Source organism: Coregonus lavaretus, assembly GCF_964263955.1.
Source record: "Coregonus lavaretus genome assembly, chromosome: 40".
Lineage (NCBI taxonomy): Eukaryota > Metazoa > Chordata > Actinopteri > Salmoniformes > Salmonidae > Coregonus > Coregonus lavaretus.
The window spans coordinates 8,351,699-8,476,694 of NC_140027.1; the positions used below are offsets into that span (position 1 = coordinate 8,351,699).

The window sequence follows — 124,996 nt, forward strand, 5'->3', positions numbered from 1 at the left end:
GCAAATTGTAATATTCCTATACTTAGAAATTACAAGCTTTTTTGCATTTCCACTACCAACACAACACAGGAAATTCCTAACACAATCCCTTCAGCGGCTGTAAGATGCATTCTCCTTGGCCACCAGCTCAATGAGTAAACTTCACGAGGTTCAATCAAAACAAATTCAGGTTAGCAAACATGTATCCTGGCATGCTGAGCATTTATCTTTGCATGTTGACAGTAATGTATAATTTTGTTGATCCAAGACACAAAAAGGGGACAAATCACGATTTTAATTAACAGAAATCCCTGCTCTTGTGGTGTTCAACACCACAGTCGACCAGCTGGACAAACAGGTTTGGGCAAACATGGCGCCCAGGAGGAGTAGCCGACATGACATGCGTTTGCCTGGCTGTCTCCCGCTGGGTAGTGCCAGTATGCCGCCACCCACCCCTCCCCCCCATGCAAACAGGCCTGGATTTACTACATTTGCATCCAACAAGGAAGAACTCATCTCCAGGCCGTTCAAGGAATTAAGGCAGCTCATTTTGCTGAGCGGTCCCTATCCCAAACACTTGTTCTGATGTCCCATCACTACAGCAGCCAACTGCTCTTATGGATGTGGGCAGTATTGTTCAGATGTGGACACTTTGACAACATAGTGTGGGGACAGTGTGCTGTATTGTCGTTAATGCCAAATGGCATTGTACTACTATACTCACATTGTCCTGTTAGATTATCACAGTTTGATAAACAGTAACATTTGCTTTGATGGTATACTAAAAAGTAAGTCTTTATAATACTTAACTGCTTAGAATTGAAATCGTCATCTAATCTCAGACTATTCTGACCGTCATGACTTGGGGAATCATCTATATGTAGATAGATCTACAATCAATCTACATTTTAAAAACATATCAAGTGGCCTATCCTTTCACACAACCAGAAACAACTAAGTACAGAAAGTGGTTATAAACGTGGGTCAATTTAGTTGACATTGCTTTAAAGGGGATATCCTCATCCTCACCCGTCCTTACCCTCAGTAACCCCTCAAGTAGACACTCTTGAGTCCTATCTCAACTAGAACCAGGTGACACTCTGACCTTGGCGGCCTAACTCAACCTCGGCCTAAATAATTCACAGAGGATGTGGCGGCCAACAGCGAACGGAGCTACTTCCTTGATTGCCTTGGAACCTGCCGGTGACCTGGGTGCTCGTAGACGAGGCGTATGTCCGGCAGCTGAACCGTGACAGTCGTCTAAAGTTTGCATGTGGAGGGAGACATTGTCTGTCTGGCTGAGTTTGATGGAAGGAAGATCCGCAGAGAGATGGCTGGATACAGGCCCGTCCAGGGCTCAAATAGTATTTGAAATCTTTCAACATCTTCCAAATACTTTGAGCGTTTGCTTGAACCTGCCTGCTGTCCCAGATGGGCGAGGTTTGAGGTTTTGGAGCAAGCAAGCACAGCTCAAGTATTTGAGTGATTTGAACCCAGGTCTGATACAGGCTGTAACCATTACCAACCGTCATCAGATGCAGTACAGGAGGCTCCACTCATGCTATCTGATTGTGGGCCTCTAAACAACAGCTATACTGAAAGCCATAATCAAATCTATGAATGAGTATATTAATCAAATATATCAGTGAATTGTCTGAAATACTAAATGGCTATACCTCAATGTTTTCCAATCTGATTTGACTTGCTCCTCCATTGGCTACAGAAAATCGCCAGTGTGTTGTTGTAATTATGATATAACTAGGTAACTAGGTAGGAGAAGGTTCAGAAGGTGTTTAGTTGGAGTTGAATTGCTAAGATTTGAAATGCGTTGAATTGTCTTCAGAGAATCATATTTAAGTGATGAGGTTAGTCGTGTAATGGACACACCACGTAAATGGTATTGAACCATTTGATTTGCTTTCTCTCAACCACCTTGTCAAACCTCCGTCATACCCGAAGGCTGACGAACCTCTAAAAGATCCTCCAACACACTCTTAATATGTTTATCTAAGAGAAAATACAAAATAGAGGGCTCCTTTCCATCCTCCACATCTTCCTCAGTCACAACCTTGTGAAACACCAACAAACAACACAACACAGCAGCAGTGCTTCTGCATGAACGAAACACCACAGAGGGGAAAAAAAGCCAAATCATGGCTTCTGATATTGTGTACTTTGCCACTTCCAGCATATAGCCTCCTTGTGTATATTTTCATATGGAAATCCCCTTAGCATGGCGGGTAAATAAAATAGATTACGATACAGTGGGGGATTATGGATCGCCGCGCGCCGCTGTCTCGCTAATCCCAAGCACAGACTGTCAACAGCCCCTGACATGTCCGGGACGGGACTCCTTCTTCTCACACAAAATGGCTCCTTCCTCCGCTACTTAAAAAGCCAATTTGGGGCCTTCCCGTCATGAATATTCCCCCACTCGTTATTCTAGCACGAGGAGTTGAGGACAGTCCACGGTTGAAACGATTCCTCACTTGTGTGGTTTTGGGTGTTGTAACTTTTTGATATGCAAGTACAAGTTTAGTATACTCAAATGTAGTATGTATGAGATGCAATGGTTCTCACATAAAAACCCTTCATACATACCGCTATATTTCAGTTAAAATACAGTGCATTTCAATATATAGAACAAGAGTTCAATGTATCAAAACAAAAACACAGTGTGTATCATGAAGGATACCCTGACATGGAAGCACTACTTCCAAGTGCCTCTTCCAGCTGAGTATCTGTGAGCTAAAGCAGGGCCTCTCCTTGAAACAAACGGCGATGGGGAATCTCTTTGTCGGGCCGTGCCTAAGCCTAATCTAATGATTCAGATGACTGGGGGCCGTACTTAGTGGGATAGCCAGTGGCTCGGTTCAAACAAACCCATACGGGTGGAAGTTTCCCAAGGATAAAAACAAAAATGTTTTCAATACTAGCGCCTTCCAGGCAACCCCCATTAACTTCAGTCTTGGAGTGCCAGGAGAAATGCGAGAGCTGGACATTTTGCTGAGCTGTGATTGAAGTCAGGTTTAAAGGGACTAATTAATTACACTACACCCAAAAAGAGCTCTTTACTGGTGTAAAGTTGGGGCCTCAATCATTTAAACTTGGTAACCAAATAGCCCCAAAGAAAACATAATTTCCCTTAACAAATTTCTGACCATGTTTAACGTTAAACAAAATAATAATCCCTTCTGTCACTTCATACAAACGTACTTACAGAAGATTTTATTTTGGACATTTTCTGGACTCCCTTAAACCGGGTTTCATTGACTTGGGCTCAGAGTGTTGACATTACGCCCCATTGAAGCTCCTGATAAAATGTCAGTCTTTATTGTTTGATCAAGTGTATTTTTCTCAGAAACCAGTGGCAGTGCCTCAAGTTTGCTCACCAGACTTTGCACTGATTTGATTTTCACTAAGTGACTCATTTTCCTTCCTGATATATCAATGTGCTGTATGTACAGTGTGCACTTGAGTGGGCCTTACACAATTGTCGTACATTTACACAAATGAGAGCGAGAGAACGCTCCCATCATTCTCACAAATTAATCATATACGCTTTTGTGGCAAAAAGGAGGACAGGAGTGAGATCTTTGATAGGAAGTAACAGTTAGACCCTCATGAGTCATGTTATATCACACAGTTTTCAGGCCTAGGTATAAGATGAAGCCTAGCTCTGTGATATGCCTTGGACTCCTAAGGGATCAATTTACAACTCTGTTACTACTTGCCATGATTGTGTTAAGTGTTTAGCCAGTTATTTAATGATTACAGTGAATTGTATCCGTTCCCCTCGCAGTTTCTAAGTCAGTCTCTCGATGTGTTAGTCCTACATGGTGTAACATTGCTTTTAAGGCACTCTACTAATTGTGGCACGGCAAAGAGATAAATCAGTATTTGTTTGTGGTTGACGTTGTTTAGGTGCTTTGTGGCGTGTCCCCACGTGTGGGTGCGTACGGATCTGAAGAGCCCTTCGGTGGTGCTGTCACCATTTGATTGACAGGCCAGCGCAACATTAGAAACCTGGGATTAAGGTTGGCCAAGCATAAACAAACACTGCTATTTTAGGGGCCCAAAGGCAACAACCAACGTGTCCAAGAGGCATTTGACTACCTTCATGTGGCACTGGTACTTTTCTCCACTCTTTTTCGGTAAAGCCATTGTAACTCATTGGGATTTGACTACCTAGCACCCTCCCAGGGTTTGAATAATTGCTTTGCCCAGGGGTGTTGGGTTCATGCCAGGGCACCCCCTTAAAGGTTGAGAATGTTACCATTGGTACCCCTAGAAATGGTGGTAGTGGTACCCACTATTTTGAGGGCATCACCAAGAGTTGACGTACAATTCGAACAATGCATTCTCAATTGGCATTATCAGTTGCTTTCTGTTGTTTGTCAATGGACATTTGAGTGAATTTGTTTTAGTGGTCTACTTTGGACTTGGAAATCAATGTCACTAATGTCACCCATTCCCTTAAGTTACTTTTTGAGGATGATCTTTAGTGTTTGGTCTTTAGTGTTTTTTAAGTAATGGATTAACCTTCAAAAGCTGCAGATTAGGATGAGATTTATTTGTGATTAAACCATAACCTCTCCTTGTACCAAGATGATGTCATTGCCGATACGTAGATATGAGAGAGAGAGACAGAGACAGAGATATGGGAACAGAGACAGAGACAGAGACAGAGACAGAGACAGAGACAGAGAGACAGAGAGCGAGACAGAGACAGAGACAGAGACAGAGATATGGGAACAGAGACAGAGAGCGAGACAGAGACAGAGACAGAGATATGGGAACAGAGAGCGAGACAGAGACAGAGACAGAGACAGAGACAGAGATATGGGAACAGAGAGCAAGACAGAGACAGAGACAGAGACAGAGATATGGGAACAGAGAGCGAGACAGAGACAGAGACAGAGACAGAGACAGAGATATGGGAACAGAGTCAGAGACAGAGATATGGGAACAGAGAGAGAGACAGAGATATGGGAACAGAGACAGAGAGAGAGACAGAGAGAGAGACAGAGACAGAGATATGGAAACAGAGACAGAGAGAGAGACAGAGAGTGAGACAGAGACAGAGACAGAGACATGGGAACAGAGGAAGAGAAGAGGAAGGAGAGGAGACCGTTTAGATTTAGATTCTGACCATTTAGGGTGGATAACGAACAATAATGCAGCTCATGAGAGGATCAGATATGACTGCTCTTATTCACAAATGTAACACGGGATATGCACTAATCTTATTTATTTAAGAGCTTTAAAGGCTCACAATGAGGGCTTTAGCCTAAGGAGAAATCTGCTCTTATCATTAGTTTAGAGGGAAGGCCGATTAAGAGCAAATTATAAAACAAAGAATTAAGTCTGGGAGCCCAATCTAGATGAGATCTTGGTTGAATAGAATCAATTTTGAAAAGTGCACCGACATATGGACTTCACCCCGGGAGACACTAATGCACAGAGAGACAGACACACAGACACACTGAAACACATGCACACACACACACACGCACACACACACACACACACACACACACACACACACACACACACACACACACACACACACACACACACACACACAAACACACACACACACACACACACACACATACACACACACACACACACACACACACACACTCCTAACCAAGGATGAATGCCCTTGACTCAGCAATACACTATACTATTCTTGCACCTTCACACTGATTTCTATTTGACCATCATTCTGAAGGTGGTTAAAAGATGACCTGAGGCACAACTCTCCATTAAGCATAAAAACCACATGTAATTACATTCCACATCCCACCGTTGGCTCTTCTATGACCAAGCCACTAGTTGAACACATTATCTGCCAGTCATCCTCAAAGAGCCATTAGGACAATGGAATGTCATCATCGTTGTTCAAAAACCCCACCTCTCTCACCCTAAAAACACAGTTTCTCTTGACTTGAACAGAAATAAACACTTCTTTGGATTGGTCCCATTGTTTCTGGGAAAACAATGGAATTGCATGGGGGCCAACTCTTTGGGGTTATCTACCCGACCCTGCACAATATTGGATGGGTGGTGGTGGGGGGCTAGATCTGACAGAACAAGAATGGGGTCACCCCCTGTACCTCTCCCTCTGTCCCCCTCCGGGTCGGTTAATTTACCCTCAGTGGCTAATTAAACGAGGGGGGCGGTCCTCTGTGTGAAACGTCAATGCCCCCCCCAACCCCCTCGTCCCCCCCTTGCCCCTGTCGCCACCCCCCTTTGTTGTCTTAAAAGTGGCCGAGGGAGTGTTAATAATTTGTCACTCTCTGTTCTTTTTTCCCTCTCTCTCTCGGTCACTCTCCCTCTTCTCTCATGTCTCTTAAGTGATCGGGATGGGGTCCTTTTAAGGCCTCCCTCCTCCCTGTCCTCTATCTTTCCGTTCTATTCTCTCTTTCTCTTCTCTCCTATTCTATCCTCTTTCATGGTCCAGGGCCCCTAGCCCCACCTTTTCAATTTGGCCTGCTCTGCAGTGGCCCTTGGAGGGGGAGTGGACTAGAACTGTTGCTATCTCTGTGATGTTCTGTGATGTGGTGGTTGGTGGTTGGTGGTGGGATGGGGGGTGAGGTGGGGTTGGAAGGGGTAGCACAAATTGTGATCGGAAATGTGGATAGTCATGACGGCCCCAAAAGGTGCCTTGAAGTCCTCGAAGCTGTACAAGTTGCAAGTTATGTCTGTAACCTCGAAGCTATACAAATTGTAAGTAAGTTATAACTTTGCAGAATATTTCTAAATGGGAATTCCATTCTCTCCTAAATATGCCTGTTCCTCCCGAAACCAGGCATTTCTCGGCTGCTTCTTGGCTGCTTCAGGCAATGTAGCCAGCCAGTCGCAGGGCTGCCAAAAATGGAATTAAGTCAGTTGCCAGACTGGATAAGGAATTGGATTCTCTTTCTCCTCTCTGTTCTGTTATCCCCCTGGACCAGATTCTGTTGCCCCTGGAGGCGGAGGGGGGGAGGGGGGGGGGTTATGGGGCCAGGTGGCAGGGTGCAGACAGAGAGCCAGACCTCTGTCAGGTCTCCTACCCTCTTGGCCCCTGACACCGACTGGAGGCCCAGGGCCCACGTCGAGACACACCTGCCCCAGAAACGCTGCTCCGTCTCAGGGTTGCCAGCTGCAGCTGGCCTGGGCCCTCCGTCTGGATGCCTGGGTCTTGCACTTTGGTGGTGGTGGCTATTCATCTTCACAGGATGCGCCAACTGGCTATCATACACTCAGGCCGCTGGACCCAGTTGGACAATGATCTTGATATCAGTACTTAGTGATATCAATAGCCTATATTAACCCAAATATAATCTATTTTGCTGGTAGCAACTTACGTGTGCCTGCCTGGTTGTTTCATGCAGGCACAATAGCATTAAAGGGATTTCATGAATATGTATGGATTGACCAAACGGTCCTGAATTATAAAAAAAAAAACACATTTAATCATGACTAAATTGATGCATTAAATTTTTTCTCATTTTTCATTTTCTTTGTCTCCTAGTTGTTGAGTTTGAGTATTAAACCCATCACTGTGCTCGTCCCAGGGGAGTGGGTTTGGGCCTTTGCGCTAAGGACCATCGGACCCCAAAATACACTTCCCCCGTTCTTTTTTATTAACATTATTATTTCTTCCACCCAAGAATGATTTGGAATTTAAATTCCTATATAATTGGGCCTATATTTTCAGTGTCTGCCATGGCTCTGCTGCTTATCAGCGAGGGGTAAGAATTAAGACCACATAGGGAAACTAAATAACATTTTTTTTAAAGCCGGGAGACTTAAGTAGAAAATTGGCTTAGCATGCAGATAGCAAACTCAACAATAGGAACATATATATGGAGCTCAGGAGTGATTGAAGTCCCTGTCTTTCTGATGAACAAAGTGTTTGATATTTCTCCACGGCTCTTACATAAACTGCTAACTTAATTTCACACCGTCGGATCTGAGTGTGACAACAAACATTTTAATTAGGAGCGAGATGCGGGGACGGGGACTTTAATGTTCCTGAAGTGAACGAAGAAGGTGATAGACTGTAATAAATCCACAGCGCACTCCAGACAGGCTAAATATACAGCCAGAATGCTGCCAAAATATATTAATTTTTCTTATTTTGCTCTACCCCACTTTTGATATCTTATTATTTTTCCTCTTTCTCCTCCTCGGCTTGGGCTGTGCATATTTTTGCATAGATTTAAAGGCACAGTGATATCTCGCCCGAACCTATGTGGTAATTTGCATTGTGCATTTTGGTGACCCGTAATTAGTGGGTATGAGATTTGGGGAAATGGGTATGTATGGCCTCTATCAGTTTGTGTGTGTACCTGTCGGTTTATGTTGTGCCCCCACTAGAACCTTAGTGACATGTTTAGCCCCTTTAGAACCCCACCTCTCCGCAATCAAAGATTAGCCCCTTTCAAAGTGGTTCCATTCCGAAGTAATTGTTTTACGCCGATAAAAAGGAAATAAAGAAAGCGAGACTGAGTCGAGAGGAAAGAATGAAAAGCACAATGGACGGACACCTCAAACCCAGATTCCACTCACATTAGCCGCCACGCGGACCTGATCGCAAAAACCGATAAACTTCCCAATAAACGAGCCAATCAAGACTCCCTTTCTTATTCTGACTGCCGAATCGCCCAACTCCCAACACCGCTAACCCAGTTTGGATTTATTGGTCAGCAAATAATCAAAGCACTTTTTCTTTAGGGGATTAGAGAAGGGGCTGAGCTTAGCCCGCTGGACCAAACACTAGCGGGAGGCCAGGGGGTCCCCTTATCAGGGCCCGGCTTCTGGAGCCAGCTTCGCTACAGGACAGATTGCTTTCATATTCCCTCCGTCTGGTGGAACAACAAAGGCCTGACGACACCCAGCAATAGTGCCCCAACGTCTGATGGGACGTTAAGGATCCGCTCACTCCTACGCCGCCTTTATGCCTTTATGTATTCATCAGTAGGATGAGTCGATGAGTCTATGAGATCACCCCCCACCGCCCCTTCTATTAAACAGGGTTAATTTCTTCATCTTGGCTCCTTTACGTTTTCTGTTCAATGGGAACGGCCCAGGTCGAGTCTATGTACAGTGCCTTGCAAAAGTATTCAGACCCCTTGGATTTCTTCACATTTTATTGTGTTACAACGTGGGATTAAAATGGATTTAATTGTACTTTTTTTTGTCAACAATCTACACAAAATACTCTAATGTGAAAGTGGAAGAAAAATGCTAAATTTTTTAAAAGATTAATAGAAACTAACTAAATATAGTCGTTACATAAGTATTAATCTTCCTGAGTATATACATGTTAGAAACACCTTTGACATCAACTACAGCTGTGAGTCTTTCTGGGTAAGTCTCTAAGAGCTTTCCATACCTGGATTGTGCAACATTTGCCCATTATTATTTTCACAATTCTTCAAGCTCTGTCAAGATGTCGGGGATCATGGCTAGACAGTGATTTTCAAGTATTTAAGTCAAAATTGTATCTTGGCCACATATAAACAGACACTGTCTTCTTGGTAAGCATCTCCAGTGTAGATTTGGCCTTGTGTTTTAGGTTATTGTCCTGCTGAAAGGTGAATTTCTCTCCCAGTGTCTGGTGTAAAGCAGACTGAACCAGGTTTTCCTGTAGGATTTTGCCTGTGCGTAGCCCTATCCCGTTTCTTTTTATCCTGAAAAACTCCCCAGTATTTGCTGATGTCAAGCATACTCATACCATGATGCAGCCACCACCATGCTTGAAAATAAGGAAGCAATTACTCAGTGATGTGTTGTGTTGGATTTTCCCCAAACATAAACCTTTGCATTTAGGCCAAAAGTCTATTCCTTTGCCATGTTTTTTTGCAGTATTACTTTAGTGGCTTGTTGCATACAAGATGTACGTTTTTGGGAATATTTTCTATATTTGTATTCTTATTTTCACTATTGTCATTTAGATCATTATTGTGGAGTCACTACAATGTTGTTGATCTGTCCTCAGTTCTCTCCCATCACAGACATAGAACTCTGTAGCTGTTTTAAAATCACCAATGGCCTCATGGTAACATCCCTGAGCAGTTTCCTTCCTGTCCTGCAGCTCAGTTCAGAAGGACGACTGTATTTTTGATGTGTCTGGGTGGTTTAATACATAATGCACAGCATAATTATTAACTTGACCATGCTTAAAGAGATATTCAATGTCTTTGTTATTGTTACCCATCTACCAATGACTGCCCTTCTTTATGAGGTTTTCTAAAAGGTCTTTGTTGTTGAATCTGTGCTTGAAATTCAATACTTGACTGAGGGACCTTACAGATGTTGTATGTATGGGGGAAGGATGAAGGGTTGGTCATTTTAAAATGCTGTAACTTTTTATGTGATTTGTTAAGCCAGATTTTACTCCTGAACTAATTTATGCTTGTCTAAACAAAGGGGCTGAATACTTATGCAACGACTATATTTTAGTTATTATAATTATTTGTACATCTTTAAAAGATAATCACATTTTCCTTCCACTGACATTACAGAGTATTGTGTGTACATTGTTGACAATTAAATCCATTTTAATCCCAATTTGTAACACAAAACAATGTGAAGAAATCCAAGGGGTCTGAATGATTTTGTAAGACATTGTATATGAATATATGTGGACTGATTAGAAGGGGTTAATTTATTCTTTGCTCTCTTAAATGGTAACAACAGCCCAGGTCCAGCCTGTATATATAGATATCTATCGGTTCGTCTATTAAACAGGGTAGATTTAGTCATCTTTGCTCGTTTTCTCTTGAATGACAATGGCCCAGGTCGACCTTATGTATATGGATGTAAATGATCCGTATATGTGTGATGTATATACTACAGTCTGATGAAGGAGAGTGTCCTTCGCCTCTATAAGCTCCATGAGGCAGGCTTGACACCGCCCTTCACCTGTGCTCCATCTCTCCGTCTGTCATCATAACACTGCTGAGTGGATGTATAGAGAGAGGAGAGAGGGGAGGCCCTGCATATTTGGCCCCTCCGAACCCTGGATGTGTGGAATAGGAGAGATTGTCACTGCTTCCCATATGGAGAAACATATAATATAGTGTTCTATGTCGTTCTGTACTGCTTCCTCTGTGAATGAGGTGGGATGGCTGGAGCCTGGAGTCTTTAAACAACTAGGCCTACATTAAATATCATCATTGTTCGGCTGCAGAACAGAGCTTCCGCCAGTAACTACGGTCACTCACTTGCAAGGTTTGACATTTGACGTGGTTGATGTGCTCGAAGCCATTGAAGTCAGTGAATGGAAGTACATGGAAGCCTCGTACCAATGTCCATACTAGCATACCAGTTAGTATGCATGCCCAAAACATTGCCTCATATCTAAGTCGTATGCTAGTAAAGATATTATCAGAGCCACTGAGCAAGGTAGAACGGCAGACTGGTAGTCTGGCTCAGCCAGGTTGAAAGAATGGTGTTGGACCGTGGGGCAGGAAGTAGGACTGAGATTACCCTGAGACACGAGGGCAACCAGGACAATAGAGACCTCTGTGTTGTAAATGGGTGCAAGCGGGTGAGCTGTGGTGTGTATGTGTGTGTGTGTGTGTGCCATTGCCCAATCTCCTCACTTACGTGACACTGTGTGTCTGTGTGTAATGTTGTGTGTAAGTGTGTGTTCAAAAGAGGGCTCACACACACAAAGTATGTCACTTGCCAGGGCCTGTCTGCCACCCCTATACATGGAACTGACCAAATCGAGGAGTTGTTGACATAATATAGCATTGTGCAGGCTACGTATAGTTCACACAAACTATTTATGTTTTTATTTATTTAACCTTTATTTAACCAGGCAAGTCAGTTAAGAACAAATTCTTATTTACAATGACGGCTACACCGGCCAAACCCGGACGACACTGGGCCAATTGTGCGCCGCCCTTTGGGACTCCCGATCACGGCCGGTTGTGACACAGCCTGGGAATGAACCAGGGTCTGTAGTGACGCCTCTAGCACTGCAATGCAGTGCCTTAGACCACTGTGCAACTCGGGAGGCCATATATGTACAGTATAAGCATGTGATGCTAGGCTTGGCTAGGCTATGCTAAACTGGTGTGGTATTGTTAGGGAAAGGGGTGAAATAGAGGGTCATTGTGACTGGTGGGACACCTGTTCTGGACTGTGGGACCCATTGGTGTTGAGAGCGGCAGGTAGCTTAGTGGTTAAGAGCTTTGTGCCAGTAACCGAAAGGTTGCTGGTTCTAATCCCCGAGCGGACTAGGTGAAAAATCTGTCGATGTGCCCTTGAGCAAGGCACTTAACCCTAATTGCTCATGTAAGTCGCTCTGGATAAGAGCATCTGCTAAAATGTAAATGTGAGAGCCATTGTGAGTGCCAGAAAGGCCCTCTAGTGGTAGCTATGAATCACTACACTTCTGGCTGCTTTATTTTCTCTTATTTTACTTCTTTGACCTGTCTGGCTTTTCTTCTAGTCACTACTGCATGTAATGAATCAATGGCCGTACCTCATGGGCCAATTACCCGGACCCAAATTATATTGGAACCATGGCTCCAATATTCTCTCTCGTCATTCAGCTCCTCTTCGGTGAAGATTTCTTAAGGGGGTATACAAATTATTGCATAACATATTGCCTTAATGCAGTGATATTCATATTCAGCCTATATCAAGCATTTATTCAACATTATGTCATTTCTGCTATTGCTGTGTAATAATAGCTCAGTACTGCGTATGTCACTTGCCAGGATAAATGACGTTGAAATGAAAGTGTCAGGAGATCTTTTGGTGAAATGACTGCTGTCCTGGTTTAGGAACCAACTGTGTGACTCCCCAGTTACACAGCCTAGCCTCCTGAGAGGACTGGGACAATAAGAAGGAATCCACTGAGACAGAGAATGAGGAAGACAAAGTAGGTGTGATACATTGTTTTCAAAATGACACTGCATCATTATCTGTCAGAAGAAGGGAACACTTAGCCTGGTCCCAGATCTGTATTTGATGTCTTGTCAACTCCTATGGTCATTGTCACACCAATGGCACAAACAGATCGGGGACCAGGCTAGCCGGCTAGGGGACACTGGATAGCACTGCACATTCAACTATAACATGTTCAATATGCAATGGACATGTGTTGAAAATGTTACGTTGCTGTAATGCAATTGGCCCACTTGCATCTCAAACATAGGCCTACTGTTTATACTGTGCATTTTGAGATCATCATCTTTTAATTATGAGCGAGAGTCACGCCTATTTTTCTTCTAGATGTTCTTGTGATTTTTGGCCAAACCTCATCTCATGTTTGTTGAAGTGCTGTCTACTTCCCTCCATTGTGAGACATCCATGATGGTGCAGCCATTAATGAATTCAAACTTTAGATGTTAGACCCAGCCTCTCCCTTACATCATAACATATACCTTAGTCATATCAAAACAAGCCAAGAGACCAGACCTGGGATAACTATAGTTTTAACTATGCTTTGTGGGAAGTAACTATTTCCCCAGGGGAACAAATAGTTACTTTAGAGGTGACAACTATTTGAATCCAGATTCCCAAAAATGGAGCTCGGAAAGTGACTACTTTTTAAAACTATTTGAATACTAATCTGAGGAAGCAACTACTTAAAAATAAAACATTGAATACAGATCTCAGGAAGTTACTACTTTTCTGAAACTATTGGATTGGCTGTCTTCAACTAATGGCAGGACTGTATCTGGAACTGCATGTTGAATATAGAAATATAATAAATAGAGTATACTATTCCATTCTACAGTTGAAGTCAGAAGTTTACATACACTTAGGTTGGAGTCATTAAAACTCGTTTTTCAACCACTCTACAAATTGTCTTATTAACAAACTATAGTTTTGGCAAGTCGGTTAGGACATCTACTTTGTGCATGACACAAGTAATTTTTCCAACAATTGTTTACAGACAGATTGTTTCACTTATAATTCACTGTATCACAATTCCAGTGGGTCAGAAGTTTACATACACTAAGTTGACTGTGCCTTTAAACGGCTTGGAAAATTCCAGAAAATGATGTCATGGCTTTAGAAGGGTGGTGGCAGCATCATGCTGCGGGGGTGTTTTGCTGCAGGAGGGACTGGTGCACTTCACAAAATAGATGGCATCATGAGGAAGGAAAATTATGTGGATATATTGAAGCAACATCTCAAGACATCAGTCAGGAAGTTAAAGCTTGGTCGCAAATGGGTCTTCCAAATGGACAATGACCCCAAGCATACTTCCAAAAAGTCAAGGTATTGGTGTGGCCATCACAAAGCCCTGACCTCAATCCTATAGAAAATGTGTGGGCAGAACTGAAAAAGTGTGTGCGAGCAAGGAGGCCTACAAACCTGACTCAGTTACACCAGCTCTGTCAGGAGGAATGGGCCAAAATTCACCCAACTTATTGTGGGAAGCATGTGGAAGGCTACCCAAAACATTTGACCCAAGTTAAACAATTTAAAGGCAATGCTACCAAATACTAATTGAGTGTATGTAAACTTCTGACCCACTGGGAATGTGATGAAATAAATAAAAGCTGAAATAAATCATTCTCTCTACTATTATTCTGACATTTCACATAAAGTGGTGATCCTAACTGTCCTAAGACAGGGAATTCTTACTAGGATTAAAACTCAGGAATTGTGAAAAACTGAGTTTAAATGTATTTGGGTAAGGTGCATGTAAACTTCCGACTTCAACTGTATCTGACCGTCATATTTGATCTACACAATACATTTCTACCTGAACATTTTGTAAATGTCCATTCTCCTGAATTTCCATTGCCCCTTGTGTACATAGTCAAGTTAAACCAATTAACCAATTATATTTTGTACAGATAAGAATTAATAAGTTGTGACATTCAACTACTGTATGACTCTTTCAACATGCCATTCAAAGCCAAGTTAGATGCAAAAACAACTTGGAACCTGTTTGTCCATCTGAGGGTGCTTGTTTCAAACACACACCATACCATCTTTAAAGGGATAGTTTAATAATACAAACTAACATGATTTTCCACCTACCTTGGTTGTAGTTGATTCAAGAAGAAGGTTTTAGGATATTTAGTTTTCTTTCAACATTTAATAGCCATCTTTTGTAACTGTTAGCATTCTCAGTAAGACTTAACATTAAACGGTTCTTATGCCTGTGTAATAAAACTGTAATTACTTTTGGAGCAACATTTTGTTAGCATGTTGTTACATAATACTTTGATAATGTCTCCAGAGTGGCGCAGTGGTCAGCTGTGCTACTAGAGATCCTGGTTCGAATCCAGGCTCTGTCGTAGCCGGCCGCAACCGGGAGACCCATGGGGCGGCGCACAATTCCATTATTATGCAATGATAAAGCAATTTCCAAAGTCCTATGTAACAACAATGTTGCTATTGTAATAACCATAAAGTTACTACACATGTATAAGAACTTGATGTCAAGTGTTAATGTATTATCTTATGTCTCACTCATTATGAAAATATATTTTTTTGTCTTTTCGAAGCTTCAAAATTAGTCTACTCTAATGGTGAGGTGATTCCATGTCCCTCATGTACAGTATTTAATTCTAGGCAATAGGCTATGTTAAGATTCATATCGAAGAGCTGTCCAAACCATGTGCTTATGATCATACACTGCTCAAAAAAATATGAATGAATGAATGAAATAATCTTATTAAATACTTTTTTCTTTACATAGTTGAATGTGCTGACAACAAAATAACACAAAAAGTATCAATGGAAATCAAATTTATCAACCCATGGAGGTCTGGATTTGGAGTCACCCTCAAAATTAAAGTGGAAAACCACACTACAGGCTGATCCAACTTTGATGTAATGTCCTTAAAACAAGTCAAAATGAGGCTCAGTAGTGTGTGTGGCCTCCACGTGCCTGTATGACCTCCCTACAACGCCTGGGCATGCTCCTGATGAGGTGGCGGATGGTCTCCTGAGGGATCTCCTCCCAGACCTAGACTAAATCATCCGCCAACTCCTGGACAGTCTGTGGTGCAATGTGGCGTTGGTGGATGGACCGAGACATGATGTCCCAGATGTGCTCAATTGGATTCAGGTCTGGGAAACGGGCGGGCAAGTCCATAGCATCAATGCCTTCCTCTTGCAGGAACTGCTGACACACTCCAGCCACATGAGGTCTAGCATTGTCTTGCATTAGGAGGAACCCAGGGCCAACCGCACCAGCATATGGTCTCACAAGGGGTCTGAGGATCTCATCTCGGTACCTAATGGCAGTCAGGCTACCTCTGGCGAGCACATGTAGGGCTGTGCGGCCCCCCAAAGAAATGCCACCCCACACCATGACTGACCCACCGCCAAACCGGTCATGCTGGAGGATGTTGCAGGCAGCAGAACGTTCTCCACGGCATCTCCAGACTCTGTCACGTCTGTCACATGTGCTCAGTGTGAACCTGCTTTCATCTGTGAAGAGCACAGGGCACCAGTGGCGAATTTGCCAATCTCGGTGTTCTCTGGCAAATGCCAAACGTCCTGCACGGTGTTGGGCTGTAAGCACAACCCCCACCTGTGGACGTCGGGCCTTCATACCACCCTCATGGAGTCTGTTTCTGACCGTTTGAGCAGACACATGCACATTTGTGGCCTGCTGGAGGTCATTTTGCAGGGCTCTGGCAGTGCTCCTCCTGCTCCTCCTTGCACAAAGGCGGAGGTAGCAGTCCTGCTGCTGGGTTGTTGCTCTCCTACGGCCTCCTCCACATCTCCTGATGTACTGGCCTGTCTCCTGGTAGCGCCTCCATGCTCTGGACACTACGCTGACAGACACAGCAAACCTTCTTGCCACAGCTCGCATTGATGTGCCATCCTGGATGAGCTGCACTACCTGAGCCACTTGTGTGGGTTGTAGACTCCGTCTCATGCTACCACTAGAGTGAAAGCACCGCCAGCATTCAAAAGTGACCAAAACATCAGCCAGGAAGCATAGGAAGTGGTCTGTGGTCACCACCTGCAAAACCAGTCCTTTATTGGGGGTGTCTTGCTAATTGCCTATAATTTCCACCTGTTGTCTGTTCCATTTGCACAACAGCATGTGAAATTTATTGTCAATCAGTGTTGCTTCCTAAGTGGACAGTTTGATTTCACAGAAGTGTGATTGACTTGGAGTTACATTGTGTTGTTTAAGTGTTCTCTTAATTTTTTTGAGCAGTGTATATTTAGACTAATTCAACTAACTGTTGTAGTTTTTGGTTCTTCATCAGATATTTGGCAGCCATCAAATACATATATTCAAATATTATTTGGTTTTCTGAGAGGTATTCACATGTTTAATTTTTTTTGCTGAGACCTGTATTTGAATATCAAAGAAAATACACTACATGACCAAAAGTATGTAGACACCTGCTCATCGAACATCTCATTCCAAAATCATGGCCTTTATTATGGAGTTGGTCCCCCCTTTGCTGCTATAACAGCCTCCACTCTTCTGGGAAGGCTTTCCACTAGATGTTGGAAGATTGCTGTGGGGACTTGCTTTCATTCAGCCAAAAGAGCATGTTGGGCGATTAGGCCTGGCTCGCAGTCGGTGTTCCAATTTATCCCAAAAGTGTTCGATGGGGTTGATGTCAGGGCTCTGTGCAGGCCAGTCAAGTTCTTCCACACCGATTTTGACAAACCATTTCTGTATGGATCTCGCTTTTCCTGCTGAAACAGGAAAGGGCCTTCCCCAAATTGTTCCAACAAAGTTGGAACCACAGAATCGTCTAGAATGTAATTGTGTGCTGTAGCGTTAAGATTTTTACTTCACTGGAACTAAGGCGCCTAGCCCGAACCATGACAAACAGCCCCAGACCATTATTTATCCTCCACCAAACTTTACAGTTGGCACTAGGCATTTGGGAAGGTAGCGTTCTCCTGGCATCCACAAATCCCAGAATCGTCCATCGGACTGCCAGATGGTGAAGCGTGATTCATCATTCCAGAGAATGTGTTTCCACTGCTCCAGAGTCCAATGGCGGCGAAATTTACACCACTCCAGCCGATGCTTGGCATTGTGCATGGTGATCTTAGGCTTGTGTGTGGCTGCTCGGCCGTGGAAACCCGTTTCATGAAGCTCCCAACAAACAGTTATTGTGCTGACGTTGCTTCCAGAGGCAGTTTGGAACTCACTAGCGAGTGTTGCAACCGAGGACAGACTCGACAGTCCCGTTCTGTGAGCTTGTGTGGCCTACCACTTCTCGGCTGAGCCGCTGTTGCTCCTAGACGTTTCCACTTCACAATAACAGCACTTACAGTTGACCGGGGGCAACTCTAGCAAGGCAGAAATTTGACTAACTGACTTGTTGGAAAGGTGGCATCCTATGACGGTGCCACGTTGAAAGTCACTGAGCTCTTCAGTAAGGCCATTCTACTGCCAATGTTTGTCTATGGAGATTGCATGGCTGTGGGCTCAATTTTATACACCTGTCAGCAACTGGTGTGGCTGAAATAGCCGAATCCACTAATTTAAAGGGGTGTCCACATACTTTTGTATATATAGTGTAGTTGCCTTTTAGTTGAGACTATATAAACTATATTTGACTACCTTGAGTATTTGAAAAGTTCTTATTTTCAAATAAACTACAAAATACAACTATTTTCTGCCCAGGTCTTCAAGAGACACAGAGTACCAAACTGCCAATCTCGTCGAGACTCCATTTTAATTACTGTCTCCATACATCCCTAAGCAGAGTATTCTTTCCAAGAACACAGCAAACAAATATGTCATGCAGAGCAGTCGACAGGTGACAAAACTCATTCAATTCAAAACGTTGACGTGCAGGAGTGTCTGTGTATGTGCCCTTTGGTCTAATTGGCCTTCACACCTAGCAGGTGGATAGGTAGATCACTATATCACTGTGTTCTTTAGAGTCTAATGCGTGCCTGTAGTTTCATCAACATAGGTGTTGATTGACTTGAAATAATTATCCTATGGGGACAGCCGAAGAACCCTTTTAGCTTCTAGATAGCACTTTTTAGCACAATAACTAGTGCAGAGAAAAAGCTGACATCTAATCCCAATTTGCGTCACACTAATTCCAAGTCTAAAGTTATTGTACTTTCTTGCACTCTATATCTCTCTCTCTCTCTCTCTCTCTCTCTCTCTCTCTCTCTCTCTCTCTCTCTCTCTCTCTCTCTCTCTCTCTCTCTCTCTCTGTCTCTGTCTCTGTCTCTGTCTCTGTCTCTCTCTCTCTCTCTCTCTCTCCTCTCTCTCTCTCTCTCTCTCTCTCTCTCTCTCTCTCTCTCTCTCTCTCTCTCTCTCTCTCTCTACCTTCTCTTCCCTCACTGTTTGTCAGAGCCCTCAGGGGAGCCGCCCATTGAGAGAGGAGAAGAAAGGTGACATAAAGGAGAGAAACTAAAGGCTGAGGAGGAGCGGAGGAGACACAATGCTCTCCAGAGGAGACGCGCTCCCATTGAGGAGGGGACAGGGACAGAGCGGCGCCAGGGCTCAGGGCAGACACAGGGCAGACACGTTCACAATCACACATGGCAAGGGAGAGAGACAAAGAGAGATAGAAAGAGAAAGTGTGTGTGTGTTAGATTAAAGATCACAAACTAAGGTGAGCTAAAAGTAATACATTACTGTGCACATGCGTGCGTGCATTCCTGCACATGTCTGTGATATGTCTTCAGATTCATCACATTGAATACAACTCAAACTAACATAAACCACAGATCAGGTGAGGTGAGGTGAGGTGAGTGAAGTTGATTGGTGTAGGTGCGTCAGTCTGTCCGTCACTCACACGGTCGGACCCCTGTCTACTTCCAATATGGCCACAGGGTTCTTCAGTAGATAGGCATGAGGTGACATGACGTCATAGGCATGAGAGACTGCCAGCCGTCTTAAAAGGTCACTGAGGACGAATCCTCCACCCCATCTGACTGCTGTTGTCACTTAGGACAGGTCCAGAGTTGAAAAGTTCACCCAGGGAGAAAGGTGAGGAAGCCAGTCATGCAAATATGAGAAGGTGACACAGGAGAGGATTAGTGAGACCAGGTGACCGAGAAAAAACCAAGACGAGCACAAAACCCTGCCCTGGGATAAGTGGTTACAGAGTAAACTGTAAAATATGTTTTATGTTTTTATGTGAAGCTTATTCTAATTTGTGAACCAAAGTAATCAGAAGTGGAGTGTGGGTTGAGGGTAATTAAAGGCCAAATGCAGCCGTTTTATCTCAATTCAATCTCAATCAAGTCATTTCTTTTTAACATTTAAGTACCTTACTGTGATTGTTTTCAATCAAAATGGTCAGAAAGAAACTAAAATAGCTTCTTAGCAAAGAGTAATTTCTCTAGGACTGCTAGGACTGTCTGGGAGTGTTCTGAGTGGAAGGGTAAAACTGAAAACTAGCTGTTATTGGCAGAGAGGTTTTGAACTCTGTTTTTTATTGGTATATAAACTAATTTACCACCTGGTGTTGTCACCAAGCAGGCCAAAACTCCATCCCACCCAAACAGGCAGAAATTTCAGGCGATCTTTTCAAATAAGGGCATTACTATAATTTTCACAATTTAACAGTATTATTCCAATGTCATAATGTGGGAATATATGCAAAACACAGGAAAAGCACACGTTTTACTGCACTGGGCCTTTAGTTATGTTTGTAGTTATTATATTATAAGCCTAGTTTTTATTAGAGACTGTTAATAATGCACAAGGCCAAATCTAATAGTTACAGTGCCTTGCAAAAGTATTCATCCCCCTTGGCGTTTTTCCTATTTTGTTGCATTACAACCTGTAATTTAAATGGATTTTTATTTGGATTTCATGTAATGGACATACACAAAATAGTCGAAATTGGTGAAGTGAAATGAAAAAAATTACTTTTTTCAAAAAATTCTAAACAATATATAACGGAAAAGTGGCGCATGCATATCTATTCACCCCCTTTGCTATGAAGCCCCTAAATAAGATCTGGTGCAACCAATTACCTTCAGAAGTCACATAATTAGTTAAATAAAGTCCACCTGTGTGCAATCTAAGTGTCACATGATCTGTCATATGATCTCAGTATATATATACCTGTTCTGAAAGGCCCCAGAGTCTGCAACACCACTAAGCAAGGGGCACCACCAAGCAAACGGCACCATGGAGACCAAGGAGCTCTCCAAACAGGTCAGGGACAAAGTTCTGGAGAAGTACAGATCAGGGTGGGTTCAAAAAAAATATTTTGCATCTTCAAAGTGGTAGGTTCATGTGGTGTAAATCAAATGATACAACCCCCCCAAAAAATCAATTTTAATTCCAGGTTGTAAGGCAACAAAATAGGAAAAATGCCAAGGGGGGTGAATTATTTCGCACTGTATGTGTTGGCTAAGTAATGCTTTAGTAATGCTGAATGACAAACTTGGTAATGGTTTAAACGTGTTAATACAGACCGTTGGCTAAATAATGGTTTAATAATCCTTAATTACAGTGCCTTCACAAAGTATTCACACCCCTTGACTTTTTCCACATTTTGTTGTGTTATAGCCTGTATTTAAAATGGATTAAATTGAGATGTTGTGTCACTGGCCTACACACAATACCCCATAATGTCAAAGTGGAATGATGTTTTTAGAAATGCTTACAAAATGAAAAGCTGAAATGTCTTGAGTCATACAATTATCTGTAAGGTCCCTCAGTCGAGCAGGGCATTTCAAAAACAGATTCAACCACAAAGACCAGGGAGGTTTTCAAATGCCTCGCAAAGAAGGGCACCTATTGGTAGATGGGTAAAAGTAAAATAAAAAGCAGACATTGAATATCCTTTTGAGCAAGGTGAAGTTATTAATTACACTTTGGATGGTGTATCAATACACCCAGTCACTACAAAGATACAGGCATCCTTCCTAACTCAGTTGCCAGAGAGGAAGGAAACCGCACAGGGATTTCACCATGAGATCAATGGTGACTTTAAAACAGTTACAGAGTTTAATGGCTGTAATAGGAGAAAACTGAGGATGAATCAACAACATTGTAGTTACTCCACAATACTAAACTAAATGACAGAGTGAAAAAAAGGAAGCCTGTACAGAATAAAATATTCCAAAACATGCATCCTGTTTGCAGTAAGGCACTAAAGTAAAACTGCAAAAAATGTGGCAAAGAAATTAACTTTATTTCCTGAATACAAAGCGTTATGTTTAGGGAAAAGCCAACACAACACATCACCGAGTACCACTCTTATGGGTATGTTATGTGTATGCTTCTCATCGGCAAGGACTAGGGAGTTTTTTAGGATAAAAAGAAACGGAATAGAGCTAAGCACAGGCAAAATCCTAGAGGAAAACCTGGTTTATTCTGCTTTCCAACAGACACAGAGAGATAAATTCACCTATCGGCTTGAAAATCGATGGCAAGACTTGAATGATCAACAACCAACTTGACAGAGATTAAATACTTTTTTAAAGAATAATGTGAAAGTATTGTACACTGAACAAAAATATAAACGCAACTGAACAAAAATATAAACACAACATGTAAAGTGTTGGTCCCATGTTTCATGAACTGAAATACAATATCCCAGAAATGTTCCAAACGCACAAAAAAGCTTATTTCTCTCAAATTCTGTGCACACATTTGTTTACATCCCTGTTAGTGAGCATTTCTCTTTTGCCAAGATAATCCATCCACCTGACAGGTGTGGCATATCAAGAAGCTGATTAAACAGCATGATTACACAGGTGCACCTTGCGCTGGGGACAATAAAAGGCCACTCTAAAATGTGCAGTTTTGTCACACAACACAATGCCACAAATGTTTTAAGTATTGAGGGAGCGTGCAATTGGAATGCTGACTGCAGGAATGTCCACCAGAGCTGTTGCCTGAGAATGTTCATTTTGGCAGTACGTAAAACCGCAGACCACGTGTAACGACGTCAGCCCAGGACCTCCACATCCGGCTTCTTCCCCTGTGGGATCGTCTGAGACCAGCCACCCGGACAGCTGATGAAACTGTGGGTTTGCACAACTGAAGAATTTCTGCACAAATCTTCACGGATGAATCCCAGTTTAAACTGTACAGGGCAGATGGCCGACAGCGTGTATGGCGTTGTGTGGGCAAGCAGTTTGCTGATGTCAACGTTGTGAACAGAACAGAGTGCCCCATGGTGGCGGTGGGGCTATGGTATGGGCAGGCATAAGCTACAGACAACGAACACAATTGCATTTTATCGATGGCAATTTTAATGCACAGAGATTCTGTGACGAGATCCTGAGGCCCATTGTCGTGCCATTCATCTGCCGCCATCACCTCATTTTTCAGCATGATAATGCATGGCCCCATGTCGCAAGGATCTATACACAATTCCTGGAAGCTGAAAATGTCCCAGTTCTTCCATGGCCTGCATACTTACCAGACATGTCACCCATTGAGCATGTTTGGGATGCTCTGGATCGATGTGTACGACAACGTGTTCCAGTTCCCGCCAATATCCACCAACTTCACACAGCCATTGAAGAAGAGTGGGACAACATTCCACAGGCCACAATCAACAGCCTGATCAACTCTATGCGAGGGAGATGTGTCGCGCTGCATGTGGCAAATGGTGGTCACACCAGATACAGTGAGGGAAAAAAGTATTTGATCCCCTGCTGATTTTGTACGTTTGCCCACTGATAAAGAAATGATCAGTCTATAATTTTAATGGTAGGTTTATTTTAACAGTGAGAGACAGAATAACAACAACAAAAATCCAGAAAAACGCATGTCAAAAATGTTAGAAATTGATTTGCATTTTAATGAGGGAAATAAGTATTTGACCCCCTCTCAATCAGAAAGATTTCTGGCTCCCAGGTGTCTTTTATACAGGTAACAAGCTGAGATTAGGAGCACACTCTTAAAGGGGGTGCTCCTAATCTCAGTTTGTTACCTGTATAAAAGACACCTGTCCACAGAAGCAATCAATCAATCAGATTCCAAACTCTCCACCATGACCAAGACCAAAGAGCTCTCCAAGGATGTCAGGGACAAGATTGTAGACCTACACAATGCTGGAATGGGCTACAAGACCATCGCCAAGCAGCTTGGTGAGAAGGTGACAACAGTTGGTGTGATTATTTGCAAATGGAAGAAACACAAAAGAACTGTCAATCTCCCTCGGCCTGGGGCTCCATGCAAGATCTCACCTTGTGGAGTTGCAATGATCATGAGAACATTGAGGAATCAGCCCAGAACTACACGGGAGGATCTTGTCAATGATCTCAAGGCAACTGGGACCATAGTCACCAAGAAAACAATTGGTAACACACTTTTTATTTTATTTTATTTCAACATTATTTAACCAGGTAAGCCAGTTGAGAACAAGTTCTCATTTACAACTGCGACCTGGCCAAGATAAAGCAAAGCAGTGCGATTAAAAACAACAACACAGAGTTACATATGGGGTAAAACAAAACATAAAGTCAAAAATACAACAGAAAATATATATACAGTGTGTGCAAATGTAGCAAGTTATGGAGGTAAGGAAATAAATAGGCTATAGTGCAAAATAATTACAATTAGTATTAACACTGGAAAGATAAGATGTGCAAGAGATGATGTGCAAATAAAGATACTGGGGTGCAAATTAGCAAAATAAATAACAATATGGGGATGAGGTAGTTGGGTGGGCTAATTTCAGATGGGCTGTGTACAGGTGCAGTGATCGGTAAGGTGCTCTGACAACTGATGCTTAAAGTTAGTGAGGGAGATAAGAGTCTCCAGCTTCAGAGATTTTTGCAATTCGTTCCAGTCATTGGCAGCAGAGAACTGGAAGGAATGGCGGCCAAAGGAGGTGTTGGCTTTGGGGATGACCAGTGAGATATACCTGCTGGAGCGCATACTACGGGTGGGTGTTGCTATGGTGACCAATGAGTTAAGATAAGGCGGGGATTTGCCTAGCAGTGATTTATAGATGGCCTGGAGCCAGTGGGTTTGGCGACGAATATGTAGTGAGGACCAGCCAACAAGAGCGTACAGGTCACAGTGGTGGGTAGTATATGGGGCTTTGGTGACAAAACGGATGGCACTGTGATAGACTACATCCAATTTGCTGAGTAGAGTGTTGGAGGCTATTTTGTAAATGACATTGCCGAAGTCAAGGATCGGTAGGATAGTCCGTTTTACGAGGGCATGTTAGGCAGCATGAGTGAAGGAGTTGCGAAATAGGAAGCCGATTCTAGATTTAACTTTGGATTGGAGATTCTTAATGTGAGTCTGGAAGGAGAGTTTACAGTCTAACCAGACACCTAGGTATTTGTAGTTGTCCACATACTCTAGGTCAGACACGTCGAGAGTAGTGATTCTAGTCGGGTGGGCAGGTGCCAGCAGCATTCGATTGAAGAGCATGCATTTAGTTTTACTAGTGTTTAAGAGCAGTTGGAGGCTACTGAAGGAGTGTTGTATGGCATTGAAGCTCGTTTGGAGGTTTGTTAACACAGTGTCCAATGAAGGGCCAGATGTATACAAAATGGTGTCGTCTGCGTAGAGGTGGATCTGAGAGTCACCAGCAGCAAGAGCGACATCATTGATATACACGGAGAAAAGAGTCGGCCCAAGAATTGAACCCTGTGGCACCCCCATAGAGACTGCCATAGGTCCAGACAACAGGCCCTCCGATTTGACACATTGAACTCTATCTGAGAAGTAGTTGGTGAACCAGGCGAGGCAGTCATTTGAGAAACCAAGGCTATTTAGTCTGCCAATAAGAATGCGGTGGTTGACAGAGTCGAAAGCCTTGGCCAGGTCGATGAAGACGGCTGCACAGTACTGTCTATTATCGATCGCGGTTATAATATCGTTTAGGACCTTGAGCGTGGCTGAGGTGCACCCATGACCAGCTCGGAAACCGGATTGCATAGCGGAGAAGGTACGGTGGTATTCGAAATGGTCGGTGATCTGTTTGTAACTTGGCTTTCAAAAACTTTCGAAAGGCAGGGCAGGATGGATATAGGTCTGTAACAGTTTGGATCTAGAGTGTCACCCACTTTGAAGAGGAGGATGACCGCGGCAGCTTTCCAATCTCTGGGGATCTCAGACGTTACGAAAGAGAGGTTGAACAGGCTAGTAATAGGGGTTGCGACAATTTCGGCGGCTAGTTTTAGAAAGAAAGGGTCCAGATTGTCTAGCCCAGAGAATTTGTAGCCCAGATGACACTACGCCGTGAAGGACTGAAATCCTGCAGCGCCCGCAAGGTCCCCCTGCTCAAGAAAGCACATATACAGGCCCGTCTGAAGTTTGCCAATGAACATCTGAATGATTCAGAGGAGAACTGGGTGAAAGTGTTGTGGTCAGATGAGACCAAAATCGAGCTCTTTGGCATCAACTCAACTCGCCGTGTTTGGAGGAGGAGGAATGCTGCCTATGACCCCAAAAACACCATCCCCACCGTCAAACATGGAGGTGGAAACATTATGCTTTGGGGGTGTTTTTCTGCTAAGGGGACAGGACAACTTCACCGCATCAAAGGGACGATGGACAGGGCCATGTACCGTCAAATCTTGGGTGAGAACCTCCTTCCCTCAGCCAGGGCATTGAAAATGGGTTGTGGATGGGTATTCCAGCATGACAATGACCCAAAACACACGGCCAAGGCAACAAAGGAGTGGCTCAAGAAGAAGCACATTAAGGTCCTGGAGTGGCCTAGCCAGTCTCCAGACCTTAATCCCATATAAAATCTGTGGAGGGAGCTGAAGGTTCGAGTTGCCAGACGTCAGGCTCGAAACCTTAATGACTTGGAGAGGATCTGCAAAGAGGAGTGGGACAAAATCCCTCCTGAGATGTGTGCAAACCTGGTGGCCAACTACAAGAAACGTCTGACCTCTGAGATTGCCAACAAGGGTTTTGCTACCACCTAAGTCATGTTTTGCAGAGGGGTCAAATATTTCCCTCATTAAAATGCAAATCAATTTATAACATTTTTGACATTAGTTTTTCTGGATTTTTTTATTGTTATTCTGTCTCTCACAGTTCAAATAAACCTACCATTAAAATGATAGACTGATCATGTCTTTGTCAGTGGGCAAACGTACAAAATCAGCAGGGGATCAAATACTTTTTTCCCTCACTGTACTAACTGGTTCTCTGATCCACACACCTTTTTTTGTAAGGTATCTGTGACCAACAGATGCATGTATTTACTCAGGGGTGTGAATTCTTATGTAAATGAGATATATATGTATTTCATTTTCAATAAATGTGCAAACATTTATAAACACACGTTTTCACTTTGTCATTATAGGGTATTTTGTGTAGATGGGTGGAAAATATATATATTTAATCCATTTTGAATTCAGGCTGTAACACAACAAAATGTGGAATAAGTCAAGGGGTATGAATACTTTCTGAAGGCACTGTGTGTACATGCATAGCAATGCTTCACTACAGTGAATTGATAGGACTCATTTGTTGTTCCAGTTTCAGATTTGTTGACTATTTCAAAGGTGAGAGAAACTAAAAAGTACTTTTCCATTGATGATACTGTGTTCCATCATGAGGCCATAGAATCCATTCTCAAGGGTTAAGCAGTGGCCTTAACTGACTCACAGATCTATCCAACGATCCTAACGCCCCAGCTAACACGGCGAACTGATCAGGGCCGACAGAGCCCAAATTCTTCACATTATTCCATTCATCTCAGGGCACATGGCTTGTCTGTCAAAGATGCTCTCTGGAGAGAAAAGCCTTGGTCTAGAAGCTGGAATCCTTGCTCCCTTGCTCCAATCCAAACCTTATAACCATCATACGCTATACACAACAACCACCTTGGCTGGGAACCAGCACTTAAGGGCACTTTCTATCAGCAGTGTTCCAGGCAGATGGGAAAATTAGTGTGATTGGCAGAGAGGGGAAGAGGAAGACGAGGCGACTGACTGAGAGGATACTGTTGCCAAGGAGGCGAGGGTTGGGGTGGGGGGTTGTGGGGTGTGACTGCTCTTAATTATCCGATATGGTTGCCAAGTGTTGGCACGGGGATAGGTTCAGAAATCGAGTGACAGGTTGCCAGCTCGGTGGGAGAAGAGCCAATAGGTGCCTTCTTTGGGTTTCGAATGACAAACGCCAAGTGACTAATGCTTTTGGAGCATTGGGTGGGGGCCTACGCGCCAGCAAACATGCACCAATGGATCTCCCCACAGTCGTCAGTCATCATCACATGCAATACAAAACAGCAGTTGAGCAACAACACCCATCCCAGACCCGACCGATGCCGATCGTATCTGTTTGGTTGTGAGGCTTCCCTATCAGTCCGATCTGAATGGCCCCACACTTTTAATCCGTGGTTTAGATTAGTTTCCCGCTCCAATCCCTTAAATCCCTCTCGGAATGTTTCTGTTCTGCATGTTACTCTCACCGAGATATGGATCGACTGTTAGAGCGATCAGCGATTGGTCATTAACTGCAGTCACCTCATAGAATCAGTCTCAAAACAAAACAAAGCCGGCCTCCATGTTGCATGAGAGATACTGCAGGCGTGGTGTGACTATCACGGGAGGCACCAAAATGGCGGATCAGTGTTGGGTTCATAGGGGCAAAGAAGGGGCGGCGGTAGACACTGGCTAGCCTGTCCTTGTTACCGGCCTTCAGGAACTACTTTCTTTCAGTCACTCAGGGATGGGGGATGAGATGGAGATAACCCGGCCATCGCAGGTGAGATCACCGACTCTGGGTTCAACTGCATGTCAGGTGAAACTCCCACAATGACCCCTGTTTTCACAGTCCACACAAACATGAAACTCAGATCCAATCGCCCCCCTCTTTAGTTGTCTTTCAAATCTTTTCTTGTATTGTTGTGGCGTTTTGAAGGCTGCAAATATTTATAATCCCCACATAGCAGACACACAAGACATAACAAACAACCGTCGAAGACCGCACTTGACGCCAGTAGTGCCCTAAAAACAGTCGTTGTTTGGATTGACATGAAAACGACAATGTTGAGTCCATATAAGTTCAACTGGCGAGCGATGAAAGCTAGGCTAATATCCAAGCTCACCGGTTGGTCAGAAAACGGCATTCCGTACATTCCTCTCCCTGTTCTGTCAGCTTAAGATCGGCGCTGAGAGACTTTTTCACTAGAGTGCCGTAATTACTGTGGATGGAAGGCAACAGGAAATTGTTATTCGCAAACTACTTTGTCTCTCTCTCCGTCAAAGTGTGCGGAGACGCAACCGTGGTCAGTCGGTCATCCCCCTCCTCAGGCTTGTCTCTGTGACTGACAAGGGAAGCCAGGTTTGGGATGGAAAACAAGCTAGGCCATGCCTCTATCGCCGCTACACAGCCAGGCATTAGGTGTCAGTCATCGGGAATGATGCTTTGTTAACACGTCAACAATCAAGAAGGAGGCCAGAGAGGAAAGAACGTCTCATTAAAAACTATTTGTGATTAATGTTTCCATGTCGCTGCTGAGTGATTGGAGAGGTGTGTGTGTGCCAGTGCATAATGTGTTTGTGCATGTGTGTATGCATATGTGTGTGTATGCATATGTGTGTGTCTGCGCGTGATTGTGTGTTTAGGTTTATGTGTGTGTGCCCGTTTCAATCCGGAATGTGTAACATATTACACACACACACACAGTGACTGACTGAAGCCTGGCAGGTTGAAACCTGCTGAGCAAATTACTCAAGGCTGCCTAATCATGCATTGTCTGTGGTAGATGATGACTTTGGAGAGGAATGAAAAAACTCACCCCCCTGTCAAAAGAGTCACAGTCAGTGAGGCCTAGTGGATTCAGTCAGACCCTACATGTAAAGACAAGCGGATGAGGTCATGACGATTACAGCTCCTCTTCTTTATATGACCATCAATGTCATGCCTAGTTCATCTTACAAAGTCATAAACACAAGTAGAAGTATCTTAATTGTACTGTCAAAGTGTCAAGGAATCTATGTGTTATGTAGGATCGGTCACATATGGATGAAAAATTGAAATGTGAATTATACACATCCCATTCGTGACTCAAGGCATCTCTATCAGTGATTTACGTTTATGTACGTAGGATAGGACTTAAACTGTTCTATATTTACCAATGGGAAAGTTATTGTGAATGAAGAAGTAGTGGGAATAGCAGCCCTTTCCACACTGGCCCTCATATCTTAGTACTGCATTGCTTCCCCAGCTACAGCCTATCGTTTTTCTCATGCAAGTGGCGACCTCTGCTGGTATAAGAACGAAACATCAACTTGTTTAGCTTTCTTGAAACCAACACCAGCTCAACATTTTGTCACATTGCACCTTCCTGAATAGACCGCTGGCGTCATGACACCTTCTTTCATCTGTAACCACAGGAGGTTGGTGCCACCTTAATTGGGGAGGACATGTTCATGGTAACGGCTGGAGCAGAATCAGTGGAATGGTATCAAATACATCAAACACATGGTTTCCATATGTTTGATGCCATTCCATTCGCTCCCTTCCAGACATTATTATGAGCCGTCCTCCCCTCAGCATCCTCCACTATGTAACCATCAAAACAATATAGACTTGACTAGACTAGACTACTATTTCCCTCTTCTTGTGCTGTTATCTGGGCACCAGCCTTTATTTTAATGTTGAAGAAGAGTATGTCGCTTACTATATTGTGCAGGTAGTTACAATAGAAAGCAACTACCATAATGTCACGAAACCACATACTGTACACTGCATTATTATTTAATGCAATAACATGAATTGTTATAATTGAAACACATGTGCGATCTAATGTGCAAATCATGCATCATACATGCAATATAGCCTACAGGCCAGCAGAGGCATAGGCTAGCATATAGGGCATAGCAGCAGCAAAAATACATACTCCTGCTGAATATATACATTATGGTGTCCTTATGTGACCCCCAAAACACACCACACCTCTGCGGTTCTCAATTGTAGGCTAGTGATGTCATCAACCAAATCTCACCCCAGACTTGATCATTAGGATAGGCTACACGTTATGCAACAGTGATCATTAATGGGCAAAAGATTACGGCGCAGTCAATCTATTTTAGTCCACTAAAGCTTATTAGCGGACTAGACTGTAGTGCGAGAGAGAGTGGTGGGTGACTCCCGGGTGAGACTGATAGATAGCGGACCCGAGTATAACTGCATAGCGGAGCGCGTTTCTGTCCTCCGGGCTTGCGTTTCCCTGAGGTTGTTGCACCGCTCTCTAGGTCCTTCTCTCCCCGTCTATCTCGCCCTGAACTCTTTTTGCCTGGACTCGCAAAGACAGACGGGCGGACGTACTGTAGTGAGGGGGACGGACCCGTGTTCACCATGTTGACATTGTTGACAGCGATGTATATAGTGGTGCAGGCGGCATCGTCGGAGGTAAGACGCTTCTCCTTGACCGCACCATCATACCAGTTGGGCTCTCAAACTAAATATAAAGGCTACCTTTGAATATACTACAGTTGCAAATTTGACATTGACTCTCCTCCCTATAGCCTATGTCTTGTTGAATTACCGCGAGAAGCTCTTACAAAGCTAATCCTATAGGGTAGCCTAGTGAAATATTGGTTTATTCGGATCCCCATTAGCTTTTGCCGAAGCTTCAGCTATTCTGTCTGGGTAGTAGACACTGTCGACTAGAAAAATATAGCCTCATAGGCTACTATTTTGGGGTATATATCCGTAGGCTATCCCTCAGTCAACAAGACATTCGAATTGAGTTGCCTACTCGGAGGCCTACTCATTCATAATGTAGCCTACAGACTTGAACAAAGTGTCTGTGGCTGGACAGTCCTGTCTGTGTGACCCCATCATAATGAATGAATTGACTGCATCCCTTCCGCAGCTTTGGTAAAGAACGCGAGCGGGTGTTCATTGCAGATTACACCATGGCTAACTCCTTGCCACCCGGTGCGTCAGACAGGCGCTGCCTCCAGAGGGAAGTCAACTATTTTCACCTGGCCATTATGTAACATTAATGCCCCACTTCCCACAATCATAATGAAACGGATCTAATTAAGCAATAAGGCACGAGGGGGTGTGGTATATGGCCATATACCACGGCTAAGGGCTGTTCTTAAGCGCAATGCTGAGTGCCTGGATACATCCCTTAGCGGTGGTTGGCCATATACCACAAACCCTTATTGCTATTATAAACTGGTTAGCAACGTAAATAGAGCAGTAAAAATAAATGTTTTGTCATACCTGTGGTATATGGTCTGATATGCCACGGCTGCCAGCCAATCAGCATTCAGGGCTAGAACCACCCAGTTTATAATTCGTTTTTTATATCTGTTTGCATAACAATAATCACATTTTCAGCCATATAGCGTTTGGTTGGAAGGTGTATATGTGTGTATCCTGTATATACGACTAATAAAACTTAAATAAAGGTTAATAATATTAGGTAACTAAGAGACGTTATATCTGCTGTATCAAATACTAGGCTGCATGTCTGTGTTAGGTCCTGGTTGCTTGATGTAACAGAGTAGACATTAATAATAGATACAAGTCAACAGGCTTAGTTCTTGAAACGGGTTATTTTGAACCCTCTGAATGCATCCCCAGAGGAACATGCCAGAAAGGATGGAATTATTTCGCTTCCAAACTAAATTGTATTCACTAAACCTAACCTTGTTCTTACCCCCGCCCTAGAACAAAAAGCTCTTATGCCTGCTCATCAGTTGTGAAGATAGTGCTACTTTTGTCTGTTCTATTGCCAAGCATCTTGTGACTAGTCTACCAGAGCCACATCACTGCACTTGACTTCAAATGACCCCACTCTTGACCCCAGTGGAGGCTACAGACAGACATCTTGTTCCAATAGTTAAACCAATATGGACAAATCTTGTCCAGCACTTTCACTTATCAGTGGTCATGAAGCAATGAGGTAATGAAAGAGAAGTGTCTCCATCTTACAGACAATGGCCATTAATAGTTGCTTGGTAGTAAGTCACAGAACCGACCTTTGACTCAGTCTAATCAGGCTTTTGTTGGGTGTTTGAATGAATTGTTGCTTGAAATATTGTTAATCATATAATAGTCGGTCTTATTAACTTTAATTATAAGCCATTAATAGATCATTTATAAAGCATGTTTTTGATTTGCTGAACATTTATCCTGTTGGTAGGCTAAATCTTTATAGCAAAATGCTGTGTGCTGTAATGTAGGTGTGATGCATTTGTAAAACCAAACATAGATTGAGATCAGGGTATAGGCCTACTCTGGGACAAGGGGTTGAATTCATTGGCTGAATTCAACTTGGCATGGGCTACCAAAAATCCACTAATAACATCCCAACCCAACTCTAATGTATATCTCTGATTAATGAAGTGTATATAGATTAAAATGTGTGTTTTCTTTAAAATAGATTTTTAAAAAGCTTGGCCCAGTGCAAATACTCTGCCATCCTCCTTCATTCATTGATTAGGCTACAGTAAGAACTGCAAATAAATGTGTACATAAAATCCATAGGATACTGTCTATCCAGCCCTTCTAGAGTAGTGATGAACGTCTGCTAATTTATTAAAAAGTTATTTTAAAAAATGTACGGCTGAAAGAAGCAAGAAGCAAGTTATTAGTAAAACGATACATTTGAACGCGGCCCATACTCAGGTTTTTTAGATCTATGGTCCATATAAGGTCGTGTGGGCGTGGCCTAAGATAACAACGAGCTCGCGCTGCAGCGGTTCTTCATGGGGAATGTGTTCGTTTTCGTGACTTGGGCGGGTAAAAAGATGAGCATCAGTGAATATTCAACTACAGATCCCAGGACAGGAATCCAGTGCGCCACCGCGTGACATTTCAATACAAGCGCAGAGGTGACCCTTCTGTTTAGTCCTAGCGGGAGAACAGTGTTTGCAGGCTTTACTAGATCCTCTATCTCAAGTGAATATGGTAAGATGTATGTTTATCTTGTTGCTGTCAGTTAAAGCTAACTGTTATATTAATGATGCATCGAAAGTGTTAGCTAGCAAGGAAAACAGATGCTTGTCATTGCTGATGATCAAATGTGGTTTTGTGTCCACTTGTCATTGAAGCCGGGAGCTAGCATCAGCGGTTAATCTTATGTTTGATCAAAGATTAGTCTGTTGTGTCAGCAAAGATTTCTGGCTAACGTTCACCATCTCTTTCTGAAGTCGTTTGCTAACGTTAGTCAGAAAGATGGCCAACCAGCCATCTTGTGCAGTGAGAAGAAAGATGAGGATGTTGGATTTTTTAATAGTCTCTAGTATACAATTGCGAAATGAAGAGAACAAAGTGCCTGACTAGGAAATTGTTTCTGCTTTTTCACACTAGCAACAATGTAGCCGCTGTGCTTTCTCTTTTCAGTCGTTATGGCTACATTGTTGTAGTAACAGACTTTCGCGCGTGGCATTAATAGAAAATTGCATCATCGTCTTTCATTCATTTATTCATGATGACAATGGATATCAAGAACAGCTTGAGTCGCCCATTTTGAAGATATTGGATGCGTTCCTCTGCCCAGGCGTTGCTGACGCATGCCATATCTTACAACGCCTGGTTAGGTATTTTATGTATCAGCTAACTACATCTGTTATAGCAATCTGGCAGTCAATGACAGTCCACGATGCCGCACGCAACCATTGGTTGATGCATGCAACTTCTGAGCAGGGGAACTCGACCAACAGATGGGCGCTGCGTGAATCAACCAATGGTTTCATGCCACGTCATCCACTGCGTCATCCACTTACCGATTTGCTATAACATATGATGTGGTTAGCTGATAAGTAAAATACCTATCCAGGCGTTGAAAGATTTGGCATGCGTCATGAACTCCTGGGCAGAGGAACTCGCCCCTTATGTGGAATATAACTTGAGTAAAATGTAAAAGCCATACATAATAACTGAATAGCCTACATATAGCTCTTAATCGTTGCTCTTTCAAACAACAGTTAGCGTTATATCGCGGAAAACAGCAATAAATGCACTTTGTGGGCTAATGCAAAGTGCGTTTCCATCTGTCGACACTGAGTTTTGTCCTTTTAATCAACATAGCAGTCAGATGCGATTACTGCCGCTTCAGTTGCTTATCCCAGCTATGTAGGTCATTACTGCTGTGTTGGAAAGATTGCACAGAGTGAGTATGGACTGTGTGTGGTTTTTTGCAGGCCGACCCAATCCGTGTGCTGGTGACTGGCGCTGCTGGACAGATCGCCTACTCTCTGCTGTACAGCATCGCCAAGGGAGATGTCTTCGGCAAGGACCAGGTAACACGGCCTAGGACTACTTATATCCGCACACTCTCTCTTTCAAATCAGCTTTGGCCTCGAGAGAGCACAGGAGGCAGATAGATGTTGTAATATGTAGGCTATAATGACGCCGTTACATAAGCATGTGTGAATTATACATGGGATGTGAATTTTTGGCATGAGGTCGGGAGGGGCAGATTCTTATTTTTGTCAGTGGCTTAAAGAAGAATAAAAAAATCCCTCTTTGCATTTGTTTCTTTTCCAGCCCATCATCTTGGTCCTGCTGGACATCTCTCCCATGTTGCCAGTTCTGGATGGGGTTGTGATGGAGCTGCAGGACTGTGCTCTCCCACTCCTGAGGGGTGAGCTATGCTTTTCTATTCTGCCTGGGCTGGCCGTGAGAACATATGAGTGAGAACATATGCACCCATTATAAATAGGCATGCTTTTTGTATATTTAAAAATGCATTGCGTGTGTATGGACTGTATATGTGTGTCTCCCTGCTGCTGCGGTACTTTTCCAATAGCCCTAACTTCACAGCAGCAGGAATGGTCAACCACAGACTGCTGTGGGGAGGAGTGTCAGAAAGGAGGCCTCCTATTAGTCTGTTCCCAAGGCCCTATAGGAAATTCCAACCAATCCTGGGAGTGGTGGGGCAACAATAGGGGAGGCGGGGTACAAGACATCTCTTGCACCAGTGAGCCCTGACTGAAGTTCATCCTGATAAAACAGGGAAAGAGTTTTTCGTGAGTGGCCACAGACCATACATTGTCTATGAAATCAGCCCATTTGGCAGTGTTTCAAGGAACAAGACAATTTATCAGCAAGGTGGAGCCACTGAGTGCTAGGCTATTTGTTTGGAAATAACCTGGTGTGTGTGTGTGTGTGTGTGTGTGTGTGTGTATGCACAAAATGACCTAAGGGCATTTTCCACACAGAGACTGTTTGTTCTTCCCTTGCATTCATGTACACCCAGATGAGCCTGAAATGGCAGTATAATTATTGTAAATTAAAACTGAAACTGCCACCACACCTACTATTTTACTAACTTTAGCAGACATTCTGCTTGATTTGTCTTATAGAAATAGTTTTTTTTAATGCATCTTAAAATCATAATTGTATTGCTTTTATGTCAAATCTGAATTTCTTGTTCATTGCTGAATCCAATACAAACATACATCTCTCCACAAATGTGGCAGTAACACTAAACATTGACAACTACATCCACTCTATCCAAGACAATATATATCCATCGTAACTAACAGTCATCGCACCATCTTCATCCACAGAGGTCATCCCCACCGACAAGGTGGAGGTGGGCTTCAAGGATCTGGACGCCGCCATCTTGGTGGGCTCTATGCCCAGGAAGGAGGGCATGGAGAGGAAGGACCTCCTGAAGGCCAACGTGGCCATCTTTAAGACCCAGGGGGCCGCCCTGGAGAAGTACGCCAAGAAGACCGTCAGGGTAACTGTCCCTCTGTGTGTCTATGACTCGGCATGTTTTAGGCCACTGCCGCAGAGCAGCAGCCTGGCTGGAGAGAGAGAGACACACACCCTGTACCAAATAGATAGCTGTCATTGCTAACGATAATCAAGGTACATGAAGGCACCACAGTACAGCAAAGGCCAGGTTGTGGGGCGTTGAATGATGTTAAGGGATGTTTTGGGGAAAGGGTCATCATTTGCTTTTACTGATGGAACATTTTAGTGAGATATATTTTTTATTTATGTTAAAGACTTTATGTAATACCTCTAGTTCTAGGACATTTGAAATGAACCACTACAGATTTTACAACTTTCCTTACTTTTAAAGTCATACAAACCTTTTGACAAATCAGACTATAATTGGACCTTTTCACATTTCAAATGGGCCAGTTTTATTGGACAGCCTTATACTTCGATGGTATTGGTGCAAATTCACATTTTTAAAGGCTTTTAATCCTGTGTGGAATGGGCTGGGTTCCAAAGTCAGGGATGAAAGCTACTCTATGCTGTGTTGTATGTACACACTGCAGACACTGGTGTCACAAGGGGGCCTTTGGCCACTGCGGTTTGCAGCAACAATGACACGTCAGTGTGACGAACAAAGCCTCACATCTTCTATGGCCAAGGTCAACTACTTCTGATCCAGGAATGTGTGAATTTGAATGGGCAGGTTTCTATATGTTCTATATAGCGACATAAGAACTGGATGGCCATCCTCTAAAGTAAGTGTGTTTTAGAAGAAGAATACTTTATTAATCCATACCAGATGGAAATGTGTGTTCTACTTTACCCAATCCCTCCTAAATACACACATACAAGTACCCACATTGGGCAGAAACAGTGCAGCGACCCGGTGAGCAGTTAAGGGGTTAAGTGCCTTGCTAAGGGCCACAATGGCGGGAGATGTTATCTTTCTAGGATTTTACACCAACTCATCTTGGCAAATGAGCCTAATGTTGGCAAGGTAGCACTGGCAGCCAAACACTCACGTACACACAGCAATCCCTTTAAATTGAGCTAATCCTTGACCTTCATTTAAAGGGGATGTATTCTGTGTGTGACATCTATCTTATATTGATTTAGAGGCCATTTTAGAAAGTGTCAGCATTTCCCTTAGCCATGACTCGTGTTTCTCAGTTGCACTGCTACTCTTTCTGATGATCCGCCAGCTCTGCTTGCATAAACCAAGTGTATGCTTTTAGATGTGTAAATAGTGACATACAATGACACAAATGAAGATGAGGACTTAAAATAGGACTTGTATCCTACTCTTGATTTCTACTCTGAAATTGAGCTGTTCGTGAACCTGTAGTTTGAGTGAGTGATGACTCTTCAACGTTTCTAAAATCTCTTTCTCTCTCTCTCAGGTCTTGGTAGTGGGAAACCCTGCTAACACCAACTGTCTGATTGCGTCCAAGTCCGCCCCCTCCATCCCCAAGGAGAACTTCTCCTGCCTGACTCGCCTAGACCACAACAGGGCCCGTTCCCAGGTAGGCCAAAGCCAAAAGGCCCCGTCCAGAAAAGGCGACTAGTTCCTAGCCTCTAGGCACTTGATGTAAGGTCCAATCCTAAATGGATCCCTATAACCTATGCACTTCTGGATATCTGAGAGTATTAGGTGTGAGCAAAATGATTGGCTAGATGGAATTTTTACCATACTGCTTAAACCTAGTCAATCATCTTATCTCCACAAGTGCATAGGGTGTAGGGGCTATTTCGATTTGGAATTAGATCTGAAACAATTGAATGGGTATACCAATATGGGCAAAAATCCCATGAATTGCATCACAACCTGTGTCGGCCTCTATAATTAAAATATAATATGCCATTTAGCAGACGCTTTTATCCAAAGCGACTTACAGTCATGTGTGCATACATTTTTACTCTAGGTGGCGATGCGTTGTGGCGTGCCCGCCGATGCAGTCAAGAACGTCATCATCTGGGGCAACCACTCATCCACTCAGTACCCTGACGTGCACCACGCCATGGTCAACGTGCATGGCAAGGAGGTGGAGGCGTACGACGCCGTGAAGGACGACAGCTGGCTCAAGGGAGACTTCATCTCTGTAAGTGAACTCTAGTTTTGGCTCTTCTGGCCTAACCCATTTTGACACAATTTCCCATAAAACATTTACTATATAGCATTTTAACAAATTGCTTCAAAAGGCATGATTGCCTGTTTTTTTGATGGCTTTGTTTATGAAAATGTTCAGGGCCTCAAACTGTACAAATGTACCAAGTTTCATGCTTTTATGAAAAAGTAAACAATTCCACCCCAAATCTGCACACATCTTGGACTACTGCTCATAACGCTTTATGGATGTAGTTATACATATTTATGAGCAGCTATTTGCACCTATGTTGTGTATTAGTGCCTTATGAATAGCTCATAGGTATTATAAATGTGCGATCCTTACCTGAATGAATCCCAATGCATGGTAAAGCAAGTGTAGGTTGTAGGTGTCATTTGGACCCCATATCTCATCTTTTAATAATCTTTGATCTTATCTGAATACAAGCATTTTCACTGAATCTATTAGTCTCCTTTAGTCCAGTGTTGTGCCTTTTGTAGTTGTAATGAAGCAGTCCTAATGCCCCCTCTGTCCCTTCCTCCTCTTCCCCCCTTCTCTCTTCCTCTCCTCTCTGTCTCCTGCAGACGGTGCAGCTGCGTGGTGCCGCCGTCATCAAGGCCAGGAAGCTCTCCAGTGCCATGTCTGCCGCCAAGGCCATCTGTGACCACATGAGGGACTGGTGGTTCGGCACTCTTGATGTAAGCCATGTGTTTGGGAGGTGGGGTGGAATGGTGTCAAGGATCTGCAGCAAACCCCTTTTTTCCAAACTCCATAAAACACTAATATTTAACACTTAACAACTAACATTGTTCAAATGTTTATATTTTGAAAAGCAAAATCTCGAAACAGAGCACCGTAACCCCTCTTTATTTTCAACCTGGAAGAATCCACAAACATGCAAAGCCTTTTGTTTGGATGTCTCAGACAAATTCATTTGAATTGACTGTACTCTTCAGTGGAAAAATAATATCATAGGGTTGCAAAATTCTGCAAACTTTCCCAGGATTTCTGGAAAACCTGGGAATTTGGGGGGAAGTTACCAAAATGTTGTGTTTTTTGTGAAGCTGTGTCCCTGGCCTGACTGTTTGTCCTGTTGTTATTTTCAGGGTGAGTTCATGTCTATGGGTGTGTACGCTGGTGGAAACTCCTACGGAATCCCCGAAGACCTCATTTACTCATTCCCTGTTCATATCAAGGTAAGGCATAACCATAGAGATGGATAGAGGGCTCTTGTGCCACAGTTTATTTACGAATTGCCAAAACTTTCACTCATAGCCCTCAATGGCACTGCTCGTTCTGTCACAGAAGAGGCCATTGTATCTCCTATCTAGGAGATGGGCTGTCTAGCATTTCTATGGGCATAACTAATCAACCCTGGCAAAGTGTATTAATAGAACATACATATAATTTACCGATGGGTGGTTATTGAAAGTCATTGTTACCCAACATCAGCTTTTCAGAGTTTTGGTTATACCAACATAGGCCTACTATTGCAAGCCAACAGTGTACACTGACTTTTGCCGCATTCATGTGCTATCAGAAAATTGTGACAAAACTGATGTTACGCAGAGCATTATGGGTACTGTAGTAGTGTACTGTAGTTGTGATCCTGGACTAGATGAGATGTGCTAAAGAGCCCCCTGTTTGATCCTTATCCATATTCTCCCCACAGAACAAGTCGTGGAATATCCATGACGGTCTGCCCATCAACGACTTCTCCCGCTCCAAGATGGACGCCACAGCCGCTGAGCTGGTGGAGGAGCGAGACACGGCCCTGTCCTTCCTGAGCCAGTGACTCGCAGTGCCACCTACTGGCACACCGCCACAACAGCAGCACTTAGAAAACCCCCAGAACCCTCCTGACTCACGTCTGTGACCAATACCCCCACTCGAGTCCCGCTGCGCACTTGGTGTGTGTGTGTACCTCTCTGTATGTATGTGTGCGTGTGTTTCACTTTGTTAATCTCTTTAAGGTAACGGTTATTAATAATAAACCTGTAATACAAAATGCTATCTAAACGTTGGCCTTTGTCGGAAGACACTGGAGGATTGTCCTTTGGGTAGATGATAACGCACAATAGTTCTACTGTACTCGTACATGTTATCCAACAATAAAAACAGATACAACTGATAAATCATTATGTGGATTGTGGTTGGTTATTTGACTAAATATCTCTAAAGCTGGGGTTTTCTGTTATTTTTCAGTTAAGTTAATATCAAAGTTAATTTTTTAAGTTTACTTGGAAATATAAATATTATAGTTGTATTTCTATAAATATGGTAGTTATATCATGATATGTGAAATGTTCAGTAACTATTTTTCTATCCCCTCTTTCCATTGAGGCACATTGAGCCTTCAAACATGTTGAACTCAAAGTATTGTGATCAAAGGGGGCATTTCTGAAGTTAATTATTATCTTGTCAGTCAGACAAAAGACAGACAATCATTACATGTTGGATGTCGGTGAGGTCAAAGATGGTGAGGTTCATTGCCCTTTGCAGTGACACGTTTGACCACATGGTGGCATTGTTGACAGCTTTATACTACTCGGGGACCCTTTCAAATCGACCAAATGGTAGTTTAAACGTATTAACAAGATTCTAATGGTGAAAAGCCTAACATTTGTAGGATATTGTAATTTCCTGTTAGCCAATCATTTCTTACAATGAGTTATCAATGTTTCAAAAAATAGCAGTTGCATGAACGTAAAGTACTGTTTGTTTTTACAAACATCCGAGAACCTATCATGAAACGGGAATCAATCATTTAATCAACCATCCTGGACTGGCAAGGGGCTGAACAGTAAGTCTACTGTTTGGTGAGCTGTGCAATGCAGGCAGAGGGGGGTCCGGAAGACCCGTACACCCCACTCCAGGGAAAAGGAGAAGAGGGACACAGTCCCTCACATAGAGATCCTATTCAATTACAATTACATATATTTTGTAATATTTTATAATATTTGATCAATTGCTGTCACTGGTGTCTGGTCTCAAGTCATTGATGTCCATCTTTCATTGAATGTCCAATAGTTGCTAGCACATTACAGAAGGCAATCAAAGACTATATAGGCTTTTGGGAACTATTTGATGAGATCACATAGAGATCCTATAAAATTACAATTACATATAAACAAAAATACATTATTTTAGAGTATTTGATCCATTTCTGGAATGAAAGTTTTCCTACCAAGAAGGATGTATTTTTAGGCTTTTGGTCCCTCATCAGCTGACCACCAGAACAAGGGAGTCTGATGGGCCAAAAAGGCATGGTACCGGGCCCAAAAGCAGAAGGCCTCCACTGAGGTTTGGGTTGTATTTGGGGACTATTTGGAGGGGTGGATTAAACCGAAAAGATGTTTGGGAAGAAAGGCTATTAAAGGGAAAAATACTTCGGAGAAGAAGGTGAGTTAGGCTATCTACTGAACAAAGTCATTCTTGACTAATACTCAGATTAGTCAGCAGAGTAGCCGTCTGAAAGGCATTAGGTAATGCTTTTTATTTTGATGGACAGCCTTTGTTAGAAAAATACTTTTATAGATTCATAAACTGTGGAGACAAATCTGCACAGCCAGCGAGAAAGAGGCGGAAGAGCTCAGGTCCACCCTCGTGAACAAGATTCTGATTGGGGTAAGTGTATTTTTGCATGCTTTAATTGGCCACTGACTCACCAATCGTTTGCCCTCATTAACTGACCTGACTAAAAGCCAACTTCGACATTTCCGGCTTTATTATGGCATGGCGTAGTGCAAGAAGCCTGTCAAAAATAAATATACTCCACTGGACGGTGAAAATGTACCTTTTAAAGTGTTCATTTGTCACTTGTTTCACAGGCCGAAACCCAGCTCGCTAAAGTAGCCAAGCACCTTGGAGTTCTTTGGTGGATTGATATAAAAATAATTATCATCAGGTGGGTAGCCAATGTAATGAATGACGTTTGAAACATTTAGCTTGAAAACGTGGTGCTTGTGATGTAAAAATGCACTACTAGAGCCTTTTAAACTCAAAAATTGGCTGCTGGCATGGATATTTGCCATGCAGGTAGCTTAGTGGTTAAGAGCGTTGTGCCAGTAACCGAAAGGTCGCTGGTTCTAATCCCCGAGCCGACTAGGTGAAAAATCTGTCGATGTGCCCTTGAGGAAGGCACTTAACCCTAATTGCTCCTGTAAGTCGCTCTGGATAAGAACGTCTGCTAACTGACTAAAATGTAAATGTAATATTTGAGTTGCTACCGCTGCTGCAGAATGGCTAGCTTGCCCCTGCCACTTCGTCTCCAAGTTTACCGTGGCATGTAGCCAAAATAGCGCACGGTGTGGCTAACGTTAATCCAAGGTCAAATTAATCAATACAAATAATGTATGAGCCGTACGTCAACCGCGGGGTAGGACCAAACATGCTATGATGCTATTCAAGGAACCGCGTTATGGGGAAATGTGGACAAATCATGTATTTGCCTCTTACGTTACAGATTTTGCCCACGAATATGTGACTTATAGATCAGAGAGTATTTAGCGATTGTTTCCTGCTAAAGAGGGGTCGTCACTAGCTACTACATCCACGAAGTGCAAAACCACGCCTATTTCTAAAATGTTTAAACCTAACCTTAACTACACTGCTAACCTTATGCCTAACCTTAAATTAAGCCCAAAAGCAACCTTTTTTTGTGTGTGGAATTTTGATGATGTAGCCTATTTTGACATGTGGCTGTGCTATCTAGTAGAAACCCTTTAGAGGTGGGAGAACTGAGAACAGTGCATTTGCACTGATGGGTGGTGTCGGGTTTGCTGATGGATTGATACATTGTTTCTTGGGACTGTAGTTTATATTTGCTCAAGCGCGAGCGGCTGTGTCTGGTGTCAAGTCATTTATGTTTATCTTTTATTGAATGACGTCTAATATTTGCTGGCAAATTACAGAAGACTATCGAAGACTATAGGCTAGACCTTTGGGATCTTATTTGGAGAAACTCTCTTGGCACATATTTTGTCATACGTCCAAAGATGTCTGTTTTGGATGGTAAGTGTTCAGTACCTGTCCGGTAATGAGTCTTTCCCATTGCTATTGATTGCTCTTGACAGTAATTTTTTCCATTACTATAAGTCTTGACTTCTCTTAGTTTGGAATGATTTCCACTTTTTGGAACGCAGTGCATTCTTTTTACTTATCTATATTTCTGATGTCGTCTTGAATTGAGGCTACTGATATACTGAGAATATAGATTTCACCAAATCAGTATTATGCAATACTGTGAATTGGCAAATTAGGCTACCAATCTCTTAGTGGGGGATATTTTCATCTTGAGTGATTTGCATGTCAATTGTACCCAGAGCTTGGTTGCTGCTATGTTTTATATTATTTTCTTAACATAACACATCCTGTATTGAACAGAGGGTGAACGAACCACAATTGACTGGTTCAATAATAAAGGGGCAGGTAGCCTAGCGGTTAGGAACGTAACCGAAAGGTCGCTTGTTCGAATCCCCGAGCCGACTTGGTGACAAATCTGTCTGTGCCCTTGAGCAAGGCACTTAAACCTAAATTGCTCCTATAAGTCGCTCTGGACAAGCATGTCTGCTAAATGACTATTTTTTAAATAATATTGACCGAATAGGCTTGACTTGTTAATGGTATAATGGATATAGGAAGAAAATGCTAGATGTCCATTAAAATAGATCCAATAAGCCAACATGTGGGTAGACATTTGCATGGCATCATATGTAACCACGTTCCATTTCACCTATTGTAAAATAATGTACTTGCTTGCTTATGAATGACTACAAGCTGCCTTGCTGCCTTGCTCATTAGAACACAGGCATGCAGTTGTTTCAAGAAGGCTTTATGACTGAACACCTTTAAACTGACCTTATCCTCTCTTTGATCATTTTTAATGGTTCCAGCAGAATGAACAAACTAGCCCTCTCCCTCTCTTTCTTTCATTCTCTCTATCGCTCCTTTCTCTCCTTTGGCCTAATACTCTTTGATTGTTTCGAATGGTTCAAGCAGACTGAATGATGAAATACCTCTGTCGCTTTCTTTCTCTCTCTCCTTTCTCCCGGCAGATCTCAGCAAAGCCGGGGTGGCAGAGTTTCAGGAGAAGCTGCGACTGTAGCATGAGACCTCCATGCACAAAGAGCTGGAGAAGCTGCTGACCACAGCCAATGGGGCTGAGCAGGAGGTGGTCCTGGGGTTTAGTGGTTTGGAGCGAGAGTACCTGGTGCATGTCTGTGGATCTAGGGTGGTTGTTTTGGAGGAGTGAGGACATTTCTTGGCCTGCTGGACTGAGTTCTGGGAGGGGAGCAGGATGGTGAATGACCTGTGTGTCTCTCAATGGGTCAAACACAGACACATACACTTCACGATTTCACAACATGGACCTTCTCTTCTCCCCATCTTTTCACCTCCTCACTCTTTGCCCCCTTGTTTACTTATAAGCCCCCAACAGGCTTGCTGTTAAACCCCTTTTCTATATATGATGTAGGCCATACATTCCCACATAAATCATTGTCACTTTTCATCACCACTGAGCCCTCACCTTACAAAGCATCAGCTATTACCGTGCCATCCCACAAGCACAGCGCACAACCCATCAAAATAACCCATTTGACCAGAAACTGGAAAGACAATTCTCCTCCCTGCTTAGCAAACAGTTACACTAATTTGTATGCAGTTAGCATTGCTACTGATAACTAAAGCATTGGCATGATGGCAAAAGTTTACAAGATAAGCATTCTCGCTCTGTACAGCAAGTGGTTCCTTTTTTACGCTCCTCCTGGTTTCACTTCAAACACAACACATTCAAGTTAGACTGCAGAGGGGGGAGAAAACGCAATTAAAACCCACCAAGGAGCCCGGAGGGTTGAGGAACGAACAGTGAGATGGGCTAGGTGGGAGTTGTAATGATTATCCCAATGGGGGCATTTAGAACACACTGAACCGTAACGTACATGAAAGCCATTAAGCAAAGGTCAGAAAGGAGGGTTGTGGGCAGAATGCTTTGATTATAGGGAGTGAGCAGGAGAGGATGAAAGTCTATGCTTCACCAAACAGACTGCATCGACAGACTAGAGAAATAATGATGCACATCATTTGGAATAGAAATATCGAGTTCAGACGTAGCCTATATGGCACATCCAAAAAGTATTTTCAACTGTGTATGATACTATAGAATTTGTCAGGCCAGTGTTTTCTCGAATAACCTCCACCAGCTCCATTTGATCTGGTCTATAGAGCCCCACAGTGGAGGTGTCATAATACCCATAAAACCTAGCGGTCAAACGGAAATGGTTCCAATTGTTTTTCCACCATTCATTTTTCCCATAGGGGATTTTAAAAGCACTTAAAATAAGGGCTGTGTTTCGTGTAGTCTTACCCTGGCGTGTAGTCTTACCCTGGCGTGACGCTTTGATAACCTTGTAAATCTCTCTTGGACAAGGTGACTTATCAATATGTTCAGCTCTATTTACTCTCCGATTCGAAAATGGTAATTAGCATCAAAGTAGACATCATGAAAAACTACAAGTCCCTGGAAACTCCTGCACGTCATCTTTAGTTGACACCTTTGCTAACAGGTATTGTGCCAATTTTAAAACTTGCACAAGACAGTTCGTAGAATTGTCAATTTAAAGAAATTCATTACTACATTTAGCTAACATTAGATAAATAATCCAGAGATTCTTACCTTTGCCTCGATTCGACAGTCTCGTCCAGATCATGTCATTTGTAGTTCTTTATGATAGCCACATTGGCAGCTAATTAGCGTTTCATTTTTGGGGAGTAAATACAGGCGAATATATTGATAAGTCACCTTGTCCTAGAGAAATTTCACTGTTATCAAAACGATTTCCCTGTTTGACCGCTATGTTTTATGACTCATACTGTGGTACTCTATTCCAGTACAAGCACACCTGATTCAAATGTTTTACTAATCATCAGACTGGCAGGAGCTGACAGGAAGTGTGGCTCAAGGGACTTTTCAGGGCCCTCTCATCTTCCTTTCAGTCATTGACAGCGCAGCCCGGGATGTTGACAGTAGGTGGAAATATGTTGACAATCTAAATCTGGTCCCATGCTCTCTCCAGATCGATGGCCAGGAGTTCAAAGTGTGTGATAGTGTGAAGATTTTAGGGGTAATGATACAGAAAGTCTTACAATGGGGCGAACAGGTTGCCACTATGGTAACCAAGAGCAACATACATTTGTTTGTCCTTTGCCGCCTTAAAAGCATTTACACCGACTACAGACGCCCCACCCTGGAATATGCTGCTCCTGCTTGACACAGCTCACTGACCCAGGCCCAGTCTGATGACCTGGAGCGTATTCAGAAGAGAGTATGCCACACCATCCTAGGAGGATACTCCAGTTATACTGAGGCACTTTAGACCCTGTCCCTAACCCGACTTCATGAAAGACGGACACAACTCTGCACTTACTTCGCTATTAGCCTCCTAAAATCTCAATTCAGAGACTGGGCTACCCCCTGACTGAATCACAGTGACGGGTAGGATCACCTGCAGCCAGAACAAACAGACTATACCGAAGTCTAGTTTACCAATTCCATATTTCTGCTCATTGATTAATACGTCTCTTTAAGACCACAGGACATTATTGATTTAGATTTTTTAAACTATTTTTTTGTTGTTGCTCATATCCATTAATATTTAGAATGCTCATGGATTTGTATTGACTGCTATATGAGTCTAAGAAAAAAACGTGAAAAACCACCCCAAAAAATCAAGCCCTTAATTTGTTGAATCAGATGTGCTGTTTCTGGAATATATCAAATAAGTGGAGATGGCTGAGGTTACTAGAGGATTGGGAGACACTGATTTAGGCTTTAGTAATGTTTTGATTTCAATAGTTCATCTGTCTTTTATCAAGCTATGTTTTGCGTGTGAAATTGGATGCTATTATGAATAAATGATGTGGATTTTGATCATTTACGTCCATGCAGAGTCTGATCCTTGACACTTTCTCTTTCAGATTTCCAAAAAGGACTTTGAGGGTTTTAAGAACCTCTTCCACAGATTCCTCCAGGTGAAAGGACCCTCTGTGAACTGGGACAAGATCCACAAGCCCCCAGAGGATCTGGTGAGTAGTTCGGTTTTGACCCTGGTTGTCTACACGCTAAAAGCTCAGGCCTTCGTTATTTGCATAAGAAATTACAAGACATTGTCATACCGATCAGCCTATGTCTAGAAATGTTTCCCTTCCCTACCATTGGAAATCCATTGCTTCTGCAGATGTAGACCTATTTTTATGTTGCCCCTCTTGTACAAAGGATAAGGGATTATCTGGCCTGTAGTTTATTTTATTTTTAATAAAGTCTTTGTTGCATATTTAGTGCTAGTCCACAAACTAGTGTCTAAGAAACACTGTTTTGAGTGTAGCATCTCTGTGTATGTTGGGTAAGATTGGATCTCTAGGCCAAAGCCCTCTTCTACAATGAACAGGAGGTAGACTCAGTTAAAGGAAGGAGTGGAGCGTTTCATTGAGACCTGTGCTGGAACCACTGACCCATTTAACACTTAGGCCACATGCAGGAAGGCTACATCCAGTTTGTATATAGATGCACACACTTGTTTGTGAGTCTGTACATTCCCAAGCTCGTGAAGCCCACAGATCTTAATGAGGGATGGAAACAAGCACCAACAGAACCGAGACGAGGTAACCAGATCCAAGAACAGAGTGTGTAGCTATGGGCCCGAAGCCAGCCAGCCATTTATCAACTGGGTGACATTTCAGTATCTCAGAGCCTGACCCCCCCACCCCCTTCACGAAATACCCCCCGGCTCACAGAAGGTTACCCTATAAATAGCCTGACCTCTCCAGCATTCGAAAGCACAGCCTTGAGGGAGCAGGATTCTAGCCTGGGGTGATATTTGGCTTACCCTGCCCCAAGCCCAAGCTGACATTCTTTCTACCCACGTCGTGGGTGTGTAGTCCTATGTGCTCGAGCAGCCTCACTGTAGGACCGTCTTGTTTTGGGACGTGGTTCATGGTCACGACCATAAGGCTAGTAGGGAACTTGAAACCGTATCTGGACTCGTTCCGCACTTGTGACATAGACACAGGTCACCTTGGAGACCTTGAGTTTGAAGTTCAAACAACTCAGTTGTGTTAAGTTCTTATGAACTCAATCTCATCATGTTGTATTTCTCCATGTTATCGACAGAAGCTGTATGGCTATGAAACGGTTAATCGTTTATCCTATATAACAGTAATGTCAGTCTTATGCAATAAATCTGCACAATATTGACTTGTGAGTTCATGTACCTAATTGAGTGAATCTCTCAAAAACAAGTCCATGCAAAGTAAAGTGGTTTTCTCTACCAGATTTCCACAGATTCTTCATTCCCTCCCATTTATGTAATCGCTTCATTGCCAAGGACACACAGTTATTGTAAAACGCACTGCTTTTGCTCTTAGGTCAATATTGGTTGTTTTGCAGAGATTGACTGTTTGAATGGTTGGAGTCCATGGCTGCTAGGAAGCCTGAATATGCACCTTGAGTTTGCAGTCTCCATATTGAGTTGTTCTAATGCTTCGTCGGCTAGCTAAGTGCTTGGAAAGAACCCTATATTTTGAGTAGCCTAGTGAATAAAAACGGCCCAAGAATGGAACCTTGTGGCACTACAGTATTTATAGGAAGCATTTCAGACATTGTACCATCAACCTGTACACAGTTTTCCACATTTTAAAGGGATTCTTTAGGTTCTTTGCTGTTTCACTCTACTAAAACTCTGACTTATGAATAAGTGAGAGATGTTTAACTTCTCTAAATCTAGTCCAGTCTGTTGCCAGATCAGACTGTCTTACTTTGGCCCAAACCACATTTCTTTCATGAATAAACTCGGCTAGATCCCCAGAAAACCATGGATTGTCTCAATCCTTATTACTTAGAGCGACTGAAATTATTTTGAAGGATCACGCAGGAAGCCTTACTCATCATATTCTCAAAAATTATGTTTCCTAATAATGGGTGGTTTCGCCTTTGTAGGGAACTACATTAACTACTCACAATGAAAATAACCTCTTCTGTGTGTCGTTAAGAGTAATGGCACTTCACCTCAATAGCCCAGACTTGGGTTAAACACATGTTATTGTGTTGTGTTATGACTGATGATGGAGGAGAACCCACACCTTCAGACAGTGTGTGGTCTTGGCTCCAACACAGCCATGAGAGACTGTTGTGTGTTGGGAAGGATCCCCCATAAGGTAAGAACCATTGGTATGTCTTTGAGAGCAAAATGTTTATGGTGATGGAATTAGTAATTCGAAAATGATTTGGTTATTTCTCTCTTGATCTTTTGAGTCTCTTGAGATATCTTGATTACGTGTTAGTATCGTGGCAAGGAAACAAAACACGAACCATATTTTAAGTTCTGTAGGAAAACAGCCCAAATGTTGGAAACAAACATCATTATGGTGTCATCCAGAGTCACATTTGATTTATTTTTCAAGCTATAGCACACAATATTTTACATATAGCAGGTTTTAAAGGACCAAAGTCTTTGTTCTGCTTCGTGTTTTCATTTTTGCCATGGAAAAAATATCGCAATACTGGTATCGTCCCCAGTGGCGTGTATTCATGGATGCCAAGAGAAGCCAGGCTTCCCCCCAAAAAAATTAATTTGCAAGAGGCTGAATGTATCTCACCAGAGAAAGCATCAGAGCGAGCGAAACAGCGCCCCTCTGTCTCTGTATGTGTAGACCATCTATCTGACATTGTTGCCGCCCGTAGCATTGAATTCAAGGGAAGCCAGCGAGCATTTGGCCTCCCTTGATAAAAAAATAAAAGTATAAAATAATAGCCTATCAGCGAACTCAACTGTGAATGGTCCTGGCGCACCAAAACAAAGTGTCAAGGGAAGCCAGTTTGGATTTGGCTTCACTCCAATCACATCAAGAGCAATTGACAGAAACAACTTGAATTGTTGCAGCTTGTTGTGTTGTTGTCCTCCAGTGGCTAGCTAGCTAAAATTGACCCTTTCCTATACTGAACAAAAATATAAACGCAACATGCAACAATTTTACTGAGTTACAGTTCATATAAGTCAATTTAAATAAAATCATTAGGCCCTAATCTATGGATTTCACATGACTGAGCAGGGGCACAGCCATGGGTGGGCCTGGGAGGGCATAGGCCCACCCACTTGAGAGCCAGGACCTGCTAATCAGAATGAGTTTTTCCCCACAAAAGGGCTTTATTACAGACAGAAATACTCCTCAGTTTCATCAGCTGTCCAGATGGCTGGTCTCAGACGATCCCACAGGTGAAGAAGCCGGATGTGGAGGTCCTGGGCTGGCATGGTTATATGTGGTCTGCGGTTGTGAGGCCGGTTGGACGTACTGCCAATTTCTCTAAAACGATGTTGGAGGCGGCTAATGGTAGAGAAATTAACATTAAATTCCCTGGCAACAGCTCTGGTGGACAATCCTGCAGTCAGCATGCCAATTACACGCTCTGGTGGACACATCTGTGGCATTGTGTTGTGTGACAAAACTGCACATTTTAGAGCAGCCTTTTATTGTCAGGTGGATGGATTATCTTGGCAAAGGAGAAATTATCACTAACAGGAATGTAAACAAATTTGTCCACAAAATTTGAGAGAAATAAGCTTTTTGTGTGTATGGAAAATGTCTGGGATGTTTTATTTTAGCTCATTAAACATGGGACCAACACTTTACATGTTGCATTTATATTTATGTTCAGTGTAAATTAGCCATGGATGGAGATAGATATTTGGACTTTTACTTAATTCTCCGTACTGGCCAATGATTAACGCCGATTCTCATCCAACCATAAATTCATACATTGTGCCCCTGTGCTCTATTTTTATACACCTGTCAGCAACAGGTGTGGCTGAAATAACCGAATCCACTAATTTGAAGGGTGTCTACATACTTTTGTACAGTGGGGAAAAAAAGTATTTAGTCAGCCACCAATTGTGCAAGTTCTCCCACTTAAAAAGATGAGAGAGGCCTGTAATTTTCATCATAGGTACACGTCAACTATGACAGACAAAATGAGGAAAAACATTCCAGAAAATCACATTGTAGAATTTTTTATGAATTTATTAGCAAATTATTGTGGAAAATAAGTATTTGGTCAATAACAAAAGTTTCTCAATACTTTGTTATATACCCTTTGTTGGCAATGACACAGGTCAAACGTTTTCTGTAAGTCTTCACAAGGTTTTCACACACTGTTGCTAGTATTTTGGCCCATTCCTCCATGCAGATCTCCTCTAGAGCAGTGATGTTTTGGGGTTGTTGCTGGGCAACACAGACTTTCAACTCCCTCCAAAGATTTTCTATGGGGTTGAGATCTGGAGACTGGCTAGGCCACTCCAGGACCTTGAAATGCTTCTTACGAAGCCACTCCTTCGTTGCCCGGGCGGTGTGTTTGGGATCATTGTCATGCTGAAAGACCCAGCCACGTTTCATCTTCAATGCCCTTGCTGATGGAAGGAGGTTTTCCACTCAAAATCTCACGATACATGGCCCCAGTCATTCTTTCCTTTACACGGATCAGTCGTCCTGATCCCTTTGCAGAAAAACAGCCCCAAAGCATGATGTTTCCACCCCCATGCTTCACAGTAGGTATGGTGTTCTTTGGATGCAACTCAGCATTCTTTGTTCTCCAAACACGACGAGTTGAGTTTTTACCAAAAAGTTCTATTTTGGTTTCATCTGACCATATGACATTCTCCCAATTCTCTTCTGGATCATCCAAATGCACTCTAGCAAACTTCAGACGGGCCTGGACATGTACTGGCTTAAGCAGGGGGACACGTCTGGCACTGCAGGATTTGAGTCCCTGGCGGCGTAGTGTGTTACTGATGGTAGGCTTTGTTACTTTGGTCCCAGCTCTCTGCAGGTCATTCACTAGGTCCCCCCGTGTGGTTTTGGGATTTTTGCGGCAGGTAGCTTAGTGGTTAAGAGCGTTGTGCCAGTAACCGAAAGGTCGCTGGTTCTAATCCCCGAGCCGACTAGGTGAAAAATCTGTCGATGTGCCCTTGAGCAAGGCACTTAACCCTAATTGCTCCTGTAAGTCGCTCTGGATAAGAGCGTCTGCTAAATGACCAATTATTATTATTATTATTATCATTTTGACCCCACGGGGTGAGATCTTGCGTGGAGCCCCAGATCGAGGGAGATTATCAGTGGTCTTGTATGTCTTCCATTTCCTAATAATTGCTCCCACAGTTGATTTCTTCAAACCAAGCTGCTTACCTATTGCAGATTCAGTCTTCCCAGCCTGGTGCAGGTCTACAATTTTGTTTCTGGTGTCCTTTGACAGCTCTTTGGTCTTGGCCAGAGTGGAGTTTGGAGTGTGACTGTTTGAGGTTGTGGACAGGTGTCTTTTATACTGATAACAAGTTCAAACAGGTGCCATTAATACAGGTAACGAGTTGAGGACAGAGGAGCCTCTTAAACAAGAAGTTATAGGTCTGTGAGAGCCAGAAATCTTGCTTGTTTGGGATCAAATACTTATTTTCCACCATAATTTGCAAATAAATTCATAAAAAATCCTACAATGTGATTTTCTGGATTTTTTTTCCTCAATTTGTCTGTCATAGTTGACGTGTACCTATGATGAAAATTACAGGCCTCATCTTTTTAAGTGGGAGAACTTGCACAATTGGTGGCTGACTAAATACTTTTTTCCCCCACTGTATGTATAGTGTATCACGGTCGCAGGGCATATGAACTAACAGGTTATAGAGCAAGCAACACAATTATCAGAACACATAGGTTGTAATATGTCATTTTTCTCTGGCTTGGCTTCCCTAGTGATTTTACCCACGCACCGCTACTGATTGTCCCGGCCCTAATCTTGATGTGACTTTCTGAGATGAGAGAGTTGTGAGGTCTTGGATATTGTAGAGCTTGGGCCAGTCTTTGGTAATGTCAAATGGTGACCAACATAAAGATTTAGCCTAAATGTTGTTTGTTAAAAAAAAATGTGCGACTAAAGGTGAGCTATTTAACTCAGGAGAATCCTTATGGAAGATTATTATAGCCTGTATGTCTTGAGGGAAGTAGAATTGTAGAATGACATGGCTCTCCAGACTCCTATTCATTTAAAAGGGGCTATAGTTGTGGTGATAGTCAGCCTAATACTAGTTGGGAATAGTTTATAAAAGTTTTGAACCATCTGCCACCTAACAACAACTCACGTGAGGTTGTAGCCTCTGTCAATGGAGAAATACGTGTCTTTAGTATTTTCCTAAGGAGTTCCCTATTACCGTGTCTTACACGTTGCTTTGTGTATTTTCAATGGTACGTACACACTGTAAAACAATACATGGGGTGTGTTGGGAGAGTGCGTACAGTCTGCCTCCTCTGTAGCGTATAGGGCCGTCTAGTAAGTGGTGAGTCTCCATTGAACGTGTTTTTTAGTACTAGGCTTTCTTCTAATCTGTCTGGTCCTGGAGAACACTGCCCATAGCATTGGGAAATCAAATTATAGGCTAGATTTGAAATAGCCTATTGTGGGTGTATCTGTGGGAAGACATTGTCAAGATACTGTGAGGCAGTTTGAATTCCTTCATGGTCGCATTCTCATCTCCAATGGTTCGTCTCATAAAGCTGTGAGCAGTAAGGAAGCGAAAAGGCCTGGCTGCCTGTTACCTTGCCAACTCTGAAACTGTAGCCTCCCTCCGACGGTACAGGAAGTGTGTGTGTGGAAACGTAGTGCAGGAGGTGTCAGCACACACTCCCATCACTCTCCTGCATCCGTCTATGCATGTGATGGGGATGGAGGAGAGGTAAAGTTAGGAGGTGTGGCTGTCTGTGTATGTAAGTTGAGAGTTGAAGGCAGTGTGTATAGGATTTGGTGCAAGTTAAGGTCTTGAGTGTGACACACACACACAGTCTCTATAATTACTCCCTGTCCTTTTTGTCCTCTTGTGTCGGACATCTGTCATCTTTCCATTTGCCAACAGCAGGGCCAGTAAAGGCCAGAGGGCCTGTTCCGTCTCCCTGGGAATGATTCTAAATGACTGGAAGTACAGGAAAGGGAAAGGGAAGTTCATTATACCCACAGTCCGACTATACCACATCTAGCTTACACTGTATTCAGCTCACAGTAAAACATACCATATTAACAGTTTGGGTTTGCAATTACGTAGGCTACTGCTGTATATTGGTGTAGGCCTACAATAAATACAGTAGGCCTATTGTTTTTCCTAATGGACAAATTATGTATAAAGTTACTCCAGGCTTTCAGCTATTGCATCTTAAAAAGCTTACCCAGTGTGGTAACATACTAAAACTTGGTAAGAAATGCATTTTCTCTGCTTTTCTCTCACAAGTCATTGCTTTGTATTTCGCCCGCATGTGGTGTTAATCAAGCTCAGCTAGCCAATTTTACAGTTAAATGGCTAAAAATGTATTTTTCTGTACCACGATATGCTGTTGTAGGCCTAAACAGTTTGTGGGTTTGTTACATTTATAGGACAAGTGGGAGCATGGACACAAGCCACACATTGCGAAACCAATGAATGCTTGAATGAATAAGCCTTCTACCTTGACCTATGCCTACTAATAATTGGTCCACAGGTGCAGTCTCTTTACAACAAGAATCTGATTAGTTAGTTTCTCCCCTCCATCCAGGGTGGGTTAACATGGCGTCACACACTGTAGGTAGGACGACTACTACCGCCATCATCACCTCTTCTGCTCCCAGATCTCAGCCATGTTCAAGTCCAGCTTTTCAAGTGTCCTCAGTGACTGAACGTTCTCAGTGTAAAATGCCACATCCACCGCCACCAGCCTGGAGTGGGGTGAGAGAAAGGGGAGTCATTATGTGGGGGGATCAGAGAAGTGCTTTCAAGTCATCATCATTCAACAAGTCCATTGGAAATGTAAGGTACATTGTCCTTTAGCGACAAGGAGCTGTTTTATCAGACACATTAAGCCTAGTCCACAGCATTGGCTATTTCTGGACCTTCAAGAGGGATCCTCTATTGATCAATGTTTTTAATTTGGCATGAAGATACAGTATGTAATATTGATACACAAAAACAACTTTGACCAGATACATAGTTATCAGTGGTAAAGGATGACGCTGGTGTTAAAAACACTTTGCTACATCCTCTGTGGCGATTTGGGGGGAACCATTTTCTGCGGGGGTGTTTTGTTCTCCCCTCAGTCCATGTGTGAGGATGTACTTTAGCGCCACCGTTCTGGGTTTTGACAGCTGTCGCCATGGCTTCACTGAGCAGCACTGTAACGTAATAGGATCTGGAGTGATGCCAGCTCCCCCCTCCTCTCCACCCTTCCTACGCTCCAAAACAGAGCACACCACCTCCGTCACCCTACTTTGAGCAACCCCAACACTGCCCCCCAGCTTTCAAATGCTGAACTAAAGATCCAACGTCAAAAGTCACATTCGACTTTAACAGGGATTGACATAAAAGGTTGCCCTGTTGCCCGGGGCAAGTGAACTGAGCAGTCGGAGAGTTGAGTTTTCTCTGTGGTTACCCCATTGGGCAGGTTAATTATTTGATTGAAAACGACCAAACAGCAAAGAATTCTTGTAGCCTAAACTGATATTTCTGGTTCCTCCCCATTTGTTTAATTGAAAAACTGTCAATTTATGTAATTTCTGTGTAACTTACTTACTTCTTTGTTAACGGAGGAGCGTAGGGCCTGCACTAAAGCGTTCTAACATTGCCAGTCTGTGTAAACAGCTATACATTTTTGGGCATGTGATCATAATCTTCAGGCTACTCCCAGTATCTGACCTCTGACCTGTACCTCTTGCCCTCCCTGTTGCAGATCCACCCCTATGACAAGATCAAGGCCCAGGGGCTGCCGGACAGCGTGGCGGCCAGCCTCAACAAGCTGGTGGTGGTCAAGCTCAACGGAGGTCTGGGCACCAGCATGGGCTGCAAGGGCCCCAAGAGCGTCATCAGTGTCCGCAATGAGAACACCTTCCTGGACCTCACCGTCCATCAGATCGAGGTAGAGGATAGGATACTGTGCTATACTGTACTGTACTGTACTATACAATTTCTTGGTCCGAGAGAACATAACACAAAAAAAATATCAACATATTCAATATGAGCCAGAACGTTAAATAGAGCTAGTTATTGTAGTACTAGATATTCATTTTTTTGCAATTTCTACATTCAACATAATTTATGACAAAATGACAGTATGATAAAACTATTTGGGAGCCAAACTCCAGTTATAAAAATGGCTCCCTCTCTCGCTCCCTCTCCTCTCTCAGCACTTAAACAAGACGTTCAACGTGGACGTGCCTCTGGTTCTCATGAACTCCTTCAATACAGACGAGGACACCAAGAAGATCTTGCAGAAGTACACACACCACCGGGTGAACATCCACACTTTCAACCAGAGCAGGTAACACACGCACACAGACGTCCGCACCTATAGAAATATACACCTGGGTCATGTTCAGCAGGGTACAGCGTTATAAGTGTTTTGCAATGTAAAATCCTAATGAGTGTTGCTATTGGACAAGTTCAGGTACATTCCTGTTTCAAAGCATTTTCTCTGTACTGGACATGATCCTGTTCTATTACGATCCTCCTTAACGCTTTCCTGAACACCCTCTCCCTCTTTTTACACCCCATCCCTCTCTTCTCGCCTCTACCTCATCTAACAGGTTGTCATTGTAAATAAGAATCAGTTCTCATTGACTTACCTGTATAGATAAAGGTAAATAACATTATAAAAACTCTCCTCCTGCCCCTCTAGATACCCGAGGATCAACAAGGAGTCCCTGTTGCCCGTGGCCAAGGACCTGGGGATGCATGGCGACCACGGCGACGCCTGGTACCCGCCCGGTCACGGAGACATCTACGCCAGCTTCTACAACTCCGGCCTGCTGGACCAGCTGATCGCTGAGGGCAAGGAGTACGTCTTCGTGTCCAACATAGACAACCTGGGCGCCACCGTGGACCTGTTCATCCTCAACCATCTGATGACGCAGCCCAAAGACAAGCGCTGCGAGTTCATCATGGAGGTCACGGACAAGACCCGTGCAGACGTCAAGGTGAGCAGAGGTTTGTGTGCTAGCTAGACACAGGCAAGGGTACTCAAGTCCAGAGTACTGCTGGTTTTCTTTTCACCCTGGTGGTTAATTCAATTGTTAACGAGTCCACTCACCTCGGCAGTACTTTGAGGCTGAAGATGTAAGAAAATTAAAAAGTGATGAAGTGAAAATGGTAGAGGATTGAAGTGAATTCCCTACAATTGTATGATACATTTTGATATGTTTTATACCTCAATGTAAAATAGCATACAGCCTTCCATTTAGCCACCTTTCCAATTCCTGACTGCTCATGGTTCTGCCACGCCTCTCAATCCCTCCACAGGGTGGCACGCTGATCCAGTACGACGACAAGCTGCGTCTGCTGGAGATTGCCCAGGTGCCCAAAGCCCACGTGGACGAGTTCAAGTCGGTCACCAAGTTCAAGATCTTCAACACCAACAACCTGTGGATCTCCCTGGCCGCCATTAAGAGGCTGCACGAGCAGAACGCCATGGACATGGAGATCATTGTCAACCCCAAGGTGAGAGGACGGGGTGAAGGCGAGTCTTAAAATGACAACTGTCTGGTATCTGTGGCTCAGTGGGTTTAGTTCATAGCCATGTGTTTTAGCGTTTCCTTTGGTATTTATTTTTACCATCCCCTCTTACATAAATGACTATTTTTCGGACGGCTGTCACCCATGGCCTGGAGTGACTCAACTACGATTTGATTTGCATAACTTTGTAATAGCCGCCACAAGCTCACTGAACGTTAGCGCCAACTACATCCTCCCCAGACGCTGGACGGTGGTCTGAACGTGATCCAGCTGGAAACAGCGGTGGGCGCCGCAATCAAGGCCTTCGACAACGCCCTGGGAGTCAACGTACCCCGTAGCCGCTTCCTGCCCGTCAAGACCTCATCGGACCTGCTGCTGGTCATGTCCAATCTCTACAGCCTGGATGCCGGCTCGCTCACCATGAGCAAGAAGAGGGAGTTCCCCTCCACGCCACACGTCAAGCTGGGCAGCTCTTTCACTAAGGTAATGGAACCAAAATGACGATTTCATGCAATTTGTTGAGTCATTATGACAGACATTTTGATTTTATATACATTTGTGTGGGTCTTTTTTTATTGAAGGAGGTAGTCATTCATATTTTATGGTTTGAATTGTTAGTATAGGTTGTTGAGTGTATAAATGACGTGTTATGGTTGCAGGTCCATGACTTCCTGACGAGGTTTGAGAGCATCCCAGACATGCTAGAACTGGATCACCTCACAGTGTCAGGAGACGTCACCTTCGGAAAGAACGTCTCTCTCAAGGTAAAGGCTTCATACCCAAAATGGTACCTCATTACTATTGCATAGTATCTACTTGGCATACAGAACATTGATGTTGGGCTAGTTTTGCTGGACATCTCTCTAACTGTCAATGTTTTGTTGTATTTTGTGCATTACATTTGTCTACATCCCCTCCTCACTATCCATTCCACAGGGAACTGTCATTTATTATTGCCAATCACGGAGATAGGATCTATTCCTGCCGGAGCGGTGCTGGAAAACAAGATTGTATCTGGCAACCTGCGCATCCTCGACCACTGAGGCCTTCAGGACACAAGCCAGTCGCACAGACAAGAGACTTGAGGCCAAGGAAAAACTATACCTAGGACTGTTGCAGAGCAAGAAAGACAGACAGGGTGCCGTTCCACATCAAGGTTATTATCACTGTGATCCACCATTTCAGATAAATTATCTGCAGCTTAAAAAGAAAGACTTTACCACAGTCAGGGTCATTTTAATCAGCTTAAAATGGGTGGGATGGTCCTCCTAATGAGCATTTCAGCACACCATGCAAACACATTACTTCTGTTGGGAGCGAAAGCTGTTACAGGGTTCTAAGGCTGCGTTTACACAGGCAGCCCAATTCTAATATTTTTCCTAATTATTGGCAAAAGAGCTGATCTGATTGGTGAAAAGGCATATTAGTAGAAAACGATCAGAATTGGGCAGCCTGTGTAAACACAGCCTTTGTTGCAAATTCTGAGCCAACTCTAACCTGAATAAAAGTGCAATATGGATTGAACTTGTCAGTCTGTCTTGATTTTAAAAGTAGAATAGTTTAAAGTGGCAAATCAATCATATAAAAGGTGCTGGCTCTGAAGAACGCATCTCAAAACTCCAAGGTAGGTCAATAGTCTAGCGCAGGGCTCTCCAACCCTGTTCCTGGAGGTTTTCGCACCAACCCTAATCTAGCGCACCTGATTCTAATAATTATCAGGTTAGTTACAACTGGGGTTGGAGCGAAAACCTACAGGAGGGTAGCTTTTCAGGAACAGGGTTGGAGAGTCCTGGTATAGTGTTTCTCATCTGGATGCATACTGTCAGGACGATTCCTTGTCTGGGTGCATCTCAAGCTAAGATTGATTCCTCGTCTGGGTGCATCAATAGTCTAGTGGCTTCCTCACCTACAAGGCCAGCAGATGGACAGAACAAAAATAAGTCCAAAGTAGAAATGCTTCCATATTATCCCATGTTTTATTCAGTTTCCTGGGATTCAAGACAAATGTTCAGGCATGAGGTCAGATTTTCAGTTTGCCACACACTTCTTTATCCATCTTAACCAGAGCAGCAATGAGGGCCCAACAGTCATTCTCACAAACATACACACAGGCACTCAAACAGTATACTATTGTAAAGAAGTCCGTCTTTGATATTTATCAAAGTAGGCACTTTTGAAGTAGACCACTGTTTTTACTGGATGGTGCTTTTTGTAATACCATTGGATCCTCTTGCATAAGGTGTTATGTGAACACAGTGCAGACAGACAGTTAATAGAACTGGGTAATAAGACTATTTTGGTTGGAGCTCGACTACTTTAAAAAGACAAACCAATCAGAGGCTAATGTTCGTTCATGCGTACAAGCAATACGACAGGTGATAGATAATGCTGGATAGTACTGTCACGACTGATATTGCATCAAAGGCAGTGGAGTTTACTGCCCATTTGTTGATGTAGCGTTGTTGGAAGATAATGCTTTATATAGAATGACTTAGCTCGGTCATTACGGAGCGGGGAACAATTGTGCATATATCTGTCATTAGTAGACGCAACCAATTTATCTAACCAGATTGACTATCAATGCTCAAAGTTTCATTATGTGTTGAAATTGCTCACTCTTACTGTACAGATAGCTTAGTAAAGGTTGAATATAGGGCCATGGAAGGGAATGCTGTAACAATTGAGGGCTGGAAGGAATTTGTTTGCCGATGTATTCAGTGCAAATTATGCTACATCTGAAGTTCTCTTTAGAGAACATATTTAGAGAAGACGTCATATTTAGTCGATGCAAGACCACAGTTGTCAAGATTGTGGTCAACTTAAATGCCTTTTTACATGACCATTTAGCTTAAACACAGGTCTGAAAAAAATCTGTTCTCCAGTAAGTGACATGTTCTGAACAGCATCTCAGTTCAATCAAGGTCCATCATGAATAATTCATCTGTTTTTAATAAATCATCTATAGTTGAATTGCACACAGTGAGATGAGGTGACAGGCAGCAGTTACGTCCTAAAAGTCTGGTCGTAGCCCCTCTTTAATAAAAACAAACATGTCATGGCTGAAATGGCACCCTATTCCCTATATAAACGCACTAGTAGTACACTATATAGGGAATAGGGTGCCATGTTATGTAGCCTGCCCTACATAAAGGCCGCATCAGGGTTTGGTCCCACAACGTTGCTGCCTGGGGCCACCACCACTACCAGACCTCCTACGCTCTCTTTCTGTACCCAGACAGCGCCCTCTTCAGGTGGGCTTCAGTGAGCTCCATGGTCCCCTGAGCAGGCCGGCTGCTGGAGGGTGAAGCAACAGGTCTCTTTACAACAAGAATCTGATTAGTTCGTTTCTCCCCTCCCTCCAGGGTGGGTTAACATGGCGTCACACACTGTAGGTAGGACGACTACTACCGCCATCATCACCTCTTCTGCTCCCAGATCTCAGCCATGTTCAAGTCCAGCTTTTCAAGTGTCCTCAGTGACTGAACGTTCTCAGTGTAAAATGCCACATCCACCGCCACCAGCCTGGAGTGGGGTGAGAGAAAGGAGAGTCATTATGTGGGGGGATCAGAGAAGTGCTTTCAAGTCATCATCATTCAACAAGTCCATTGAAACTGTAAGGTACATTGTCCTTTAGCGACAAGGAGCTGTTTTATCAGACACATTAAGCCTAGTTCTGGACAGAAATCACTTTCATTGGAGATTCTCCATTGAGCATGCATTTTAGTTCAAGAGTAGGTTTAATCTGTCAAACTCAGCAAAAAAAGAAACGTCCTCTCACTGTCAACTGCGTTTATTTTCAGCAAACTTAACATGTGTAAATATTTGTATGAACATAAGATTCAACAACTGAGACAAACTGAACAGACATGTGACTAACAGAAATGGAATAATGTGTCCCTGAACAAAGGAGGGGTCAAAATGAAAAGTAACAGTCAGTATCTGGTGTGGCCACCAGCTGCATTAAGTACTGCAGTGCATCTCCTCCTCATGGACTGCACCAGATTTGCCAGTTCTTGCTGTGAGATGTTACCCCACTCTTCCACCAAGGCACCTGCAAGTTCCTAGACATTTCTGGGGGGAATGGCCCTAGCCCTCACCCTCTGATCTAACAGGTCCCAGACGTGCTCAATGGGATTGAGATCCGGGCTCTTCGCTGGCCATGGCAGAACACTGACATTCCTGTCTTGCAGGAAATCACACACAGAACGAGCAGTATGGCTGGTGGCATTGTCATGCTGGAGGGTCATGTCAGGATGAGCCTGCAGGAAGAGTACCACATGAGGGAGGAGGATGTCTTCCCTGTAACGCACAGCATTGAGATTGCCTGCAATGACGACAAGCTCAGTCCGATGATGCTGTGACACACCGCCCCAGACCATGACAGACCCTCCACCTCCAAATCGATCCCACTACAGAGTACAGGCCTCGGTGTAACGCTCATTCCTTCGACGATAAACGCGAATACGACCATCACCCCTGGTGAGACAAAACCGCGACTCGTCAGTGAAGAACACTTTTTGCCAGTCCTGTCTGGTCCAGCGACAGTGGGTTTGTGCCCATAGGCGACGTTGTTGCCGGTGATGTCTGGTGAGGACCTGCCTTACAACAGGCCTACAAGCCCTCAGTCCAGCCTCTCTCAGCCTATTGCGGAAAGTCTGAGCACTGATGGAGGGATTGTGCGTTCCTGGTGTAACTCGGGCAGTTGTTGTTGCCATCCTGTACCTGTCCCGCAGGTGTGATGTTCAGATGTACCGATCCTGTGCAGGTGTTGTTACACGTGGTCTGCCACTGCGAGAACAATCAGCTGTCCGTCCTGTCTCCCTGTAGCACTGTCTTAGGCGTCTCACAGTACGGACATTGCAACTTATTGCCCTGGCCACATCTGCAGTCCTCATGCCTCCTTGCAGCATGCCTAAGGCACGTTCACGCAGATGAGCAGGGTCCCTGGGCATCTTTCTTTTGGTGTTTTACAGAGTCAGTAGAAAGGCCTCTTTAGTGTCCTAAGTTTTCATGACTGTGACCTTAATTGCCTACAGTCTGTAAGCTGTTAGTGTCTTAACGACCGTTCCACAGGTGCATGTTCATTAATTGTTTATGGTTCATTGAACAAGCATGGGAAACAGTGTTTAAACCCTTTTACAATGAAGATCTGTGAAGTTATTTGGATTTTAACTAATTATCTTTGAAAGACAGGGTCCTGAAAAAGGGACGTTTCTTTTTTTGCTGAGTTTACATGTTTACTCTTTTTGGTATGGTCAATCAAAATCATCAAGCAGAGATAATATAACTGTAGGACCATTTTTTGGGCAATATTACAGAAATGTTGTTTTATCTCAACCACCACAGAATAAGACTTGAGAAACACCCACCCATGTTGAGGTCCACCATCGTGGTGCACCCCGAGTCGGGCCAGCTGCCTCTTAAGGTGCATTTTAAAGCTTGCATTGATCCTCAGGAACAACATCTATGCCCAGAGAAAAAACACAGACAAAGTTACCCTCAAAACCCAACATATCTAGTCAATGGCTACGTTCTAGATCATCTTCACTGTAGTTGCGACTGCAATGAAGACAACCTGGAACGTGCCCAGTATGTTGTAAAAGCGCATAATTTATTCAGCCAAGGAGAATAGCGGTAGAAGTGACTATTTACAGTAGTTACTTAGTACATGGTATTATTCAGAATTACAAATGTGAATAATTAGCAGTAATTTAATAGGATCTCTGTGGTATTATTGCCATATTACCTGCGCCTGCTCCTCAGGTAGCAGCTCGTAGAGGGCTTCGTGCATTTTGGCCATTTGTTTACAGACATTCCGAAAGCAGGCCGAAGGCATGGGGGCCTTGACTTCATACTGCAGGAGACAAAGTAGATATTCACATTATATGTTGATGCACTGATTGACATTGGCTACAGCACATTTTTTAAGTGGTATTGTAGGTTAGACAGGGAGAGTTTGAGAGGTTTGGAACTGTATAACTCACCTTAGATAGCACCTTCTCAAACAAGCTGTCCATGATTGCCACTAGTTTAGCGGAGATCTCCGCTATGTGATCGTTGTAGTCCTGGACAAAGTAGAAGAAGAAGAAATCTTAAATTCAAAAGGCCTACACATCGTGTCACTCATGGCATACAAGTGAATCTCCAAACTAAAGTTCCATCCTCATGCATGCAGGTCTGTGCATTTCAGTGCTCACCTTAGTGATGTGGTCAAAGTGCCTGAGGACACTGTACTGCTTGGGCGTCAGCTTGGTCTCAAAGTGGGCCCTGATGACGGGAATGTAGTGAACCACCAGCTGAAGACAGCGAGACGCCAGGGCTGAGGACAGACACACGCTATGGTTATTTCTACACAGAACACAGAGCTATACTAATTTATTTATTTTTAGAAGCACACGTTTGGCCATTCTGTGGCTTCAGGCTCATGCGATGGTGCCTGGAGAGCAGGCCAGTAGCGGAGAATATCCTCTCCACCCCTGCAGAGCCACTGGGGACGCTAAACACCCTTTTCGCCACTCTTACCAGGCTGGGCAGAGATGCAGAGTTTTTTTTTTTTTTAACCCAATCAAAACAGAAAGCTTCTTGAACATGGGATTATGTCAGCACTATTTGGCCAAAATCAATTATGGCCTATTGTATAGATAATAGAAAAAAAATGAGATCAGATTTTTTGTTTAGAAATACTATACAATGACAGTTATCTACCCACCTCGTTCGTTTCCTTTAGCATGTAGTAAGTACACCATCATGCTTTCAGGATACTTATCTTTTCAGATTCCATAATGATTATTTAGTTGTGGACACTACATCACTGCACTCCCTCTCTTGCTCCTCATCTTTGTAAGTCACCTTGATTTATCACCTGTGTGTTTTATCAGTTTCTTTATGAAAATATTTAGCAAACTCCATGACAGTATCTAAAGCAAGGTGCTATAGACAGCAGCACACAAGTAGACTACAAATGCATGCTGGGCCGGGCATGCCCTGAGCTCGTGAAGTGAGCGCTACTGGAGCGGCGAGAAGGCCGACGCTCCAGCCTTTGGGAATCTCACGCCGCGCTCCAGTCAAATTGGGCACGCTCCCGCTCCGCTCACATACTCTGGAACATACCCAGGTTTTTAGTGGTGATGGTCTTGAGTCCCACCACTTGTAGTGCTCCTGCCCCCAGGACCAGCTGGCAGCTCCGCGAGTTGAAGTGCTGTCAAAGGAGAGAGAGAGACAGAGGGTCAGGGACCATTCAATACAACATGATTGCAGTTTCTTAGTGGGATGCTTGCCAGGTGAATTTAACCAACTCTCAGACCATCATTCTAGACTGTTGCCACACAGGGGGTGGTGCGGTGTGTTCTTACCTTGAGTAGGTCAGAGAGGCGGGTGAGCATGTCTGTGGCGATGGAGGGGATGTCGTTGACACACTGACAGTACTCCAGGAAGATCCGGATCAGTAGTAACACCGTCCTGATGAGGAGGACACAGAGGTCACGAGTCAATAAGGGTATTTTTATCATCATTTCTGCTACATGCCTTCCGTTTTGAATGTGGGAGTGGAAATGAGCATTTATCATAGTAAATCAAAACTCACCCAACAACAGCATATTTCTGGCCATCAATGTGCAAATAATCACTTGGTTTCCTTTCTTCTGTGCCTGGTGTTGAGAAGACAGAAAATAAACTCAGTCAGTTTGGGGACAGGCAAATATTCTTTGAGGACTATGAAGCAGAACAGCAGAAATACTTTGAAAACAGCTACTGCAGCATTTTTCTAACCCTAACTGTGCTCATACTTGACTTTTGTAAATGTAATGCTCGCATTGTAGAGCCCTGCAAATTGACCACCCGCCAACGTGGCTGGTGAAATAGACATTCTTACCTGCCAATATCTAAATCTACCCGCAGGTGGCGGGTGTTCATTTTATGCTCAAATGGTATATGTTACCTTGGGGTTTGCGTTCGGGTAATGTGATCCTGCCATCTGCTATGGAGTTAACCAGGTCCTGGAATTCTGCAGGAACCTCTGCCTGCTTCCACCGCTCATTGTCCAGCAGCAGACTGGAGAGAACCCACACACACACAGTTAGGATAGACTGTTTTCAAGTTCCTGAAGTATTGCACCTCTATTCCTTATTAAGAAGTATGTGTCTGTGTGTGTGTGTGTGTGTGTGTGTGTGTCTGTGTTCTCCAGTCTAATACCTGAGCTTGGTCTTGCGCTCCTCGTGGAAGCGGTGGACAAAGCGGTTGGCCTGGCTCTGTAGCGCCCCCCTTAGGGACACACTGCGTCTGCAGCACAGCTCCTCCGTGTCCCTCACAAAGCCTTCCACCGCCTGGGACAGAAACACAAACTCTGCCGAGCTCAGCCGCTCCAGGGAGCCATCCTGACGGAGAGCGAAAGAAGGGATTATTCAAGGTTACAAACAGGAAATACTACTAGCAGGGTTGGAGTTATTCCCATTGTACATCAATGGAAATGCAAACGCTGTCTGTACAGTTGAGAGTGCCAGCTGAGAGTGCATTGGTCATGCTGCATGTTGTTTATGCGGTCATGGCGTACGTTAAGCTAGCTAGCTACCTTGGCTCTGGCCATGAGGACTTTGACACAGCGGTCGTGGCTGACGTCTGAGGCAGTGTAGAGCAGCTCCTGGATGTTATTGGCCACGCGGCCCAGCTCCAGGTCACTGGGCATCATGTCCTCACTGGACCTGCAGCCGGACAGACAACATAGAAATACAATTACTAGAATGACACTTTTTAGTCATTCTATTTCTATTGTACAGAATACAGATGGCACTTAGGAAGGGACATATATATATATATATACACACACACTGGGCAGTTTATTTGGTACAGCCATCTAGTACCAGGTCGGACCCCCCCCCCCCCCCCCGCTCAATTGGTATCAAGGGACTTAACATGTCCCCACACCATTACACCACCAGCCTGTACCGTTGACACCAGACAGGATGGATTCATCCTGGCTTACGCCAAATCCTGACTGTCATCAGCATGACGCAAGAGGAACCGGGATTAATTGGACCAGGCAATGTTTTTCCATTACTCAATTGTCCAGTGTTGGTCATTGTGTGCCCACTGGAGAGGCTTCTTGTTTTTAGCTGATAGGAGTGGAACCCGGTGTGGTCGTCTGCTGCAATAGCCCATCCGTGACAAGGATCGATGAGTTGTGAGTTCCGAGATGCCGTTCTGCACACCACTGTTGTACTGCGCCATTATTTGTCTTTTTGTGGCCTGCCTGTTAGCTTGCACGATTTTTGCCATTCTCCTTCGACGTCTCTCATCAACGAGCTGTTTTTCGCCCACAGGACTGCCGCTCAGTCACTTAGGTCACTCGTTTTGCCCATTCTAACATTCAATGGAACAGTACCTGAATTCCTCTATGCCTGCTTTATATAGCAAGCCACGGCCATGTGACTGTCTGTAAGAGCGATCCATTTTCGTGAACGGAGTATATACTTCCACAATTTGTTTTAACTGATACTGGGCTCCCTTCAGACAAGTCATGTGAGGCTTGAGGGCGTCCTAGAGAGACTCACCTTTCCACAGAGGGGTCATATTAGTGTGTAGCCCAAACTGTTCGGATGCTACAGACAGAAGTCGGCAGATCCGACTTTAGACGAGTCCCGTGACGCTTGTGTGGGTCGTAGAGCAAAACGGAGTTTGTGAGTCTTTATATAGAGGGGTCATAATAGTTTGTTGGCCAAACCATTCGGATGCTACAGACGTTTTTGGGAGAAGACCGATTTTCGGGATGTCTCCTGGTCTAACAAACACTGCTGTAGCTCGGCAACCTTCCACCGCTGATGAGGAAGGCCGACATCGGAGGATGCGGAGGATATCTCTAGCTATTGTTATTATGCCAACTTGATTTCTAGGGGTTAACCATGGCAAAATGCATAGAATTGCAGGAAATTAGCTTTAAAAACTGCAAATATGTCACTCAGCTCTATGGAGAAATGTGTAAAATTTCAGGAAATTGGCTTAACTTCAAAAATTTCTCTACACCACCAAAATGGGGGCCTCTAAAACGTTGCCTCGCCAACGGCCCGACTGCGCCCACTGCCACGCCAAGCCACTTTTTGATCCAGAAAAACCCTGTATTCTGTTGTTGGCATACACTCACACCATTCAAACACAGAAAAGCTGCTTTTTAACATAAATAAAACATTTTGGAAGGAAAACTATTTCACGCATATTGTAATGAATTATAGGTCATATTTCATAGAAATCTGGAAACACTGGACAGTTACTTTGATTTCCTGAGAGTATACAGATGTGCAGCATGTTTTGAATCCTTTTCACATTGCCTTGTTTGGGTTGCAAACTTTACTTTGGTGGAAAAATAACCAGGCCAGCACAGTATAGCTTGACTCAGTAGTGTTAAAAATGTGAGTGTTTGTGGTTGGTGAAGGTGGTGAGACTCACGAGATGCCGACGCCCCCTCCTGGCTGGAAAGCGTGTTCCCTGCTGGAGGACGACTCGGTGGTCCCTGAGGCGGAGTCACTACCACAACCATCCATACGTGACTGGGCCTGTCTGGGCCCCACGGAGGAGCTCTCCACCTGGCGTCCGCTTGCCCCCAGGTGCAGCTGGGCATCATTGAGAGCGTCGCTGATGAACAGGCCCTCGTGGGTGAGGTAGGCCAGTTCTGCTTCCCCCTGGTTGAGAAGGGTCCCTGGGGCCTCAGTTAGGGCCCCCGCTGCAGCCCGCTCCACCAGACGGCTCTTCTGGTTGCTGTCCAGCGCCTCCAGCACCACATTCCTCACCACACTCAGCGTCGCCTGGGGGGCACAGCATGAGGACATACGGTTAACTTTTAGAGCAGAGGAACTAACTACCAGGGTTGGGGTCACTTCCATTTAAATTCCAGTTAATTCAGAAAGTAAACCAAATTTCAATTCCAAATTGAAATTTCCCTCATTGAAAAGCATTGGAATTTCAGTGTACTTCTTGAATTGAAATTGACCCCAACCTTGCTAACTACACCAGATAAATTTAAGGCACAGATCATCAACAGAGTCCTACAAATGTATTAATAATGTACTACAATGGGGCAGTAAAGTAATGCACTTTGTACAGCTGGTTTACACACAAACCAAAAACGGCAAATAAAAATTCGTAGATACTGGCAAAATAACTAATGCTAAAGTGTTATTCTATTCTTCTATGCTAATTTATATAGCAAGGCATCCTAACACCCTTTCATTTTCTTTACCTCTTAATAAACTTTCTTCAAGTCTTTTATTCAGCAAGAGGATAATTCCATAAATCCCATTTTGATTAAATCTAACCGACTGGGATTGTGTTTTAATAAAGTATTATCCTCACCTTGATCCTCTTCAGGAAGAGAATGAAGTTCTCAAAGACGGACTTCAGCAGCTCAAACCACTGGGGGAAGGTCATCAGACGCATCTGGTCTGCCAGCCTGACCAACCAGAAGCAGAGAGCAGGGTCGTATTCATTAGTGCAACCATATTAAAACGTTTTGCAACAGAAGATGTTTCGCAACTGTCTCTTTAAAAAAAATCTAGAAACAATTATTTCACCTTAAATTCCTATTACTAACAACTCAAATAACTTTCAATCATTTTTTGTCTCCTCCCAACTTCATCTTTATTTTAAATTAAATAATATAGCCCTACCAGGAGGGTCATACCAGCAATGCCATATTAGAATGGTAATTTGCATAGCATTTTTACTCATGCGAACAATATTAAAACAATTACTTTAGGTCTGCTTCAATGGCTTTTATAGGTAGGTAAGCATTGTTAAATGAGGACTGACGTCAAATTTTTACAAATTATGGTAATTTTGTATGTCCAAACCTAAATATTAAATTACATTCAAATGTATGCGTTTTCAGGTGGTGTATAGTACCATGTCACTCAAAAGTCGAAACACATGAAACATTCATGGAGCTTGCTGTTGAAAGCTAATTTGTCCTGGGATATAAACATTGTGTTGTTATTTTACCTGAAATGCACAGGGTCCTATTATTCTGGATCTTTGTAGAATTTCACACAAAATCGTGTGTTCTCTACTTCATCAATTAACCCACAGATAAAAGGGGAAACCTAGTTAGTTTCTAGTAATCTCTCCTCCTTCAGTTGTCTTCTTCTGTGGACTTTATATGGTGGTTGGCAACCAACTGACTGGAGTGTTGACCTCAGTTAATCTTTAAATCACCCACGTGGGTATATGCTCCTAGAAACCAATGAGGAGATGGAGAGGCGGGACTTGCAGCGCCTCAAGCATCAAAATTTAGCGCCTGGCTACGCAAACGCTCGTTGACGCATGCAAGCAGTTTGGATGAAATGATTGACTAAGATGTATGTGTACATTTATTTTACAACGCTCTGAGAAAAACGAACTAGGTTTCCCCTTTTTATCTGTGGATTAAATTGTCAGAGTAGAGAACACCTGATTTTGTATGACTCAACATGGGTCAAAATTCTACAAAAGATCCAGTCCAAAAAGGACCATATGCATTTCAGGTAAAATAACAACCCAATGTTTATTGTCCAGGACAAATTTGCTAGCAACAGCAAGCTAGCTAAATGTCCATGAATGTTACGACCTGTCCCCAAATTAATATAGTTGGCTCACAGTTGGTTTTGGTATTTTAACCTGTGTCATGAACGCATCTGGTGGGGAGCAGGTTTGGTTAGCATGTTATAGTGCCACAACACTGAAATGCAGCAACCCAAAAGGATACAAATTACTGTATGCTAAAAGGCACAATGCAGCCGTTTTTATCAAAATGTTCTCATTTCTGGGAAACAATTAAGTAACTTAGTGTGATTGAAAACAATCAAAATGGTCTAAAAGAAACAAAAATAGCTTCTTAGAGAGAGCAATTTCTCAAAATTTAGCTGGGAGTGGCCTGAGTGAGGAGAAAACAGAAAACTAGCTGTTATTGACAGAGAGGTTTGGAACGCTCTTTCTTATTGGTCTATTAAAACTACACTGAACAAAAATATAAACGCAATATGTAGAGTGTTGGTCCCATGTTTTATGAGCTGAAATAAAAGATGCCAGACATTTTCCATACACACAAAAAGCTTATTTCTCTCAAATTGCACAAAATGTGTTGACATCCCTGTTAGTGAGCATTTCTACTTTGCCAAAATAATCCATACACCTGACAGGTGTGGCATATCAAGAAGCTGATTAAACAGCATGATCATTACACAAGTGCACCTTGTGCTGGGGACAATAAAAGACCACTCTAAAATGTGCAGTTTGTCACACAACACAATGCCACAGATGTCTCAAGTTTTGAGGGAGCGTGCAATTGGCATGCTGACTGCAGGAATGTCCACCAGAGCTGTTGCCAGAGAATGTAATGTTCATTTCTCTACCATAAGCCTCCAATGTCGTTTTAGAGAATTTGGCAGTACGTCCAACCGGCCTCAAGCGCAGACCACGTGTATGGCATCGTGTGGGCGAGCGGTTTGCTGATGTCAACGATGTGAACAGAGTGCCCCATGGTGGCTGTGGGGTTATGGTATTGGCAGGCAAGCATAAGCTACGGACAACGAACACAATTGCATTTTATCAATGGCAACTTGAATACACAGAGATCACCTGTGTAATGATCATGCTGTTTAATCAGATTATTGATATGCCATACCTGTCAGGTGGATGGATTACCTTGGCAAAGTAGAAATGCTCACTAACAGGGGATGTAAACAAATTTGTGCACAAAATCTGAGAGGAATAAGCTTTTTGTGCATATGACATTTCTGAGATCTTTTATTTCAGCTCATGAAACATGGGACCAACACTTTACATGTTGCGTTTATATTTGTGTTCAGTGTATGTATGTACAGTATGTATGTACACACACACAGGAAACATCACATTTTTGACTTTAATTGATGCAGGAGGGCTGGGGAAGTTGACCAATCAACTTTTTTCCTATCCACTTCTATATCCATTGCCAAAACATACTCTACCAGCCGGTTGGGTTAAACGGTTAATAGACATATTCAGGGTCTTCCAGTTGGTGTCTAGTGAATACAACCCAGGGGTGTAGTGATGTTAAACTTTAAGAACATAGCAAATAGAAAAGTATTAAAATAAACTGACCAGAGTCCAGGATTTAAGTTCAAACCTTGATTAAATTGGGATACGATCACACATGTCTCTCTATTGATGCATGGGAATACCTGGGAACAGATTTCCTCAATTAAAATCACTGAACTGATGTCCTGGTGATTGTACAGTCTTTTGTCCACCAACAAAAATTCAACAACAAAAAAGAAAACTTGGGGGGGCTAAATCAAATGATCTGAAGGCTGTTGAAGAGCCCTGTCCTAAACAATACGTTTCTGACAATCTAACGTTACGCTCTCATAATTAGATGTCTACACCCACAGTTTTTTCACAGCCCTCCTGTCATATTCCAAGCACTCCTTTCAAAGGTAGGATGACAGATTAAAGCAGTCTAACTCGTTCAGACAACCGTAACCAACTGGCTTAGCTTCCTTTCCTTTGTTGAGGAAGGATTCTCAGATCACCATGCCATTGTTTGGCCACACCTCCAGTGCATTCGGTAGATATTACCTGCAGCTCAATGTGCTCAAGCGAAATACAAAAGCATGCAATGTATAGCTAGCTGTTCTACTCACTTTGTGACAATGTCAGTGTTGATTTCTTCAATCTGCGACACCGAGTCGACAACACACTGTGGGATAAGAGTATGTTACTTTCCATTTTACTAATTCAAAGTGTATTTCTCGTTTGATACAGGTGTGCTAGTTCAGGAATAGACCAAAAGGTGGAACTGGGAGGGGGTGCTGGAGGAGAGGTTTGGGAAATACTCTTAAAATGTCTAAGATGTTTTTTCGTGATTTCACCATAAATGTTTATGATCATGAAGTTTAGTCTGTTCTCTGATACTTTCTATGTCTAGTCTTCTACCTGTGTGACGATGCTTTTGGCTGCTAGGATCATCTCGTCGCTGTAGATGTCCAGAAAATCCAGCTTCCGCTGCCTCAGCAAGCCAAACACCAGAGACTCCAGCCTGTCCTGTCCCCCCACACACACAAACACACACACACACACACACACACACACACGAGTGAGCAATACAATCACAGTAATTCTTCACTTCAAGAGATCAATTATTATAAGACACCAATTAAATTACAAATTCAAGACAGCTTGAATAAACAAAGAGATTCATATTTAAATCCAATTAAGACAATGATTTCCGCGTAATGGAGATATAATTAAAATCCCCTTCAGAGTCATTAAAAGTTCCCATACTCATAATAACAAAAGGTAATTGTGCTACTGAAATGTAAATTAGGTTGATGATTGCAGAGATCAACACATTGTTCAGATCAGAGGAAAACAATCTATACAAGAGCACCCAAAATGTGCAATTTTTATTCACTTGATTCCAAGTAGCAAACTTGTTCGGAAGAGTCAGACCCACCTTTATTGAGACTGAACGTTTGTATTGCATCTGTGAGAACAGTGACCACTGTGACAAAAAACAACCTCAGTTTGGTGCTTCAACTACATCTACACATTCACAAAATTGTCCATTTATAGTTGAACTCAACCTATAGAGTTCAAACCAGAACTTATTTTTCTCCTGTCTTCGGACAGTGGATTTAGTGCATTTAAACCTTTGTGTAGCCAGTCATTGAGAATGAATGAGTTAAATATACCGACCACAGAATTAAATGTAAACATTGTTTATATTTTATCTCAATGGTACAGACCTTCTCCATGACCTGTCCGTCGTCCTCCAGACTCCTGCTGAGGTCACTCCTGGAGTACATGCTGAAGTCCTCCACCATCATCTTGTCTATCAGCTTCTCCAGCTCACACAGCTGAGAGCCCAGATGTCTGCAGGGGGGAAAGACAGGAGACATCAGACGCATCACAGTGTCCAAAGGCCACACTTTGAATTCACTATGGTTAACTATGGGCTGGGGACTCATGTTTAAAACTACTTACAGTGCATTCGGAAAGTATTCAGACCCCTTGACTTGTTCCACATTTTGTTACGTTACAGCCTTATTCTAAAATTGATTAAATTGTTTTCCCCCCCTCATCAATCTACAGACAATACCCCACAATGACAAAGCAAAAACAGGTTTGTAGAAATTTCTGCTCATGTATTATTTTTTTTAACCCGGAAACATCACATTTACATAAGTATTCAGACCCTTTAACTCAGTACTTTGTTGAAGCACCTTTGGCAGCGATTACAGCTTTGAGTCTTCTTGGGTATGACGCTATAAGCTAGGCACACCTGTATTTGGGGAGTTTCTCCCGTTCTTCTCTGCAGATCCTCTCAAGCTCTGTCATGTTGGATGGGAACCGTTGCTGCGCAGCTATTTTCAGGTCTCTCCAGAGATGTTAAATCGGGTTTAAGTCCGGGCTCTGGCTGGGCCACTCAAGGACATTCAGAGACTTGTCCCGAAGCCACTCCTGCATTGTCTTGGCTGTGTGCTTAGGGTCGTTGTCCAGTTGGAAGGTGAACCTTCACCCCAGTCTGAGGTCCTGAGTGCTCTGGAGCAGGTTTTCATCAAGGATCTCTCTGTACTTTGCTCCGTTCAGCTTTCCCTCGATCCTGACTAGTCTCCCAGTCCCTGCCGCTGAAAAACATCCCCACAGCATGCTGCTGCCACCAACATGCTTCACCGTAGGGATGGTGCCAGGTTTCCTCCAGACATGACGCTTGGCATTCAGGCCAAAGAGTTCAATCTTGGTTTCATCAGACCAGAGAATCTTGTTTCTCATGGTCTGAGAGTCCTTTAGGAGCCTTTTGGTAAACTCCAAGCAGGCTATCATCTGCCTTTTACTGAGGAGTGGCTTCCGTCTGGCCACTCTACCATAAAGGCCTGATTGGTGGAGTGCTGCAGAGATGGTTGTCCTTCTGGAAGGTTCTCCCATCTCCATAGAGGAACTCTGGAGCTCTGTCAGAGTGACCATCGGGTTCTTGGTCACCTCCCTGACCAAGGCCCTTCTCACCCGATTGCTCAGTTTGGCCAGAGGCCAGCTCTAGGAAGAGTCTTGGTGGTTCCAAACTTCTTCCATTTAAGAATGATGGAGGCCACTGTGTTCTTGGGGACCTTCAATGCTACAGACATGTTTTGGTACCCTTCCCCAGATCTGTGCCTCGACACAATCCTGTCTTGGAGCTCTACGGACAATTCCTTCAACCTCATGGCTTGGTTTATGCTCTGACATGCACTGTCAACTGTGGGACCTTAAATAGACAGGTGTGTGCCTGTCTATTTCAATTGTCCAATCAATTGACTTTACCACAGGTGGACTCCAATCAAGTTGTAGAAACATCTCAAGGATGATCAAAGGAAACAGGATGCACCTGAGCTCAATTTCGAGTCTCATAGTGAAGGTTTGAATACTTTTGTAAATAATCTGGTGGCAGGTAGCTTAGTGGGTAAGAGCGTTGTGCCAGTAATCGAAAGGTCGCTGGTTCTAATCCCCGAGCCGACTAGGTGAAAAATCTGTCGATGTGCCCTTGAGCAAGGCACTTAACCCTAATTGCTCCTGTAAGTCGCTCTGGATAAGAGCGTCTGCTAAATGACGTAAATGTAATCTGTTTTTAATTTTCAATATACTTGCGAAAATTTCTAAAAACCTGTTTTTGCTTTGTCATTATGGGGTATTGTGTGTAGATTGATGAGGAATTTATTTTTAGAATAAGGCTGAAACGTAAACAAAAAAAGGTAAGGGGTCTGAATACTTTCCAAATGAAACTCTGTGAAAAGCATTCTGACTAGAATAATAACAATATGCCATTTAGAAGACGCTTTTATCCAAAGCGACTTACAGTCATGCATGCATACATTTTTGTGTATGGGTGGTCCCGGGGATCGAACCCACTACCCTGGCGTTACAAGCGCCGTGCTCTACCAGCTGAGCTACAGAGGACCACCAAAGTGGTGTATATTTTAAACTTTCAGCATGATACAGTTCTGCAACCATGCTGCATTTTTGCTTCAAGCTTACCCACAATAAATAGTTGGGGTGGACTGCTGCTTACTATGATTTGATGCATGTTTGTCTCATATGAGTGTCAGTGCATTTCATCAGACGAGTGTCACCACCGTGTGCGTCGATAGATCTGAGTATGTAACAAACATTTTATACACATCCACCCCCCACTCGTCTGTCTCCATCCCCCCACCTGAAGCTGTGTATCCCCTGCAGCTCCTGCTGCAGCACCTCCTTGGTGGTGGCGATGAGCTCCAGGGCCCCGACGAACTCCGAGGTGGAGAGCAGCAGCTGCACAGTGGGCTGGCTCTGGTGCACTGCCGCCATCAGCTTCAGCTTGTTGTGCAGCCGCGCGCAGTTGGAGCGCGTCAACGCCTGCCGCAATGCCCGCAGCGGGCCTTCGCACATGATGCGTTCGATGGCGGCCGTGCGGCCCCGGAGGACTGCCACGGCGCGGGCGGTTTCGGTGAGGCGGTCCTGGAGCTCGTGCTGGGAGGACATGGCGTGGAAGAATGCCTCAGAGCGCAGGGAGATCTGGCGCGCGATGCTCACCTCCACCACGTCGAGGTAGTGGCTCAGCTGAGAAAGAGAGGGATAAGCCAACAACAGAACACGATGGCACAACAACAGGAAACATGACGGTGAAGCAATGAAACAATGCAGGACTTGATAATTGTTCACATTTTTGCTGGCTCACCTTTTCCTGTAGTAACCGTGACGATGCCACGTCCCTGCTGCTCTTCCCGCCAGCGCTGTTGAAGTGGGACCATGGTAGGACCGCGTTAAAGGTCGTTGGCTCGTCTAGCGCAAAGTCAGGCTTCATGAATATCTGTTTAAGCCAGATATTAGGCAGATATTCATTTTGGAATCCAGAACCAAATCTTATGTGTGCTGCGCTAGCTAGACTAGGGAGATACTAATACAATTACAAATCTATTATATCAAGTAAATGGTATTAATGACAGTTTGAGGATCATGAAAGCATACAGTCAAATCAAGGGGACAAAATGGTTCAATAGGGCTCTAGAAATCCCCACAACTCACTGTTACAACACAAAACAAGAGGAAGTAATTACCTTGGGCACCTGCTCCAACTCTGTTCTTGATTTGTCTACGAAGAAGAGAAAGTGAAAGAGTACATTAGTTGAATCGACTCACTTCAACAATGAAAGGAAATTTGACAACACAAATAATAAGATAGATTTGTCCGTACGGTCCAGAATAGATACTGTAGGCCCCAGTCATTATGGTGCAGAGCTATTTAATAATGCATACCGTGGCTGTTTGTGATGCTGGAGACAGCGTCCAGCTCATCCTTGTTGGGACAGATATTCTTGCATCGCACATGGATTTTTTCCCTCTACAGAGAAACACAGACACGATTTAGTTTTAAATTTAGATTTAGTTTAGGCCTAATAGCTTATACAGTTTAAATATAGTGGATGCATTTTCTTAGTGCTATTTCGACCACGAGTAAAGGGAAGAGGACAAAGTCTTAGAAATAGCTTAAAAGGCAACGTTCATTACATTGCAAAGGGCAGTTCCATGGTAATAATTAAACAATAGAAAGAGGATGACACCTGGGCTGTGTTCATTAGGCACCAAACAGACAAACAGGAAGGGACTATCTGGACTTGCCCAATAAGAAATGCTCATTTTTATTTTCCATTGCAACATGTTTTTAAATGTTTTCTGTTGCATGCCCTAATGAACACAACCCAGGCCAGACAGTGGTCTCTACTTCTGTCCAATCTACTGAATAATTCAAACTGAATGAAAGGGGCAGCGGGGTGTGTTCGTTACCTGAGCTGTTTCCTGCAGGTAGGGGCCAAAGTGTTCCTTTGTAATGTTGGGGAGGTAGAAGGAGGGCATGACTTCTGTCTCGGCAAAGTCCAGGCCCCAGGTTTTGGTGAAGAAGTCAGACTCCCTCTTGGCCAGCCGTGGGTCGTTCAGCGCGGCTGGGAGGTTCACCTTGGAGTTGTACACCGTCCACCTGTGCTGGTCGGCCACCACCGACGGGCCCTCGCACAGCCCCCGGGCTGCCTCGCCTGCAAGGGCACGTGGGAAATGTAGTCAGTAGAAACCTTCAGCAGTAATAAAACGTTCAATGCATCTTGAGATGCATTCCATGGTTGCGCTCCAATTCTCTAGCCTGAACCACCATCCTCACCGCTGCGCTCTCATTTGAGGCTACCAATTCTCTACCCTTTACCAAGAAGTGTGCACTTGTTCACTTCCGCTCATGCATTTAAAAGCTTTGGATTGGTGCAAGAATCGCTGGAGGGAGTTCTTTACACCAGTCCATTCCTTTGAAATCCATGAGGGAGAGTGTACAAGTGCACACTTTGGGAGAGGGGTAGAAAACAGGACCGCAGTCAGCGTATGGTTGGTCAACAGTGACACAAGATGAACCTTTATAGATATTCATCTTGTAAGACTGTTGGCCAACCGTAAATGTAGGCGAGTTCTTTACCCGTGGGCTCCTTGGGGCATACGTCGGGCAGGGAGCGGACGGGCCTGTAGTGTCGTGAGGAAGGGTCCCTGTCCTTCCGGAAGATTCCCTCGCTGCCACCACTGCTGGGATGAGGCACTGGGGAGGAGCTGTGGCTGGAGGCCATGGCATTGGTGCACCTCTCCACGGAGGCTAGCTGAGTTAGCAAACATAGCACAGAGTCAGTGAGTATTAATACAAAACAAAGACATAGCCTAAACATCAATGTTTGCACTAACAATAAAATGTAAACACTAAACCGGACCATCTGCATAGCTCTTAGCCCAAGGGCATTGAAAATAGGGCCATAGAAAACCAAATGCTGAGAGAGGAAGGATACAGTGGACCACTTGTGTCAGTAGTCAATCAATTCAGTCATTCCACTCAAAAGTCAGCCCATTTTTCTGTGCACAGCAATGACTTTCAGTTAATGTCACAAGTCACTAGTGTGAAGCAGAGAAAGTGCAGATATGTTGTCACTCAGAGCAGGTGTTAGGCTATAATCTGAACAGTGAGAAAAGCGACCCCTTTTGACTCACTTCCTCTGTGTATTGATTGAGTTATTGCTTTGTCTACATAACTAGTAGTCCTGTCTGCCTAAACTGAATTATCAAATTCAAAGTAATTCACCATTGGTGATTAAAATAGAGGGTGCCTAGAACATGGCCTATAGGTTAACCAATATAATCAGACTAGAAGACAGTGTTGTGTAAACAACTGAGACCATGATAAACTGCCTACAGGAGCGAAGATTCTCTGTTGTCTAATCAGTCTTGAAAAGATTAGGGTGAAATGTGGGCATAGGCTACAATCAGCTCCTGTCAATATGGATATGTGTTGTTGTCAGTTTCAGTAACATACAATATCGAATGCATGGTGAAATAAGCAAATCAATGATTTACACCAGGGCCATATATTAAGTCTGTCATATGACTGATTTACACCAAGGTCACGCGCATTACAAGACACTGAACACGTCATTGAGCAATGACATCGTAGCTGCCTATTCCAACAATGTCAAATGTTAATGTTAATGTAGCTTGCTAACGGTTAAATGGACAGCTCCAATCAAAATAAATTCGCTAGCTGAGGGCTATCTGGATCAAAACTATACTATGCTAAATGTCTAGAAAATATAGTCAGCTATCTCTGCGATTCAGATAATGTTCCAACACCACCAGCATGATGACGTGATCAATTAACTAGTTGGGTATCTAATCAGATGACAGTTTTAGCTGAAATGAATCTAGTTAGCGTATTAATCTAGTTAGCGTAAGTTATTTTACTTTTTAAATAGCTAGATAACTTAATAGAGGGGTGTTTGCCCCATCACACTGCTAGACAACTGCAGCTCCTTAACTATCTCAGGTGGGAAACAAGATAACGCGATAACTCTAGTTAGCTAAGTAGCTAAATTAGCTAGCTAACCAATTAATTAAGCTAGTTAGTTAGCTACTGTAGCTAACTATGAAACACCACCGTCCACATTCGCATTTTCCCTGTCGTCCGGCAACATTAACTGTCATTTACAGACGAGATACGATTTACTCTTCGAGCATCGATATTAGAGTAGCTACCCAAGACAGCAACGGCCTGAAGAGACCAGCTGGTTACACGTAGACTGATAATCGAAGCTAGAAAAACGCTAGCCCGCTAGCCATTTGACAGCCAAACAGAGACGGAAGCAGTCCACACAAATACATCACCGCTGAGCTTTTCTGACGAGCAGACAAACCAAAAGAAGGTGCGTTATGTCTGATACCTGTTGTTAGAAACACATTAGTTCTTGATTCTTCTTTCCACCATCACGGTAACATTATACGAACCAGGAGAAAACATCAAGCAAACCACCGCAGCCGGTACGTAACCATAATGCACTGCGCGAACAATCTTCTTCGAGTTCTTTCGTGCATAACCGTGCAGTCGCTCTCATCACAGCACACTGCTACCAACTACTTTACTGAAGAGATTAGCAACTTTGATGGGCGTGGGGGGCCACAAAAAAACGCAACTCATAATGAGGGGCTGCAATGGCTCGTGGGTCTGCGTACCCACATCCATACACCCCCCTCCCCACCTTGCGAGCAAAACATTTTAGTGACCCCCCTCATGGCAATGAAGAGATTCATTTTTATTTTTAAAGTTCTTTCCTGCAATTTTACACATTTTGCCATGGGGCGGAGAGAACATTTAGCAATTTTATAACTTATTTCATGCAATTCTACACATACAAATTGCCATAGGATGAAGGCAAATGTTTGCAGTTTTTAATATGATAACTGATGATCAATGCTCCTCACCCCGGTCGGTAATTTGACCATGCTTACTACAAGTTTAGAAAGCTGGCTGCTAGACTAAATTACCAATCAAAAAACTTTTAGCTGACATGGGCTAATTGAGTGACTGCTGATGCACAACCAAATTTCGAAATTGCACCTTGTGTATTATATTATTCTAACTCAACAGTAAGTTGAGACCCCGACTGAGTTCCTAAAATATATATATATATATATATACACACAGTTGAAGTCGGAAGATTACATACACTTTAGCCAAATACATTTAAACTCAGTTTTTCACAATTCCTGACATTTAATCCTAGTAAAAATTCCCTGTCTTAGATCAGTTAGGATCACCACTTTATTTTAAGAATGTGAAATGTCAGAATAATAGTAGAGAGAATGATTTATTTCATCACATTCCCAGTGGGTCAGAAGTTTACATGCGCTCAATTAGTATTTGGTAGCATTGCCTTTAAATTGTGCCTTGAACTTGGGTCAAATGTTTTGGGTAGCCTTTCACAAGCTTCCCACAATAAGTTGAGTGAATTTTGGCCCATTCCTCCTGACAGAGCTGGTGTAACGGAGTCAGGTTTGAAGGCCTCCTTGCTCGCACACGCTTTTTCAGTTCTGCCCACACATTTTCTATAGGATTGAGGTCAGGGCTTTGTGATGGCATCTCCAATATCTTGACTTTGTTGTCCTTAAGCCATTTTGCCACAACTTTGGAAGTATGCTTGGGGTCATTGTCCATTTGGAAGACCCATTTGCGACCAAGCTTTAACTTCCTGACTGATGTCTTGAGATGTTGCTTCAATATATCCACATCATTTTCCTTCCTCATGATGCCATCTATTTTGTGAAGTGCACCAGTCCCTCCTGCAGCAAAGCACCCCCACAGCATGATGCTGCCACCCCCGTGCTTCACGGTTGGGATGGTGTTCTTCGGCTTGCAAGCCTACCCCTTTTTCCTCCAAACATAACAATGGTCATTATGGCCAAACAGTTAAATTTTTGTTTAATCAGACCAGAGGACATTTCTCCAAAAAGTAAGATCTTTGTCCCCATGTGCAGTTGCAAACCGTAGTCTGGGTTTTTTATGGCGGTTTTGGAGTAGTGGCTTCTTCCTTGCTGAGCGGCCTTTCGGGTTATGTCGATATAGGACTCGTTTTACTGTGGATATAGATACTTTTGTATCAGTTTCCTCCAGCATCTTCACAAGGTCCTTTGCTGTTGTTCTGGGATTGATTTGCAATTTTCGCACCAAAGTACGTTCATCTCTAGGAGACAGAGCGCGTCTCCTTCCTGAGCGGTCCCATGGAGTTTATACTTGCGTACTATTGTTTGTACAGATGAATGTGGTACATTCAGGTGTTTGGAAATTGCTCCCAAGGATGAACCAGACTTGTGGAGGTCTACACTTTTTTTTCTGAGGTTTCTTTTGATTTTCCCATGATGTCAAGCAAAGAGGCACTGAGTTTGAAGGTAGGCCTTGAAATACATCCACAGGTACATCTCCAATTGACTCAAATGATGTCAATTAGCCTATCAGAAGTTTCTAAAGCCATGACATCATTTTCTGGAATTTTCCAAGCTGTTTAAAGGCACAGTCAACTCAGTGTATGTAAACTTCTGACCCATTGGAATTGTGATACAGTGAATTATAAGTGAAACAATCTGTCTGTAAACAATTGTTGGAAAAATTACTTGTGTCATGCACAAAGTAGATGTCCTAACCGACTTGCCAAAACTATAGTTTGTTAACAAGAAATTTGTGGAGTGGTTGAAAAACGAGTTTTAATGACTCCAACCTAAGTGTATGTAAACTTCCGACTTCAACTGTATATAGTTGCCCATCCCCTACCTACTGCTTTCAACTGACAACTTTCACATTCTCATGTGGCAAAAGTCATTTTTATCTGAACTAGCTAGTAGTGTCAATCCAAATGAATACTGTGTATAATAGGGTGAATGTTTTTGCATATCTTATTTATTTTAGCAAAATAAACCAAATATCTAGTATACATGAGTTCTGTTCAGTGTGGATTGATGACTTTGATTCCAACAGCACTCACACAAATGTGAACAATTTCAAAGGTTTTAACTTTTATTGTTTCCAGTTGGTTCAAAACACCTGTTGTCTGCAACAGCAACACTCTTTGCAGAAATAGTACTCAACATCCTGTAAAAAACCTCAGGCTATCATGAGGATATAAAGCAGAACTAACTGGTAAAACATAAATGTAAGTTGGTTGTACAGTAAAGAAAATATGCTCTCACACGTTACTCAAATTGGGGTACAAATCATTGCGTAAATTAAGATCAGAAGACGAAACATGGAGACATTAACATAAACATAAATACTATACAGGTACACATGGAAGATGAGAGTGGAAAACGTTCATACCATCTGAAAAGTCAATGTGTTTAGGGCCACACTTCAATTCATAAATTGATCACTTGCTTGCTTGAACACAGTCTGGACATTCAGATAAGTGTAATTGTCAACAAGTTTCCACCAGTCAATTTATAGATCTGTTTCTCCAGTCCTGTGATATTATTTTTTATTATGTACTTCTTTCACTTCTTATACCACCTTATACCTACGTTTTGATGTGGTGATTAATAACATTCAGATAGGGTACATGTTGGGATTCATGGTAAAAAAGGTATAAGGCCATAAGCACTTTTTTTATGCAATCGCCAAATATTGATTTACTAGGCCTAGTTTAACAACATGGGTCTTCATGTCTAAGAAAAAGGAGGTCACTTCCAAAACAGTAGCTAGCATTACAAAGTATCCTTGTTTCTGCTACAATTGCCTCATAAGTTTCAGATAGAAAAAGAAATGACTATAAACATCAATCCACACACACACATCCTCACAATGGATTTTGCATTAGAACATTACAAATCTGCACTTGTGGAAGAGTTTGCTGTGTTAGCATATACTGTAGCGCATTTTTATTCTTAACATGAAAATATAATTATATTATCGAAAACAGCACTGCTAGAAAAAAGGTCACTTGAAATGAGAGAAGCAAAAAAGTATTCCGTAGCTCTCCAAAATATTTAAGTTAAGTATTTTTTTGCTGTTTTTCCACCATTAACTTGGTTATCAAATGGCCCTACCTGGATTTGTCCAATAAGAAACTCAAATTTTCATTTTCTGTTGCAAAACGTTTTAAGATGTTTTCGGTTGCGTGCCCTAATGATCACAACCCTGGTAGTTGTGAAGTGTCAGTTGGGGTTTGGGAGGAGAGCGTTGTCCATTATCTAGTCCAGGGGCCCTTGGAAGATAAGTCTGAGGTAGCCGCTCTCACCAGCCAGCTGCTGCACGCAGAACGGACACGCGGCGTGGAAGGTGTGCGTGCCGTGTGGCAGCGGGATCTGGCTCCAGAACGCCGCCGTCTTCTCCGAGCACACGTGACCACACGGACTAAAGGCGTGAGTGGGCGGTGCCGCGTCCAGGTAAAACCCCGCCTCACACCCCAGCCATAACGGTACATACGGCCCCCTGGTTCGGCACATGGGGCACTCCCTCTCCCGGCCCACCTCCACCACCTCATCCTCGGGCTCCCGTCCTTGGCCTCCCCAGCCGTGGTAGCCGTGCACATGGCCGCATCGGAGGTAGACCCAGGGCTGCTTCTCATCCAGGATCTCCTTGCGGCGGAGGCTGGGGAAGGCCAGGGTGTTGAAGCCCACCGGGCACTGGGGCCGCCCAGCGTTCAGCTCCTGCCGCAGGGCTTCCAGGTGCTTCACGGTGGGGGTGCGCGAGAGGCCCTCGGCCGTGCGCCACAGGAGGGTAGCGCCACACAGGTCGATCAGCGAGCCGTCCACCAGTTCCTGGCTCTCGCTCTCCACCTGCAGTGGGAGAGAGGCGAGGACAAGAGACACAGAAATATTAGCAAAGAGATGGCGAGATATTCACAAACACAATACAAACACATGCTCCACATGGAGTGGCTCTGCAGTCTGCCTTGATTAAATGTGTCAATGGTCCTGTAGACGGCAACCTATAGATGCCACATTTAATAGCTGTGGGGTGAAGGGGGGATCATGGGTTCTCCATTAAGGGACCTTGTGTAGTGCTTTTCATTTCTTTGGAGTGAAGAGAGATAAGTATATTTCAGTATTGTATTGAGCATTGTCCTGTATTATTGGCCTTTAGCTCAATAATAGATCAAAGAAACCTTGTTTTTGTTTCAGACTGAGTGCAGACCTGCTGGGACTGAACCCACTGAACCAGCATCCCTTCCTCTCTCCCTCCCTTATCAGCTCTTGGCATTTCCTCCCCCCTTCCCTGGCCGTTCCCGTGCCTCAGTTTTAAAGTCTAAAGGCTAAACCACATCATAATCATAATAACAGCATGTCTGAGACTCTCAGTCATTCCTCCCAAAATGACGGTGAGGTTAGGAGGGTGAGGAGGGGAGGGGATTCCTATGAGAATTCCTCTGACACACAGCAATCTTCCAAACTGACTGTGTGGTCTCTGGGAGAAGGGGATGGAACTTAAAGGTCTAGAGTCAGGGTTTTCCAGGGGAGGTTATTATCGGTGACATAACAGACCTATCACACTATAAATCAGATGCTGATTTCTGTGTATGAGAAACCGAGACCTCAAACAGCTAAAGCCCATCCAACCAGACTATTCTGTACAACTGAGATAACAAATTAATTTGTTAAGATTTCCCATCTGCTCATATCACAGAGCTGTTGTTCAATGACTTTAATGAAGTTACCCAACAATAACATTTTGGAGGACGGTAGAGTCTATGTTCTGAAAAATTGTTCCAGAGATCAATTGTTCCAAGTTAGTGTGGAAACTGGGGATAATAGCTGGTGGGTTCCATTCAATTAGTGCAGTATTAATGCTTCAGAAACAGCTTCTTAAGACAATTTCCCTGCAAAACAATGGCATGGCATGGCTTGCAGAGAGGAGACTCACTCAATGAGACTGCACAGGAATGTGTGTATGTGTGTGTGAACATGTTATGTATCTGCAAGTGCTCACATCTACACACATGTTAGTGCTTGTTACTTAATGCGTGTGTGTGCATCTGTGTGTGTACGTGTGTGTGTGTGTGCATGCTTGTGTCTATGTACTAGCTACCCACCATTTTGCCCCGTTGCTGGGCGGAGCGGGTCTCTCTGAGGGTGAAGACGTTGCCACAGACAGAGATCTCTCTCCACACGCCCGGCTTGGAGTCCTGCGTGAAGCCGTGGCGAGGGTGCATCACCAGCACGCCATTAGTGGTCAGCCCGTCCATCTGTCCGTCCTGTGTCCTCCACTTGGCAGCCTTCTCCTGGGTGAGAGAAGGGATAGACAGTAGAAAAGGAAATATCCGTGCAATTCTTTTAGTTCTAATAGTTCATAGTTATATCACGGTTTTATTATGGCTCATAAACATCATTGCATCATAAATGCTAATTGCAAATGCTTACAGAGATACAGTATATCATACTAGTATTATTTCTATCCTAATTATATGGCAGCTATTTTGTTTTCATCACAATCACCAACTCACCCCCAGGAAGATGTTCTTGGAGGAGTCGAACCCGGCGGCGTAGATGCGAGCGGTGTAGGGTGGGCTCCGCTGGCAGATGATACGGCAGGCGAAGCGAGAGATGGTGCTCTGGATAGACTGGGTCTGGGTCTGGGTCTGGGTCTGGCCCTCCCCCCCGTGGCTCTGCTGGCTGCCGGGCACTGTGTCCGTCACCACAAAGTCTATGGGGCTCTCTGTGGAACGCCCAATCTGGGATGGAAGGGTATAGAGGTATATGAGTTATCAGCTTTAGTAATGTTCTTGCGAAAAAGCTTTTAGAGAGGCATATATAGTAACTCAACTGATTTAGTTCTTTATTTGGATTAGCTTTAGGAATCCCAGATATGTATTCTATGTCCCAGTCCTCAAATGGCTTCCTTTCCTTGTCTCCTTTTTAGGTGGTCTCTCAACCCATCCATTATGCTTCACTAAGATTGTTGCCTGTTAGCCTAGTCTTCTATAGTTGTTCATTCCATTTCAGTAGTTAGAGTTGGCTAAAGCACATACAGATCTGGGACCTGGACTATTGAGATTTGAGAGAAAAGACAGGTGGGCAAATTAATATAGGAGGAGGGAACATTTCAATTTATGGTTAGCTGAGGCTGTCGCTTAATGTCATGCAGATGTAATGGAGTAACAGCCCTGGGCGTTGGCCACCGCCAGACTGTTCACGCCTGTAAATCACTATGAGTGGAGACAGTCGAGACAAGGATCTGTGTGTGTGTGGTGTGTGTGTGTGTGGTGTGTGTGTGTGTGTGGTGTGTGGTGTGTGTGTGTGTGTGTGTGTGTGTGTGTGTGTGTGTGTGTGTAGACTTTCTGTGTCATGTGAAGAAAGCCACTGTCTCCCTATTGTTATCACAATGAATATTTGTTACTTGGCAGTGAGAACGGAACAATCATTCTCTACTTAGAGAAACTCCTTCAGGAGAACAACATTGGAGAGAGAGAGAGAGAGAGATAGAGAGAGAGAGAGAGAGAGAGAGAGAGAGAGAGAGATGAGAGAGAGTAGAGAGAGAGAGAGAGAGAGAGAGATAGAGAGAGAGAGAGAGAGAGAGAGAGAGAGAGAGAGAAGAGAGAAGAGAGAGAGAGAGAGAGAGAGAGAGAGAGAGAGAGAAGAGAGAGAGAGAGAGAGAGAGAGAGAGAGAAGAGAGAGAGAGAGAGAGAGAGAGAGAGAGAGAGAGGAGAGAGAGATGAGAGAGAGAGAGAGAGAGAGAGAGAGAGAGAGAGAGAGAGAGAGAGAGTGAGAGAGAGAGAGAGAGAGAGAGAGAGAGAGAGAGAGAGAGAGATTAAAGGGGGTATCAGAAAGGAATGTCTGAGTGATGGCAGGGTGCACCTGGGCTCCATATGGTCTCACTGCTTAACTGCCTGCTGAATCAGCTTAGAGAAGCCACAATGTCATTCGTCAAATCTCTATAATCTATACAGGATGTACCGCAGTGGCAGTCGGTGACGTTTAAGATGAGGGAGGACAATAAAAAAATGTTTTATGAGCATGGCCTTATTTCTATCACAGCATATTGGATGACTGTCATTCATATTACATTCACCCAGCTCAATGTAACATCGATAGGTTTAGGCTACTACATGATACTACAATTTTCCCTATTCAACCTAGCCTATGAACGCTAGCCTTTCAGAGCATTTCATGGCTACAGCTGTGAGTGCTACAGGGCGATAGTCATTTAGACAGGTTAACTTGGCGTTCTTGGGCACAGGGACTACGGTGGTCTGCTTGAAACATGTAGGTATTACAGACTGGGTCAGGGAGAGGTTGAAAATGTCAGTGAAGTCACTTGCCAGCTGGTCAGCGCATGCGCTGAGTATGCGTCCTGGTAATCCGTTTAAAGGTCTTACTCACATCGGCTACGGAGAGCCTGATCACACAGTCGAGCATATGAGTTGGCAAGACAGCACAACCGATCTGGGACCAGGCTTGACTTGAGCAGTGAGGACACGCTGAGGACACACTCACCTGGAACATGTCTGTATTGCTGTCATGAGTGTACTCCACCACCACTGTCTGGGCCCGGGACAGAGTGTAGGAGATACTGTGCTGGTCCTTGTTGCTGATGGCCTGCAGGTGGTGAGGGAAAAGTTTGATGTTAGGAGTAGCAGGATGATGTCATTACCAATTAACTATTTACTTCAGGTGGTACTCCTCCTCCTCCCCCTCCCAGCTAGCACTGTGCCTTACACCACTGCGCCACTCGGGAGACAAGACAGATATAATGCAACTGATAGAGAGAAAATTGTGTATTAGGGCAACAAGAGACAATGCCGTCGCTATCGTCTTGTTTTTATCAAGCATACATTATGTTATATAAGAGACTTTTACAGAAGTCGATTACAGAAAGAAGTCTTCAATTCCAGCATACAGTATGACTGTTTCCTAGCTCCTACCTTGGCTGCCTGTGGTGTGCACGCCACGTGCACTGTGCTGGGTTTCACCCCGCTGGCCTTGGGTCTCCGGCACAGTGCAAAGCGGCTTTTCCGCCTCCCCTTGTCTCCGTTGGGTAGGGAGCCATTGTACCTGCGTAGACAAGAACACACCCCATAGAAATTGACCATTTTAATCAAGACATCCTGGCAGTGGGATCCTAGTTACAGTACAAAATAAGTTACAGTACAAAATAAGCTGTTGATTGTTTGTTTCATCATATAGGATATATAAGTATGTGGACACCCCTTCAAATTAGTGGATTCGGCTATTTCAACCACACCCGTCGTTGACAGTTGTATAAAATCGAGCACACAGCCATGCAATCTCCATAGACAAACATTGGCAGTAGAATGGCCCGTACTGATGAGCTCAGTTACTTTCAATGTGGCACCGTCATAGGATGCCACCTTTCCAACAAGTCAGTTCGTCAAATTTCTCCCCTGTTAGAGCAGCCCCGGTCAACTGTAAGTGCTGTTATTGGGAAGTGGAAATGTCTAGGAGCAACAACGGCTCAGCCGCAAAGTGGTAGGCCACACAAGCGCACAGAAAATAACCGCTGAATGCTGAAGCACGCAGCGTGTAAAAATCGTCCGTCCTCGGTTGCAACACTCACTACCGAGTTCCAAACTACCTCTTGAAGCAACGTCAGCACAATAACTGTTAGTCGGGAGCTTCATGAAATGGGTTTCCATGGCCGAGCAGCCGCAAACAAGCCTAAGATCACCATGCGCAATGCCAAGCGTCGGCTAGCGTGGTATAAAGCTTGCCGCCATTGGACTCTGGAGCAGTGGAAACGTGTTCAATGGAGTGATGAATCACGCTTCACCATCTTACAGTCCGACGGATGAATCTGGGTTTGGCGGATGCCAGGATAACGCTACCTGCCCAAATGCATATGCTAACTGTAAAGTTTGGTGGAGGAGTAATAATGGTCTGGGGCTGCTTTTCATGGTTCGGGCTAGGCCCCTTAGTTCCAGTTAAGGGAAATCTTAACGCTACAGCATACAATGACATTCTAGACGATTCTGTGCTTCCAACTTTGTGGCAACAGTTTGGGGAAGGCCCTTTCCTGTTTCAGCATGACAATGCCCCCGTGCACAAATCAAGGTCCATACAGAAATGGTTTCTCGAGATCGGTGTGAAAGAACTTGACTGACCTCCACAGAGCCCTGAACTCAACCCCATTGAATTGGAACGCTGACTGCGAGCCAGGCCTAATCGCCCAACATCAGTGCCCGACCTCACTAATGCTCTTGTGGCTGAATTGAAGCATGTCCCCGCAGCAATGTTCCAACATCTAGTGGAAAGCCTTCCCAGAAGAGTGGATGCTGTTATTGCAGCAAAGGGGGGACCAACTCCATATTAATGCACATGATTTTGGAATGAGATGTTCGACGAGCAGGTGTCCATATACTTTTGGCCACGTTGTGTACATTTTTATTTAGATTTGTGTTTTAATATGTGAAAATAAGACTATGCAAAATAAGACTATGCTAACTAAGACTCTGAACACAACTAAAACAAATAGTTTAACCACTGTAAACCCATTTAAAAGGGAAATGAATGAGAACTGTTGATGTGCCCTTGAGCAAGGCACTTAACCCTAATTGTGCCTGTATGTCACTCTGGATAAAAGCATCTGCTAAATGACTAAAATGTAAATGTAATTAAGTAATTTGATCCACTTCTAAAATAAAGTGACCATTGAGAGGGGACGACTGTCTACTTTACTGTAATTCCTTGGTGGAATAGGGTCACACTCGACGCCAGCTTTGGGTTTGTTGAATTCTGATCTCCATTAAAACGAGGCCCAATCCTCTTTCATCCAATCAGAGGAGCTAAGCTATGAGGTTATCTTTTGGTCGCTTACCCAAGCCAGCATCTGCCATGTAAACATTCAACTTTCAGACAGTACGGTTGAGCGAGTGCAAAGATTTAATTGGGAAATGAGGGCTTTCCTGTTGCTTCATCGAAAGTAAGCAGCCACCTACTTTTCCTGGACAAGCTGATGTATTAAGAGTGTATTAACTAATTTCATGTCTTCATTGGTAGCATTACATCCAGAGCTAACTGAGACAACCAATGCATTTGTTAACTATTTGGAACTGCAAAATGAAAATAATCTATGACCACCTAATTGTTAGTTGAACGTTGTTTTCTTTTCAGACAGTTTATTCTACTGCTAAATACAATGTGAACGTGACAGAATATTTTCGAAGCCATAACAACCACCAACAATTTAGCTCGCATCCTCCTCTCTGCACCACATAGGCTACATTCTCCTTTGTCCGAAAAAACGTCCTACACTCAGGAAGCCAGCAGCGTTCTTTGTTTACCCTTACTGTGGCTGAGTTGCAGTGTGCATTTAACTGGATTTAGATTGAACCACCCTACTCCCCCTTTTTAAAAGAAACAAAACTGCCCAGTTCAAATGTCGTAAATGAACATGTACCATTGTGTCTGTTGGAAGTTGGAACAATGTGGTTCACATTTAGAGCATAAGGGCTGACTGGCATTTATTTCAAAGAACCTCCACGTAGCAAAGTTGTAGCATACCACAGTTGCCAATACATAATTTAACATGTACAGTGCCTTCAGAAAGTACTCATATCCCTTGGCTTTATCCACATTTTGTTGTGTTACAGCCTTAATTTTTTATCACTGGTCTACACACAATACCCCATAATGTCAAAGTGGAATTATGTTTTTTTAACTTTTTACAAATTAATAAAAAATGAAAAGCTGAAATGTCTTGTGTCAATAACCATGCAACCCCTTTTTTTATGGCAAGCCTAAATAAATTCAGAAGTATAAAATTGGTTCACAAGTCACATAATTAGTTGCATGGACTCACTCTGTGTGCAATAATAGTGTTTAACATGATTTTTGAATGACTACCTCATCTCTGTACTCCACACGTACAATTATCTGTAAGGTCCCTCAGTCGAGCAGTGAATTTCAAACACATATTCAACCACAAAGACCAGGGAGGTTTTCCAATGCCTCGCAAAGAAGGGCACCTATTGGGATATGGGGGGGAAAAAGCAGACATTGAATATCCCTTTGAGCATGATGAAGTTATAAATTACACTTTGGATGGTGTATCAATACACCCAGCCACTACAAAGATAAAGGCGTCCTTCCTAACTCAGTTGCCGGAGAGGAAGGAAACCGCTCAGGGATTTCACCATGAGGCCAATGCTGACTTTAAAACGTTTACAGCGTTTAATTGATGTGATAGGAGAAAACTGAGGCTGGATCAACAACATTGTAGTTACTCCACATACTAAACTAATTGACAGAGTGAAAAGAACAAAGCCTGTACAGAATACAAATACTCCAAAACATGCATCCTGTTTGCAACAAGGCACTAAGTAACTAACAACTAACAAGGCACTGCAAAAAATGTGGCAAAGCAATTCACTTTTTGTCCTGAATACAAAGTGTTATGTTTGGGGCAAATCCAATACAACACATTGCTGAGTACCACTCTCCATATTTTCAAGCATAGTGGTGACTGCATCATGTTATGCGTATGCTTGTAATCGTTAAGGACTGGGGAGTTTTTCAGGATAAAAAAGAAGCGGAATTGAGCTAAGCACAGGTTCCTGGTTCAGCCTGCTTTCCACCAGATACTGGGAGATGAATTCACCTTTCAGCAGGACAATAACCTAAAACATAAGGCCAAATCTACACTGGAGTTGCTTACCAAGAAGACAGTGAATGTTCCTGAGTGGCCGAGTTACAGTTTTGACTTAAATCTGCTTGAAAATCTATGGAAAGACCTGAAAATGGTTGTCTAGCAATGATCAACAACCAATTTGACAGAGCTTGAAGAATTTTGAAAAGAATAATGGGCAATTGTTGCACAATCCAGGTGTGGAAATCTCTTAGAGACTTACCCAGAAAGACCCAAGTGGTGAAGGTAAGGAACAACACCTCTTGACACGCTGATCCTCAACACTGGGGCCCCACAGGGGTGTGTGCTCAGCCCTCTCCTGTACTTCCTGTTCATCCATGACTGCGTGGCTACGCAAGTCTCCAACTCAATCATCAAGTTTGCTGACGAAACAACAGTGGTAGGCCTGATTACCAACAATGACGAGACAGCTTACAGGAAGAAGGTGAAAGCCCTGGCGGAGTGGTGGCAGGAGAATAACCTCTCCCTCAATGTCAACAAAACAAAGGAGTTGATAGTTGACTACAGGAGACAGCAGAGAGAGCATGCCCCCATCCACATCGACGGGGCCGTAGGCGAGAAGGGCAAAAGCTTTTAGTTCCTCGTTATGCACATCACTGATGACCTGAAATGGTCCCTTCACACAGACAGTGTGGCGAAAAAGGCGCTACAGCGCCTCTTCAACCTCAGGAGGCTGAAGATATTGGGCTTGGCCCCTAGGACCCTCACAAACTTCTACAGATGCACCATTGAGAGCATTCTCGTAGGCTGTATCACCGCCTGGTACGGCAATTGCACTGTCCACAACCGCAGGGCTATCCAGAGGGTGGTGTGGTCGAACCAACGCATCGGGGACACACTGCCTGCCCTCCAGGATGTCTACAGCACCCGATGTCACAAGAAGGCCAAGGCGATCATCAAGGACCTCAGCCACCCAAGCCACGGCCTGTTCACCACGCTACCATCTAGAAGGAGGAAACAGTACAGGTGCATCAAAGCTGGGACAGAGACACCGTTAAAAAGCTTCTATCGCCAAGCCATCAGAATGTTAAACTAGCCAACCTCCCCCAGTACCCTGCCCTGAACCTTAGTCAATGTTACTAGCTAGCTACCACCCGGTACTCTACCCTGCACCTTTGAGACTGCTTTGCCCTATGTACATAGAGTCATTGAACACTGGTTACTTTAATAATGTTTACATGGTCTGTCCGTGATAAAGACATGTTCTGCTTTTTTGACACCACACTCCTGCAGGGTCTAGTTTTAAATGATCTTGGTTATTGCCCAGTCTAATGGTCAAGTGCTGCAAAGAAGGACCTAGAAAAACTACAGCTGGCCCATAGAGCAGCACGTCTTGCTCTTCACTATAATCAGAAGGCTAATATCAATACTATGCATGCCAGTTTCTCGTAACTAAAAGTAGAGGAGAGACTGACTGCATCACTTCTTATTTTCATAAAAAACTTGTTTCCAAATTCCAAATGGTTTGAATAGTCAACTTACACACAGCTCTGACACACACACTTACCCCACCAGACATGTCACCAGGGGTCTTTTCATAATCCCCAAATCCAGAACAAATTCAAGAAAACGTACAGTACTATATACAGTTGAAGTCTGAAGTTTACATACACTTAGGTTGGAGTCATTAAAACTCATTTTTCAACCACTCCACAAATTTCTTATTAACAAACTATAGTTTTGGCAAGTCGGTTAGGACATCTACTTTGTGCATGACACAAGTAATTTTTCCAACAATTGTTTACAGACAGATTGTTTCACTTATAATTTACTGTATCACAATTCCAGTGGGTCAGAAGTTTACATACACTGAGTTGACTGTGCCTTTAAACAGCTTGGAAAATTCCAGAAAATGATGTCATGGCTTTAGAAGCTTCTGATAGGCTAATTGACATAATTTGAGTCAATTGGAGGTGTCCCTGTGGATGTATTTCAAGGCCTACCTTCAAACTCAGTGCCTCTGCTTGACATCATGGGAAAATCAAAATAAATCAGCCAAGACCTCAGAAAAAACATTGTAGACCTCCACAAGTCTGGTTCATCCTTGGGAGCAATTTCCAAACGCCCGAAGGTACCACGTTCATCAGTACAAACAATAATACGCAAGTATAAACTCCATGGGACCACGCAGCCGTCATACCGCTCAGGAAGGAGACGCGTTCTGTCTCCTTGAGATGAACGTACTTTGGTGCGAAATGTACAAATCAATCCCAGAACAACAGCAAAGGACCTTGTGAAGATGCTGGAGGAAACAGGTACAAAAGTATCTATATCCACAGTAAAACTAGTCCTATATCGATGTAACCTCAAAGGCCGCTCAGCAAGGAAGAAGCCACTGCTCCAAAACCGCCATAAAAAAGCCAGACTACGGTTTGCAACTGCACATGGGGACAAAGATCTTACTTTTTGGAGAAATGTCCTCTGGTCTGATTAAACAAAAATTGAACTGTTTGGCCATAATGACCATCGTTATGTTTGGAGGAAAAAGGGGTAGGCTTGCAAGCCGAAGAACACCATCCCAACCGTGAAGCACGGGGGTGGCAGCATCATGCTGTGGGGGTGCTTTGCTGCAGGAGGGACTGGTGCACTTCACAAAATAGATGGCATCATGAGGAAGGAAAATGATGTGGATATATTGAAGCAACATCTCAAGACACAAGACAAGTTAAAGCTTGGTTGCAAATGGGTCTTCCAAATGGACAATGACCCCAAGCATACTTCCAAGGTTGTGGCAAAATGGCTTAAGGACAACAAAGTCAAGGTATTGGAGTGGCCATCACAAAGCCCTGACCTCAATCCTATAGAAAATGTGTGGGCAGAACTGAAAAAGCGTGTGCGAGCTTACAAACCTGACTCAGTTACTCCAGCTCTGTCAGGAGGAATGGGCCAAAATTCACCCAACTTATTGTGGGAAGCTTGTGGAAGGCTACCCGAAACGTTTGACCGAAGTTAAACAATTTAAAGGCAATGCTACCAAATACTAATTGAGTGTATGTAAACTTCTGACCCACTGGGAATGTGATGAAAGAAATAAAAGCTGAAATATATCATTCTCTCTACTATTATTCTGACATTTCACAATCTTAAAATAAAGTGTTGATCCTAACTGACCTAAAACAGGGAATTTTTACTAGGATTAAATGTCAGGAATTGTGAAAAACTGAGTTTAAATGTATTTGGCTAAGGTGTATGTAAACTTCCGACTTCAACTGTATAGCCATGACTGCCCTTCCATCTCAGATTACTCAAATGAACAGCAAAACTGGTTTAAAAAAACAGATAAAGCAACACATCACGGCACAATGCCTCTCCCCTATTTGACCTAGATATTTTGTGTGTATGTACTGAAATGTAGGCTGTGTGATGTTTTAAATTGATGTAGTTCTGTCCTTGAGCTGTTCTTGTCTATTCATATTCTGTATTATGTCATGTTTCATGTTTTGTGTGGACCCCAGGAAGAGTACCTGCTGCCTTCGCAACGACTAATGGGGATCCTAATAAAACACCAAAAAGACATACTGTTTTACCAACTTTATATGTATATACTGTATTCTAGTCATGGCTCATCCTATATAACTACTACTGTACAGACCTTTTCTATTCATATACTGCCCATACTGTCTATATATACAGACAATACCAGTCAAAAGTTTGGACACACCTACTCATTCCAGGGTTTTTATTTATTTGTACTATTTTCTACATTGTAGAATAATAGTGAAGACATCAAAACTATAAAATAACACATACGGAATCATGTAGTAGCCAAAAAAGTGTTAAACAAATCAAAATATATTTTACATTTGAGATTCTTCAAAGTAGCCACCCTTTGCCTTGATGACAGCTTTGCACACTCTTGGCATTCTCTCAACCAGGAGGCCAGGTCATCTGATGCAGCACTCCATCACTCTCCCTCTTGGTTAAATAGCCCTTACACAGCCTGGAGGTGTGTTGGGTAATTGTCCTGTTGAAAAACAAATGATAGTCCCACTAAGCGCAAACCAGATGGGATGGCATATCGCTGCAGAATGCTGTGGTAGCCATGCTGGTTAAGGGTGCCTTGAATTCTAAATAAATCACAGACAGTGTCACCAGCAAAGCACCCCCACATCATCACACCTCCTCCATGCTTCACGGTGAGAACCACAAATGCGGAGATCATCCGTTCACCTACTCTGCGTCTCACAAAGACACGGAGGATGGAACCAGAAATCTAACATTTGGACTCATCAGACCAAAGGACAGATTTTCACCGGTCTAATGTCCTTTGCTCGTGTTTCCTGGCCCAAGCAAGTCTCTTCTTCTTATTGGTGTCCTTTAGTAGTGGTTTCTTTGCAGCAATTCGACCATGAAGGCCTGATTCATGCAGTCTCCTCTGAACAATTGATGTTGAGATGTGTCTGTTACTTGAACTCTGTGAAGCATTTATTTGGGCTGCAATTTCTGACGCTGGTAACTCTAATGAACTTATCTTCTGCAGCAGAGGTAACTCTGGGTCTTCCTTTCCTGTGGCGGTCCTCATGAGAGCCACTTTCATCATAACGCTTGATGGTTTTTGCGACTGCACTTGAAGAAACTTTCAAAGTTCTTGACATTTTCCAGATTGACTGATCTTCATGTCTTAAAATAATGATGGACTGTCGTTTCTCTTTGCTTATTTGAGCTGTTCTTGCCATAATATGGACTTGGTATTTTACCAGATAGAGCTATCTTCTGTATACCTTGTCACAACACAACTGATTGGCTCAAATGCATTAAAGAAGGAAATTAATTCCACAAATGTACTTCTAATAAGGCACACCTGTTAATTGAAATGCATTACAGGTGACTACCTCGTGAAGCTGAGAGAATGCTAAGAGTGTGCAAAGCTGTCATCAAGGTAAAGCATGGCTATTTGAAGAATCTCAAATATAAAATATATTTTGATTTGTTTAACACTTTTTTGGTTACTACATGATTCCATATGTGTTATTTCATAGTTTTGATGTCTTCACTATTATACTACAATGTAAATAATAAACTTGAATGAGTAGATGTGTCCAGACTTTTGACTGGTACTATATATATATATATATATTAGTGCATTCGGAAAGTTTTCAGACCCCTTCCCCTTTTCCACATTGTGTTACGTTACCACATTGTGTTACGTTACAGCCTTATTCTAAAATTAATTAAATATATTTTTTTTCTCATCAATCTACACACAATACCCCATAATGACAAAGTGAAAACAGGTTTTTAATTTATTTTGAAAATGTATTTTTTTTAAAGAAAACAGAAATACCTTATTTACATAGGTATTCAGACCCTTTGCTATTAGACTCGAAATTGAGCTCATGTGCATCTTGAGATGTTTCTACAACTTGATTGGAGTCCACCTGTGGTAAATTCAATTGATTGGACATGATTTGGAAAGGCACACACCTGTCTATATGACATCCACAGTTGACAGTGGATGTCAGAGAAAAAACCAAGCCATGAGGTTGAAGGAGTTGTCTGTAGAGCTCCGAGACAGGATTGTAAGCAACAAAATGCAATTAACCCCCCTCTTACCCCAGAACAATGAGCTCTCCGTATTTGGCTGGCACTTTGGTAGAGGCTGGGGTGGTGGAGATGTTTTCCTGGTCGGGAGAGAACATTGGTGCAGCTGTCAGGGGGGAGAGTGATGAGGGGCTCTTCCACGGTGAACACTCACTCCTCTGTCTCCTTTTTCCTCAGAGTCTGCTCATCCCGCCGATCACTACTCAACCTGCAGACAAAACAGAAAAACAGCAGACGAGACATTTAGTCAGGATCAAACAGCCACGCAGAGCAGACACAACAGACATGCCAGGTGCGTCTAGAACAGCAGACGTATATTAGTCAATAAGAGACTGTGAACGAGACTAAACAAACAACAGACGCAACAACTGAGATTGCTCGGTCTCCAAAGCACATGACACACCACAACACATCGATTACTCACACTCACGTTGAGATTATCGAACAGCGTTCAACAGGTACCACAGGTGGATATTAGTCAGTAAGAGAGCGAGAGATAGACTAAACAAACAAACAGATGCAACAACCAAGATTGATGTGTCTCCAAAGACCACATGACAAACCACATTGATTACTCACTCTGTGTGACCTGTGGCGCGTATCGAACGCGACAGGTAAACTGCTATCCTGGCTTTGCTTGCTAGTCATACACTGTAACTTTCTTAAGACTTGCAGCTGAAGAAACAGACTAATACAATAATAGTAATACTGTAGAAAGCATGTTAGCTTCGGTTACATAGGACGCTAAAATGACCGGTCACACAAATCCATCAGGCGGAGAGTAAAAAGCTCAACTTCCCACAGCTAGACAGGCTCGGCACTAATCTGCAGCTTTGCTGCTACTGCAGGGAGAGTTCAGAGAGCAGGCTCTTAGCATCGTAACGACAGGGGACTTAGTGGGGTGCAAACAAAGCTAATTAGACCAGACATATGTCACACCCTTCCATTTTCAGCTGACTACCGTGGGCCATAGTTATCAATGTTGACCTTGGCTGGCTCTCTTTACGCTGTGTGCATGGCCTAGCATGAGCTTATCTTATAAGCGTCTTATAAGCAAGAATGGAGTCACACAATTTGTTTATACGTCTGACATCCAACAAATCCAAGAACTTTAGCTGAAAATGAACTCACAAATTCCAAATGGAAAATTAAATGGTGTCATCCCGCACTACAGTTGACTCCTGATAAGTGCACTTTAGCTAAACTGTTTAAAAAGTGCAATATAGTTCCTACATCATTTTTAATTGCCTCTGATAACTAACTGCATGTTCCGGTTTAGTGCAAACTGTCCCAAGCCATTGCATTTATCAGTTATCAGAGTTGACTGTAAACTGGGTAATGCCCCTGCCCTCCCTTATGTTAGTTGACGCTCTCAACCTTTGGTAACCTTTTGTACATGAGGCAGGGTGCTTCCACCCTACAGGATGAGGGGTGTACGGATAGATGGTGGGTCAGTGTCAGCTCCAGGGACTGATCTGAGCTTGAAGGCTCCCCCCGACAGCGTTGATAGTCTTTTGACCCTTACTCCACACGCTGACCCTGACCATACACTCCCACAGCCCCCAAGCCCAATCCACTCAGCTCTCAGCAGCGGTGTGCCACAGGAACAGATATGCACACAAACACACACAATCACTCCATAGCTTAAACACACTTGTACTCATTACTACAATATTACTACAATAGAGAGCCTGAGACTGTCTTTGCGAACAAACAAACACATTTAGTGTGTTTGTCCGATTTGACAAGGCTGGGAGTATTTCAATGCATGATTGGAACTGTCTATGATAGAGGGGAGAGCCACACTCAGTAGCACTGTGTGGTTGATAATGCTACTGAGTGAGAGAGATGAGAAAGGAATTAAAGGCGTTTTTAGGACAGTAGGGCCCTATAGAATCGGCGTTGCAGAGAACCCGGACGGAATCATAGAATCCAGACATTAAAACGGAATTCAACAATATTTTAAAATGTATTGAACTTAGTAGGAAATCATTAAATGTATTGAACTTATTAGAAAAGTCATTAATTTGCCCAAGATTAGGGGAGAGTGAGGTGAGTTGAGCCAAAGAGGTAAGTTGAGCCACACTTGTTTCTAGAAAACGATACACAAAATTAATAATTTGACCAAATATTTAGGAAGAGATCATCATTTCATGGAGTCTGTGAAGAAAGAAACCACATGGAAAAAGTGTTAAGCAAGTTAGGTCCAAAAAACTGATTTTCACCAAGTCAAATGAATTTATTGTGTTAGAGGTTTAATGACGCTTGTATCTAAACCAAAGTAGATACTTTTAAGATTGTTCTATGTATCAGTCGGGGTCTCTATAAGCTTCAATGTGAGTTCCTAAACCTAGCATGAAAGAGCATCCTTATAGCTGTGTGGGCTAATATGGTCAAAATGTTTGAGCCAATGGTCATGGGGTAAGTTGAGCCAATGGTTGAGCCAATGGAAAGTTGAGCAAATTTGAGCCAATGGAAAGTTGAGAAAATTGAAGTGTTTTCTTCCCAGGCATAATGCAAGGCATTATTTCTGGGATATGAGGTAACAACAGGGCCTGGCCTATGTTAAAAGTGTTTAAAAAAAGCACAAAGTGTTTGTTAGGTGTTAAGGCCGTGTTAAAAGACAAGACAAAAAAGTGATTGTGATTGTATTGAATTGTGTTTGGGAAATAAATATATACATGGTTTTAAAAAGGTAGTGGTAATATTTAATTCAGTACAAACATTTGTAGGCGGCTACCCTATAAGTTGTGCCAAGAGACCACTTTTTTGGACAAGTTTTCAAAACTGTAATGTTTACATGAATTCTGATTATTTCCAGGGGATACAGAACATCCTTAAATATATGTACATATCTTTATTAGAAAGAATACTATATTTACCTTGCCGGAGTGATGCTGAATATTTAAAAAATGGCTCAATTTACCCCATTCTTCGCTATCATACAAAAAGACATGAACAAAATGCATCAGTGATTCATATTTTCCTTCAACCTTCTGAAGAGGCAACGGCACTGGAATGTGTAGCCGTTAGCGATGATGCTAATATAATGACAACCATCTTCTGGTAGAATAATGATGAATGAGAACGTTACAGAGGCATAAACATCATACCCCCCCCAAAAAAATGCTAACCAAAAATGCTAATGGTGAGAGGTTAGCATGTCTTGGGGGTATGATATTTGTGCGTCTGTAACTTTCTCACGCATCATTACTCACGATTCATTCAAGACTATCCGTAATCATGGTAGCATCTACATTAATGTAGAAGTGTTTAGAAACATATTCTATTCTTATTTACAATAAAAATGACTCCAAAATGACATAATACATTATTTACCATTCAGTTCTATTGGGCACAAAATAATCTGAAACACAACCAAAACAAACAGCAAATGCTGTCACGAGATTGATCTAATCATTGCATGCTAGGAATATGGGCCCAAATACAAAACTTTGGATTACTTGAATACACATAAGTGAATTTGTCCCAATACTTTTGGTCGCCTAAAATGGGGGACTATGTACAAAAAGTGCTGATGAAAATGCCCTCAAATTAAAGCTGACAGTCTGCAGTTTAACCCCATTGTATCATTTCAAATCCAAAGTGCTGGAGTATAGAGCCAAAACAACAACAAATGTGTCACTGGTGTGTAAAATCTTAATAATTCATACCTGTGTAACATAAGTTAATAGGAAACACTAGCAGACCACTAGTCTCTCAAAACGGCCATTCAAAACCGAACCAGCTAGCTAGCTCAAGTGTTGGTTATGGCTTGCGAGAATAGCAGACCAGCCCGCTATCCCTAAAGCATTAATATGGACATATCTTCATTATCTTACCACTTTTGCACTATAAGTCAATCAGGGTAAAGCAGGGATTTTTCTGCCATTGATGTCTTTGGGCGAGCCGCCTATGTGTGTAGGCGGTGTAAAAATAGTATATATACATTAGATTATTTATTTATTTGTATTATACATTTTTGGGATGGAAAAACGCTTTCAGTGTAAACTTAAATTACTAAAACCAGATATAAAGGATGTAGAAAATATCATGGATCTATATATTGTTTTATAATCTTTCAGAACTAACAATCACCAAAATAAAAGCTAAATAAAATGTTATTTGTCACATGCGCCAAATACAACTGGTGTAGAATCTACCGTGAAATACTTGCTTAAGAGCCCTTCCCAACAATGCAGAGTTAAAAAATAAAAAATAAAATAGTAACACAAGAGGAATGTGATGGAAAATAAAAAATAAAATATACAAGAATGGAGCTATATACAGGGAGTACCAGTACCAGATCAATGTGTAGAGGTACGAGGTATTTGAGGTTGACACTGTATGTACATGAAGGCAGGGTAAAGTGACTAGGCATCAGGATAGATAATAATAAGAGTAAAATAAAGAACAGAGCAGCAGCAAATGATGAGTGTGTGTGTGTGTGTGTGTGTGTGTGTGTGTGTAATGTGTATGTATGTGTGTTTGTGTTGTGTCGGTCTGCGTGTGTGTGTAATGTGTGTGTGTGTGCGTATGGAGTGTACAGAATGTGAATGTGTGTTGGTTTTGGCCTCCTGTAGCTCAATTGGTAGAGCATGGTGCTTGCAACGCCAGGGTTGTCGGTTCGATTCCCATGGGGCGCCAGTATGAAAAAGGTATGCACTCACTAACTGTAAGTCGCTCTGGATAAGAGCGTCTGCTAAATGACAAAAAAATTTAAATGTTTTGTGTGGGAGTGTCAATGTAGTGTGTGTGAGTGCGTGTGTATATGGTTTGTATATATAGTCTAGTGAGTGTGCGTAGGGTCAGTGCAAGACAGAGTCAGTGCAGGTAGTTTGGTTACCCTTAATTTACTATTTAGCAGTCTGGCTATTTAGCAGTCTTATGGCTTGCGGGTAGAAGCTTCCTCGGAGCCTGTTGGTCCGAGAGCCGATGCTCCGGTGCCGTTTGCCGGATGGTAGCAGAGTGAACAGTCTATAGCTTGGCTGGCTGGAGTCTTTGGCAATTTTTCGGGCCTTCCTCTGACACCGCCTGATATAGAGGTCCTGGATGCACCACCCTCTGTAGCACTTTGGGGTCAAGGGCAGTGCATTTGCCATACCAAGCGGTGATGCAGGCAGTCAAGATGCTCTTGATGGTGCAGCTGTATAACCTTTTGAGGATCCAAGGGCCCATGCCAAATCTTTTCAGCCTGCTGAGGGGGAAGAGAAGCTGCCATGCTCTCTTCACGACTGTGCGGGTGTGTGTGGACCATGTTAGGTCCTTAGTGTCACGTCTCCTCCCGTTGCTCCCCTCCGGCGCTCTGATTCGCCGGTCTACTGAGCCACCGGTCTGAGCGCACCACCTCGGCAACACCAGAATGGAAATCCAACGCACCCTAATCACCTCCAGCGCACCTGCACCTCATCATCTCATCACCACCCCTATATAGCCCTGGACTGTTCAGTGTTGTGTTGTGTGTGATTGTTAGTGTTTTGTAGTGTACTCGCTCTTTGTTGTTCTCTTGCTCAGTGTTAAGTAAACCTTTACATTGTTGATTCCTGCGTCTGCGTCCTGCCTCTTCGTATCCTCAGTACTCGTCACAGAATCACACACCAATCACAAAGATGGATGCAGCAGGTAATCCTCCTGGAGTTTCCCAGCGCCTCGACCAGCACCAGCAGCAGATTGCCCAGCTGAACTCCGCCATGCAGGAAGTGCTCCAAACGCTGCATTAACTGACCATCGCTCTGGTTCCACCTCAGGGAGCGGCGAGTGCACCCAGTCCACCTCCTCCCGGGCTATCACCAACGTCTGGGGCATGTCCATCGGACCATGCCAGGATAGCGCTGGTGATTTCGCTACTGAAGGGAAAGGCGCTGGATTGGACCACGGCAGTCTGGGAAGGAGGTGAGGCCGCGGCGCTTCCCTACTCCCCCTTCCTCGCTTGGTTCAGGGCGGTGTTCGATCATCCCACGGAGGGAAAGGACGGGGGTGAGCAACTCCTCCGGCTACAACAGGGAGAGGGGGCCGCATGTGAGTACACCCTGAGCTTTCGCACGGTGGTGGCGTCTTCCGGCTGGAATGAGCGTGCTCTGCGCACGTCCTTCAGGAGAGGCTTACGGGAGGACATCACGACGGAACTCGCATGTCGGGACGACAAGATAGACCTTGATACCCTCATCGCTACGTCCATTTGTCTTGAAGACATGTTGAGAGACCAACGGCGTTCCCAACACCTCCCGGAGCCTCGACGCTCACCCCATCTGAGCTATGGAAGCCGCCCTGCCTCTGAGTCCTCACCCATGGAGGTGGGCAGTACCCCCTACACCACCACGGACAACAGATCTCCTGGCGGCTCCCTATCTAGGTGATATGACTCCCGTTGCCGCTCTGTGAGTGTTCCGTCATCACCTGTCACCAAACCATTGTTTTTAGTTCCCCTAACGGTGAATGGTTATTCCTTCTCTTCACTTTTCACAGCAATGATAGATTCCAGATCAGCGGAGAACCTTTTAGATAGGGAGCTGGTCTCTGAATGGGGGTTGCCCACCGTGCCACTTCCTTCTCCGCTACACGTCACCTTACTGGACAATAAACCACTTGGATCAGGCACCATTACGCACGTCACTCTCCCCATCACCATCACCATTCCCACACTACCGGAGCACCACGAGGAGCTGTCCTTCCACATCGTCACGTCACCCCTTCACCGGATCTGTGATATTGTTTTACATTTTTTAAAGTCCACTAAACCAAGGAAATTAAGTTCACCACAGTGGTCAAACCTGGCTCTCATCTGAACATTGATATTGTTCAGTATGTTGTAGTAGATTCGCTGCCTCTCTATTCTGATCGGCTGTTTAGGCTACTATGAGTTTCGCTTTCTGCCACGCCCAGTTCATTGCATTTCTGCTCGAATCGCTCATAGAAACTATCACTAAGTCTTGTTGCTGCCGTTCCAGTGCTTTCATTGTGTCGCTGATGCAGGTACGGCAGACACCCATATCCATCCCTTTCTTCTGCAGAACACGGAAGAGCACGTCAGTCCTGATCAGCTTACTTTAGTTAGCAGTAAAACAAACGTAACCGCCAAAAGGCGAAAGATGACGTGTGACGTCCATAGGCAGGAGCGAGCTCTGCCTATCCTCCTCGTGATCCTCCTGCCTATCCCATTACTTTTTTCACGCCAATACGCATGCGCATTTATTATTTCAGTGCAATGAAAATGAATAGGACATATTGACACATGAAAAGCAGCGAAGCTCTCTGCCTACCTTACGGCGTCCATTAGCTGGCAGTATTAGGTAGAAACAAGCCATGTCAATGCCTTGCATTGAGTTTGGAGTTTTGAAGGGCGGGACAAAGCCACACGGCAAGGCTGCCTTGCCTTTTCCCGGTCTCCTTACACATTTTGTACCAGATCACCGCAAATTTGGGAAGTACTAGTTCAGAAATCGATTTTATCATGCAGAAAAAACATGAAGATGACAAAATTATTATTGATAAAATGTATATTTATTTATTTTTCATTACAGTTCTTTTTTCTGCACGTCACTGCTGGATGGCATCAGGAAGGTGGGCCACATCTTGGCCCTTAGCCTGGCTCTTCTGGCTGCTGATCTACTCCTCTTCCATCTCCGAGTCCCCCACAGGGAGAGACAGTGTTCTGGCTCATGGAGGATATGGAGGACAGAGACATATATTTCCATAAACGGCTCTCCTGGAGGAAGCTGCTCCTCTCCTCTGGGGTAGGACTCTGCAGCTCAGGGCTAGATGAACGGGCCTTCTCCATGTCTCTCCACATGCTGGAGGCTCTCCTCTGCACAGGGGGTGAAGGAGGCACGATCTGCCATGGGAAGTAAGGCCAGAATGTCTCTGCTGAGTACGCCTGTATCTCATCAATGGACATCCATGGTTTCTTGGGGTAGTAGGGTTGAGAATTCCAAGAGTCAACAGGATCAGTGGTCAGGTCATCTTTGCAACTATCCATGGACAAGGTGGACATTGACACCCTCAGGTTCACCAGTCCAAGGAAGTTGTGCGTTGGTCCATCGCCAAAAGACTTGTAGTCTGATTTGGCTTCTTCTTTAGTCTGTCTCACATAGCTGATATTCTCAAAATGTTTCACATGGTCTGGTTTTGGGTGGGTGGTCTTCTTTCTTTTGCTGTAAAGGTGGGTAGAATCCACAATGTCTGTAGAGCCACCGCACATGAAAACGCTGAAGAACCACCAGAAACCTGTGCTCACACCTTTTCTCTTCATGATAAAAAATGTAAAATGAGGTTCTTGTCTTTAGAATATAGGATTTTGAATTGTGTTGCCTGGGAAACTGTCCACAAAAATGTTTGGAATGCCAGTGATATCATTCATTGTTATGATGCAATCAAATCATACCGTTCCAAATTAGAATGTTCAATGCAATGGCCTTCTGTGGGCTCTGCAATGGACAGGATATACATCTCAAAAGTGTTCATTATTCTAACCAATTAAATATTTATTGACTATCTGTTTGAGAGCTCCACTATTAATGAGCAGTGCCTCCTGATTCTACTGACTGGATCTTAATTTGATCACTCTGTTGTTGCCAAGTGTATTTGAGTTTTAAAGACGCTTTAAAAGTTTGTAATTTCCACGTAGAAATGCCAGACTTGATTTGTCCTAACAAAATTTTTATCAACCCCTACAAAAATGTCAATTAATTATCATCCCCATAATAATTCACATTTCCTGTTGCTGCAGGATTATTTTACTGCTGTAGCAAACTGGCTCAAATTAACATCCTACATCTCTACCTGTACTCCACTGTCTGCAGAAAGGAACAAAATAAACCAAACATACCTAGACATGTCCCAGGTCACAACCATTCATTCAGTTTCGCTTCTATTTATTTCAAGCCCAAAACAAGTGACCCACCCAGGCACAATTGACAAAGGAAACCCTGGTCTTAAAACATGGGCCACTAACTTCTCCACTGGTCTTCTTTGTCTGACCCTAGCCAGGATTGGAGAGGCCAATGTCGCTGGCCTTTCCGTGTCGCTCTCCCGCTAAGTGGGCCATTAGATCAATAAATAATACGAGTCTGATGACTCGGTGCCCGCCCGTGGCTGCCGGACAGAGCTGGCACAGAGCTGGCACCCGCTGAATGCCACTGTGTGTGCCAATGGGGACAGCCGACACCTCAAAGGGGCAGATAATGCCACCACTGTTGTGGGGGTGCCATGTCCACAGCTCCACCCCTTTCATTGCCAGTGCAGATAACATAAACCTGTGAAGGCGAGGTTCTGAGAAGAGAAGATGAGTGGGAATGACATACATCACCATATTTGGTTATTTTATTTAGACAACAACAAAAGACCACCAAAACAACAGAGTACACAGGTACAGTACCTTAAGAAAGTATTCATACCCCTTGACTTATTCCACATTTTGTTGTGTTACAGCCTGAATTTAAAATGCATTGTCAATTAGGATTTAACCCCTGTGTTATGGCATGCCTAAATGAGTTCAGGAGTAAAATGTTGTTTAACAAGTCACAATAAGTTGCATGGACTCACTCTGTGTGATTTTGGAATGACTACCTCATCTCTGTACCCCACACATACAAATATCTGTAAGGTCCCTCAGACGAGCAGTGAATTTCAAACACAGATTCAACCACAAAGACCAGGGAGGTTTTCCAATGCCTCGCAAAGAAGGGCACTTATTGGTAGATGGGTAAAAAAAAATAGCAGACATTGAATATCCCTTTGAGCATGGTGAAGTTATTCATTATACTTTGGATGGTGTATCAATACACCCAGTCACTAGAAAGATACAGGCGTCCTTCCTAACAGTTGCCCGAGAGGCCGCTCAGGGATTTCATCATATAATATAATAATATAATATGCCATTTAGCAGACGCTTTTATCCAAAGCGACTTACAGTCATGCGTGCATACATTTTTTTTGTGTATGGGTGGTCCCGGGGATCGAACCCACTACCTTGGCGTTACAAGTGCCGTGCTCTACCAGCTGAGCTACAGAGGACCACATCATGAGGCCAATGGTGACTTTAAAACAGTTACAGAGTTTACTGGCTGTGATAGGAGAAAACTAAGGATGGATCAACAACATTGTAGTTACTCCACAATACTAACCTAAATGACAGAGTGAAAAGAAGGAAGCCTGTAGAGAATACACATATTCCAAAACATGCATCCTGTAAAGGCACTAAAGTAAAACTGCAAAAAATGTGGCAAAGAAATTAACTTTATGTCCTGAATACAAAGCTTTATGTTTGAGGCGAATCCAACACAACACATCACTGAGTACCACTCTTAATATTTTCAAGTATGGTGGTGGCTGCATCATGTTATGGGTATGCTTGTCACCGGCAAGGACTGGGGAGTTTTTTAGGAGAAAAATAAATGGAATAGAGCTAAGCACAGGCAAAATCCTAGAGGAAAACCTGGTTCAGTCTGCTTTCAAACAGACACTGGGAGACAGATTTACCTGTCAGCAGGACAATAACCTAAAACACAAGGCCAAATATACACTGGAGTTGCTTACCAAGACGACATTGAATGTTCCTGAGAGGCCTAGTTAAAGTTTTGACTTAAATCGTCTTGAAAATCTATGGCAAGACTTGAAAATGGCTGTTTAGCAATGATCAACAACCAACTTGACAGAGCTTGAAAAATGTTTTTAAAATAATGTGCTAATTTTGTACAATCCAGGTGTACGAAGCTCTTAGAGACTTACCCAGAAAGACTTACAGCTGTAATCGCTGCCAAATATGATTCTAACATGTATTGACTCAAGGGTGTAAATACTTACGTAAATGAGACATTTCTGTATTTCATTTTCAATAAATGTGCAAAATATTCTAAAAACATGTTTTCACTTTGTCATTTTGGGGTATTGTGTGTAGATGGGTGAGAAAAAAAATATATTTAATAAATGTTGAATTCAGGCTGTAATAAAACAAAATGTGGAATAAGTCAAGGGGTATGAATACTTTCTGAAGGTACTATATGTGTGTACTCTGTTGTTCTGGTGGTCCTCTGTTGTTGTCTAAATACAATAACCAAATATGGTGATGTATGTCATTCCCACTCATCTTCTCTTCTCAGAACCTCGCCTTCACAGGTTTATGTTATCTGCACTCACTGCCAGTGTGATTCTGGCACTGGCGATAAAAGGGGTGGAGCTGTGGACATGGCACCCCACACAACAGTGGTGGCATTATCTGGCCCTTTGAGGTGTAGGCTGTCCCCATTGTGAAGTTATATCTAGGCTAAATATAAGCCTTCCACAACCATAAGACCCACTAATAATTTCATTATTTTATCAAAATAGTTTAACCTGCTTTTTTTTGCAATAATCACTGATCTGGCTTTCAAGTCTGTCTATGAAAATGCCCTTTTATGTTACAAATTTAACTAGAACCATGCATAATGCACATTCACTAATAATGACTACTTTATTGTAGAAGGCATTAGGCTATAGAAAATGAACACAGGTCTCATCAACAATCTCTCAAGCCCACGTGCTAGTGATTAGCCAGATAATCTTTATATTTCAAGTTTAGCCAACTTGAATCTATTTGCTATCTAACAAGGTTGAACAGTTGAATAATTATGAACACACCCTTCTGTCTGTCTCCACCTGTTTGAAAAGCATGTTAGCCTGTCCACTTTGTTCAGATGTTGAAATCAAGTGGCCTACCTTATTTCTCAGAAGGAGAACGAGTTGCCAATTCCTTATATAATTGTGTTTTATGCTTATTGCACATTTACAAAACACAGACTAGACAGATAGTATAACAGTCTTTGGCTAAAATGCTGCTAGCAGTATGTGGTACCCCAATGACACGCGCGACAAACTGAGCATTCATTTTCCAGAATCAATGTTCATTGATACTCTCGTTCTAGTAGTGTCTGCTCTGCGTGCAATTTGAGTAGTTGAGACATAAAATGGGTATCGTTAGAAAAGTTAACTTCTCTTCTATTACAGTAAAATAATGTCTCAATGTGTTTTGGTGTCCATATGACCGATTCTGTTGGACCAAACTTCAAACGCAAATAGCGAGTTGAAACCGCTTGTCAGAGAGGAAGACGTGATCTCTCAACTTTGTTGGCGTGAGAGGCAGGGGGAGGGGCTTGGTCTGTGTGTAAACCATAGAGGAAGAGGCGAAACGAGAGGTTTCACTCTCGCTCAAATCTGTCCAAAATAAGGCCAATGCGTTTCTATGGTCTTATTTTGGACCTAAGCTTGTCGCCTGCCTTCCCGCCCTTGGGACAACAACTCCCATTTTTAGGGCGGAGACATGCATCTAGTCATTATATACAGATATCTGGTGTACATGGGAAGGCGCACACAGCACAGAGGAGCGAAGGAGACGAGACCAAAAATACATGAGAACAAGCTGACATAAACACTAATAAAACCACAAAAAATAACAAAACCTTTATTCTTGCGATACAGGCATTTTTAATATCCCGCAAAAACATACATTAGAATTAATTCGATATACTTTATCGCCCAGATCTACCACCAAGGCAATGAGGCATAGCTCAGCTGGCTCTGTAAGTAGATCACATCAGCCTACAAATTGTATGTTGCAGCGACTATACTACTTTTAGTCAGCCGGAACTGGGAACAGTCATACACCTTTGCACCCTACAAAGACTCCCTTCGAGTAGATTTTCAATATCATTTCGAAAGACAGAGAACACACACATCTCTGACAAGATGTATTTTTAAGGTCCCAACAGGTTAGCAGATAAAAGAGAGCAGAGGCCAAGTGTTCTTGAAAAGAAACACCCTGCAATTCAGTCACATTTCTATATTCCCTGACCATGAATAAAGCCAGTTAACTACAGAGGACAGAGGCCCATTCACTGGCCTGTAACTGGATAATGGAGGAGCTTTACAACTATAGCACAGAGACCCAACCCTCTCCCAAGACAAGGAGGACGACTTTTAAAGTGACTTCACTCCTCTGCAGCAACAAGGACACTGTTGTTGCACCCCTTTCGATCCTTCCTCTCGTGACAGACGTAACAGCCTCCGGTCTGACTGGGCGGTGAATCGTTTTTTAACCGTATGACAGGGAGTCGGGGTGCGAGATTTGGTGTCAGACTAGCATCACACAGAGAAAACAAGAAACAGCTTCTGTGCATGGTGTCAGTACAGAGGGAGGCATTATACGTGGTCCGGGTAGGACATGTCACGAAAGTGGTCCTCTGTAGCTCAGCTGTGGTCCTCTGTAGCTCAGCTTGTAGAGCACGGCGCTTGTAACGCCAAGGTAGTGGGTTTGATCCCCGGGACCACCCATACACAAAAAAAATTATGCACGCATGACTGTAAGTCGCTTTGGATAAAAGCGTCTGCTAAATGGCATTTTATTATTATTAAAATAAAGAATACTAACTGCACATTCTCAAAAGCCTTGATTAGCTTAGAGAAACCTAATGATGTAATCAGTACTGTATTGTGCTTTTCACCAATGTGCAAGGAGAAGCTGGAAGATTAAAGGAGTAAAGACAGGAGTTCAAACCCTGCTAACGTTAGCGCTGGCACAATTATTGTGTAATCGTGTAATCAACAATTATGGACAATAACAGTGAACTAACAAAAATAAGGGGGGAATCAACTTTATATTCAAGTAGATATAGTTTACCCAATAGCATGATGTGGGCAAAGTTAGTAATCATTTTACGAGCAGAACAGCTCGGTCAGGAGGAGAAGCTTCACTTCCACTTCCCCTCTGTAGCTCAGTTGGTAGAGCATGGCGCTTGCAACGCCAGGGTTGTGGGTTCGATTCCCACGGGGGACCAGTATGAAAATGTATGCACTGGATAAGAGCGTCTGCTAAATGACTAAAATGTAAAAAGTGGTGAAAACCATTCGTTTTTTAAACAGGGGTGTCACTAAAGTTGTGTTGTATTTATTAGGTATGTTGTAGCTAATTTCCAAAGATGCATTATGATGCATTACAAGCTCCATTTTTTTATACAAAAATGACAATTATGACAATAACCGTGTCCATTTGCATGACAATTCATTGTTACTCAAAATTCCATAATCGTCACAGCCCTAGCTAATGTGAGTATTTGTAGATTTTAGATGTGTTGTTAAAACACAAATGTTCAATCATTTTGATGTGACATAGATGACTAAAACCACACTAAATAAAAGATTGTCTGTTCAAAAAAACGTTGGAAATTATGAGTGATTTCCTTATTGTATCAAATGTAATAGGGTTGGTTATGTTTCCACTTGACACTGCAGAAATATGTATTCAATGTTTATGTTTTCCTATTGGTTGGTTGAATTTACATAACAATAAAGTGTTATGCCATTTGTCATGCTTGCAGATAGTGAGAGATTGCAAAATAAAATTATACTATATTCTATGTTCATATTTACAATATGTATGTCCGGATGTGTGTGTATATATACAGTGAGGGAAAAAAGTATTTGATCCCCTGCTGATTTTGTACGTTTGCCCACTGACAAAGAAATGATCAGTCTATAATTTTAATGGTAGGTTTATTTGAACAGTGAGAGACAGAATAACAACAACAAAATCCAGAAAAACGCATGTCAAAAATGTTATAAATTATTTGCATTTTAATGAGGGAAATAAGTATTTGACCCCCTCTCAATCAGAAAGATTTCTGGCTCCCAGGTGTCTTTTATACAGGTAACGAGCTGAGATTAGGAGCACAATCTTAAAGGGAGTGCTCCTAATCTCAGCTTGTTACCTGTATAAAAGACACCTGTCCACAGAAGCAATCAATCAATCAGATTCCAAACTCTCCACCATGGCCAAGACCAAAGAGTTCTCCAAGGATGTCAGGGACAAGATTGTAGACCTACACAAGGCTGGAATGGGCTACAAGACAATCGCCAAGCAGCTTGGTGAGAAGGTGAAAACAGTTGGTGCGATTATTCGCAAATGGAAGAAACACAAAATAACTGTCAATCTCCCTCGGCCTGGGGCTCCATGCAAGATCTCACCTCGTGGAGTTGCAATGATCATGAGAACGGTGAGGAATCAGCCCAGAACTACACGGGAGGATCTTGTCAATGATCTCAAGGCAGCTGGGACCATAGTCACCAAGAAAACAATTGGTAACACACTACGCCGTGAAGGCCTGAAATCCTGCAGCGCCCGCAAGGTCCCCCTGCTCAAGAAAGCACATATAAATGCCTGTCTGAAGTTTGCCAATGAACATCTGAATGATTCAGAGGAGAACTGGGTGAAAGTGTTGTGGTCAGATGAGACCAAAATGGAGCTCTTTGGCATCAACTCAACTCGCCATGTTTGGAGGAGGAGGAATGCTGCCTATGACCCCAAGAACACCATCCCCACCTTCAAACATGGAGGTGGAAACATTATGCTTTTGGGTTGTTTTTCTGCTAAGGGGACAGGACAACTTCACCGCATCAAAGGGACGATGGATGGGGCCATGTACCGTCAAATCTTGGGTGAGAACCTCCTTCCCTCAGCCAGGGCATTGAAAATGGGTCGTGGATGGGTATTCCAGCATGACAATGACCCAAAACACACGGCCAAGGCAACAAAGGAGTGGCTCAAGAAGAAGCACATTAAGGTCCTGGAGTGGCCTAGCCAGTCTCCAGACCTTAATTCCATAGAAAATATGTGGAGGGAGCTGAAGGATTCGAGTTGCCAAACGTCAGCCTCGAAACCTTAATGACTTAGAGAAGATCTGCAAAGAGGAGTGGGACAAAATCCCTCCTGAGATGTGTGCAAATATGGTGGCCAACTACAAGAAACGTCTGACCTCTGTGATTGCCAACAAGGGTTTTGCCACCAAGTACTAAGTCATGTTTTGCAGAGGGGTCAAACACTTATTTCCCTCATTAAAATGCAAATCAATTTATAAAATGTTTGACATGCGTTTTTCTTGATTTTTTTGTTGTTATTCTGTCTCTCACTGTTCAAATAAACCTACCATTAAAATTATAGACTGATTATTTCTTTGTCAGTGGGCAAACGTACAAAATCAGCAGGGGATCAAATACTTTTTCCCCTCACTGTATATATACAGTGGGGAGAACAAGTATTTGATACACTGCCGATCTTTCAGGTTTTCCTACTTACAAAGCATGTAGATGTCTGTAATTTTTATCATAGGTACACTTCAACTGTGAGAGACGGAATCTAAAACAAAAATCCAGAAAATCACATTGTATGATTTTTAAGTAATTAATTTGCATTTTATTGCATGACATAAGTATTTGATACATCAGAAAAGCAGAACTTAATATTTGGTACAGAAACCTTTGTTTGCAATTACAGAGATCATACGTTTCCTGTAGGTCTTGACCAGGTTTGCACACACTGCAGCAGGGATTTTGGCCCATTCCTCCATACAGACCTTCTCCAGATCCTTCAGGTTTCGGGGCTGTTGCTGGGCAATACGGACTTTCAGCTCCCTCCAAAGATTTTCTATTGGGTTCAGGTCTGGAGACTGGCTAGGCCACTCCAGGACCTTGAGATGCTTCTTACGGAGCCACTCCTTAGTTGCCCTGGCTGTGTGTTTCGGGTCGTTGTCATGCTGGAAGACCCAGCCACGACCCATCTTCAATGCTCTTACTGAGGGAAGGAGGTTGTTGGCCAAGATCTCGCAATACATGGCCCCATCCATCCTCCCCTCAATACGGTGCAGTCGTCCTATCCTCTTTGCAGAAAAGCATCCCCAAAGAATGATGTTTCCACCTCCATGCTTCACGGTTGGGATGGTGTTCTTGGGGTTGTACTCATCCTTCTTCTTCCTCCAAACACGGCGAGTGGAGTTTAGACCAAAAAGCTATATTTTTGTCTCATCAGACCACATGACCTTCTCCCATTCCTCCTCTGGATCATCCAGATGGTCATTGGCAAACTTCAGACGGGCCTGGACATGCGCTGGCTTGAGCAGGAGGACTTTTCGTGTGCGCTTCAGGATTTTAATCCATGACGGCGTAGTGTGTTACTAATGGTATTCTTTGAGACTGTGGTCCCAGCTCTCTTCAGGTCATTGACCAGGTCCTGCCGTGTAGTTCTGGGCTGATCCCTCACCTTCCTCATGATCATTGATGCCCCACGAGGTGAGATCTTGCATGGAGCCCCAGACCGAGAGTGATTGACCGTCATCTTGAACTTCTTCCATTTTCTAATAATTGCGCCAACAGTTGTTGCCTTCTCACCAAGCTGCTTGCCTATTGTCCTGTAGCCCATCCCAGCCTTGTGCAGGTCTACAATTTTATCCCTGATGTCCTTACACAGCTCTCTGGTTTTGGCCATTGTGGAGAGGTTGGAGTCTGTTTGATTGAGTGTGTGGACAGGTGTCTTTTATACAGGTAACAAGTTCAAACAGGTGCAGTTAATACAGGTAATGAGTGGAGAACAGGAGGGCTTCTTAAAGAAAAACTAACAGGTCTGTGAGAGCTGGAATTCTTACTGGTTGGTAGGTGATCAAATACTTATGTCATGCAATAAAATGCAAATTAATTACTTAAAAATCATACAATGTGATTTTCTGGATTTTTGTTTTAGATTCCGTCTCTCACAGTTGAAGTGTACCTATGATAAAAATTACAGACCTCTACATGCTTTGTAAGTAGGAAAACCTGCAAAATCGGCAGTGTATCAAATACTTGTTCTCCCCACTGTGTATATATATATATATGTGTGTGTGTGTGTGTGTGTGTGTGTGTGTGTGTGTGTGTGTGTGTGTGTGTGTGTGTGTGTGTACGGTACCTGTTAGATATTGGGGGCATCCTGGGATGTGCTTTTGTATGTTATTGCTGTAAGAGCGAGTTAGCTAGCATGCTTGAGATGTAATGGTCGCATTAGCCCCCTGCTAATTCACAGTTATTTCCATGCTAACAGACTAATCACAAATCTACAGCCATCAACATAATGTTGTCCTGCACATCTAAGGTGCTTCCTTGTGTCTATCGTCAGGTACTTACATTTAATGTATTTTGTACTAATTTTGTCATTGTTATGATGTTTGATTACAAAATACCCAGTACATACTGTGTAAGCCTAACAATACTTTTAGAACTTTTACCGTAACCCTGTTCACAGAGGTCATAGGTGCCATGTTCCACAATCCAATAAAGAGTGTCGCTATTGGCTGTAGGTGGTCATTTCATAGGCACCCGTCTCTATAAAGAGATTATCAAGGGAGGGACAAAGTCTGATCCAAACACGGCACCTCATAAAAAGGGTTAGACTGCAGGCTAATAAGCTTATGGCTGGCTTTGAGAGAGAGAGAGAGAGAGAGAGAGAGAGAGAGAGAGAGAGAGAGAGAGAGAGAGAGAGAGAGAGAGAGAGAGAGAGAGAGAGAGAGAGAGAGAGAGAGAGAGAGAGAGAGAGAGAGAGAGAGAGAGAGAGAGAGAAGATAATTTCATACAGCCAAAGTTTCTTCTTCTTTATTAATGTCATTAACAATGGGGGGTAGAGGAGATGTCATAATGTCAGTTTAAAATGGAGTCCAACGTTGACATAACCTCTGGAGTCTGACTTTTGAGGTAGCAGATGGAGGGTGGCAGTTTACATTTCAAAGCCTTTGAATTATTCATTGAGGTAGAACACAGACTAACCTGAAAGGCAAATAAATAATTGTTTTTAGAAAAAAAAGTATACTGTGTTGTTCCTCAGAGAGTGAAGATGGTCTTCTGGAATTAAAACTAGAAAAGCTAGGCTACATCTGTCAACTACTGGTATCATCCTCACACAAGACACCGATTTAGCTATAGGTAAGGATAACGTCCATTTGCTTATGAGCAGCAATGTCACAGAGAACACATGTCATTATACTATCATACCAATTCAGGACAGAAAGTTACCACTTTTATTTGTTTTTCCCCATTCTCCAACCATCAGTCAGAAGAACGGTGAAAACTAGGGAGGTAACGATGGGCATAAAACAAGGTTCCCAAGCAAATGTGTTTTCCCTATAGAGCTGAAGCGAAATCAGCCAGGTAGACAACCTCTCCATTTTCCAAGTTCACGGAGAACAAGAAAATTAGGTTGCATCCCAAATGGCACCCTATTCGCTATATAGTGTACTACTTTTGACCTGAACCCTATGAGCCCCGGTCAAAAGTAGTGCACTACATAGGGAATAGGGGGCCATTTCGGATGCACCCTGAGAGAGATCAGAGGTGGTGGCTTGTAGGTGCCCATGAATGGACCTTTCAAACACATCCAAGTTGACCTTGATAACAGGAGAGGAATGAAGGAAGGGCGTAAGCAGAGGAAGGAATGTGGAGAGGAGAGGAGTCGATAGGACCAATTAAAATAGCCTTTGTGTCTTTCTGTCCAGTCTGGAAAAAGGGATCTTTCCAGGAATGACTTTCATTAATTGACTTTATCACAGAGGCAGATCTCCAAGTTAGACAGATTTACAGCATTCGCTGACACAAAGCTATGACAGGCAGCTGATTTATCAAGTTGGACAGAAAAAGGTTCAGGCTAGGTGGCGAGTTGATTAATGTTTTGTCTGCTCATTCACTCTCTGTTCAAAAAAGATATGTCACACAAGTTATTGCCTAAACATGAACCAACGTCATGAGAATGGTGAGCATGTAAGGGCCCTTGACAGGGAATGTAGGCTTGCATAGCATAGGCCTAAATGTGGGTCATGGCACACCCAATGTTGCTCTTGTTAATATGATATTGCCTATGAATTGCTTAGTAACTTGTAGTAGGCTATATGTAATACCCCATTAGCTACATGTTTTCAGTATGTGCCCCAGGGTTGATGTTAACTAATTGTGTTCGCTACCCTTTTGCGACTGCTGAGCCACAGAACCGTAACGTGATCATCCCAAATGGCAGGCTCTGAAAGATCCATTCATGTTCAGCCCCAGCAACCTTCGGTGACCCCACATTTGTTTTTATTCCCTAATCAAGGCATGAAACACACACCCATCCACACCCATACCAGGGGTGAGTTGGTAAGAGCATCTTATCTGGGAGATTGGAGTCGAGTAGGGAGACCGGCCTGATTAAATAAAGGAAGCAGATCCAGCCCATTTCAGGAATGGAAACTCTGGTGAGAGTGATATGATGGTGTTATTTTTAAACTCTCCGAAGCATCCACAGATGATGTAGTCCACTACTGAGGAGCATAGTCAGATGACAGTATGATGATACAAAGCCAGTTTTCTATGACAGCACAATCATGAATCAACAGTGCTTATAATAGACTAGAGGGGCAAAGGGAATTTCAAAGTATAAACAGTAGGCTACTAACAGCCCTACCATAATCAGATGACAGTTTGATACAAAGCCAGTTTCTCTTAAAATAGGCCTAAACCTATATATAACTATATATAACTGCTTTATCTTGGCCAGGTCGCAGTATATATAACTATATATAACTGCTTTATCTTGGCCAGGTCGCAGTTGTAAATGAGAACTTGTTCTCAACTGGCTTACCTGGTTAAATAAAGGTGAAATAAATAAAAAAATACAAAAATCAAAGTAAAGACAGTATATGCTACACAAAAACACAGCTCTACTATGATAGGGACAGCAATGAATATGACTGGACAGTTGAGCAAATGAGCCGAATTTGGGGGAACAAAAGAGGGACTCTCGAGGCCAGATGCTCGATCGAGATGATGCATGCAAATCAGTTTATGTTGTGTGAACAATAGCCCCCAGCTGGGCTTTCTCTGTGCGGGCCAAACCGGCTTGTCAACCACACAAGGGAAAGAGAGACCCTTCATTGTGCACAACCACTAACGTCATATACATACTTCAAAAGTGCCATAGACAATTCAAGTACACATACCTACCTCTCTCTTACTAGTTAAATAGGTAGGTAGGTTACTTGGTTTTCAATGTGTGAATGATGACAATGGGCTATAAACCAACCTCAGTTTAGGTATTTCTTACTGCTGAAATTTTTGTAATTGTTTGGTTTCTGTGCCATGAATGGACTAACTTGAAAGTGAAAAGTGATCCATTGTAGCCTAGGCCTTCTATGGGTAATAGTCGACAAAAAAAGTGTAAAAGGTGTGCAACAATTAGGCTACAATTTTATATTTGACTGATGATGACAATAACTTTGCCCTTGGTAGCCAAGCAAATTGCAGTAAAATAACATTTTAGCTACATAAAATAAAGCACATTTATTGTGTTTCAAACTCGCCTTACCTAATGATAATCAAACTCGCCTTACCTAATGATAATCCGACAGCACCATCTGGACTTTCCCGATATTCGCTCGAAATCCAATTTGAATGCTCCAACAGATAAAAACGCACACCGAAGGATGAAAGGAAAGCAATTCTGTCCGTGCTGACCTAAACACCGAATTGTCGCGTTACTTTTACAGTCACCTGCTACGTTATTAATGTTTATAACATTATTATATGCTTTCCAACTCTAGGACAATACTGGAGTGTGTAATCTATACAATCGCGTCTTTGCTCCAGTCTGCTCGTGCTCACATGAAGTTACGTCATGAGACGCGTCGAAACGTACCATGGGCCTTGTAGTTGTAGCCTAGTCTACTGGAAATACCACACACACACTCTGTCTGTCTGTCAGTGTGTGCGTGTGTGTGTGTGTGTGTGTGTGTGTGTGTGTGTGTGTGTGTGTGTGTGAGAGAGAGAGAGAGAGAGAGAGAGAGAGAGAGAGAGAGAGAGAGAGAGAGAGAGAGAGAGAGAGAGAGAGAGAGAGAGAGAGAGAGAGAGAGAGAGAGAGAGAGAGAGAACACCATTGTAAATACAACCCATATTTATGTTTCTTTATTTTCCCATTTGTACTTTAACTATTTGCACATTGTTACAACACTGTATATATACATACTATGGCATTTGAAATGTCTTTATTCTTTTTGGAACTTCTGAGTGTAATGTTTACTGTTAATATTTATTGTTTATTTCACTTTTTTTTACTATCTACTTCACTTGCTTTGGCAATGTTAACATACGTTTCCCATGACAATAAAGCCCTTAAATTGAAATTGAGAGAGAGAGAGAGAGAGAGAGAGAGAGAGAGAGAGAGAGAGAGAGAGAGAGAGAGTAGGACTCCTCCATTAAGTGACTTTTGAATAACCTATTAGTTCACAATTTCTTGGTTTGCCTATGCATTTGATTGGAAAATATGTAAGGTTTTCTTCACTCTTGCTTGCCTGTCTTTGCACAGACATATTTAATGTATTCCTGCTTCAATATCTGGCATTTGTCCCACACTTTCAAAGAGCTCTTCACACCATACTGCCGAAAATCTGAGGGCCATTTTTTCCCTCCAGTAATGAAACACACATCAACATAGCAACAACGCTGCGTTCGGTTCATGAAAGTTCAGTAGGAGCACAGCGTGCAGCAAATGTTGCGCTAATACTAGCAAATATTACGTTTCCAAACCACTAAACGTTTGTACGCCTGACCTGTAAGCTGCAGTCATGGAGACTGTAACCATGAACACTGATATGTTTACAGTAGTGTTTTAAATACCACAATCTTGGAAGACCCAGATGTCTTCTTCTCTGGATTCTTATATGTGTGTGTGTATGGGGGGGGGGGACATTTGGCAAGTGAGGACATTTGGCCGGTCCTCACAAGGAAAAAGGCTATTTTAGGCTTAGGGGTTAGGGTTTAGGGTTAGAATTAGGGTAAATATTAGGTTTAGGGTTAGGGGTTAGGTTTAGGGTTAGGAGTTAGGGTTATGGTAAAGGTGTAGGGTTAGGGGTAAGGAAAATTAGAATTTTGAATGGAAATCAATTGTTGGTCAGACCCCAAAAAGTGTGTGTGTGTGTGTGTGCTTGTGCGCACGTGTGTGTGTGTGTGTGCATTTGAGAGAGAGAGAGAAAGCAAGAGAGAGAAACCAGGATAAATAACTTATCCTTGTGCTTGAGCACATAGGTAATAGCAGCACATGTATATAATAACAGTATATGTAAAATGAGGTGAAATAAGTGTCTCTGAATTCACTACTGCAGTCCATTCTAAATGAAACAGTTGAGTGAATAGGGGTGGGAGATGACAAGCTGAGACACAATAGATAAGCCTGAGCGTCGGTTTCTGCATTGTCATTGCCAATGAATCAATGCCTGCCCTCTCAATAACCTCTTCATGAGGGTGTGTGTGTGGGTTGGAGCTTTAATATGTAGGTGACGATAGCTGAATCATGGTTGGCTGTGGTGTGTGAATAAGTGTCTGTATCGTATATAAACTGAATGACACTTAGGTTTGATTATCTTTTCTGGATTTCCAATACCTTCTGTTTTTCCTCTAACACTCATTTCATTGTTGGATAGGGAGGTTACAATAATGTTCCCAACACTCAATTTTACCAGACAAGAACAAGGCGGTCTGTAGGCATTTGCCTTAAGAAATGTGTCAAACAGTGTAATAAATGCAATACACTGTATTCCTATTACCTAGCAATAACTGTAAAAACATCACAACCTATAACAGTAATATCATCACTACATGTACAATGATAGTTTTTACATAATTCTCAGAAAATGAATTCCATTTTATTTGACAAAGAACCAAAGGGCTATATAGGTAAAATGTTGGGAATATCTCAATAATATCACTTTTCATCCAGATGTTTTCTCAAAGTTCTCTTATTCTTTAAAAAAAATCTTATTCTCTTCTACATCCCTCCTCTTTCTCCGTATCTTTCCATCTCTCTCTCTACCGGCCAGGTGCTAGTGTAATCGGATATGTTCTCAGAGCGTGGCAACGATGACATGGCAGGTTCAAGGTCACTGTGGGACCAGAGACCGTGGACAACGTGCTGTGAGGAGAAAAAGGGTGGGTGTGGGTAGCAGTTGTAGTGGTAGTGTATCAAATAAGATCATTACAAGAGCGAATAGTGGATTTTTGTCTATCTGTCTTGTGTCCATATATCTGTGCAATGCCTGATTGGTGTGCTATTCCATTAGAGACCAACCCTTAATTGCTACAACTCCAAAAGTTACGTCACATGGAGTGGTCGCATTTCTTGGACTGAACAGGATCAGTTGAGGTGCAAACAAATGCATATACAGTAAGTACATGATTCATGGGCTCCGTGTGTGAACCCAGACATCAGACGGACACTTGTTGTGCCATCTAGTGTTCATTTTGTAAATACATGGACATATGTTGGGTATATACACTGAGTGTACAAAATATTAGGAACACCTGCTCTTTCCATGACATAGACTGACCAGGTGAATCCAGGTGAAAGCTATGATCCCTTATTGATGTCACTTTTTAAATCCACTTCAATCAGTGTAGATGACAGTGAGGGTCTTTAAGCCTTGAGACAATTGAGACATGGATTGTGTATGTGTGCCATTCAGAGGGTGAATGGGCAAGACAAAATATTTAAGTGACTTTGAACAGGGTATGGTAGTAGGTGCCAGGTGCACCGGTTTGAGTGTGTCAAGAACTGCAACGCTACTGGGTTTTTCAAGCTCATCAGTTTCCCGTGTGTATCAAGAATGGTCCACCACCCAAAGGACATCCAGACAACTTGACACAACTGTGGGAAGCATTGGGGTCAATATGGGCCAGCATCCCTGTTGAACGCTTTCGACACCTCGTAGAGTCCATGCCCCGACAAATTGAGGCTGTTCTGAGGGCAAAATAGGTTGCAAGTCAATATTAGGAAGGTGTTCATAATGTTTTGTACAATCAGTGTATAGAGTACATGATTTCATTTGAAACAGATTGTGCCTATAAATTACTCAGATAAAGATGCGTCATACAAAGGAACAAAAGACAGTCCTTGTATTTCTTTATTAGAATATTATTGCAGACAGTAATAGGCTATGGTACTGTACTTTTTGAGGTTTCTGTCATTGAGGAAACTTTTAAGAAGTGAAATGTCCATTGCAGCACCCTAGAAGGCCATTGCATTTAGCATTTTAATTTAGGCAGTGGTGGAAAAAGTACCCAATTGTCATACTTGAGTAAAAGTAAAGATACCTTAATAGAAAATTACTCAAGTAAAAGTGAAAGTCACCTAGTAAAATATTACTTGAGTAAAAGTCTAAAAGTATTTGGTTTTAAACATAGAGTATACTGAACAAAAATATAAACGCAACATGTAAAGTGTTGGTCCCATGTTTCATGAGCTGAAATAAAAGATCACAGAAATGTCCATACGCACAAAAAGCTTATTTCTCTCAAATTCTGTGCACAGATGTGTTTACATCCCTGATGGTGAACATTTATCCTTTGTCAAGATAATCCATCCACCTGACAGGTGTGGCATATCAAGAAGCTGATTAAACAGCATGATCATTATACAGGTGCACCTTGTGCTGGGGACAATACAATGCCACTCTAAAATGTGCAGTTTTGTCACACAACACAATGCCACAGATGTTTCAAGTTTTGAGGGAGTGTGCAATTGGCATGCTGACTGCAGGAATGTCCACTAGAGCTGTTGCCAGGGAATTGAATGTTAATCTCTCTACCATAAGCCACCTCCAACGTCGTTTTAGAGAATTTGGCAATACGTCTAACCGGTCTCACAATTGCAGACCATGCGTAACCACGCCAGCCCAGGACCTCCACATCTGGCTTCTTCACCTGCGGGATTGTCTGAGGCGGGGAAGGCGGAGGGGTGCTGAGGAGTATTTCTGTCTGTAATAAAGCCCTTTTGTGGGGAAAAACTCATTCTGATTGGCTGGGCCTGACTCCCCAGTGGGTGGGTCTGGCTGCCAAGTGGGTGGGCTTATGCCCTCCCAGGCCCACCCATGGCTGCGCCCCTGCCCAGTCATGTGAAATCCATAGATTAGGGCCTCATTTATTTATTTAAATTGACTGATTTCCATATATGAACTGTAACTCAGTCAAATCATTGAAACTGTTACATGTTGCATTTATATTTTTGTTCAGTATACTTAAGTATCAAAAGTAAATGTAATTGCTAAAATATACGTAAGTATCAAAAGTAAAAGTAAAATTATAAATCATTTCAAATTCCTTATATTAAGCAAACCAGACAGCCCCATTCTTGTTTTGACCATTGATCCTGTTGACTCTTGGAAGTCTCAACCCTACTACCCCCAGAAACCATGGATGTCCTTCGATGAGATACAGGTGTGACGCTGGCCAGGTGTCTCCAAATAACCATGTACAATAGATAACCTGGTTTCTCAATTTTGGTGAAACTCACAATAAACCAAAGGATGCATTTCTAACACTGCCGCTCTTCATTTCGGACACAGGCGTACTCAGCAGAGACATTATGGCCTTACTTCCTGTGGCAGATCATGCCTCCTTCACCCCCTGAGCAGAGGAGAGCCTCCAGCATGTGGAGAGACATGGAGAAGGCCCGTTCACGTAGCCCTGTGCTGCAGAATCCCACCCCAGAGGAGAGGTGCTTTGTCCAAGAGAGCCGTTTATGGAAATATATGGCTCTGTCCTCCACCTCGTCCATGAGCCAGAACACTGTCTCTCCCTGAGGGGGACTCTGAGATGGAAGAGGAGTAGATCAGCGGCCAGAAGAGCCAGGCTGAGGACCAGGGTGTGGCCCACCTTCCAGATGCCATCCAGGGACATATTTTTTTATTTATTATATTGCATTGTGGTCCTAGACTGATTTCTAAATCCATTTTTACAATATGTTGTTTTTTATCCATTTGTTTCCACTGAATAAAAAGTGTTGTTCCCACTTTTGTTGAAAAAATAGATATATTAATAGGCCCTTATAATAAGGCATAATAAACGTAAGGTAGATATAACTGAACGCATTTTGAAATAAATATTTTGTAGGCTAGCAGCTAGCTTGTTTACTTTTTTAAAGGGCACTGCCCCATTCTATCCCACTATAATTGAAGGAGAGATGGAGGATAGAAAAGAGAAAACAAAG

At 43.1% G+C, this 124,996-nt stretch overlaps 4 protein-coding genes across 11 annotated transcripts; 2 read left to right on the forward strand and 2 right to left on the reverse strand.

The window, feature by feature from the left end:
* The first annotated feature begins 30,816 nt into the window (after nucleotides 1-30,816).
* On the forward strand, nucleotides 30,817-40,754 carry LOC311113686 (malate dehydrogenase, cytoplasmic-like). 3 transcript variants are annotated; one of them, XM_084156985.1, is made up of 9 exons: nucleotides 30,817-31,225; nucleotides 34,978-35,076; nucleotides 35,324-35,420; nucleotides 36,349-36,524; nucleotides 37,912-38,034; nucleotides 38,434-38,610; nucleotides 39,201-39,314; nucleotides 39,723-39,812; nucleotides 40,289-40,754. In XM_084156985.1, the coding sequence occupies exons 1-9, from the start codon at nucleotides 31,172-31,174 to the stop codon at nucleotides 40,409-40,411; spliced, it is 1,053 nt and encodes a 350-aa protein (XP_084013111.1). In that variant the 5' UTR covers nucleotides 30,817-31,171; the 3' UTR covers nucleotides 40,412-40,754. The 3 variants fall into 3 exon arrangements, with proteins under 3 accessions (XP_084013111.1, XP_084013112.1, XP_084013113.1); XM_084156986.1 differs by lacking the exon at nucleotides 30,817-31,225 and adding an exon at nucleotides 33,619-33,742; XM_084156987.1 differs by lacking the exon at nucleotides 30,817-31,225 and adding an exon at nucleotides 33,687-33,742 and having other exon boundaries at nucleotides 35,324-35,805.
* A 1,589-nt stretch (nucleotides 40,755-42,343) lies between these two features.
* LOC311113680 (UTP--glucose-1-phosphate uridylyltransferase-like) lies at nucleotides 42,344-59,697 on the forward strand. 4 transcript variants are annotated; one of them, XM_084156977.1, is made up of 10 exons: nucleotides 42,344-42,523; nucleotides 44,673-44,917; nucleotides 47,593-47,700; nucleotides 56,401-56,586; nucleotides 56,855-56,988; nucleotides 57,346-57,643; nucleotides 57,966-58,163; nucleotides 58,419-58,661; nucleotides 58,838-58,942; nucleotides 59,115-59,697. In XM_084156977.1, the coding sequence occupies exons 2-10, from the start codon at nucleotides 44,915-44,917 to the stop codon at nucleotides 59,148-59,150; spliced, it is 1,311 nt and encodes a 436-aa protein (XP_084013103.1). In that variant the 5' UTR covers nucleotides 42,344-42,523; nucleotides 44,673-44,914; the 3' UTR covers nucleotides 59,151-59,697. The 4 variants fall into 4 exon arrangements, with proteins under 4 accessions (XP_084013103.1, XP_084013102.1, XP_084013100.1 ...); XM_084156976.1 differs by having other exon boundaries at nucleotides 44,673-44,788; XM_084156974.1 differs by lacking the exon at nucleotides 42,344-42,523 and adding an exon at nucleotides 43,374-43,629 and having other exon boundaries at nucleotides 44,673-44,788; nucleotides 58,398-58,661.
* A 1,412-nt stretch (nucleotides 59,698-61,109) lies between these two features.
* LOC311113675 (vacuolar protein sorting-associated protein 54-like) lies at nucleotides 61,110-80,542 on the reverse strand. 2 transcript variants are annotated; one of them, XM_084156959.1, is made up of 24 exons: nucleotides 80,426-80,517; nucleotides 78,646-78,820; nucleotides 77,976-78,220; nucleotides 77,448-77,532; nucleotides 77,249-77,283; nucleotides 76,870-77,001; nucleotides 76,366-76,751; nucleotides 73,925-74,051; nucleotides 73,633-73,680; nucleotides 73,113-73,220; nucleotides 72,821-72,876; nucleotides 69,516-69,612; nucleotides 68,613-68,968; nucleotides 66,745-66,874; nucleotides 66,369-66,550; nucleotides 66,115-66,227; nucleotides 65,761-65,824; nucleotides 65,531-65,636; nucleotides 65,289-65,376; nucleotides 64,376-64,497; nucleotides 64,163-64,243; nucleotides 63,925-64,032; nucleotides 63,548-63,642; nucleotides 61,110-61,700 (listed from the first exon to the last, which is right to left on the reverse strand). In XM_084156959.1, exons 2-24 carry the CDS (start codon nucleotides 78,788-78,790, stop codon nucleotides 61,595-61,597), a joined length of 3,015 nt encoding a protein of 1,004 aa, XP_084013085.1. In that variant the 5' UTR covers nucleotides 78,791-78,820; nucleotides 80,426-80,517; the 3' UTR covers nucleotides 61,110-61,594. The 2 variants fall into 2 exon arrangements, with proteins under 2 accessions (XP_084013085.1, XP_084013086.1); XM_084156960.1 differs by lacking the exon at nucleotides 73,633-73,680 and having other exon boundaries at nucleotides 80,426-80,542.
* A 2,484-nt stretch (nucleotides 80,543-83,026) lies between these two features.
* On the reverse strand, nucleotides 83,027-119,487 carry LOC311113681 (E3 ubiquitin-protein ligase pellino homolog 1-like). 2 transcript variants are annotated; one of them, XM_084156978.1, is made up of 7 exons: nucleotides 119,352-119,487; nucleotides 98,182-98,377; nucleotides 88,889-89,018; nucleotides 88,461-88,562; nucleotides 86,471-86,698; nucleotides 86,060-86,248; nucleotides 83,027-84,806 (listed from the first exon to the last, which is right to left on the reverse strand). In XM_084156978.1, exons 2-7 carry the CDS (start codon nucleotides 98,265-98,267, stop codon nucleotides 84,219-84,221), a joined length of 1,323 nt encoding a protein of 440 aa, XP_084013104.1. In that variant the 5' UTR covers nucleotides 98,268-98,377; nucleotides 119,352-119,487; the 3' UTR covers nucleotides 83,027-84,218. The 2 variants fall into 2 exon arrangements, with proteins under 2 accessions (XP_084013104.1, XP_084013105.1); XM_084156979.1 differs by lacking the exons at nucleotides 98,182-98,377; nucleotides 119,352-119,487 and adding an exon at nucleotides 91,827-91,895.
* Between the last annotated feature and the right edge of the window lie 5,509 nt (nucleotides 119,488-124,996).

Coding starts and splice junctions, on each gene's coding strand:
- LOC311113686 (XM_084156985.1), top strand. CDS start 31,172: ATGTTGACATTGTTGACAGCGATGTATATAGTGGTGCAGGCGGCATCG. Junction 36,525..37,911: donor ACGCCAAGAAGACCGTCAGG/GTAACTGTCCCT, acceptor TCTCTCTCTCAG/GTCTTGGTAGTGGGAAACCC. Junction 38,611..39,200: donor TCAAGGGAGACTTCATCTCT/GTAAGTGAACTC, acceptor TGTCTCCTGCAG/ACGGTGCAGCTGCGTGGTGC.
- LOC311113680 (XM_084156974.1), top strand. CDS start 44,735: ATGCACAAAGAGCTGGAGAAGCTGCTGACCACAGCCAATGGGGCTGAG. Junction 58,164..58,397: donor AGATCATTGTCAACCCCAAG/GTGAGAGGACGG, acceptor ACTGAACGTTAG/CGCCAACTACATCCTCCCCA. Junction 58,662..58,837: donor TGGGCAGCTCTTTCACTAAG/GTAATGGAACCA, acceptor TTATGGTTGCAG/GTCCATGACTTCCTGACGAG.
- LOC311113675 (XM_084156959.1), bottom strand. CDS start 78,790: ATGGCCTCCAGCCACAGCTCCTCCCCAGTGCCTCATCCCAGCAGTGGT. Junction 74,052..76,365: donor CAGGGGATACACAGCTTCAG/GTGGGGGGATGG, acceptor TCCCCCCTGCAG/ACATCTGGGCTCTCAGCTGT. Junction 64,033..64,162: donor TTGAGAAGGTGCTATCTAAG/GTGAGTTATACA, acceptor TGTCTCCTGCAG/TATGAAGTCAAGGCCCCCAT.
- LOC311113681 (XM_084156978.1), bottom strand. CDS start 98,267: ATGTTCTCTCCCGACCAGGAAAACATCTCCACCACCCCAGCCTCTACC. Junction 89,019..98,181: donor GGAGAGCTCATTGTTCTGGG/GTAAGAGGGGGG, acceptor TTGTCTACGCAG/GTACAATGGCTCCCTACCCA. Junction 84,807..86,059: donor CCCAGCAACGGGGCAAAATG/GTGGGTAGCTAG, acceptor CTCCCACTGCAG/GTGGAGAGCGAGAGCCAGGA.